The following is a 141066-nucleotide window of genomic DNA, read 5'->3' as shown; positions in this document are numbered from 1 at the left end:
CATCCTTTGCTATTGCAAAATCAGAATTACTGACCATTTTGATAATACATGAACAAGTACAGAAACTGCTCCCAGCAAAAGACCATATTTTAAAGTCCTTTCCTCTGCACTGTCCTCTGAGACCTCCCACCTGGATCACTGCAGACTATTCAAGGGACAGATCAGCACTCAGGTCACAGCTATTGGATGTGTTGCTTTAAAGCACATGCACCTGTTAGGCACTACAGACTGCAATGTTATCTAGCACACCCAAGCACCAGCTCTCCACTCCCACTGAACCCTGGCACAATCTCTAGGAAGCTGTACATCTTCTCTGGCTGGCTGGTTAGAGCTGCATATCTGACAAGAGAACTGCATACCTCACACTGCTCAAGGCATCTCTCTTGCTGGCAAAGCTCTTGTAATCCCATTGACAACCACACTGAGCTACAGCTCACCACTGCCAGAAGAAGAGAGTCTTATTCCTCTCTTCCTACTTCCACTCTGCTCTTCCCATCTGCCAATACACCCAGCCTGACATTCCTACACTGACAAGGTGAGACCTTTTTATAAGAAAAGTTGCTCACTGGAATGGTAGAGAGTTCTAAGAAATTTTTTCTTCCTGGTGTTTCAGTAAGTCAAATCAGGTCAGAGAAGGAAGGCTGAATGAATACCTTGAACTCCCTCTGCAATCAGCAAGAGCCCCTTGCAATCCTCCCAATGGCTCTGGCTATTAATTTTTAATAATCTTCCCAGTCATAGTAGATTAAGGAACAAACAAAAAAATGCTGACTACAATAACATTCAGTTTGGAGCTGGGACTGTGGCCTGAGCTTGTATAGAACCAAATGCTGTGGAGTCTTGATCAAAACTGTAGCTCTATAGATGCAGCATAGGTCCACCGCAGTGTAAAACCTTGGGCTCCTCAGAGGCACTCCAGTCACCCACATGCTTTTGCTAAATATTGTCTGTGCCATGCCAAACACACATGCAATATTCCTCAGACAACGGATGTCAGCACAACAGTTCCTAAAATTGATGTTATGAGCATCGAAGAAATTTGTCCACCCCACTCCAGGGGACATAATTTTCCAAAATTATTCTGGACTGAAAAAAATAGAATCTAGAGTAGAGAAAACTCTCTCAAGGCATTTTGCCAGCAACTATAAGATGGCTATAAGATGAAGTGATACCAGAACCCAGCCACTTTCAGCAATAAACTCCCCTGAATTCAGCCACAACATTGTATTTCTCTTCTTTCTGTCATCCAAAGATCAGGAGGGTATTCATTCCTACCCTGCTTTTCAGGGCAGAACATTGAACCAAGAGCTCAGTGTGTCTATTTCAACACTGTTGTACCTGTTTTTAATGTGCAAACAAATCCTGCTTCCTACTGTGTGCAACAGCTAAGTGACTTGCTGCACTGCCAGGGTTGATCTGGGAGACAAAGGCAGAAGAAATATAGGAATTCTTACTCCTGCATTAATTCATACTCTAAGTACTCAGATTATTAAGCTATAAGTATTTGTGACATCACTGGTTAATACAACTGGAGCTCTGCAAAGGAGTAAGTATTAACCCTGTGCCTAAAGTTCTTCCAAAGAGATCATGAGCAACCCAATCCCTTCCCATGCAACAGAATCAGTTCTCACTTTAGAAACAACATGTGCAGCTTCTTTGTCCTTTATTTCTTATACCACAGGTTGTTTTTTTAACTTCAAAACCAGTTCACAGGATGACAATCTTAGTGAACATAACAATTCTTGACACCTGCTTTTAAGAGGAAGGATACTACAAGTAACTTCATTCAACCACAACAAAAAAAAAACTAGTCTCTCCTCTCTTTAGAGATCTTCATAAAGGCTAATTTACAGCTCTTTGGGCACAAAGGATGCACAGGAAAACTCTGTGGAAGGAATACCTCTTAGAAAGACTGTCAGCAGGACCCTCCCTCCCCCATGTTAGTTTTAAATACTTAAATATGTGCAGGCCTGGGCAGAGTCTGGGCACGGATCCTCTCCTCTCCCAGCTCAGCAGACAACTCACACTGCAGCCTCACAAAGGAGTTTCTCTTTCCCACCAGTGAACCCTTATCCTTGCATCAAACTACCCCTGTCCATACTGAGAGAGCTGAAAGAAACAAATTAGGTTGTTTATGGTGCTGTGCTTGCCTGTCATTTACCATAAATGTAAGGGGAAAGCCAGCAAGGAAAGAAAGTCATTCTGGTAGTAAACTTACAATGAAGAGTAATACATTTATACAGGCGGTAAAAGTGCAGCTGATTGTCCTCTCAGGAAAGAGGTGCTAGCATTTGTAGCCCTTCCACTGTGCTATTTACACACAGACTGCCAGTTTCACCCTGTACTCCCACAGTGATGTTCTACTAGTAATTAGAGAGCCTATGACTTTGTGATTTTTTAATATTTAATTCCCTCCCCACAAGTGCTCTCCCCAGCAGTCCAGCTGCCCTTAGAGTTGAATTACTGCTCTTTCCCAATGCCCCTTTCCCTCCCCAGGAGGTGAGGCTATGGGTCATTATTACAAATTCAGATTGCCTGTGCTTAATAAGCTGGTGCCTGCCTACAGACTTTTCAGGGCTTTTTCTAAGAATGTCTGCCTGCCTGAGCCTTCAGGCAGGGACAGAAAGCTGCTTTTTCCAAGGGCAGCAATTACTTCAGCATACACCATGAATCCAATTAGAGAAGGGTATCTCTACAGAGATGAGAGGGTTACACCTTTGAACAACTCACGTCCTTCTTCATGGGACATGCCACCAAGTATGGGTGAGAATGTGAACCTTCTCTGGAGGAATCCCACAAACATCACTTTCTTGATCCTGTCTCTATATGCACATGGCCACTGAATCAGGACAACAGAGAAAAAAAAAGAACAATTAGAGCCCAGAGCTTATAACACAGGTCATTGCCCCTTTACCAGAGCAGCACAGTGCTAGGAGCCTGACCCAGTACCACAGAACAAACTCCATGCTTCATTCACCTCCCTAGGGCTGCACACAGTGAGAAGGGACTCTCACAGTTTACTTGTCCCCTTTAGTCGGGTCCTATTTCTTCACACTGCCTTCAGGGCAATTAATCCAATACATGCACCAAGTCCAGCCCAATGCCTCCTTCCACAGCCCCTGTACTCCTGCCTTAGGACTTTAAGTTAAACTCAGCAGTTTCATCTCAAGCTCCTCCAAAGCAACATGGCAAAACCCAGGCTCATGCTGCAGGCAGCCCTTCTACCACCCCCTCCAGCTCCCCACCATCTCTGAGATGTCTTCCTCCACCAAATTGAGATGCAAACCTAATTATACTTACTAACACGTCATCCTTGCCTTTTACCCACATACCTTTCCAGAGAAGAGCTCCCAAAGTGCCTCTCCTGCCTTACAGAATCACCCATGGAAGGATGTGGGGTAGTGAACCACCCCCTCACAGGTGGGCTCCTCATTAATGGTGGCTCACTCTGCCAGCTGCACCAGTCACTCTGACTGCTCCCAGCCAGGGCCTCCTGTGCTCCCAGCAATGTTGGTGGGCTCCAAGGGCTGAAGGAAGTGTTTGGAGGAGTTCACAGCTCCAGGGCTGTTTACCTTGGTTCCAGGAGTAGGAAACTGGGTGTTGCCATGTGCCTGGTAGGCTGGAGGTGCCAAGGCGCTGACTCCCATGTGCTCTGGGATAGCTGAGAACAGCTCCAGCCCCTCTAACCAGAGCTGACCATGGCTGAGCAGGCACCAGAGCTGCCCTGTGCAGAGCTGGGGCTGCAGGTGCTCAGCTGGCATTTGGTGAGGGGCACTAGACACATGAGATCTCCCTTTTCCATCTTTCCATCTGGTGAAAGGATGGCTCTTCACACACCAGGAGGGAAATAACTGTTCTGCTGCAGGTATGTGAAGGATATCAGCACATTTGCACCAGCCTAACTAACCACAATGTCTCCCATCACTTTTGCTAGACTCTAAGTTTTAATTAAAACAGAAAAAAAGCATTTTATTATATGACTGTAAGGAAAATTTGTAACATATGTATGAGCATGTCACAAACAGAAATAACAGGTCATAGTGTAAAAAGCCCTAACAAGGGGAGAAGGGTTATTCTTAGTGCCTCTACAACTGAGACACATTGTGCTGAAGACAGGAATACTGTAAATTATATATGATGGCAGCAGGGTACCTCTCTTTCTATAGAGGGCAATCACATCACTCAAAATACAAATGCATAAGCCTGTAGCCAGTCCAACTTCTATTTTCTAGCACATTTAAATGCAATTGGGCTGGCAACATTTTTGGGACTTTTCAAGTCAAGGATCAAATGCCTTGTTTTTTTTTTAATCTCTTAAAAACAATTAAACAAAAATGCACTCATTGAGACTGAAGGATGTAGTCTGAAAACTGCCTTCCCTCTAATCTATACAGAAAGTTCTCTTGCCTCCACTCTGCAATGCTATATTTTTCTGCCCTATCACATAAGAAGAAAGTGAAAATAGAAGTTTTCCATTGCAGCCACTTATTTTGGGATCCTGGACTCCACCAATTGCTGCGCATGAGATGAAAAAATAATGCAAAATCCATTCAGACCCAGCCAGAGTGAATGATTTCCCAGAAGGCCCATTTATTCACATTAAGATTTTCTGTCTGTGAGATTTTACACCTTTCTAGATCTTATGGAAAGAACATGTACCTCTGAATGCATATTTCAGAGTTATAGATGTGAGGCTGCTGGTGGAACAGCAAGGACTGCCTTGTATTTGATAGTTACTTTTAGTAAGGCAAATTATCTTTGTTCTCTACTGTCCCTTTCACAGACATTAAGAACTACACCCTGGGTGTCAGGCTCAAGTCCACACCACACATTTTAAAAAGCTGGAATGTCTTTAAACCCAGGAGCTTTCTTAAGGACAATCTACAAGTCAAACAAAAATGACAGCATCAGACATCACAACTCCACATGTTTAAAGGAAGATTCTCAGCAGAGAATTGGAAATAAAAGAGAAATTGATGAAGCATTCCTGTTTGCACATATGTGGGGAGCCTGAAGCAAAGAGCTAGCTAGCCAAACACACAGAGTGGGGTTTGAACCTCAAGAACTCTAAATACATAAAGATCCCTGGGTTCAGCCACATTGCTGCCTTCTGTCACACCCAAGTAAAACCACAGATACTCAGGATACCCTGAGTATCCCTCCTTGTCCTTTCTCTTCAATATGTCTGCTCAGAGAAGTCACACTGCTTCCCTTCCACAACTAAGTCCCCAGTGGCAGAGCTAACAGTCACTAATCTGAGAAGTCAGCCAGACTCAAGCAGCAGCTTGCAGCAGATCAACTGCCCTTGTTGATGCTCGCTGTATGCAGAACATTCTCGCAGCTTTCTGAATACGTTGCTTGTCCACTGTTTATCACCTGAATCTTCTTTAGCAATCCCAGCTGAGACTCCAGGGAGCATGAACTGCTGTTTCCTATTCAGTTCAGTCTTGCAAGGTGGGACACTTACCTTCAAAAAGCATTCAGCATCTCTAACATGGCTTGTTTACAGTTCCTGTGAACAAGAGCTATAGAAGTACCTTGCAGGATTAGGTCCTACTTGGTAAGCTTTGCAAGAGGTTACCAGTGCTTTGCCACAGCATTGCAAAAGTAAGAAACTTCCTGAAGTTTCCAAACCCAGAATCCCAGCTCCTTTCATGAGTTCTAAATTCATTCAGAAATAAACTTACCTATGCACAGTTAATGAACCAAACAAACACAGAGAGAATGACACATGCTGCTATAAACTGAAATTGAATCACAAAGGTACACTACAGTTTGTCCCCTAAGTATCAGTAGGCCCTAGGTATCTAGAATGTCTGTCCCATAACTAGACTTCAATATATATTAATACACAAATTAGTCTCTTCCAGGCGATTTGAACAGAGTGGAAGAATGGCAGGCATGACACAGCCTTCCTGTACGACCTTAGTAGCATCACCTGGCTTGTCTCATCAGAGCTATAATAGCTACAGGAATGCTGGATAACACATATATTAAAAGACTTCCTTAGAAGGAGGATGGCAAAGAGGCAGCATCTACAAAAGACTTGCTGAACTTCTACAACCTTGTGTGACGGAAAAATAAGTACTTATGACTTTACTGTGGGTGCGGCAGTACATATCTGATCCTGACACCTCCAGATGGCAGAAAGCTTCCTCTTTCCAAGATGCTAACAGCTATTTAATGGGCTGTTGGTATTTTAAGGACTGTTCATCACGTAATATGGCTTTCAATATATGATGCAGTGACATTTGGCTGAAAGTACCAGTGTTGGAATCACAGTAGGTAGAACCAGTGATGCCTTTCCTATTTGACAATACTGGCATGGCTGAATAAAACCCTAGTCTTTACATACTCTTCTGACTGTGTTTGCTTTAGCTCCTAAATTACATTAATCTGATCTATTTCAGGCAGGAAGAGATCCCTCTGACACTGTCATTAGTTTGTGAGTGGCAATGATGATTTCCAAAAGCCATGTCAAATGAGTAACTGGTGCTGCCCCTGAAGATCACAGAATGCATCCCCTGCCAGAGCATCTCTTCCAGGTGATCTGACATCGAGACAACGGTTGTGCCCAGCCCCAGCTCTCTGCTTTACAAACATGGCACACTACACCTCGCAGCTCTGAATGACTGCTCAAAGCATCTGTTGCAAACCCAGGTTTTCCTTCCTCCCTTTTGTCTTGCCCACAGCTCACAGAACGAGTATCTCCACCTCCTGCATCCAGCCCTGCAAGGATAATGTGCTACAGCAAACTGCTTCTCCAAGATGCTGCAGGTAAACTAGACACACCTGTCTCCAGCCGTTAGAATGAATTCAGCGTTAGAAACATAGCAACAGCAACCAATAAGGGCTGAAAAGGCTATGTCGAGTCCCAGGATAGATTACTATTTTTCAAAATTTATCCCAGCTGCTCAGCCCAGACACTGCAGACCACGCCGGTGAACACCAGCACAGGTCTCCTCCTCCTAGGCTTCATTCTCCCCGAACAGTCACTCCTCCCCAGGGCTGGCTTCGGCCGGCGGGGCAGCAGCCGCTGCAGCCGGGCTGGGGGGCACTCCGCGGGCTGCCCGCCACCGCCGCGAAGTTTCCCCGCGCCAGCAGCTGGTCTCCGTCCCCAGCCCGCGAGGCGCAGGGCTCGCACACTCACCTCTCCTGGCCTGCCTGATCTTGGGGCTCAGCATGCTCCCGGCTGGGCGCTGCCCGCAGCCTCAGCGCCCGGCCCCGGCCGCCGCCCCGCGCATCGCCGCCGCCGCTCCAGCCCTGGCTCGGGGGCGACGCTCCACGCGGGGCCGAATAAACCCTAATGCATTATTTATCCGGCCTCGAATTAATTCCCATCCAAAGTAGGCACGAAGTGTGTCGGTAATTACTGCCGATAGATCGGCAGCGCGCAGACACGAGGGCTGGCCCCGGCTGCTGCCGCTAATTGGCCGCGCGGCCGTGAGATCAATGTGCCGCTGCCAGCGAGCCGCGCTCGGCCCCGCTCCCGGGCTGCGGCTGCCGCGGGGCCGTGCGCTCAACAGATGCTTCCACTCGGCAGCGATCCGATCGGGAGCTGAACCTGCTTCAGCGGGATTTCTTCTGCGCTGGAAGAAATACCAAGAGCGCTGGTCCCGAGGGCAGCGGCGTGCTAGGCCACCTGCTGTGCCCTGCATCCCTCCCGGGGAGGCATCCCGGTGAGAGCTGGGGAGCCGAGGGAGAAACGACCCTCTGATCTCTGCCAGAGAGACAAATATCTCTCGCCTGCGCTGGCAGACTCGCAGGATGGGCGCAAGGGAATGTCTTCATTACATTTCACATTACATTACATTTTAGCACCCATCATTCTTAATTGTAATGTTTGCTAAGCTCACCCTCACCCCTCCCCCGGAGGGAGGCAAGTCTGCAGTTCTGCAGTCAATAATGAAGAGGAGGAAAGGACAAACGTTTATTGACATCGATAGAAACTATTAAATAGTATCTATAAAATATAAATAGATAATTGGATGATAATTGCCTCTGAGTAATGGACATATCCTGACCCTAGGCTGCTCATAGCTCCATGCGCCTAGCAGTCCCTTCTGTGAGTGCCAAAAGGGGTAAATACTTCCCTAGCAGGGTACATGCCCTGTAGTATCTCCCTGCAGGTTTGTGTTGCTGAGTTGTACTGACAAAAGGCATCTGAGATTGGCAGTTTTCTCCTCTTCCAAGATCTGTCATATCTTGGATATTGAATGCTGGCTATCAAGCTATATCTGCAGCACTGGAAGAGGTTCTCTGGCTCTTTACAGGGGTTGTACTTCTCAATGTGCAACTGCAGCAATAGCTAAGATGTTTTGGACCTTTAGCTGCTGGCAAAACCAGCAGCTTATAAGTGATTGTAAAGCTTTGAGGTCACGGGCATGAACTCAAGCTTACACACCTGTAAGCAAGGATTGAAGCGGGATCTGAACTACTGTCTCCATTCTGAACACACAGCCTCCTGCAGGTATCTCCCCACTGATCATCTGTTTTAGCAGGGTTTCAGCACAGTGAAGAATAGCTAATGGATAATCCCTTGGCCAGCAAACTTAACAAGCATCCTCATACTGTGGATAAGCAGGAGCAGCATCAGCAGAGGGGTTTTTTACATTCCTGCCTTTCTGACCAACCATTTAATAGAACTCTTTTTCTCTCCATATTTTTAGTAATTCCTGTATATTTCTGTGCTGTTTATACATACAATTTTGCAGTTTGAGCAGGAAGTGAAAAGGTGTGTACAGTAAACATGACAAGGGATAAAGCTGACTGAACTTTTAACCTCATGGGAAGCATAGAACACTTCATCCTGCTAAGTCACTTCCCATGAAAACTTGATTTCCTCTCCAGGAAAAATATTATATAATGTGAGCTATGTAAATAATTATCATGTTTATGAGCAAAATTAAAACATTCAAGACAAGTTCAACATTAAATGCTAACTTCTAAATTTGTCTTGTTAAATAAAAAATACTCAGTGGAAAGAGAAACATTCAATTTCACCTGTTTTGCTTTGACTTAAACATTTTCGGCTCTTCTTAAAGCCATTTTAAAGTATAAACATAACTTAAATGATTTTTTAAAAACTAGGAAAGGGGAGGGGAGGGGGTTGGGTTTTTCTCCCCCATTTAAATACTGATCTGACATTTAGGTCTAAAATTATCCGACATTATTTGGGGGAAGTAAACTGCTTGCCAAGGAAAGAAAAACAAACCAAATTAAAACAAACAAGCCATCTCAGAGGAAAAAACAAAGTAGAACACAACCAAACAACCACCTCCAGCAAGTGGTTCTACATTAGCTGCAATGCTTTGGTCTGAAAATTTAGAGAAATTGTTCCTTATAGAAACACTAAGAGTAGATGCAGTAGAAAGGTAGCACAAGTTTCTAGAAGGAACCAGACACTATGGGAATGTTTAATTCCTAAAATTTCTGTACTGAAAACTTAAACTGAGGAAGATAATTGGGACAAGCTACCTCAATGGTTTGCATTTACCTTAATTCTCCTGTGTGAGTTTAACAGCTCCTTTCCATCCCAGCAGCAGAGATGTTCTCGCATGCAAACACACTCTGCAAACATGGGAGAAACCTGTGTTGTGGTCCTGAAGTGCATTAATAGCCTTAATGGCCCTAACACATCTGGCATTGTCACCATCCACACCCTCTGCTCACAGGTCCAGGACCTCTATTTAAGCCCAGGCTTGGGCTTCATATCCAGCTAAACTATCTAGTAGGAACATTAGCCTTCAGTGTGTCTGTAGTGATGTTTTCATGAATTTGGGTTATGATTAGAGACTGTTTTTTCAGCTAGACCTTACATCTCCTTCAATGCTATAGATCTACCTAGTAATTAGAAGATTGTCTGGTATTGGTAATCTTTATTCTATGTAATTCTCACTCTTAGAGCTGTGGGGTGTTTTCTTATCTTGACCCTAGATCTGCTTCTTCGTTGTCATAAATATTTTAGTTGTGCTCGTGTTCTGATTGAACCTGGCCATTTCAAAATCTTTTCTCCTTCCTTCATTCAAGTACTATGGTTGCTATGGTCTGCCTGCTGTGCTCTTCCTCTCATCCTTAGGGAGAAAAGGGGATTTGCTGTTTATTCTATCCCAGAGCTGGGCTCTAAGGGTTGTCCCATTTAGCAGGCTCCTCAGAGTGACTTAGGAAGCTGCTAAGCTGTAGGCAATAGGACTTTTTATGACTGATTTGTGTTGAAAGGGGCATCCCTGATGGCTTGGGATACCAAAGTTGTTGCAAACCACTGCTCTCATGATTATATCCCTCTGCTTGGTTAAATCCGGAATGAAAGTCTATTGTAGAGCACTAAGCATCTAGTAGGCTAGAAAACAGAAATCACTTGACTAATCACGTACTGGAGAAGTGCTACTATGTGACTCTTATGTGAATCTGAAAATAAATGTGGTCATTAATTATCTGCTGCCTTTTTGGAATGTGGAAAAACTCTTCTGTCTGTCACAAGTGTTCCCCATTGATGGTTAAGCACACAAAATGAAGGCAGATGATGTGACCTAGGGATTAGAAAGCTTTAGGAGAGTGAGGAGATGGCGTCTCTTGTTTTAATGACAGCTGATTTCCCATGGCTCCAAGCAAGATATTAAATCCCAGATCATGTCCATATTAATGCAGCATTCTGAGATCTGGGATTGGCAAGTGCTATCTAACTGCAGAGGATGATAGATAATGAGTTCCTGCAGTGGGGACCCTCACAGAAGATATGATTCATGTGTTGGCGCCAAGGCTGATGACTGGAGGCTATGAAACACGGCGGGTGCTTGAGACGGAAGAGTGCGTGGGCCAGTGGAGTTGCTGGAGCTGTTGTGAGGCAGATTGAATGGATCTCTGTTTCCCCAGGCTGCACACACAGCATGCTGTCACCTACCAATTAGCGCACGGTATATCCTTTTTTCCTCCTCCTCATCTTCTGCTTCCATCTGCAGGCCAAGGACTTGTTGTAACTAGCTGACTGATAACATTTTCTTTGCTCATCAGCATGATGCACCTGGATCAAAGCCCAAGATCAAATCACTCTGGACTTTGGCCCCACTGAATCTCAGATCCAGTTTATTTAGACTGTAACCAAAATTGCAATCTGTTCTAATATGTTATGAAATGGAATTAATGGAAAAGGGTCCAGAGAAACAAGGCAAGACCACGGTGTGTACTTTGAGATCAATAAGTGCAGCAACATTTCTTCTGCAAGGTAAGTTTGAATGGTTATGTATTCAGGAACTGTGGAATTCTGCTGAAGAAGATTGTGCATAAATTAACAACTTTTCAAGTATCTAATGACCAGAAGGAATTTCAATTTGGTATAGCCCTTGCTTATAGGCTAAATGATCACCACTTGAAACCTCTTGATGCTGATGATGTCAGCTGGTTTTCCAGGTGAAAAAGGCTACTGGTCTTTCAGCTTCCAGTAACCAGTGATTTTACTGGCAGTCTTAGGACTTATAGCAAGAAACACTCAAGCCATGAAGTGAGAATTTTACTGTTCTTCTTTGGAGATGGCCTCTCTAGTGTCATGTAAACTGATACTGCAGAATGGAAAAAGCTGTGTAGGTGTTCTAGAGCAGCTCTGGTAACAACTGGAAGCTCAAAGGTAACTTTGAGGAAAAAAAGGTGGTTCAGGAAAAACTTTAGTTTGGGGATTATCTAATGCCAAGGGACAAAGACTGGAACAATTTCTTTGGGTTTGGCTGAAAAGTAAGAAAATGCATAAGCCATCATCTTGGGCTTCCCAGGGGTGATGATTACTGCAGGAGGCAGGGAATGTGCCCAACACATCAGGGCTGGCAGGAAAGGACAGAACTCTGATCTTACAGAACCACATTCAGGAACAAGAGCTAAGGGGGGCACTGAACAAGAATAATTTCTAATGTTTTTCAAAGTGAAACTAGGGAATTTCTGGGTGTCTTTATTATTCTTTTACACTCAATGTTCCTTCCCATATAGTCATGTTCCACAAATAGGTCAGGAGTAATTAATCTTTGATTGCAGGGTGTAAGAGTGACTCTCTAGAAAGCAGCTGTAGCTGTAGAGAAGCCTATAATACAGCTGCCTTGGAGTTCAGTGGGATAAGAAATTACCCTGCAGGATATTCCTGGCACACTTTAATTTTTTTTCTCCTCTGCAGTGGTGAACATATACCAAATGTACCTATACCCCTGTAAGATCTCACCTACTACTATTGGAAATACCTGAATGTAATCAAAATTTATTCAAAAGGGTGCCCTGTAAGTAAGAAAAATAGATATTTTACATAAGTAGCCTGCAAAAACACCTTGAGAATTGTATGTTAATTTTCATAGTAGATTAAAAAAGCATGGCTTGGATTTCTTTCTCTTTTTTTTTGTTGTTTATACTTGACAAACATCAGAGAAATTGATGTGCCCTTTCTGATTCTGTTATAAACAGTGATCTCTGATCATGTCAAGGTGCACAATTCTAAGGAGAAACCTTTGACAGAAATTTTCTGCTTTTGAGAAGCTATTAGGCAGTGCAATTGAAGAGGTGGCAAAAAAAAAAAAAAAGGATAGACAATTCTGAATGATCTGATAAAGACTTCCAAATGTGTTTTGTGATGTACCTTCATATATTACAGGAAAGCAAGACTTAGATTAGGAATGCAAGAACTTTCTTAAGAGCAGTAGGTGTCTTATAAATCCAGATATTCTAGATTTCATAATCAGGGAGACAAAGTATGTTCCTAGTTTTTAATTTTTTTTTCTGTTTTGTCTTTGTGGTATTATCCTTATTATACCAGGATCAAAAATTATATGTCCCCTTTAGTACTAGAAACTCCTGCTGTTGCCATATTCCTGAACATGTCTGCAAGCAGAGTTTCCCTTGGCAATGAAGGTGAACGTAAGGATACTGAGACAGGATGGCTCTAAGTATTGCATTGCATTTGCTTTTAACAGGAAAAAGAAACAAATATAGAATGGATATTAGTTGGATGGACAACCAGTGCCCATCTTAATTTTGTGTCTAGATAATAGCTTTATTAATGAGGCAGAGAGAAATCTCTTATGCATTGCAAGATCTACTGGGGACACATCAGGGCAGATCAGAGACTTTGAATTATTTGGTTCTGCTCCATACAAGATCTAGTTGATATTTTCCAATCTGAAATAGAATGACAATGACATTGCAACTTGTGTCTTATAGCCAGATAAAATAGAGTTAACACAATTAAGGTACACAGAAATAAATTTTTCCCAAATGAAATGAAGTGTTTCATGTCTGAATAAGGACTACTCAGACTATTGAGGAATAGGGCACCTCTCCTACAAGGAAGAGTTAGGGGAGACAGACTTCCTTAGCTGGCAAAAAGGCTAGTGGAGGAATCTAATATCAACCCACAAGTAGTTAAAGGGCATTTTCAGAGCACAAAATCAAACACCTGGTAATACAGATGCTGAAACACAAAAAGCAATGCCCCCAAGTTTGGACCTTAGAAACTCAGACTGGAGTCCAGAATATAATTTTGACCAGGAGGATGATGATGCAGTACTGGGACAGATATCTGCAGAGCAGGGCAGATGTCAGCCTTCAGAGTTTTTTAAGATTATTAGATTAGTCTGGTTTTGGTGCTGCTTCTGTTCCGAGCAGAAGGCTGGACTAAGTAACCTCCAGAGGTCCCTCCTGTCAACATTTTTCTGAGTCTGTCTTAAAGCCTGTTTTCTGCTGCTATATGTTTTGATCTAACAAAATGCTACTTTTCTCTCTAGCCCTTGCCCCACTATCACCTTCAGATCATCACAGATCTAAAAGGGCTGCTACTGCTGTCAAATCAGGGAAATCACAGTTGAAGATCTTCCCTTCATCATTGACTCTTTTAAATGGGTGATTCTTCTCACAGAAATTCTCTGTCAAATGTATTCTGATCTTTCTGAACTTAATTTCCTGATTCTAATAAAGAAAAGTATTTGAAAGTTAAATGTAAATTGTGAAAGAGTGCTCACAAGCTTAGCATTGAATTATATGCTTAACTGACCTGCTGGATCAGAATTTATTGGAGTAGTTCACATTATTTGGATTTTGCATTATGTAAGCAAAACATTACAAACTTCAAAATGAAGTTTCTCAATACAACCAAGTCCCAGTTAACTGTGTTGTGCTCACATCTCTGATTCCAGTTGTGCTACCTACGCAGTTATGCAGTCTGCTCCAACCACCTATGAAAATTTGCCAGGTTGAGTTTCTTTGATATTCCTGAGACAGGTAGGATGTGAAAGCCTGGAAACATCATGGATTTCTCACTTGTTAATCTGTTTTTGTGCACCTCCCCAGACCTTCCCTGCACCTTTGAGAACAGTGACAGTGATATATCCTTTGACAAGGAGCTGCAGGACCTCATGAATCAGCTGCATAAAACTCAGGAACCTGGGCAATTGCTTATCCCATCTGTCACCTATGGGCCTGGAAGAAATGAGGTCCTTGGCTGGGAGAGGAGATAAAGAAATGCATTATTTAAAACCTGAATGCTATCTTCGCAGAATGAATGTTAATTTTTTTATTTTTTTTTTTAGTGGCAGGAATCAAAGAGCATTGCATGCATATTTTAGACACCTTGGACTGAAACTGGCATCCTCAGGAACGTATCTACTCCTGCTGCCTCAGGGAAAAATATAGTCATTTAGGCAGATCTGATTCAAAATGAAACTAGGGTGAAAACTGGAGGCTAGGTGAAAAATGGAGGGAGCTAAAAATTTCAAATGTGTCGTTATTTTAACACTGACCCATTTTTCTTCTGTTTCAAATTATTTTAAGCAGAGAAGAAGAAAATAATGAAATTAAAATAGAGTCGTTAATGACTTCCAGACTTGGGGTTTGGAGGCCCAGGTACTATTTGTGGCTCTGCCACTGGCTGGGTATGTCATTTAAATTCTTAATGTTACTGTTTCCAGCCTGTGAAATGGAGTCTGTAAAACTGAAAATTTCTCTGATAAGCTTTTCAAGGTGTATAGAAGAATAATAAATATTACTTATTATGTATAAGTGTTATCTGAAAATATGCTCCCATGAATATTTTTTTGATCAAAATGTTATGGAAAAAATGTGGCATTGTTTTAAAAAATATTTTCAACTTCTCTATGGATGAATAAAATTTAGGAATCATAGTATTTTAAAGCATCATTCATTTTAGAGCAGATATTGTCCCATTAAAGATTGTCTTAGTTTAGTAAGCAGCATCTTGTTTACAAGGAAACCAATTTCCTGCAAGAAGACAAATGCTTCTTCCCTTTGCGTACCCCAATATTCATATGTGGAGCAGACTCATTTGGACTATCCAGCCTGTTTATTTTTACAAATGTCTTCTCCGATATGTCCTGCTGTGGAGGTTGTCCACTCATAGCTGCAGTATAACGAGTCTGCATAGACATACTTCATTTGATAAGTCAGAAATCTGTAGGACCAAAAAATAAAAAATCCCATGGTTCTAAATCCTTAACAAGATTCCTAAGCCTGTGTTCCTGCAGGGAATTTCAACTTGGAAAAAATAAGATACTGAAAAGTTCTATATCACTGGATTTTCAGAGAGAACTAAATAATTAATGATTTTTGTTTTGTTTAAAAGCAACCAAATAGCCCTTTAAAAAATCACCCACCTGAACTCCCCGCCAATATAATTTGTCTCAGTATATTCTTGTTTGTTATCCTTTATCTAGCCTTACTAATATTTTTGTTCAAGGGAAAAATGCCTTTCCAAAACAAAGCAAATTTTCATTTTGAAAGTATCAAAAACCATCTGTTAAACTAAATATCCTTATGTTTTTTCTTTTGCCAATGCTGACAAAATTTAATTTTCTTCCCCCAGAGTTTCATTCTTCATCCACAATCTTTTATCTGCTCTGCTACATGCTGACACCTTTATAAGCTGTGTCCCTAAAGGGAGAAGGTCAAAGTACACCACTGTTTTCTAAGTGGCTTCTCTGCTGGGTGCCCAGCTAAAACCTGTCCATTCCAGAGGCTGGTGGGAGTGTGAAAATGTAATCCTATAAATGCTGAAATAGCTGAAAAAATGTAAACAGGCAGGTGAGTGGTTATATTTTGTGCTGCTGCACTCTACTGTCTCCTTTTTTAAGACGGTCTCAGGAAAAGAAATGGAAGCTGCAACCCTAAGATGAAAGTGAACTGTGTACTTGCAGGTCTGTGAGGTTTTGGCTGCTGGTGCAAGAGCAGCCCTTGCAAGCCCTTCTGTTGTGCTGCCACCTCGTGACGCTCAGGGAGGATGGTGCCAGCACAAAGGATGCTCAGAATGAAGACTGCCCATGTTACTGCTGAGAAACACAAAGCAAGTAATGCTCTCTGCAGCTCAGACAGAGGCTAAAAGGCTGTAAGGTACGGTTTCCTATTTAAGATCCATATGGACAAAATTGGCCTGTGGAAAGGGGAGAGCTCTGAATATATTTGGCAGGAATGCCTGTATTGGGCAATGGCTGCCTGTCTGAATATTTCATCTTTATTCTCATCTCATTTGAGAAAAAAAGAAATAAAAGTAGAAAATAAAAGTTTATTGGAAATGAAAAAATTTAAGACATGAAATAGAAATAAAAATGCCACCAGAGCCTGGCCTACCTTACTAAGGTTTAGTCATACGCTTGTCATCTGTGCATTTCAGATGTCTTTTAAGACGGATCCCCCTTCTGAGCTATTCTTCCACTTGTGCCAAATAAAGTACAAGCCATGTGTCTGATTTTGACTTTTTGTCTTTTTTTTTTCTTTTTTTTTCTTTCTTTTTTTTTTTTTTTTTTTTTTTAGTAGCTCTGTCATAGTTCTGAGCACAGGTTCTGGTACTAGTTTATTGCTACGTATTTGGATGAAGGGGGCAAACCTCTCAGGTTCCATTCTGAATGCATACAGGTCCCAGACTTTGACAGGGTAGGTTTCTGCTTCCTTCAAGTTAGAGGCATCTATATTGTGACTGAGGTACTGAGATACAAAACAATTATTTAAGCTTCACCTTATGACTGCTGTCTGTTTTTCAGACAGCTTAGCAACTCTTGTTATGAATAAGCCTTTGTGGACCTCCATGTGAAGCCTGCCATTCACATTTCCCTGCTTACAGCCAGGCAGTTCTTGAGGGATCCTCGAGAGCCTGTGTCTGGGCTGGCATCCTAACGTGCAGCCTTGCAGAGGAATTCTCTGGTTTGTCAGATCTGAGCACTGCTCTGCAGCCCTGCAGTGGCACAGATGGCAGCAAAAGGGACTCCTGTGTGACACGGAGCTGCTGAGGAGCCTGTTGCGCTTCCCTCTTGTGGTGAGCCCCGCTGCAAGGTGAGGACTGCATTCTTTTACCAGTTCCTCCTTTGCTGCATGTGGTAGCTACCTCTGCTGTGACAGCTCTGCTTTCAAGTTCTGCTGAATGCTCTGAGCTCCAAATGAACACACTGCCAATGACTAGTTCCTTGTTGCTCTAATTTGCCCCCTTAACAAAGTGTTTTCTACTTGTGCAGTGCTCAGATTTAATTTCAGGACGAAAACCACCTCTCTGATGAGCAGCAGCAATTTTGTGTATACTTATTGGCCCAGTTCCTAGCACAAAAGCAAACACTAATGTAGAATCTGGCTATAAATTAAGTAGAGATTAAGGAGATTTTTTTCTTATTATTTTCCAGCCTAGAACAGGGTTGTTTGAACACCCTAAAAGCAACAATCCCCAGGGAAGTAATTCACCTTCAAGATTTTAAATTTTTTTTTTAAATCAGACCACACCAGATAGCAAAACCACTATTTTCATCCCCATTCCTCTTGTCCAGAATTTTGTGTGACACGGCAAACCAAATGCAATTGGAGCATTGGTTCTATAAATAAAGAATTTAAGAAAAGGGAAGATACGTGTGTCTAGTTCACAGTGCTAGGAGAATGTCTATAGCAAAACCAGGCTTATCCATGAATAGGGTGTGACAGCTTATTAAGCCTGGCTTATGAGACACTTGCAGGTACCTGAGCAGGTATGCTGTGGGAAAGCAGCCTTCCTGGATATGTGCAGAGTCTCTCTGGGAGCACAGCTTATTGAAGAACAAGGTGACAAGTTTACCAGTAGACTTGGGAGCTCCAAAAAAAAAAACCCAAAAAGCCAAACCAACCAACCAAAAAAAAAAGAAAAAATAGTAGTTAGTAGGGAACATATCAGAGCTGGAAAAATGTCTGCTCTCACACTTGTGTTTGAAGGATCTTGTTCAATTTTTTTAGCCTGAACTTCAGTTTCCCTATTTCCTCTAAGATGATAATGAGTATTGCTGTAGGCTGTGCAAGCTACAAAACATCCTTGCAGAAAGCAAAAGGGGTGTAAAACAGGAACTAGGACCCATTTATGAAACTTAAGAAAGTGATGTTGTCTGCAGAGATTTTGATGATCCTTTTGCAAAGAGAGTAAGAGTAAATCTTCAAAGAAAAACATAAGAATAAATCTTCCAAGAAAAGCAGCTCTTGGTCAATGTGGTTTTTCTAATTACATCTTGTGTTTTTATCTGCAGTTGTTTATGAGTGCTATTTTCTGTCTGATAAGCACTCTGTCTTAAAGTCTAACTTTGCTTTGTAAATATTTTTTAAAAATCCTACAGAACTTCTGTATCATGATAGTTTAATTCAACAACTTTTGAGTTGATAAGAAAACAATGAATTCCTGTTTGTCCTGTAGTGGAGAACTAATCTGAGGTACAGGAGGAGCATGCCATTGCTATGCCAATTAAATTTTGTGCACCAGCCTTTCAACTTCCTCCATCTCATTAGACTGACATGGGTTCTAGTGCGGAGATCATGTGTTCAGTCAAACTGCCTTAAAATTTTCCTGCACAAACTTTTCTAGTCAGTAGATGACATTTAATCAAAATAACAGCTTCCCAGAGGAACTTACTTTTTGATACTTTTTTCCTTCTGGGGAAAAAAATATTCTATTTATTCAGTTCTGTTTGGGTCTGACAATTTCAAATAAAAATGCTTTCACTTTTGTTACATACCCATTTTTTAATGAGGCTTCTTTTTTCTTGTTTTTTAGAAGTTGATGTTATTTTACTGACTCTGGAATAAGTTTGAGATTTATTTTTGCACAGAATTTTTAAGAACTGTAGCTTAAAATTATTCAGTGTACTTCTGTAGTTATATCATCTAGTGAGTCCCCCTGACTAATTTTAACTGTGACAAAAAAATGACCAAAGGGTGAAGCTATCAAGCAGCTGATTTACATGTGCTGCATAATGGTTTGCAGGAAACTGCCTCAGGATTGCACAGATTATGAAAGACTAAAAATCACTATTGCAGCCCAACACATAAGATGCAGACCACTGGATACACTTCTGTTGGTTCCTGTTTAAACAAAAACATTGGAAAAATTCATTTTGATTAACAGATTTGTGTTGATGGAGGGAATTTGTTTCCAATGAAACATTCTGAAATAGCAAAATTCAAGTGACAAATTATCCTTACTACATGGCTACTGCTGACGAAAGGTGCCGGCTGGGTGCCAGGGGCACAGAGGACCAGCTGCAGGGCTCCTGACATTGCTCAGGTGGAAACACGGGCAAAGGAAATGGATCACTTTCCTGAGACAATTAGGAGCTGGACTGCAGGCCCAGGGCTGCAAACTGCCCTGTCCTTTTAAAGCCACAGCCATGGTGCCATAGTGTGGGATGTATGGGGCTCCTGACAAAGGGTGAGTGCGCTCAGGAGCAAAGGATGCTGGCAGACAGGAAATACTCTCCTTGTGGATGCACTGTATGTCTTCACCAGCCACCTCTCATGGTTTCCTCAGCTCCATTTAATTTAAGCTCCACTTAATTTAAAGCTCCATGGGCTCCATATAATTTAAAGCTGCAGGTAGTCACCTGTGCAGGTGCACAAACAGGGGAGTTGCCTGGCAGTCTGCACGGTGTGGCTGTGCCTCCGCACAAGGCACCTTCCCTCGGGGTGTGGTGCTGCCCAAGGGCTGGGTGGGGAGGGCCCTGGCTCAGCTGGAGCTGCCTGGCAGCACCAACAGGAGCTGTCGTTTCCTTCCACCTTCCCTGGCTTTGACCTCCAGAGCAGAGCCAGCCAAAGAGGTGGGGTGGCCTCTGTACATGTGCTGCCCCACGCCTCCCCTGTGCCTGAGGAGAGGAGCTGAGCTGCTCAGACCCACAGCCCTGCAGCTTCTCTGTGCCTGCTGCTTTTGCTTCTTTGGGAGGATGTGCTGAAGGAGCCGAATGCCTCCTTCATTGCATATTTCAAGGTTTGATGAGAAAAATAATGAGTGAAATGATGGTTAAGCAGATGGTTTAAATTTCTGCGTTGCCTTTCTCTGTGGTTTCTCTGTCAGCTTCCGTTCTGTCTCTGAAAAGAAGGGAGGAAAATGAAACACAGCCGCTTCCCTAAAGAAAAGAATAATCATTCTAAGAACATTTTTAAATCAACTTTCTTTTTATCAAGAAAAGATGATGGATTTTAGCAAGAAAGGCAAAGAGTGGGGAAAAGCCAGCAACTAATTCAACTTTTGGACACTGAAATTTTGAAAAGAACACGTGTTTAGCTAGCTTTTTTCTCTAGATTTGAAGTTACAAATGTGCAGCACAAAAATTTATTGTCTCAGCAAATTCAGCTGAATTTTATTTTCTATGTATACAAGGGGGAAAACCTGCTGAAGGGAGAAACACAGGCTTTCAGCAAAGCCCCATCCCATTTGGGTTTGCAGTTGGGCTGAACTATGAGCCCTCAAGCAAAGGCAAGGGCACAGCAGTAGGCAGAGGATGTGCCTGCTTTTGCTGTAGCCAGTCAGCCATTTGGTGAATGTAATACAACTGAAACATACTGCAAGGTGTGTTTTTTGGGGAAATCTGCATTAGCTGGCCTACAGCCTCAGGCTGAAGAAGTACTATGATCCTTGGCATTCTGAACCAATAAGATAAATTGGTGTGGCTGGTATAGCAGATGTAAAGGCTTGAATCTTGTTTTTCCACTTGTGTGTGGAGATTGGAGTGGCAAAGAAGAGAGAAGTTTGACAAGAAGCAACATGAGGGAATGTATAGGATGCTGTGAGACAGGTGGGTCTCGTAGCTGCAGTTATCTCTGGATCCTTCTCTCAGAAAGCCAGCTGTAGGTCTGGCTCAGACAGGTCCCCATCTCCACTGGGCCATGGATGACCTACATCACATCTGCCCTACCAGATGGCAGTTTCCAGCTGGTGTTGGTAGAGCTGCTCCTGGGACCAGGAGATTTAGTGCCCTTTCTAGATGTCTCAGGTTCCTTTGAACTGGGTGCCCTGACATAGATGCAAATGCATGTGGGAGACATGTCTTTCTTTGTTGCTGTTCCCTGAGACTATAGAGAAGAGGACAAAGAAGGATTTTTCTTCCCGTTTTTGTAGGTGGAGGAACATTACAAAGGGGTTTTTAGTATAAACAACCCAGGCTGATAAAGGATGTTGTGGCACTGTTTCTTGCTATGTGAACTGTATGTTTGTCTTTACTCCTTGAGTTATTTTTACTACAGATAATTTGGTTACATCTGTTTTGCTTCAGTGAAGCAGAGAGTAAGAGGGTGGGCGTTGAAACTGGACTTTCAGGCCCATCAACAGTTAGTGAGGTATGAAAAAGAGAAATGGTACTTCCTCTGCTGTGACTCTCCTAACAACTGTGTGTCTGCTTGAGTGCTGACATCATCTAGTGAGGAGGTACCACCGGATTGGGAAGATCCCTGGGAAATGAACCTCTCTGATCAAACAGCATGGTGGAGCTGCTGCAAATGACCTGTGCTTGTAAAGTGGCAGTAAAAGGGTGGAAATGGAGCACACTTAGGCTTGGTTCTGAGTTAGGAAGTCTAAGACAGTGATGTTCTCTCTGGATTGGTATTAATATTCTCTTCTGGACCTCTGTGCTTCTGCCATTCATCTCAGCAGCATGGGTTGGGCTAGATTGCAGCTGGAAGTGGATCAGCTGGCATGTGAATGGCCTACAGCAGGACAGCAGCAGATGTGCTGGCACAGAGCTTCACGGGCTGCAGGAGCTTGCTCAGCCTGTGCTGAGAGCTGCCAGAGCCCCACAGTGCAGCACGGGGCTGTGAGTGGCTCTGGGGCTCACTGAAGTGGCCAAATGCAACATTCACTGGAGCTGTCCTGAGTGTGCATAGCTCCGGGTGACCTTGTATCTTCTTGGAAACAGTCTGTAAATTATACTTAGTTTAGCTAATGCTTCCCAAAACCTGGTCAGTTTAGAGGCTACTGTTTGTATAGACTGGTGCAGTCTTTTCCTTGGGATCTGAGGTATATTTGTGTTTGCAGCAAAGCTACAGTTCTGCTTAAATCCTGGTATAATGTGTAAAGGATGGACTGAACCCATGATTTTGCTGATGCCTGTATTCCAATACAAGACATTCTCATAAGAGATGAGAACTGTTCTCTGTGCTAGAACACCACTGCAGTAAGAGAGATCCCTGTGGAGTACAGGCAATTGTTATCCTGGCTTATGATTTACAAGAAGTCTTCAGCCTGGATTAGCAGCGAAGTTGCAGTTTAATTGGAAGAGAAAGTTAGTTAGTTTTCCTTCTGAATGCTTTTTCAAGCATTTGAACAAAGTGGATGTTAACAGAAAACAGGTGGCTTTAACCAACTAAGGTGGAGTCCCCTCAGGTTTCAGTCACTGTAAGTTCATCATCCTGTTGGTTTTCAACGTCACCATAAAATTTCTGGGGAGAAGCAGTTGGAAACACTTGAATTTCCTGTGTAAAAATCTTTAAGCTCCATCTCCCCTTAAAAAAAATTATAAAGCCTTTCAGATGTGTTATTAGAGAGAACAAAAAAGCAACTATACAACCAAGAAGTAGTCTTCCCCCAAGCCCCTATCTAATCAGGGTTCATTTATGTTGTCGGTGAGTTTATAGTGCTTGTTTGCCTCTTCATCTGAGTAGGTGCCTTGACCATTTCAGTGAAGAGGTCAGGGACACAGAGTTCCCCTTGCCATTCAAATGTATTTATTTTAAGGGTGCAGCATTTGAGGAAGGACTACAATAGTTGCCTGACTTTGGCCGTAGATTGTTGCACAGAGAGCATGAGCTTTGTGGTGCTGTATTCCTGTAGTAGTTTTGTAAGCCTTAAATTTAAAACCAAAGTGAAACAAATCCCACTCCCCTTCCCCCTTGTGAATATGATACAGAGGGGGAAACACCTGGTTACTCTTGATGCAGGGAGAAGAATGCTGTGCCTTCCAGGTTTGTGTGTTAGCTGAGCTGTTCTAAATTGCTCTGGGAGCTTGATGGCTCCTGAGCTGTGGCTCATTTGCTTTTCACTTCTGCTTTCCCCAGGAAACAAGTGCAGCAGCTAATCAGGTGATTCACAGTGGAAGTTTAAAGAGCAGAGTGGGAGCTATTGCATACACCAACGTGCCTAGAAGGGCAGAAGCAGCAACACTCATTTCTCTGGATATGATTATTGACTGCAGTAGGAGCTACCAAGTGTAGGAGACCAGGTATGTCACGAGATTTTCTGTGAAAGCAGACAGAACAGACTGCAATATTGGTTGCAAATGGTATATTATGACAGGATTACTTTCAGTTAGTGAAGGTTTCAGTCAAAGTTCACCCTAAACTGCAGTGCAAAGACAGTTTTCCTTAGGAAGTAGTGGAATTCCTGTTTTTAGCATTTACAATTATTAACTGTCATAATTGTGTTCATTCAAGAGTGATCTTGGCTGCCAATGAAAGGAAGGGAGTATAAAAGAGTATCACACTGGATTTTTGGGATGATCTGAGCTGTGTGTTTCTGATAGTCCATAGAATCCTGGGATTTAATAGTCAAGAAAAGTATATTAGAGAAGGAATATTTAAACCTGATAGTCCTAGAACTAGGGGTCTGATATTTTGTCTAGTATATCTCTTGATATCTGAACAGTTGAAGTAAATAAGGAGGCCAATTGTAGTCTTTATTTTTGTGTTCATGTATTTTGGAGATTAAAGATTGCCATGTACACTCAACTAACATTTTTTAAAGATACTTACTGTACAAAGGGGACCAATTTTAGCCTGAATTTTGGTATGAGACTTGATTCTCTTTTGGTCTTTGTGCAAATTGGGATTTTTTTACTTGAATAGGATCCTTCCATGAATTGCTGAAGGGGATAATCACAGATAAATATAATTAAAATGTAATTTAAAAAATCATGTTTGTTCCACTAGTAAGCTGTTAGTAACAGTATTCTGCTGGTCCTTCTGCCAGTTTTGGTCAGGCCTTTCTTCCCTTCTGTCTTTTCAGTCTGGAAAGATTTAGCCACATTGCTGTGTGATTTCACACAATCTTTATTTAGAAAAAAAGGGAAAATACATGATTAAGTTCCATTTTCACTCTGTAACCTGACACTGAATGATACTATCAGGTTTATTTGCTTAGTCTTCACTTTTCTATTTTTTAAAATATTTATTATTTAGAATTTACTTTTTATATCATTGTGATACTTGTCAAAATTATCTTATCAAACAATCAAGAATCAAAGAAAAAACTTATCAAAACTGAAATATGCTATTAACTTACACTGAGGATCAGAACATGTGGTGGAGTGTACAAGAAACAACATATAAGACCTTTTCAAAATATCTAACTTATCCTTAATACCAAAGATATTTGAATGATGAACTATGTGATTTTGCGGTTAGACTTGAAGAGTAATTGTACTCCCAGATGAATGGAAAATTGAAAGGATTTAAAAGTCCTAATCAAATTGTAGATGCAAGAAAAGGCTTCTAGTAGTAATAATATTTAAAGCATATCATGCCAGTAGAGTCAACAGACTAATACTGGAGTACTGATATTTAGTCTGATATGGTTTGTAGTCTAGATGGTTGGAATAAATACCAAGGAATATCATAGTCTTCATTTTGCTTTCATATATTTCAGGAGATTAAAGTGTTTCACATACACTTTAAATGTCTCACATAGCCTGTTACATGTTGATTTTCACTAAGGAAGTTGTTTGTGAGTAACTGGTTGTAAGAGTTTCTGTGGAGCTGGGATGAACTCTTTCATTACATGGATTCACAGAATTAACACTTTGGGAGGCTATCCCTGCTTGCTTTAACCGTGCCACCAACAAGAAAGGCCTTCTCAGTCAAGTATAAATAGAAGGAGAAAATTGGTAACCACATTTCCAGGGCCATGCAGTGCAGCGCAGGGAGCTGACTCATCAGTCACTGACTTTCTTTTGGGGCCGGTGGAAGCACTTCATTTCACCTCTCCATGACTAAATTTCACCCTTTATAGAGTCCCTCTGTGAAGCACTTTTGGGTTCTCTGTGCAGGAGACCATGGTGAATGTAGGCACTGGAGTGAGTTACTTGTAAACATTGATTTAGGCTTAGCAGAGTAACTTCCAGGGTGAGTGATCTTCTTGAGGAAGAGAATGGCTTTGCTATTTGGGATACAGGTTGACCTTCACTGAAAACATAACTGAACTATGCTCTCTGCTAGAACAGCACTCAGGCTTTCTCAACCAGCACACTTAACAGCTTCAGGATGACTCAAGTGGGTCAAAATCCCACACCAGAGTTAAGTATAACATATGACAAATGTAACTCCCACACAGTCATGAGGAACAGAGTCTTCCTGTTTACTCTGTGCAGTCACCACACTTTTTCTTCTCATAGGGCTCGTTGTCTTAATAGAGATAATTAAGGAAAACAACAGCAGCAAAACACAAAATGTTGCGGAGATAGGAAGTTCTGGACTGACTGTTCCTTGGGGACTGAGCAACGTTATATAGGCCTCCATCTCCTAGCAAAGGAGAGAGTATGGGCTGTGATAAAATAAGTTAGCCTGTGGTGTAGTGTGGAGGACCAGCATTTGCATCTAGGCAGAGGTGTCTGCTGGGACCATCATCCTGCTGCAGATGGTGTGGTGCACAGTAATGGTGCACAGTGACAAGATAAATGCCCTGCCCTTCATTTCTGCAGTACAGTGCTACCGCAGGAGTGTGGAAGTGAAACTGGTTCATCTGGCATGGAGTGGGCAAAATGCAAGCAGTAAGCTAAGCTGTGTAACTGATGGATGAAGAAGGAAGAAAATCCCAAGTGCTCTTTTAATGTTGGCTTATAATTCTAAGCCAGGCTCATAATAATGTCTTTTAAAATTTATTTTCATATATGTATGTGTTGGTAGTGCAGATCTGACTCAGAATTTTAGTTGCATTTGCTTCTTTGGCATTTTTATTGAAATGGTGGAATGGCAATCAAAGAAACACTGTAGAGAAAGAACCTGTTTCCCAGAAATGAAGGTAGATTAGTGTTTTTCTTTGAGAGGTAGTGATTTGTTAAAGACTCTTTTTGAGCTCTTAAAAAATGATATATTTGGTAAGCAAAGTGAGCTACATTCATCTTGGTGATAACTCCTATCTGCCCACCCACACTCTCATAATTTGTCCTGTCATAGTCTCAGCAGTAGTCAGACAATGACCTAGACTCCAGTAAGCTTATGGATGACTTTGATGGAAACTGGAGAAGCCTGATCTCTGTTGGTGTAAGTGTTGTCATGATATAGGCTCAGCAGAGCAGGGTGAGCTCACAGAGGCTGTGGCAAAGAAATAGGGCTGAGTGACCCCCCAGAACACTATGGATGAAAACATGGCTGTAAAGTAGATGAGAAGACTTGGAGTTGAGATAAGGGTACCAGAAGGATTCCTCAATGTGTAGTGTAAGATGAAATTGAAATCACATTTTATTTTTGATGGAAATGAGAGTGCCAGAAGCACCATGCTCCTTCATTGTGGCACATCCGCTTTAGTTTACAGAATCACCAAACCAAGCAGTATTGTTGTGAAAATACCTATTGTACAGAGCTGTACATCTGCCACAAAAAGAGCCAAATGTTGCTGCCTCTTGGGGCCAGAACAGCTCTGTGAGGAATCTTTGGCTTTTCCACACAGCTGCTATTCCAAATGGGCTTCAGCCCCACTCTAGGTGGGGAGTGTTTCAGTGGTGTGCAGCTAGATTTAGCATCCATACTGAATAAAATGTGTAACCTGGCTCTTAGCTAGTGCTCTTCTGTTGAAGATCTGCTGGTAGTAACAGTTCTAACTTGTTTCACAGTTGGGGTGGCTGAGGTATAAGGGAGAAGATCTGCCTCAGTGGCAAAGCTGGGGCTGGAATCCAGATTTGCTCTGTGGTTTACTGGTTTGTTCAGCCAAAACCCAGATGAGTTGTGTAGCACATGCATACATCTCATGGAAGAGAACTTGTTCATGCAGTTGCAGGGTAGTAAAGTTCTTGTCCAGGAGCAGGTTGATTTGCCATTAAAATTGGAAAAGAGTCAGTGACTGAGAATGTTTCCATGTTTCTAAACCCTAATACCAACAGTTAAAACTGTCAGTGTCTAATTTCTTTGGAGAGTTGACTGGTAAGAGGTGTAAATAACACAATATATTTATCTGGTCTCATCTCAGCATGGACAAAGCAGCTGAACTGCTGTGGCAGCTGGAGGAGTCACCTGGCAATGCAGAACAGCAGGAGCAGAGCCCTGATGATGGAGACACAGAAGAAGTGCTGGAGCAGCCTGCACACAGCAAGGATGAGCTGCCCCAGAGCCATTCCCTCCTGTGGGAGACTCTGGGCAAACAGTTTGTAGAATATGAACAAGTGGCTCCCTTTCTCATCCTAGAGGAGCAACAGAAAAGGCTGCTAGAATTTCTTCCCCTCTTCTTAAAGGTTTGTTCTCTTTATTGTCTTTGGTGCAGATGACAATTTGAGTTTCTTTTGCCTTATACGTTCTGTGGTCACTAAACAGCCAGTGTTGTTAATTGAAGCAGGATCCCTTTAGGTGATGAATGTTTACTCCATTGGGAGCCTCCTCTCCAGTGAGGCAGCATGAAAAGGCCTTGGCACTGTGTGAGCCCTGCTCAGCAATGACAACATCTCTATTATCAGCCCTGTGTGCAGCACAAATCCAAAACAACCCAAATGAAATCAGACCAGCCTCTACCCCAGACCAAACCAGCACACTTCTTCTTGAAGGTCCATGGAAAACACATCCTTAATGCTTCTAGGGTATTAACTCATCCCAACAAACAGGACTTGCTATAGAAGATTGTCTCTCCAAACTGCTTCCTCCTGTCTTCATAAGCAATGTACTCCAGGCTCTATGAGAAATTCTTCCATTGAGTTTTCCTGCCTCAAATTTACAATTAGACTGAAATTCTTAGATCTCAAAGTTTCTGAGTTCTATTAGAGCTTTAGTTTTTGAATACCATGTAGTGAGCATGAAATAAACAAGTTGTGGTGAGATGAGATTATATACAACATCTTTAGATTTACTGATCCTTAACTAAGTATGAAAAGCTAGAATGCCTTTAATGTGCTGATAATTTTTGAATGAAATTTTCAAAGAACCAAGAAAGCTGAACAAGGGTGATATAAGTTGTAAAATCTTGAAGTCTTAGGAATTAAAAATTGACAGCATAGCAGAAAATTCTCACGTGCCATGAAAAATAAGCAAATACATTTTAGTACCAGTACTTTAGGACCAAAGGACAGTTGTTCCCAGGAGGTAAGATGAATATTGCTGAGGGACTGGCAATGTTGTACATATGCATATCCATCATGAGTTTCCTTTATGTAGGGATGAACTTCACAAGCCTTAGGGTTGTAAAAACTGCTTTCCTAAATTTCAGTAATGCTTGCAAAAAGGGGCTTTTAAATTCTCAAAGGAAACTTTGAACCGAATATATTCATAATGGAGAAGTGAATTTTTCATTAGCTTAACACTTGATTTTGTGCCCTAGGTGTGAGATTCTCCACTTTTCTTAGATATGCTAGTGGAGCTTTATACTCTGCTTTGTAGGCATTTAGGTCCAGAAGTGTGACTAGAGCATTTTGGCTTTGCATCATTCATTTAAGAGCACATTCTGGAGGATCTTGCCCTTTAGCTCTTAGTTATCATGTCCTTTCCCACATGACTTTTTCCTCCCTTCATATACCAGCCTTCTGCTGGCTTGGGGAAATGCATCTCAGTTTAGTGGTACATGCTGTGGAGTTCTTACAGAAACTACCTCACTTCCCCTGGTTTAACAATGGGCTCTGTGTGAGTCCTTTTCCCTCCTTGGAAGATTTTTCTCGTGCTTTTACTTTCCTCCTCCAATCATGCAGATGCCAGTGCATCTCTGCCTTTTTGTTTTAGTGCTTTAGCTCTTACTCACTTGGGCGGAGAGAGGGGTCACCAAGCAGGGGACGCCTGGGGTGCGGGGGCTCGTTACTCACTGCTACTCCTTGACGTAGAAGGAGAAGGTGTGGGAGGGAAATGTCAGCCATCTGCTCGTGATTCAGGACTGCACTGGGAGTCATTTTAATGTGCCTTCTGTATCTTCCCTTTTGGTGCCTCGGAAAGTATCAGAACATTCTATTACATGGCTGGCTTTGAGCTAGCATCTCTCCATGAACCATGGAAGAGGAAGGGCAGATGGTAACAGCAGACACAGGGAACTTGTGGCAGAATCTTAAATATGTAGAAACAGGTTTAAGAGGAAGAAAGAAAATCAGATTACTTTGATACCGTATTATTTGAGTTTCCCCTAAAGGCAGACCTCCTACAATGGAGTCAGATTGATATGCTCCCAGATACAGATCTTGTGTAGGCTCAGACATGAATATGAAATTAATTAAGTCGGTTCCTAACGGACAGTGTATTCCAAAGATTGGTGTTTGACCCTCAGGAAGAGCACTGACAAAATCAAATCAGAACATTAGTGGCCTGTTTTGTAGGGAAATGGACTAGTAGCATTGCTATGAACATTTGATTACTGCTGTCTGAGCTTCTAAAACTTACTCTGCTCTTTCTGTTAGCAGAAGAGTGAGTATAGCAAGGCCTTTCTGAAATGTAAGGAGGATGTTCCTCTTTGAGGGAGAGGGGAAGAAATATTGCACTGCTTTCTTCTGAAAAAGGGCATAGCTTAATGACAAACCTTGTGTATTTTTAAGTGACTTCTTGTCATTGTGTTTGCCCAGCTTGCTTCTGCTCTTTACAGGTATTCCCTCCCTTCTGCATCAGAGGTAGATGAATTGGTGGATCTTGCTTTTGTAACTGAGTGTCTCTGAAAGTAACTTAGGGTCAAAATCTGAAAAAAATAGATTGCTTTTAATAATATTGGCTGATTGATGAAAATTAATAATAGGCACACTGTGCAATTGCATTTCACTCTTGTAACACAGAAAGAAGATTTGGGTGTGTTTTACTTATTGACTGCAGTAAAATGAAGTAAAAAGTTGATGTTTGCCTGATTACTGAGAGGTTACTGACACTTTGTCCACAAGCTGCCAAATGTGATGAAAAAAAAGAAATTGAAAGCCATGGTAGAGAAGGGAATAATATTTGTGGAGGATCTTAATTTACGAAGAGTTCCACTGATTTCTTGGCAGAAAGTACTATGGGATGTCTGATCCAATTTATTTTAGGAAGACATACGTCATTTTTCTTCCTTTAATCACTGGGGCTTACAGTGTGATATTTCAGAGCTTCTAAAAGGAGGTGACTTTTGTAAAGAAATTTTTTTAGGTTGCTGCGGGCAGAGATATCTCAGACTGGTCTTTAGAGGTGAATGCTGAACTGTTGCTAATACATAAATGTGTGTGTCATCAGAGGTTTTATATAAAAGAATGGGCTGGTTCTATAAAAGAACCTGGTTCTTGGAAGCTGGTTGGGTGCAATAGTATTAGTCTGCTGGAATATTTTATTGATGTTGATTTTTTTCCCCCAAAGGTAGGGCTAAGAAACATAAAAGGGGTTTGTTTGTAAGACTCAGGGAATCAACAAGTCTTCCTGTTATTTATCTAGTAAGTTTTGTACTTAATTGCTTGTCCATTCTTGAACAAGGGAGTTATAAACCTATTTATAAATTGTTTATAAGCTTGCGTATAATTTTTTGTTTCTTCAGGGTGTTTGTCATATTTTTAAAGGGGCTAGCATATAATTTTTGATACAAATAATTAGTGACAGATTATGACCAATATTTGCATTGTTTGGATTGAATTCAGTGTAGAAAATTCTGTAAAAGCTCTCTAGCAGGTGCATTACATGATTCAAAAGGTAGTTGCAGTTTGACTTCTGTATCTCTAGTGTCATATTCCTGCCTGTTGGGGAAATACTGCTTAATGGATTATATTGACTACTGAATTTTATAGAGGAATGTTAGCCTTATGCTCCTTTGTTTCTATTTGTTAGTTTTTGTCAATCTACCAAAGACATGATGTGTCAGAGGCTTAACATTTGCACTTGGATTTCAGGCCTGGGAACAGTCTGCTGGAGCAGTTGTATTCCCCAACATTCAGCTGTTAGCCAGTGAGGTTTCCAAGCTTCTGACTAAAGAAATTAAGAAGAACCTCAACGGGAAACCTGCAGGTAAAGATCCCACACCATATCCATTGGATCTAGTTATTCTAGAAATGTGTGTCTTTCAGTCTCTGTGCTGGAAATAAAGGGGGACCAGGAAAATGCTGTGTAGCAAGCCAGATATTTTAGTGGGTGTGATCTAGCACTGATTTGAGGTAATTGCACTGAGGATTTGGCCTTGTATGCCGTGCTGATCTTTAGTTTGGAACTTCTGTAGAAGTGTGTAATGTATAATGCAGGCAAGAGTGAAAGAGTAGGTAGCACACTATTCTAGGGAGCTTTCTTAAATGAGAAAAACATTGCTACCACATATGGCTTTCCTGGTGGCTGTTGTACATTCTTCGTGCTGTCAGCTGCCAGTATTCATGAACTGAGCTGGTATTCTTGGTGAAATTTGCCAGTTTGAAACATGTGTTTTACATGAACTGAACTTGATGCTGAATCAAAATAATTTTATGTTTTCCTGCTTACTTTAGTGGACTCCTGCTACTGTAATTTTGTTAAATTTGTCAGATCTGTGATAGATCTGACAAATTAAACCAAATTAAGAAGAAGAAAGCATAAATGCAGCATTTTTCATCTTTCACTAAGGAATTAAAGTTTGATGTTTTTGTGATAACAGAAGAAGCTCGTCTGGCTTTGGAGCAATTGCTGAAGCAGAAAGGGGAAGCAGGAGATGGCCATTTGCTCCTGAAATCCGTGTATCTGCTCTCACAGACTGACTTGGTAAGAGAAAATACCACATAGCATTTTTTCCTTTTTATTTCAGAGAAACTGTGTAGGTACAGTGGAACACCCCAGTCTCTGTATTTGCATTATCCCTAATATTTTGAGCTTGAGCATGCCCAGGGTATACAGGGTATACACACTACCACAGGTTTGTAGGCCAGGCTTTTCTAAAAGATAGCAGTAAGCATTTTGTGCTTTCAGATACCTTTTTAGTTTTGGTTGTCAGACACCTGGTTTTTGTAGCATTTCTCTGCTTTTTTTCCTCCCATTGTGTATCTTTTAATGTTTTCTTTATCAGTCTAGTTTACATATCAAAAAGAGGAATAGTAAGAATCTGTCTGGTAATACAGTGGTTGACTTTTCAATCCTGATAGTCTCTCACTTTGAAGTGTTTCACAAACTCCACTTGTACAGCCATCCCAAATGCAGACTGCATCAGGAGTACAGCCTGCTGGTGGGCATCTGTGGAGTGTTTATCCATGACATTTAGTTAAACAGTTTGTCTTAGTCTTTCTTGTTCAAAAACGCACAAAAATAAAATCTTATTGTCAGATTATAGTAGATATGTTCTGTATCATAAGGAGGCCTATAAAATTATATATACAGCTAGTCACAACATGATGGTTCTGATGAGACATGTTTTTCTCAGATTTAAGACGTTGCCATTTGTAGCACACATACTCGCAAAACTTCTTACCACAAACCTCATTCTTCTGTTGCTTTGGTGCTGATTTTTGTTATGACTACTCTGTGCCAAGCACACACACTGGGACTTCTCTGGAAGTTCTATGCAGCCATAGTGAAGATGAGAGGAAACTAAGTACTGAGAGACACTGTGAAGAAACTGCCACTTGCATTTATAAAACCTGTAATTAGACATGTGTGCAGTTATTCAATATGTTAAAAAAGTGAAGGTGTTATAGGTAAACTGCTGCTATCCTGAGTCAGGAGGGAGTGGAGAATTCATGCTTTCAGCATTCCAGGCCTCTCCAGCTGCAGAGTGTCCTGGAAAGTAAATGTAAAGGGAACACTGTCTGTCCCTGGCCTTGCTGTTGGTCCAGCTGCTAGTTAGTTTGCAGGCTGTGTGCTCCACCGACTGCAGGTCCCCATGTGAGGACAGAGTACTGCCAAAGCTCTAGTTCAGCTGGAGCAAGAAATCCTGGGAACAGCTACAGCAACACACAGTGTATTTAATTCTGCCAAGTGGATTTTACAGCCATGCTATGTGACTGCCAGTCTTGTGTGCCCTAGAGCACCCATGAGGGTGAGATGCTTAAGTGGGTCCTTCATCTGTAGGAACACAAGGAAACTGTGCTCAGCTTCTGGAGGAACTGATTGTATCTTTCTTCTTAGAGGACTATGTGGAACATTATTAGATCTGGACTCCCAGCTGCTCTGATGCAGTGCCTGTACCTTTTCTTTACTGTCCCTCTGAAGAAAACCAGTGATGAGAGGGAGACAAGTGAGGATGATGCCCAAACTCAGGAAATGCTTGTTAAGGTGAGGTGTGCATTTGGGTGTTCATTTGCCCTGGGTACTCAGATGTTCACTTAGGCTCTTAGCTGTTCATTTGATTCAAACTGCCAAAAAATCAGTAAGCTTGGACTGCAAAATATTGAATAAGCATCAGGAGCCATATAAAAACATACAAACTATCTTTTGTTTTTTTTTACTAAAGAAGACAACATGACTTTGACTGGAAAAATCCATTAAGAATATCCTAGTGGTAGTTTTACTTGTTCATTTCACTGCATCCTTTCTCCTGGCATTAGTATCAAATTTATAATCTCCTTCCCCAATGGATTTTTCTTAATTTCCTGGGTATCTCTAGAGGTGTTTATTGTAGCTGATATTTGTTTTCTTTTCAGATAATGCTTAACATGTACAAAGAGGAACAAGGCATAGAGGAACTACTGGCGGCTGATAAGCTTCAGTCATTAATAATAGCAACTTCTTCTCTGTGGGACCAGTGCAGCCACTCATGGAAAGTACCTACAGGCTGTGTGCTAAGAACAATTTCCAAGGCTCAGACCAAAACCAGCATTGTGTATCTACAAGGTTAGCTTCTTCTTTCCCCATAGCTCCCCTGAGAGTGAATTACCAAAAAGGATAAATTACATCATCAATAATCTCCCTTACATCATCCAATAGTCAGCTGCAAAGCATGGGCTTGTGACTTAGTAGAGAGGAGCTTTATTTAGTACTGATAGTCATCTGGAAACTGAATAATTTTTAACATTAAAAAATCCTCCAAATTACAGGCAAGAGCCAATCCCACTTAATCACACTGACATAGGCAAGAGGAAGTTGTATTATGTTATTTCTTAAGTTGTGTGACTCAGTCTGTGGGTCTGAGCCTCATGAACGCTAAATTGGGCTGGGCTCAGAGTAATGGTATCTTTTGGGACAACAACATGGTTAGTTAAACCCTCACTTCTTTCTAGGCTTTATTAGTTCATGCAATTTTTTCTTCTTATTAAGAAGTGCAAAGGCCACAAGTCTCAATTTCTTAGAAGTGAAAAAATAGTCTTATAATGCACAAAATACCATAAGCATTCCATGTTATGGAGCAAATGCATATTGATATTTTTATTTTTTAAAATAAAAACGTGGCTTCCTGAGTGAGATGGAAAGAACTATTTGGACATTTTGAAGCTGCCCTGAAAGGACTGGCCATGAGATTAGACAAGAAAACTAGGCTTCATTTCTCAAAGCAAAATGTGTGTGCCCCATTACATACGCTTCATTGAGTAAAGAATTAATCTGTGAATTCTGCACAGAATGTGTGATTGACTTAGTATGAGACAAATCTGTTAGTCTCTGCTCACTTTGTGCTCAGACACCTGGATTCAGTATATATGAGTTTTGGGGAGTTGGGGGGTTGAAAGCTTATACTCCTGAGATTAAATCAGTTTCTGTTAGTAAAGCAAAGAAATGCGTGCATATTTTAAAGCCAGCAATGCTTCTGAAATGAGTATAATATTTATATACCCTCTTTTTTTTCTTTTTTTTTTTTTTTTTTAGAAAAAACAGTTATCTGACTCCTATTTTACTGGGAAATAACTTCAAATTTTTTAAATTTTTGTTAGTAACTGTAAATTTGTTTGACTGTCCGTTCTTAAATACCTGCTGTATTTTTTTCCACAGCTGTTGACTGCATTAAAATAGCTGTTCAAAATCTCTTTACACTGGCTGATACTCTGCCTGCTTGTGATGTGTGTGAAGCTGCCAGCATTGTGTTGTGCTTTGTGAAAGATTCTTATCCTGTATCGTCAGCTTTATTAACAGAGTTTGAAAATAATGATGGCTACCAACTCCTGCTAAAAATTTTACTCAGGTAAGAGAGGTTTCTAGTAGGCTTCTAGAGCATGGCAAAGCTTAATTTTAAGTATGCATAATGGTCTCTTAAAATATGAATCATATAGGTAACTCTGTGTGAATGCAAAGCATTGCTATATTAGGAAGGGAAGCAGTACATAACTTTTATTACTTTAGCCATAACAGAAGGAGAACAGTGTAGAGGAAGTTAGTTTGCAGGTGGGATGGGGACTTTTTGAACACAAGACAAAGGTTCTTCATCAATTAGTATTACAGAGGATGTAGGTCAGAGACATTTGTCTCAGTTAAGGCGAGCTTTTAATCCAGGAATGCAGTCAGTTAGGGAGGGAAACACTATCTCCTTAGTGTGCAAAAACCAGCAAACAAAATCCACCCAAACTTAAATCTGAGATGTTTACACCCTTCAGAATGCTTTGAGATGAGCAAAAACACATCAGGAAAAATCCCCACTAGTTATCCTAATCCAAGGTAAAAAGCAGGATCTGTTGCCCTCCTTGTACCTTGTGTTGTTGCACCAGGCTGAGTTTCTTTAATATCATCTGAAGGGAGCATTTCCATATGTTTTTGTTTCCATTCTGGATTTGCCTATTCTTGTACTATTTCTGCAACACTTGTGAAAACTTTGGTCCCTGAACAATGACTGGGGTGGGGAGGGTAGTTTGTAATTTCGATCTAGAGGATTGTCAATTGAATCACTAAGTCAAAGATATCTGTGAGTGACTATGCCTGTTCATGATGCCATGTTTTTGAATGGCACAAAATTATTAATTTATGATTGGAAAAAAACCTTGTGTTTTTCTGGCAGTGTTTTGTTTAGTTAACAGAGACTGTCTAGATGTCCCTTGTAAATAAACTGAGTTAAGATGCATATTTCTGATTAAATTCTAGCCATGTTAGGGCAGGAAACACGGAATCCTTTTCACTAAGGGTTATGACTGTCCCCATGCTTTTCAACTGATATAACTAGACTGAAGAGACAGAAATAACAGGTGTTCAGGGCTTCATATTAGTCTTCATTTCCAGCATATGCTGGCATAAAGGGATAGATGGAGAGTTCTTTCCAGAATGTTTCGTGTGAGCAGGTACTCTCTTCTCTGATGGTTAGAACTTTTTCTTCAGGTAAGAAGGATCTTGCTAATAGCATTCCTTGAAACAGAGCATTTGCTTTTTTTATGTTCTTTTGCATGTTTAGGAGAAACCAGAATATTTTGATATTTTCTCCAGAGATTTTTCTAACCTAAGAGTATCAGTCTATTTCTCTGCCACTAACCCATGCCCAGATGATGCAGTTTTCCTTAAGAATTGACCCATCTTAGAACTACAGAATAAGATGATGTGATAAACAGCTCTCTGTCCTTTGACAGACTGTCACTTCAGTCTATGAACCATGGCAAATCTGGGGTTACATTTCAAACTATTTCCTTACTTAGGAGAGACTTGCCATTGTCATGTCTGATTCACAAAGCTCAGGCAATATGATATTTTTCCCTTCCTCAGGGCTGCGATTTTTCTGTTATTTATCTCAGTTACCAAGTCCCTTATCTTGCCAACCATATGCCCACCTTTTTATATGAAGTGTGTTTTAATTATTGGAATTTTCATAAAGTTTAAATTTTTATCCCCCAAATCACACTTTTACTGAGTTAGCTTTTTCTTTTTCTTTTAAAGAACACATAACAGGACTAAGTTAAAACATTTATCTTCCATTTGTTAACAAGACTCTTTCAGTGTCACTTCAGTGTCTGCAGGTTTTGTTCTGATTCAGTGTGCCACCATGGTGTGGATTGTTCTGTGTAGTTCCTATGTGCTCCATGCCTGATGATGTATCCGAAGTGTTTCATAATTAAGGCATGAACATATGACTGTGCTGACTTTTGTTCCTAGATGCGAGGGTTTGCAGCAAGATGAAGGAGACCCCTATCTGGATGAGATCTTGGACATGCTGACTTGCCTTACAACCTGTGGAAAAACTGAACTGAAGGTTTCTGGCAATATTGTGCACCCGCAATTGCCCCACTTCGATTTTGAACGGACACAGTCTTCTGGTACGGTGTATATGTGTGTGTATATAAATATATATATATATGTGTGTGTGTGCATGTGTGGCCCAGCAGGTGGGTCATAGCAAAATGCAACTCTATTCATTTTGTATCTTAACATGGAGGAAAGGAGTATGATGTGCCATATTCAGATCTATGTGTCAGTATTGCAGGAGCCTGAATGCCACCTACACCAAACTGAAACGACCATGTTAGCTCTAGCATCTCATCCAAGCTCAAGAATATGCCTCCTGATCACATCCCTCATGTCTGTTGCTCTTATTTCCACTTTCAGATGATGTAACATTACAGTTAGGGTGCTTGCAGACTTAAATGACACTCGCATAAAAATGATCTCACCTGGGTTTTTTCCGCACAGGAATGACAGTGAAAAACCTCCAGCCTTTCAAGGTGCTGCAATCCATTTTCCAGAGAAGTAATGATCAGCATCTGTGTGGAAGAATCTTGGCAGCAATTGGTACCATATGGGCTTGGGACAGAGTGAACTTCTTTCTTCTGGAATGGACACTGCAGCCTATCAACCAGTTCACTGACATCATTCATTTCAAACCACACCCAGTCCAAGTCCAGTTCTTCAGACTGGTGGAGTCCATAGTCCTGGACCTGTCCTATGTTCCCCATGAGATTTTGAAGAAGGTTCAGTATTTGATAAAGGAAAACACAGTGCCATTCTGCACCTTAACAGCTCTCCAGTGCCTTCTCAGCATGACCCAGAAGGACCTGTTATTTAGCGATATTTTCCGTGACTCTGGGCTCTTAGGCCTGCTGCTGGCACTTTTGAGGAAGGAAGCCAAGATCTTGAGGAAATCAGGTACAACTTAATGCCACTCAAAATGATCATTGAAGTAGGCAGATCAATAGGAATAAATAATGTTCTTCTACAGTAAATGTGTATATATATATATATTTTATGCTGAGTAGCTAGATTTTGTCTTCAAGCCAATTTGCCTAAATTTGACACACAAGCTGTGTCCTCTCTGAAATCTTTGCTGTTTATTTTTCTGCTCACTAGCCTAAAGAGCTCTGGGATTTTCTTTACTAGTGTATGTTGAATTTTTCTGGGTGGCACCCTTCAGCCCACACTTTTAAACAGGTCTTAATTTGGGGTTCTCCAGAATGCAAGCTTGAGACTGGAGTGAGAAAAATTCTTCCTTCCATATCTTGCATATTGTAACATAACTTTTAATGTGCTGACAGCTGGAACTCATCTGCCTAGCCTGAAAGAAGGCACTGAGAAGGAATTAAATGTTGTGATGCTGAAAATGGTGGCTGCCCTTACAGCAAGGTCTGTGAGGAACACAGGTAAGGAAATACACATGACTGCGTTACCCTCATAATATTTGGTGGTAAGTGGTCATGGTCTTGAGGAGCACCAACAAATTTTCTGACTTTTTTGCTTCAGTCAAAAATGGAGGAAAAAAAATCTATAAGTGTAGGGATAACTATGTTACACTAGGAAGAAATGTGACAAAGGTGTTCTCATCCTGCATGACGAGTTTTGTCCCAGTGGTCAGCTTTTTTCCTTCATCCATGTGCATACTCCTGAAGTGTTTATATAGGATGCACAAACTTAGCTTGTGGAAAAAAAAATGGGTGTACTTGACTCTTGTTCTTCCAGATTTTCTTCCATTATATCTGTTATTTGAAATCTTGACTGGATCAGGTGCATGCTGAGGAACACTCCTATATTTGTGTTATACCTAAGAATCTTATACCTGTTTGTAGGGAATCTTGTGGAACACAGTAGCACAGGAGTGAAGGCTACTGAATACAGGAATTCACTCAATTCACTCTGGAATCCTAGAATCATCATGTTTGCAGCATCTTGCAAGGTGTAAATATATTTTCAGAAACTATCAAGAAATTCTCTTCCTAAATAAAAGAGATGCTTAAGTTGAAACTAAGGTGTCTTTTCTTTTTCATTCATTATTTTATTGGGAACCTGTAATCTCTGATGATTGGAAATCATGGTCATCCAGTCATTTCATTCCTAGTTGTTCTTGTGCCACTCTGTGTCATCTTTAGCTTAATCAGCTGCTCTTCTTACCTGTCCTGCTGTATTTATAGAAATGTGGCACTTCACACCAACACTGAAAATCTGCCTGTAAAAAATACCTGCAAAGGGTAGTTTAACTAAAAAATGATAATGTGTTTGTCCCTAGTTGTTCTGAAGGACTATGGAATGGTGCCTTATATCAAGATATTTTTGGATGATGAGTGCTACAGGAGTGCTACTCTCAGCATCTTGGAGCAGTTATCAGTCATCAATTATGAAGAGTATATGAGCATTATTATTGGGGCCCTCTGTTCTTCCACTCAATGGGAGCTGCATCTGAAACTAGATCTTCTGAAGGTAACTAATGTGGCTCTCTCTTGGGCTTTGTTTCCTTGGGAACTATCTGTTTTCAAGATGTAAGAACAGAAGAAAGAGCCATAGGCCAGCTCTAGATTATGGTAACTTGGTCACTTTGATTTTTAGCAATGCCTGTGCGGTCAATATCTTCACTAGTATCAGATTAAAAAGTATTTTGAAGACTTAAATTGTAATGCAAGAGGGAAAAATGGAAATGCTAAAAGCAGAATTGTATGAGCAGTTCTATGTAACGTGACAGAGAAAGGAGAAACAAATGTGTATGACAGTGAATATGTGGAGAGAGGATGTAAGATGTGGAGCAGCAAGATTGGAAGAGCCAGGGTAGGCATGAGACAAACAGCTTCCTTCTGGTAAGTTTCCAAGTTTGAAACTTTGCTGTCCTTAATTTGGTCATTACTCACAAACACAAGAAGTGTAAACACATGTAAACACAATGTGAAAAGAGATGAGCAATGGAAAGGAAAAGTTTTATGAATGTTTGGAGGAAGAAACTAGAACTAGTCCTGGCCTCTATTGACCCCAGTGTCTGATCCCCGAGCAATAAAACAGAGGAAAGAATTGTCGTGCTTTATTTTGGTTTAGGTCATAGGCATCCACTTGAAAAGCAGCACTGTTGTAAGCACTGGTTTTAAAATTTCTTTCTACCACCTCTGTCAAGTATGAATGGAATTCACTTTTCTGTACAATATAACTACTGCTTCTATAACAAAAGAACCATGTTATTAAAAAAAATTTAAAAATGAAGTTTATAGCTTTGAATTAAAATAATAAACTTTAACAATACCTGTGGAAAAGTTAAGTATGGGGTCCAAACTAATATGAAAATAAATGCAACTTCAGTGTCTAATTTTGACAAATGATAACTGTATTAAAGTATAATGTAAGCAAATGAATTTATTTTCTTTATCCGTTGGGACTGTGATTGCGTTACACACAAATTCAGATTGATTTGCTAATGTATATTTAGCTGTTAAAGCCTGAGCCCAAATGCAATTAGCGCTGCCGTATTCCAGCGTGGCACGTGGACAATTAGGAGGAATAACAAATAATGGAATGCATGAAATAAATTCTGTTAGCAATAACTGAGTTAGGGGGTTTCCAGTAGACATCAGTTTTGTAGATTCAAGACAGAGGAATACTAACTCATAGGTGATTAAATTCTAACTGAGTTAAAGCTGGAGGAAATGTGTTTACTGTTGACCTACTCTGGAATGTGTTAAAGCCATCCTGATAACTTCAACTCTAAGTTATTAAATTTACTCCCTGTTCAGAAGTCTCTGCCTGGTTTGATATATTATCATACAAAATTGAATGACAGTAATAGAGTGCCCCGTCCCCCTTCAGTTCCCACAACTCTTTCTCACAGTCCTAGGTCTTGTTATGGGCAGATATACTTCTGTAAAAAACTGTTCCTCCTCAGGAGATTGTGAAGTAAAGCTTTTTCATTGGATATCTCTTGTGGAGATCAATATCTGAAATTAACCCTTACCTCTGTGCAAAGGTACAGCATTAAATTTGAAAAGTCCCTGTACAAAATGAATTGTGCGACACTCCAAAAACTTGGGGTCAATTATATTCAAATGCAGCAGACTGTTTCTTTGCAAGCTCCCTTTTCTCACCAATTTTACTTCCACAGTTCTTAATAACTTTTCCATATTTGTTTTAAAATGGCAAGCCCATAACATTCAAAATTGGCAGATAGTTTAAGTTGTTTTATATATGTGTTATATTGTCAAGTGGCATTCACTTATAACCTGCTTTAAGCCTATTGAAGTCAGATAAAATCTAATGACTTCATTGTCTTGAGATCTTACTTTTTATGGCTTTTTTCCTCTAAAGTGTTCTGCAAACTTTAAAAATACCTCAGCTGAGAAAAGGTATTCTTGTCTTTCCTAATGAGGAGAGCCTGCTGCTTGCAATATTCTTTGTGCCATCCCATGTCACTGGCTTTTTTTGGAAAGGGCTTTCTCAGTCATGGGCAAAAGTCTACTGTGGGTTCTCACGTCCCTTCAGGGCTGCAGGAAGACTTGTCTATAGAGAGCTGTGCCTTCCTGCCAGTTTTCATGTGAGGCTATTTACTATTTAATCTTTACTTCCATTTATCTAGGGCAAAGGCAGGTTTCTTGAGGGAGTCTGAGAAGACTGGTAAAAGAACAGCCAAAGATATGAAACTACCTCTGGCCTAACTGACTAGGATATGTAAAGCAGGAAATCTGATTTCTTTGCTTCCTCCTGTGAGCACTGCTCTGTACCTGTTTTAGTGTCTCCTAGGGTTTCCTTCAAGGGCTGGTTGTATGATTCATTGGGTATATGGGGGAAGGGAGGAGAAGTTGTGCAGTGATGACCTTTATTTTGGCCACCTTACCCTCCCCCTTCAAAGAGTGACATTTTGGTGAAAGAATTTTTTGTGCAATCTTGCAATTTTAAAATATTCTAAAGCTTCTTTCCCCTTTCATTCAAGTGCTTCTTTTGTTTTCTTTCTTCCCAACACCTGTAGTCACTCTTGAGGATACTGGAGAGTCCTAAGAGCCATTCGGCTTTCAGAACCTGCAGTGGATTCAATGGGCTCCTGTCCCTCCTCTCAGACATGGAAGGTGCACTGCAGGACCCTCCATCTGGGCAGTGGGCAGCAGTTGGACACAATTGCATATTGGAGCTGGTTCTCTATGCTCTCCAGGGGATAACTGCAGCCCTGCACCTAGACCCTGTCAACAGCACCTTCTTCCAGAGGAATGGTCTCTTCGAAAAGATGGCAGAGGATCTCGGATCACTTGGATGCTTCTGGACAGAAGGGAAAAGGCAAATTACTGTGAGCCTTGAGAAGACAAGGACATTTGCAGAATTCTTGGATGCAGCACTCTGTTCTTCAGAACCTCTCCCAGAATGGCTGAAAAACTGCATTCGGATTCTGAGTTTTCTTGATCATATGGTCAAAGGAACCCTCCATCAGGAAAGGTACTTTAAGGAGAGGAAGCCAGAGATGGGAGAAGAAGCAAGAGATGATCAGGAGGCACCCCAAGCTCAAGAAGAGCATCCTTTTGCTTTCAAAAGACCAGGCAACAAATTACCTGCCTCTGCCTGTATGCTGTGGGGGAACCCTGAAGAGAAGTAAGAATTTATTTACCACAGGGATAGAGTATTAAAGCTGATATGTACATTTTATATGGTAGAAAACTGAGGTAAGGCGTGATATAACCTGCCAAGGGTAAACAAATCAGTTCAGTCCCAACTCCCAGGCCTCCAGGCAGCAGAAATCAATGCTTTTGGAAAGGTAAATGATAGAAAAATTGGGAAATGAGGATTTAGTGCAGCAGTGGGACAAACAGCCCGAAGAGTTGCAGATTTTATGTTGAAGATTCTGATACCTGCAAAATGGGAGCAGGAATGGAGTCTTAAAAGAAGGTTGCTGGGACTCAAATCTTGTGCTTAGTGACTGCTTGAACCTGCTCTGATCAATTTTGACTTTTTCAGTTATGTGGCAAGGTCTTCCAGTCACTTGATACATTTAAAATAAAGTTACACTAAGGTATTTTAAATGCTCCTTTATGTGTGTGTGTCCAAGCACATGTGCAGACACACTCTCATTTATTCATGCTGAAATAGAGAAAATTGGAAAAGGAACAGTCATGCTGCCTACCTCATTGGATGAAGGTTTATGTCAAAACATATATCCTTGGTAGGAAGGGAAGACTGACCAAAATCAGCATAACTGTCAGCTGTGAATCAGTTCTGAATCACCCGCATTTTGTAACTCATGAGATTTTTCTGTCCATTCATTTTTCTATAGCTTTATCTTGAATCTCAGTCCTTTTATCAAATTTGTTTCTGGTTGAAGTTATGCTTAAAAAGGCTAAGTTGATAAGTGTGAGATTTCTCCAACCCTTACTGTAGATTATTGCAAAGTCATCTTCCAAGTTAAAACCAAGACATGATGTCTGCCACTTATAGCAGCCATCACTGAAGTCAGCAGAACTCTTTTCCCTGAGTACTGAAGCAGGCTGAATAATAATTTCTGATTATATTTATACTTGTTTGAAGCAAGTAAAAGAATGTGTGGTGGATTTCTTTGTTCCCTGTGCAGCAGATTTTAAAGTACTCATGGAGATGTTTGCTCCCTGTTTACTCTTTAAATTACACTGGAAGTTTCTGGTTAGGTACTCAGTGCTGGGGAGGAATAAATGCTCTTTTCCAAGCAGATCTTCCTATCCTGATTTGGGAGAACATGAGTCCATGTGCACAGAGTACCTAGGTGGTGGTATGTGTGAGAAGCACGCTGTCTGTTGTTGAAGTGTATGTATAAGGGAGGCCCAGGGAAGTTAAGGGAGAAAGAGCAGGTTGGGGCAATGCTGGGAGGGTTGAGGCTCTGTCTTCTGATTGTCTTTCTGAAGTTACAAGGTCTGAAATGAGCAATGCTTCCTATCTGCTTGTGTTGTTTTACCTGCTGAGATGTGATGCTGTACAGTAACTGAATACCACCTGTGGAGGCATGAATCCTGTAAACTGGGACCCTTTCAGTTCACAGTGTCTGATTTGGGATTGTTTGTCTTGGTTCTGGGATGTGAAGGCACAAAAGGAAGCCAGATCAGCTAAGGATGGTGGGCGATTGTCCATGACAAGTGTATGCAAACACAAAAGAGGAACATGTACTGGAAAGCTGACAATCTTCAAGCTATACAGCCTGTGTCCTTCTCCACCAGTAAATTTTATGAAAACAAAAATAAGAAATCCCATAGTTTCTGCCAGCCTGTTGTTCCCCTAGTGCAGCTTCCTTTTAGCTGTACTCCACACTCACACTTCCCCCTGAAAGGTTTCAGGCAGCAGCTTGAAAGGAGGAACTGGAATGCAGTCAGTGTAGGTGGCCTGAGATGCCCCATCTTGCAACACATATTTAATATTCCCCTGTGACTAATACATAGGAAAGTTACCATTTTGATATTGGATAATATCCTAGCCCCTTCCACTGTCCTGTGGTCAATGATGCTGCAAGCTTCTGGGACACAGGGGAATTGACTGCCCTTCCCATCTCAAAACCAGCTCTCTGTGTTCCTGCAGACATGTTTGAAACACCTCTTGTGGCAGATGGGGTCTCTGGTTTTCCTTTTGTTCCTGGTGATTAGACATAGCCTGCTGCAAGCTGTGTTAACTGAGGCTGATCTCTTTGGGAGGGAAGCCCTTCTTTGTGCCCACCCAAGCAGCATGGCTGCTGCAGCCGCTGTTACCACAGACAGCTCACTGCGCTAATGGCTCTTCGGGTTCTTTGTGACATCTCATTTTTGTCCCCAAAACCTCCTATTTGTCTTATTTAACTGGCACCAGTGCAGAGCAGATTTGCAATTCACATCATGGAACTGGTGAGATAGATGGAGTGGAATCACGGGGCTGATGGGATGGCCCTGGGGCAGGAGTGTGAGAGATGGCGTATTTGCAGAGGTGAGGAGTTGGAACAGGAACACAGCTTTTGTACTAAGACAGCCCATAAAATAAGGGCCACAGAGAAGGCTGGAGATAAGGCTTACATAATATTTTTAAAAACCCTTCTTCAGCCTTGTTGCTCATCTCTGCACTGACTCCAGCATCCCGATGTCCTTGTAGTGAGAGGCCCAGAACTGGACACAGCACTCGAGGTGTAGCCTCACCAGAGCCAGGTACAGGGGAAGAATCACTCCCCTCTCCTGCTGCCACACTATTGCTGATGCAGGCCAGGATGCCATTGGCCTTGCTGGCCACTTGGGCACACTCTGGCTCACCTGGTCATGGGCCAGCATGCCAGTTTTTTTTCCAACCAGGCAGCTTTCCAACCATGAGTTCATCCCCACTGATTTTAGTGAGCCAGGATTTTTCTCTTTTAAAATAGTGTGGGTTTTCTCAGGGAGATGGCAGGAGAGTATATTTTCAGTGTACCTTTTCCTGTGCCATTTAAAAACTTGCCCACATTCATGTCAAGTACAGGTGTATGTGTCCACACTGAGACCACTGCTGCAGCAACTCTTTATACCAGACCTGATTTTGATTTGTTGCACAGAAAATATTGCAAATGAGCAATTAATTTGAAATTATCCTTCTTGAGGGTGCAGTAAAAATTATTTGTCACTGTGTGGCAGTGTGCTACGCATTACTCCCTGTTCTGCTGTGTCAGATGAGCCTTTTTGGGAGTGGCTAACAAAAATGTATAATTGCAGTCTTTTTCCCTCCTTTACATCCCTTATAAAACTTTTTTTCTCCAATGTTTACTCTTATCCTTTTACCTTGTGTTTTATACAGTTCATAAAGCATATTGTGTTTTATTTTGTCAGTATAATTACAGCCATTAGATGTTGCCTTTGCTTTTCTTGTGAGATCTGCTTGGGACAGATGTTTCTGACAGTGCACATCACAACTCCAGTTCAGAGGTGCACCCAGAAATGCTGATGATACTCGAAACAGGACTAGCCTGTAGTGCCTAAACTAGAGATTTTTGCTGTGCTGTGAATTCATCTTTGAGATGTATCTGACCTCTAGCCTGCATCATGGCATTAACAGATCTTCTCTGTGATGTCTCTGATTCCTCAGTTCCTTCCTGTGCCTGAACATATAAAGGTCCTAAGTGCAAAAATCAAAACTGGTGGGAAAGCAGATATTCAATTTTACTTTAATACTTTAGGCAAATTCTAGTGTTGGAAGGGGAGGGTGGCATACTAATTTCATCAAGACTGTCTCACCTTTGCTTATTTCCCTTTTATTTTAAGTACTAAGATTGCTGTATAACCCAAGTTATAAACTTCTAGAAAATAAAGGATAACACTGGTTGTAGACTGAGGCATCAGCGATTCCTCTGGTTGTTTGTTTTCTGTTCTGCAAATACCTTCAAAGGCAAAATTTGCTTAAAGATGCTGCCTCACATCTTTGAATGTGCAGGTCCTTGAAATTTCACCTCATGAGTAGGTGATGTCTTGTCTTTGTTACTCTGAGGAGGCATCCAGCTGTTCTGGGTAATTTGTGTTTGCTTAGTTTCCAATGCTGATCCTGGTTGCTATTAGGAGAATTTAATGCTGTGCTCTGCAGGAACATTGTTAGAACCTCTTTGCTGTTCTAATGATAATTATGATGTGTCTTTTATCTGCAGGTTGGAAATGAGAGACTGCACCCTTGTACACCCAGGTGCTGTCTGTGTCATGGTGAGGTTGTTGCCGAAGCTGTACAAAGAAGGATATGCTCAGGTGAGTCTGAACATATCAAAATCCCATCTAAACAGTGTCTTCTATTTCTCTGTAGCTTCATTTCCAGGAATTGCTTAGTCTTTGCAAATGTGGCAGTACTAAAATTTACCTAAAACCCTGTCAGGAGGAACAGCACAAATTTCACTGATCATCAATAGATGCAAGAACAACAAAGACTTTTGGCTGTCAGTTTGCCAAAGCATTTCTGTACCTGCCTGATGCAGTATATGGATTTTGGTCCCAGAATACTTATTGCAAAGGCATAGTGTACAAGTGCCTTGAAAACTGTTTTAAGTATAGCAAACAGGCCCAGCAACGAGAACAGTCTGACTCTTCAAACCTAGTTGTCCATAAACTTTTAATGCAGCTTAGAATGTGTTTGTCAAACATTCCATATACATACACACCAACTCTGAATAAAGATACTGCCTATATTGTATTGGCTGTTTGGTCTAAAATACTTGAATGCAGTCAAAGTACACATGAAAGGACTGAAATAAAAACAGGTTTTTCATCCAGAGCTCTGAAAGGAACAAATAACTGCTGGCACATTCCAACTCTGTTTATTGGAATCAAGCCACCAGCTAGTGAAATTTTGTTAATTACAGTAATTAATTTCTGAAAAACAAGTAGACGGGTTAATTGGATGAGAATGTCATCAAGAAATTGGAATTGGCTCCAGGACCTGAGCTCTGTAAGGAGGAGAGCCTCTCAGATCCTCAGTAGATGGCAGTGTTCTTAAAAGTATGAAGGTCTAGAGCACAAATTCCAGTTATATATTTAAGTACACTCATGTTTTATTTTTTTCTCTCCCTCATTTTTTCTTAGTCAATAAGAAATTATTACTGGTAGTGTTTTAGTATTTCAGTTGTGAATATGATTGCCTCAGGTAAAATTGGACCACTATTATGCAAGGTCCTGAGTCAAACCCTAGCTAGGAGTTAACAAATGTCTTGAGGAGCTCTCATAAAATAACCCACAAAAAAGGTTAAAGGAAAAATAGAATTTTCCTGGCTATTTCTATTGAAAAATCACTGAATGAGAGAGAGAATGAATAGAATATTTCAGAACTTGGGAAGCTCACTGATGCTGCCAGGTAGAGTCACAAAAGGCTGGACTTTATTAGCTTTAATCATAGCATATACCACTGCATGAATCCTTGTGCCAGGAGATTCTACTTGGAACAGCAGTCAGGTCAGATCTGATGCAACAGGTTTAACCTCAGTGGCTAGAGAAGGGAAGCTGTGTGCTAGAAGGAAAATAACTGGAGGAATTACTCTTTGGGTAGATGCATTCTGTCCATCCCAAACAGGTTACTATTTCTTTTTCTAGTGCTACAGTATTTAACAGCTAGATGAGATGAAATAATGGCTTTGTGGATGTACTGCAGACTTTCATAAAAACGTCTTAAGGGGCTTCTTGCTCTGAATTTAAGACTGAATAAAAAAGTACCTTTTTTAAGAGAAAATGTGGGGAAGAAAGAGACAATAACTCATCTCTTTCTGCTTGTTTTAGTACCATGGTAGATATTTTAGGTCCAAGTGAACGAGAGTAATCTGGAAAAAATCTTAGAATCAGTTCAGGTCATGTGTGATTCCTTTGCTTTCACAGAATTGGCAACGAGAAAGCACTGCTTTTACAGAAACATTAATGGAATTCAATAAAATTAATGTACTTGCAATTCTGACCCTCAGAAATAATATCAGTTTCCTGCCAATTTTGCAACTTCTCCGTGACCTTTGTCAGACCCAAGAAATGATGGGCTGAAGCAATGTTGAGCCTGTCATTGTAGAAAACCCAGCAGCAGACAGTAAAACAGGTGATCTTGCCCTTCAGCCATTTCTTATACTTTCTGGAATGACAGTTAAGAGCTGAGGAGAATAGATTTGTGGATGTATATTCCTGCCATTGCTAGGCATGAGAAAAAAATTATTTGAGTGTCATGCGTACAGAAACTTGCTTAAAACTTTTAAACTGACCAAGAGTTTTGAGTCAGTAAGCAGTCTTAGAGTCAGTAAACTGTATTTAGAGGACATTGCTCCTGTTCCTGCCTATGACTGGAACTGAGCCAGTTGCCATCAGACTCCGTGTTGTTTGACCACATACAATACAGATTTTCCTTTTATTAATATGTTGTCTGTTTGGTGATGAAAGATACTATTGCACATTTCAAACTCTCAGTAAATTGAGACAGGTTCCCTTGAGATATGTGGCCCAGGATATTCACAGTGTATTTTCTACTTTGAAAAGAAAGAAGTTTCCTCTCAGACACGTCATCCTCTACTGAAATTTTAAGATTCCAAAGTGTCATGTCAAATCTTTCCCATTTGTAATGTCAAGGTAGTCTAGATCTGACAAGGTTGGATAAAGGAAAGGAAAGAATTTTTGAGAAGAGAATAAAAGCTTGTTTCAGTTATGTCTCATCATCCTGGCAGGTTTCTTCTGAATGCAGACAAAAAATAATCCTCACACAATTAATCATGTAAATTATTTATACTTTTACTAAGTAATACTATTGCTTCCACAGCTGGATTTTTCCTTTTTGTTTTCATCCATGTCTCTTGTATGATGAGCTGCTGTCATAGTCACTGTTGTGAAAGTAAAGCACTGTCCATCAATGAGGATTTTGCACCTTTTAAAAAGACACTCATCCTTGTTTTACATTTAGGCTAAATTACTTGTTCTCCCTTTAGATGTTAAAAAGTAAAATTTTTCAAGTATTTCTGCACACATAATTATTGCTATTTTGTTCTTTAATCTAAGGAAATTGCATCCTTTTGAAGTGAATGCATGGTGACAAAAGTTCACCATTTTTGCTTATCTTGAATATAGCATAATAACCTTGAAGATGAATAACAGTCAATTAAATTCAGCCACCAAGTTTTGAAACCATGGGCTCTTAGGAAAAAGAATCTGGGAACTACTTGAGCAGATTGGGCAAATTGCTAGGTGACATTTGCCCTCAAAACTCCAATCTGAGGCAGAGCTCCGCTGCATTCTAACTGCACCTTCAATATCCTGATTCACGGTACAAGTAATAAGTGTTAAGAAAATCAATCCATGCATACAGAAATACACAGCATGGTTTCTTGGCCACCTTTAATATTTCCACTAAAATCTCATTTTACTGGAACAAAGATCCATGAAAACAGCTCATTTTATTCAAAACAAAGCAATATTGGTATTGACAGAGCTGCTAGCCTAATGAAAACAATCAATTTTTTTGTACACCATTATGCTTTTATTGGATTTATTTTGGAATAAACCAGTTGCTTCACTTAGTGAAGACCTGTGTCATTCTCTGTTTAGTGTTACTTACACATACTTTCCTGCATATAGTCAGAAATTGAGTAAAATGTTAATTAAAATATTTTAAAAGTTGTGAGACTTTGAAACACTCTGTAATAATGTAGTTCAGTGTGGTGGACACTTTGTATGTAATGCAATGCACAGTGAAACGTATGTCCCTGGAAATGAATAATCCTTCAGAGAGAAGAAAATGTTATCCAAAGAACTCTCCCTTATGTTATACAAAGAACACACCCTTCAGATCTGACAAATGGTAGCTGAGTTTGCAAAAACAGTAGGTATGTTGCAATGGATGTATTGTTTTCTAAGTGTTGCAGTTGGGGACACTTTGAAAACAAATTGCTTGTTGGCTTTGAAATTGTCCTGTATTGGCTTTGTCTGGTTGAATGCAAAAGAACTCAATTCCTCTTTACACTTAATAAGCTTATTCTGAATCCAGTTGCTTCTCATTCATGTTATAAAATCAAATCCCTCAAATCCCCTTGCCTTTATTTGTGTGCCTGTCACCATTGTTGTCCTTTTCTTTAAAAGTTTGCATATCTATTTCCTAGAAGATCATGTGAGAAAGCTTGAAAGCTCTTTGAAATAGGGAATAATTCATCTTTACAAGATTTGCGTTTAAATGTATGATCAAGTTACTTTTACATGAAATCTAGTTAGGTCAATGGGGTACAATGCATTCCTAACTGGGAACAAATTGCTCTAAAGATAATTTATGAGAATTGAGGGACTTGAAGATCACTAAGAAGCAATAATGAAGCAAAGCTTCAATTCAGCAAAACATATAGAGAAATGTTGAAAATTGTTTCATGACATCACTTGATACAGTTTTCTTTAAGAACAGTGCTTTTAGAATGAAGAGTAGGCCAGTATGGATCTCCACAGGCTTAATGTTAAATGTATTCTGAGTTCCTGTGCTGGTCTTGGAGTTTATGCCTAATAAGCTGCACTTGGTGGTGGTGCCTTGTTTTTGAATGCCAGCTGATTGTTTTCTTCCTTTACTGCCATAGAGATGAGGCAGGAAAGCTGAGCTGTGGATGGGCAGGCAGCTGCTCAGATGAATATATGCACATTGTTTTAGTGCAGAGCTTGACAGAACAGCCATGCAGTTCTGCTTGAGCCACTTGCCTTAGGGGCTTCTTTTCTGAACCAGATGTTTACACTCAGGGATTTGACAATTGAAAAACAAATTAAAACAGAATAAATCAGTTGTCCTATACAGTTTAGTTCCAGCTCTCTGAATTTACTTTTGTGTCCATTTCAGCTTTCCCAGGAAATCCAATGTGCTCTGGTTGACCATATCCAGTCCTTGGTGAAGTCAGAGAAGAGTCGTCAGGTGATGTGTGAATCTGGCCTGCTGAGCACAGTCATAACCTCCTGCCAAGATGCTTTCTGCAGTGACAGTCACCCCCTGCACCTGCCCCTCACTCGGGTGTTTGAGAAGCTTGCATCACAGGCTGTTGAGCCACATGTGTTAAGGTATAAGATTGTATCTATTGGAAGCAATTTGCTTTAGCTGTGCCATTTTTTTGCAAAGTTTAGAGAGTAATTAGATGCTTCATGTAGTGCTCTAATTCAGCAAGACTCAGCCTTTTCTTTCAAGTCCCAGTTAATCATCCTTTCTCACTGATTGCAGGATATATGCTTAAATCACTCCTGAAGATGGTATGAGTCTGTAGTGTTCTGCATCATCTCTGCAAGGGTTATAAAGTCATTTATGAATGAACTAATTAAGTCATTGCAAAACAAACAAGGTTATTCTCTCCTGGTATTTATATGGAGAAGTTGTTTTCTGCAGAGTAAAAATTACTTTCTCATGTCTAAGATCCATGTCAATGACAGATGCAAAAATAAAAAGTGCAGTCTTCTTCCTCAGTCGCTGTTTCCAGTTTGAGGTTGCACTTTCTTCATTAATGCTAACAAGTGGTAGACATTACAGTCTAACCTAACAGCTACCAGAGTGCAGATGAATTTAAATATTCAGTGGAAGACTGTATTTCTTTCACTGAAATAGGGAATAGGATTTATAAAAAAAGAACTCAATAAAAAACTCCAAACCATAGATTTTTTTTTTCCCTGAAAAATTAGGGCTATACAAAATTATTGATTAAGAAAAGCAATCCTTGATATTTTTTTTCAACAGGAAAATCTTGAAAGGAAATGTAAAACAAGCAAAATATTTGTGTTGCTACAATGGAAAACATTTCTTCTGTTCTATTTGGGATGTCTTTCAAATTTGGCATTCAATAAAAAAAAATTTGTTCTCCAGAAGTCTCAGCTCTATTTGCATGGTTGCTGTGACTCCAAGTGTCTGGCTTGTTTTCCTTTTTTATAATGGCTTCTTTTTTTCTTTTTTTCTTTTTTTTTCCATGTTAGGCAATTTTTGTGGTTGGGAGGTTCTCCACCTTCTCAGCCCAGCACAAACAAGACCAAGGTCCTTTCCTGTCAGGGGAGCGATTCAGCTAATGCAGGTAAGCACACAGTGAACAGGGGCTGAGTTAGAGATGTGTCTGAAATGACAGGAAGCTGCTGTTGAGTAGGTTGGTCCAAGGCAGTCACTGTGAAGGTGGAGTATGCCCAGAAGATTTTCACCGGATATTCTCCAGATTGGGTGGTACTTGACCAACACTGAGAGCTGATTTGATGGCTAGCAGAGACAAAATTAAATCTTTGCTCAAGTTAGATGCTGAGTATAGACTCAGATTTTGCTGGATCAGACATGGACATGGTTTATAAAAATACTAAAATTCTACAAACCAAGGGGAGTGTCTCCTTTGTTTTGCAGCATATTTTTCCCATGATTTATAGACAGAAATAGAATAAGAATGGGAATAAAGAGCACTGCTTTTTGTAGTCCCTAGGATATCCTGGTAATCTACCTTGTTTATGCAGGCTGTTTTCCATCTGAGTCGTTTCTCTGCTCTAATGTATTTTATAGATGAGAGGCTACAGTGTAGTAGTATTTGGTGCTTGAGACACCTGATACAGCATGGTCTGTATTTGGGTCTTATGTTCTTTGCAGTCGTTTTTCAAATCCTCTCCCACATGTTGCTTGTGACCATTCTGTTACAGCACAGTTGAAAGAATCGTCTTTGCATAAGAAAAATGAAACCAATGGGTTTGGGACATTTTTTGTAACGTGAGCTCTGGAGCTGCCTGAAGATGTGTGGGAAGAAAATATGGCTAAAATATGGCTATGGCTGTCCTGACAACCTCCCATTTTGACATGTCTTCAGTGCAATATCGTTTTTTATTACTGTAGTATTTCTGTGGGCTGCAGAGGATGTGTTATCTCAAGAGCATGAAGTGCTGCTCTGAGCAGGGATGCCTAGAATACGGGCAATACCTGTGGCTGGAAAATGACTTGCAGACATTGATCTGGTTAGGCACTGTGTTCATCTTTCAGGTTCAGAAGAGAGTGTGGTGGACAGTAAATCTGATCCTCAGATGGCTGTGCCTGTCAGGACCTCTCCTTGGCTGTCTAAGGGGTCTGCACTGGCGCTCCAGACTGCCATGAGTCTCATCTCCATGACATCACCTCGGAACTTCCAGCTGCACAGCACTGCTTTAGCTCCATCGTTTGTGGAGTTTGACATGTCCATGGAAGGCTATGGGTATTGCTGCTGTTGCTTTTATTTTAGCTGCTCTGGGGTCTCCAAACCCTTAGTCTGAACACAGTAACTACTCACTTCTCTCTTCATCTTAATCTATGTATCCTATGGCTGCCTTCCATGCAGCAATATTGCCAACATATTTTGTTACTGTCTTATTGCTGAGAGCCTACTCTCTACATGCCTTGCTACCACGATTCTGCAATACCAGAAGACAGTGGTGACCCTCAGGGATGATTTTGTTTCTGATGACTGGTTCTTGCTTGCTTTTGCATAGGTGTTTATACCTCCCTACCTTGGCCACGGTCATGGGATCCAGTGCAGACCAGTCTGTCTCGGGTGGGACTGGCATGGGTAAGAACTGTGACTCACCTACAGCTTGCTGGGAGCACTGACTTAGCCCCAGTGAAAACATTCAGCAGCTGTAACAAAGGGCAGCACGTAAGCTGTGCATTCCAAAACACTTCTATTTCTGTGCCCCAGACCAGCTCTGAACTGTAAAACTTGTACTGCTCAGCAAAATGGGGAATTGGGTGCAGCTTTGTAGTGTGATGAATGAATATTAGCAACACAAACTTAAAGCAAGCTTCTAAGTAAACAGTCTTAACAAGTAAGAGCCACCAGATTTTAGGGTAATCTCGTATGGAAGGAATAGGAACTGTCACTTAATGGGATTCACCTATACAACAAAATCCTCTGTTGGGTGGATTGGGAAATGGCTGAACCTTTTGCTTCCTGAGTTTTTGTGAAATTTGAGAACTTGTTTCTAGTATTTCATCTGCTCCCAGCATGGAGATCTAGTGCTCATTTCTCATCAGTCAGCTTTAGGTCATTTATACATGTGCACAGAGTCACATGTGCAATCTCTGTGATATTGAATACAGGCAATGAAGTCCAACAGAATAGAAATTAAACCCTGAAATCTAATGTTGGTTCTTCCACGGTATGGAAGAATGAAACAGAAAGCAGTTTGCTAATGGCTTCACAAGGAAGGCAACTTCCTTAATGCTTTTTCATTCCTCTCTACAGGCAGCAGAACTTTCCCTCCCTCAAGTGGCCTGACACTCTCCTGCTGGTTCCTGGTTAGCAAGTTTGGTTTGGTGCACAGCAGCCACCCACTCCGCTTCCTTACTGTTGTGAGGCACATGTCAAGAACAGAGCAAGAATTTGTTTGCTTTTCTGTAAGCTTCTTCCCACAGGACCTGTCTTTGGTCATTTCGACAGAAGAAGTGGAATTCCAGCCACTTGGTAAGGTTCTTTTCAGTCAAGTGCAGTCCTCTTGTCATCTGGAATTTTTCATCAATAAATCTCTTCTTTGAAGTACTCAGGATATTAATGAGATTTCTCTTCAGTTTTCTTCTTGAATCCAGTCATGATTGTAATTGTTGCCCTTGTTTAGTTTTTAAGTTTGCTGTAGGCATTGTGAATTACTGCAATATTCAATGGAAAATTTTTGTGTCACTTATATTGTGGAGTGCAGTTGTGGAGACTGGGCTTGAACCAGTCAGTTCTGTGTGACACTAAACAGGTTTGGAGACAGGACTGAGGATTTGGGGAGTGATCTAGCTTCCTAATGAAACAATTAATTTCCTCTCCTTGCTTTCAGAATGTTTTCTATTATGCCAGTCTGTTAATATTGTTCCCTGTTGATATTTATCCCCTTTTCCTTACTGAGTAGAGTAGGTACTTCAAATGAAATGTGACTGAATATTCCAAAGGAGGTTGGAAATGAAGTGGAAATAGTATCTGGGACTTTTATGCACAGCTGACATTGTATGACTGCTCTGATTACCTTAAATAATGATAAAAATTCCAGCTTGCCTTTTTTCATAAAAGCTACAAATTAATATGGAGACTTTTATCACTCATGGCCCTGCTAGGAATTTTTTCTCTGTGCCAGCTGACTCTGTAAATACTCAGAGGGGTTCTCCTCTTAGTGAATATCTTGGGTTTGTCCTAGTTCAGGGTAGGTTTGCAGCACCAAGGCAGATAGCAGGTGTTATTTGGGAGAGTGACATGTTGTATGCTGGAGGCATCTTGAGAGTTGTGCAAGTTGTAGGTCCTGAAACAGACCTTGGGCAGTGTTTTAAAGACATTAGAAATAATAGCATCAAATCACACTCTACCCACAGAGTGTCATGCTCTTTCTGTCACATTTGAAAGTTGTGTTCCAGAGGCAGGTGAAGATGGGAAACTTTCTGTTCACTTATCCCTTTTTTTGCTGTTACAGATATTATGGAACCTGAGGCTGAGGTCCTAAATCCCTCCCCATTTCCAGGGCAAGTAAAGTTTGGCTGTGGTAAACTTCTGGTCACTGGCCAGTGGCATCATCTCACAGTGACAGTTGCTAAGGAAGCAAAGAAGAGCTGCATTGTGTCAGCGTATATAAATGGTCAGATGCTTGGCTCTGCAAAAGTAAGGGCTCTCTGCATAGATCTCGTGCCTGACTTTTGCCTTGCATTGCTTTTCATTTCCATCTCCCAATGCACCTACCATGACTTTTCAGTAATTATCTGGGAAACTCAAAGCATGGTGATTTACACATGTAACACGTGCCACTCTGCTGGGGGTGAATGGAGTTAGAAATCTGTACAAAATGGGGTGTACCTGTGCTGCTTTTTAAAAGTGTGTTCTCAGCTTATAGTGATGCTTTGAACTAGCTCTCCTCCTCCTTCAGCATGTAAATAACCAGGGCAATTTGTGTGGTGGTGCTCCTCTAGAGTTGAGGATAGCTAGCTTGCAAGCAGCTCAGGGTTATGTTGCTCAAATTCAGTTATACGCTTAGGTCAAAATTTTCTAAGTTTACTAGTGATTCAGAGGATTTATCAGTTTAAGCCCAAGATCTGCAGAGGTTGCCACCTATAAAAAGTACTTGACATCAAGGTGTGGCCAGAAAACCCTAAATCAAGGATGACTTTGATTTAGGCTAAAATCTGCAAAGGTGATGAGTTACACAGAAGGTCTCCACTCTTTCTTTTCAAGAAAGCTCTTGAAAAGTGGAAAGGTCACAGAAAAATAAGCTTCTGTGAGTGGTCAGCTCTTTGCAAGAATCCAAAGGTGGGAGGAGTTTCCTCAGGCATCTTATCTGGTCATGTTTCAAGCTGTCCTCTTTCTCTTACACCCTTTGAACCAATCAGCCAGTGGTCTTTTTCCTCACTAGCACACTCAGCACTCAGGAACAGATAGGTGTTCCTCTGGGTTACGTGTTCAGTGTGTGAGATTATATAAATTCATGAGTTCATTGCTAATATTGGTGTACTGGCATTTCCCCTAATATGCAATTTCTTGTGATTTGTATCACACAGCAGTCAATCCTCAGGTTGGATGAAATAGCAGGTAAAAGCAATCCAAATGCACCTGAAGGGTTCATAATCTACAAGATAAATGAGAATAGCCCCTGGTTTCTATTATTAATATCATCATGCTCCTGGTTTTGCAGTTAATCTCATACTATTTCAGATATCTGATTTTTTGATTTTGAATACAGTGTAGAAAATGCAGCCTGTTCTTTCTATTATATCTCTGGTTGGTGTGGCGGATTTTTCATTTTTGAGTAGAATCTTTTTATGAGTTGAAACTTGTAACCTTGGTCTCCTTCTTTTTGTTCCCATATTTCAATTCAATCTCAGCACGTGCAAAGCTCATATGTGTGTTTTATTTTTCCCATGTAAACACAACCTGTTTAATTCCAAATATTCTCTTTCCCATACTTGAGAAAAATCATCTGTCTTATAAGTGCCTTTTGGGACCTATATCCATTTCAAGAATGAAAATTTAATTTAATTTGACTTCCTTCAAATGAGACTGAAAGTCATCAATAAAACTAGGCTTAAACATTGCAATTGATGAAAGTATTCACAATAAGTGTTTTTAACATTCAGTGAAACAGCTCATATGAATAAATAATCTTTTAGTAAACAAAAGATGGTCCCAGTGTTGGGTTCACTGATTAATGTAAGCCTTCATCTTGATATATACAGTGAAGAAAAGATTGCCTAAGAAGTTAGAAATGGATGAAGGTTATCAACAGTACCAAAGGCTATTTTTTAGTTGGTGGAGCTGGAGTGGGGTGTGTTACTGTGCTGCATCAAGTCTAACATTTATTCACTGAAGTGTCAACTCCTGCCTCTTAATATCGACCAGCCCTGTTTTCTAAATCTCAGTAGTCAGAGACCAGTAAATGCTTGGAGTCTCCCACCCTAAAAACAAATTTTTAAAGACAGAGCTAAGCCCCAAAGTACAATATAGTTTCTCTCTACCAAAAAATCCCAACTACTTCCTGTTAGAGCTCTCTACAGTTAATTAAAATAATAGAATCACTTTAGGAGGCCAAATCATAATTTTGGTACCAAAAATAAGTGGCCCTGTTTCCTAAACAATGTTAGCTCTACTGAAGCTTCCTGATGCAATTGGACAATTTACACTCTTCAAAAACTGCTTATGCTCCATTTATGCCAGTACAAAGCAACTGTAACTTGTCTTTCTGTGTTGAATGTCACAATTGGGGTTGTGAAGTTAGGAAAGCAAAAATATGTTTGCAGTCAAGACAGGGTTTTTCTTTGCCAATACTTGAAATTCTTTTGACTTTGTTTTTGGAACAAAAATTAGGCTTAAACATTCAAAATGATTATTTTTACAGTGCTTCTTAAAGTCCAGTTTCTGAACAATAGTTGACAATTGTTGTGGTGGGTTGATCTTGGCTGGAATCCAGGTGCCCACCAAGCAGCTGTATCACTCCCCTTCCCAGCTGGACAGAGGAGAGAAAATAAGATGGAAAATGACTCGTATGTTGAGATAAGGCAGTTTATTAAAGCAGAAGTGAGTTTACATGTGCACAAGCAAAGAGAAAAAAATAAGTTTATTCTCTACCTCCCTACTCATTATTCTCTACTCCTACTCATCAGTGAGTGCTTTTGAGCCACTTCCTGGGAAGCAGGAGCAGTTGCTGTAGGAGGCAAGCATTATAAATAATTCCCTCCCTTCCTCCTCCTTTCCTTAGCTTGTATGTCTGCGTTGATGTTATATGGATTGCAATATCTCTGTTGTTAGTTTGGGTCAGCTGGCCTAGTTTTGTGCCCTCCCAGGATCCTGCCCACCCCCAGCCCCTTGATGAGGGAAATGCTGAAGAGCCAGTGCTGATGCTGCCAGCTCTGCTCAGTAATAGCCAGAACGCTGGTGTGTTATCAACCCCTTTTAGCTCCCGGTGCAGAGCACAGCACTGTGAGGGCTGCTGTGGAAAAGGAGCTCCAGGTCAGCCAGGCCCAGTACAATTGTGTTGTGCAGCTGAGACTTCCATCAGCAGAGAGGTGGCAGGCAGTACAAGACCCCAGGGCACCCTGAGTGCATTGGATCCTCTCGGTGAATTCCTTCTCTGTTGCAGATGCAGTATCTCCAGCCTTTCCCAGGTAGCTGTATTTCCATGGAACCCTCTTCCTTTATTGATGTCTACGGATACATAGCCACTCCTCGGATCTGGAAACAGCCGTCCTCCTTGACCTGGCGCCTTGGTCCCACATACTTGTTGGAAGAAGCCATTTCTGTGGAAACCATAGAAGTTATTATTAAGCTTGGCCCTCAGTATTGTAGCAACTTCCAAGCAGTACAGTTTCAAGGTATGGGATAATTCTCATATCTGCCACTCTTTGTTTGTCAGGGCAGTGTTCTTTTTATTGTTGTAATCTTCTGTTAGTGTTCCAACTGTGTCTAGAGATAACTCTAAAAGTCTGGGAAACTGCATTACTGAATGCTGTACAAGACTGAAGTAAGATACATGAGGATCTTGTAACATCCTGTGAATTGGAAAGAAGGGTAGGAATCAAGCAGCAGAGAGAGATGAAGGGTAAAGAGGGACAATGCATCCTGAGTTGCAAGGTTGTGATTTCTGTTGGACAAACATTAAAGCAGAAGCTTTAAGTGAGACATTCTGCATTAACAGTGCTAACAGGGAAAAACAAAAGGCAGAAAGAGAAGTATAGAGTTTAACTGCAAATGCCTGCAGAATAGGAGGGGCAGGGGAGTAAGTTACATTCCATTTAATGAAGAGGCTTTTTAATTGAAGTATGCTGTTAGCTTCAATTATTAAACAGACAGACAAAACATTTCAGTTATTGATTACTGTTTGTTCAACAAGTAGTGCATCCCGTCCATGCTAGAGCTTGGGATGAAATGGGATGGTCATTTCTCATTTGAAAACAGCAAAATAATCTTTCTTGGTGATACTCCAGCCTAAAAGAATGTAAAAAGACTGGCTGAGAGTACTCCTTCAGACAGAATGCTGTCAATCTATACAAAAAGCTGCAAATCAGGTATGGGATGGGATTATTGAGAGAGAAATGGTGTCAAAGTACAGCTCTGAAATAAAAACATTACCTGTAGGAGTCAGAAGGATTTGATTTTTTAAATCATTGAGTCTTTATGTAGTCTCGGGGACTTGTTTTCTGCATAGTTCTTCCCAGATGGACTTCAGTACTAACCGCAGGTTGTGGCCATGCGACTCTAGTGGTGCTCTGTTTAGGGGAGATCACTGAGCAACTTATAAGATGTGATCTCCTAATTGTGAAATGATCTCACTCTCCCTGCACTCTCCCTATTTCCATCAAAACATCCAAAGGAACTTAGGCAAATGGAAATTTTGACTTTAAAAAAGCTTTACACAATCCCTCCAAATACTACAGTTAGTTTTTTTTTCCTTAAAACGGGTTTATGACCTTGTTGCAAACAGCAGTGGGAATGTTTGGCAGTGTTGTGTCCTGTCTCCCCACTATCTCATTGCTTCTTGCTAATCAGCTGCAGTTGTACAGAGGCTTAGTCTGCAGACCAAGTCCTGCTGGAAGGGAAATGGTGACACAGTCTTGAGGCATTTTATTTATAGTTAATCTTCATGTGGTGTGTGAACTAATTTTTTGCCTAAAAGGGCTGTGTTACCAGCACTAGTATACAGTTTTGTAAGTCAGCTGTTTTCCCAGTCTATAAAACTGTCAAAAATACAACATGATTTTTTTTTTAAATAAAGATACATATAGTATTTCTAAGTGTGAGAATGAATAGAAAATTAGAAAATTCTTTAAAGAAATGCATAAGAAAAGCATACCTGCTAAACCTGAGACTTTTAAGAAGCTTCCCAAATGCTGTGAGTTGGCAGCTCTGAAAATTTACCTCAGCTCTCCTTACACACAAATCTTTTATTTGAGTACCCCGATAAAGTTCCCAGAAACACAGGAGGCCTCTGAAATGTTTTCTATGTCCAGAAAGTTTGTTTATACTGTGTGGACAGAGAGAGAGGTTTATTATGGACATTTCTGAGCTTCATGAGATGTTATGAGAGGATATAAAATCAAGGCAAAGCAGTTACCAGAGGACACAGCCATGCACTGGTGATGCAAGCTGCCATGGCCTGTGTTGCAAAGGGTGAATGCTTTTTCCTGGTTATAGTTAAGACAAAGTAAAATTATTTTGTAAACGTCAGCTTCCTCCAGTTATTTTTTCACCTGTCTTGCATATTGAACAGCAAAGTTCCTTCAGACATTCGCAGTCTTTCTTGTTTTAGGTGAGGACCAGAGCAGTGATCGTATCATCGCACCTCTGGTGGCAGAAGATAAGATTTCTTTTGGAATCAATGCTGTGTGCTCATCTCTCACTACAGTCCAAGATATAAAGAGCTCTTACAATGAAGTGGATGGTCGACTGATTGCCAAAGAGGTCACAAATTTCCCTTTCTTAAACAAGAAATTTTCTCTGGCTTCTAATCAGTTTCTTAGAGCCAAATTTCTGACTTTGTCTTACCTGTGTACCTTCAGATATTTTTTTTAACTTCTTTTTCCATTCCTTAACTTTATTCTACTCATAGGTTAATTTCACCTGTGGAGAGGAATAGATTGGACAGTGTGAGCACAATGTTAAAAACATTCTTTGAAACAGGAACAGAAGCCATAATTTTCAGGTTTTATGATCATTGGTTTCAGTCTGTGTTTTCTTAATGCCCTCACAAGGACTTTTCACATGGTATTCTATTGTTCTTGCTAATACCAGGTCTATTGATATATGAAAGTAGTGGCATTGTGGAATGTTGTTGGTGGGTGAATATTTCTCCTTACCTTTTATTAAAAAAGATGGTTTTCATAGTTTAAAATTATTCAAATAATTTAGAGTATTAGAGCATGCATTTTTTAGTGTCCCTGACACCAGCAAAGTTTTTCCTAAAGTGCCTTTTATCTGTTTTAGATTGGGATTAATTCTCGGGACAGTTCAACTCCAATATTCCTAGCTAAGAATATTGCTGGACACCTCTCAGGTTCCTTGCGGACCATTGGGTCAGTTGCTGTGGGCCAATATGGTAAATCCACTTGTCTTTATGTTTAATATTCTTTTAAGAGTGTAGCTTTTTTTTGTGTCCAGTAATAGATGAAGTCTGTGTAACTCCCTGGGAGTGTAACACTGCAATTTCCTAGGGGTAAGAGTGTTCCAGTCCTCGCCAGCAGCCACCAGCCTGAACTTTATTGGAGGCCCTGCCATTCTCCTGGGTCTCATTGCTATGGCCCGTGACGACCACACCATGTATGCAGCTGTCAAAGTCCTGAACTCCATCCTCAACAGTAGCCCCTTGAGTGGAAAACTGATGAGGCACATCCATGGATACCAGGTAGACACTCCTTTGTTCATTCATTCTGGTTATAGTCTTTCCCTTGTAGACATTTATCCCCAAATCGGTCAATGGGAATGAACCGAACACATCCTGACTATAGCCACTTGTGGCTGGAACTTAGCAAGTTAGGAGGGGGATATAGGGTAGTGCTCTGTCTCCTGTGCTTACAGTCCCTGGGAACCTCTGTAAGAGTTTTCTGCTGAAGGAAACATGAGGACAGGTGGCCCTTGGTCAGACATGATTTAATAAACTAAATAAGCCAGAGCAGCAGATTTGTGACTGACCCACTCTTTACCTTTTACCAACACACTTGATCCCACATACAAAAGACCACTTCTCAGGCAGCTTTTCTTCCTCCCCTTGGCTCACACAGCCTAAGATTCCTCTTTACAGACTGCCAGTGTAGGGCTGACAATGGATCGCTACAGCTCAGTCTTCACAATGTATGAGGAATTGTGCTGATATAAACAAGTGCTGCCTGAATTGCATTGATTAGGTCTGTCCCAAATTAATCTTTAAACCTGAAAGCTATGCAGATTGAAGATTTTGGCTGTATGTAAATTCTATATATGTAATATTGGATGGATTGAGGCTCAAGTATGAAGTTTCAGTTTAGTATCATTTACTTTGTGCTGAGTAGGTGAAGCAGAGAACTCTGAAGGAACAGAGAAGACTCTTTAATATAGAAGGTTCCAAACAAGACCCTCAACATTAGGGTTTCGTTAATGATTTATTATAAACTTTCCATTTTTCCAACATGCAAATTGTTCCTAAATTGATCGCAATTTATATGAATATATTTATCTTACTTAGGATTGGGCAAGCAATATCTTTCTTGTAGGTCAATGCCTGTCTTTGTATTGTGTATGAGCTGTTCCTTTTGATTTTTTGCTACATAGTGTTCTCTCCATGTTAATAAATGTGTCTTGATATGTATTTTAAAATTAATTTCTATTTTTCCCAACCTGTTCAAAATGTAATGGCTTTCTGAACATTCTTCTCACAGTATGGAGAAATTGTTGGATAATCAAAGGTAGGCTCAGTCGAGAAACTGACAATATTTCATAAATGTGTTTCATCTGGGGAGGTAAAAATTAGTATTTTTTAAATTAACACCATTTGTAAGCAATTAAGAATACATCCATGAAGAATAGCATAGAACACCTACCGTGGTTATTTACAGTTATATTTGTCTGTTGCTTTTTTAAAATTACATTCAACATAATATGGCACATATTTTCCTCCTGTTCAATGCCACAGAGCTGCCAAGATCCTTCAAAAATTCATCCTTACACTTCCCGCACAAAATTTTATATCTGGACTGAAATATTCATTTTCTTCATGATGCTTATGCAAAATGCATGCATGCATGACTGCTATATCTGATTAAACTATATGTTGGTCTTGAATTAAATACAGATTTTTACTTGGCAGATACTTATTCAGTCTTCTCTTTTCAGTTGCTGAGCTATCTATTGAAGAGGAAAACTCAGCTGCTAAACCACAGGATTTTACAGTTAATGTTCTCCCTAGTGGGCACAGCTGAGCTAGGCTTTGAGTCTTCTGTCATCAAGAACTACAGTGCATTCCAGTATGTTCTCTGCAACTTTGAGGTAAAACTGTTCATGTTACTCTGTGGGTTTGGCAGTATTAAAGATGGCTTTTTAATACAAGATTTGTTTTGTTCATAGCATCTCCCGGATTCAGTATTTGTGTGTTGTGCATTATCACACTGTGGGCCCCCCAGGGCTGCAGGAACACTCCCAGAGGGTCTGCTCCTCAGGGCTGGAACTGCAGCTACAGCTCCCTGAACTGTCAGGGACTTCCCAGTGCCTGCAGGCTGCGTTACAGAAACACTCAAAGTTTATGATGTTCTCCTCCCCAAACCAGTTTTAACTGTTTCTCTGATGCAGCTACTGCTCTCACAGCTCAGCAGAGCAGTAAAACCTCTGCTTTCCTCTGTCTTTCAGCTTTGGATGAAAGCACCAGAAAATCTTGACCTTGCTCTTCTTTCCCATCTTGTGGAGATCTTGCAGTCCTCCAGGTATAAACTTGTGTTTGAATCAGAAACCTGTAGGACAAACTCATCTGTAACCTGAAACTGGAACTCTGAGGTGGATATGAAGGGTCTAATCCCAGCTGGAATCAGAGGATTCTGGGGGTGAATCATTCCTGTTTTGCTTTTTCAAGCCTGGACTTAGTGATTTGGTCAGCCCCTAAGATGACTTTGGGGCCAGTCTGGGAAAAGGTATCTGGTTACCTGGTTCAAGTGGAACCACTGATGTACAATGCAAGTTTAAGTATCTGCTGGGGAGGGGAAATCTTAATGTTTGACTATGAAATAATTTTTTAAAGTATATTATTGGAATGTGTTTAAAATCAAAACACAACCCTTTTATCAATATTCTTCATCATCTGGACTGGAGCGAAATGTATCTAAAGAGACAAAGCATGGCAGAGGGACTGAGTAAAGCTAGGTTCCTGCTTTTTGGTAGCAGAAAGCTCTGTGCAGAGCTGTCTGGTTCCCCTTGCTAAGATTCAGAGGAATAGCATGTTTTGCTACCAACTCACTGCTTGAATATGCAATAATGTTTTCTTTGAGCTTGTTGGAATGCAGCAGTTTCTGGGGGAGACGGCAGAGGAGAAGAGGAGAATACACAAAGTAGTCTTCTGATCTCCATCACTGACACCTGTTCAATTTGTCTGACAGTGTTTGAAATGTTATAAAGACAGTATTAGAAGCCAAAAGCTTCTGCAAATTGCAGAATTCTGAAACTGCAAATTTGGTCACTTCCAATAGAAGCTTTTAATAGTCCCTGTGCTTTTTTTACAGAGATGCATGTCAGAATATTGCAATTGCCTACCAGGTGCAAATGGTGCCCAAGCTTGTTTTCCTTTTCAATGATCCTGAAATCAGCAGCTCCAAGATCACCATGGCCTGCACTATCCTGTCCCATCTCTTGCAAGGATACTTTAATACAAGGGATGTTCTCAGGTAACCCTCAAGGTCTATAGCTTTTCCTCAGATTGAAGATGAGCTGTACTTCTGCTAGTGTTGGAGAGAGCTCGACAGTATAGCTTCCCTCACCTTGTCTTTGGTGGAACACCAGGTCTTTGGCAACTGCAGTATCCCCTGGTGAAAAACTGATGAAAAACTTTTTTCATTCACTCCAACCTTATATTTGTGTGAAGTTGAATTGGGTGATGACTTTTTTAATGGTGGCACAGACAGTTCTGTAGGTGTGACTGGGTTTACTGAGGGGAGACCTCACTTCAGTTACAACTTCCTACTGAGGGGAAGAGGAGGGCCAGACACTGACCTAGTTCTCTGTGGTCACCAGTGACAGGACCTGAAGGAATGGCCTGAAGTTGTCAGGGGAGGTTTAGGCTGGATATTAGAAAAAGGCTCTTCCCCCAGAGGGTGGTCAAGCACTGGAACAGGTTCTCCAGGGAAGTGGTGACAGCACCAAGGCTGACAGAGATCAAGAAGTGTTTGGACAATGCTCTTGGGCACATGGTGTGACTTGGGCTGTCCTGCTGAGGGCCAGGAGTTGGGTTTTGGTGATCCTTGTATCCAACATAGCACAGTCTATGACCTTTTAATTACTTCCTAGTTTGTGAAGTTTTCATCCTACCTCTGAAGTGGCTAGAATTTCTAATGTGGTTGTTAAGTCACTGTTAACCAGTATGCAGCTTTGCATATATTCTCCAAGTTAATGAATATCTTTCTGTTGACCACAACTGCTTCACTCTTTCTCTGCAAGGATTGGATTGTTCCTTGTTTACACCTTGAAACCTTCTTCTGTGGATGAAAATCAGATTTACCTGGATAGTGTGGCTGAGAGGCCCACCGAAGGTGAGGGGCTGCCTTTGGAGTAAGTGTTGTGATAGTTTAACTAGAGTATTTCCCCAGGACCTGATGATCCCTAATTGCAATATTAGTGCTTCTGTCTTTTGTGGCAGGAAGAGGCAAATTTCAAATTTCTTCATATGGTGAGGGACAGGTTGCACCGAAGTGACCCTTTTTTCTCTCTCTGCCAATAAACCAGCAGTACTTTCACTGCATTGTCCAGAGCCAACACAATGCTGGATTTCAGATATACACAGAGAGGAAGGACATTAAATTGAAATTGCCCCAAACCTACCTACTGGGCTGTTACAAGGAATAACATTTCAATGGGCATCCTGGATTTTCTGTGAAGACTTCACTACACTTACAGTTGTAGCAAATAATAATGCAGAGATCTGCACCTCTTAAAGTAGCTGTGTATTTGTCAGGTTCATGTGGAGGAGCATCCAGTCATTTGGCCCTTTCACTGGGATCTTTCAGTTGGAGCTTTACTGTTACTGCACCTCTAAACAACAGACCACATTAAGGTGACAGTGGTAACTGCAGTTTGTATATAGACAGCTCAGCTAGGCAGTATAAGTCAGATTGCCTGTTTACATTTCCCTCTCTAGCTAACCTGAGATTGATTCTTCTGAGATATTGTTCAACATGCAGTCTGGATGAGTTTTAAATAACTCTAAGGAGAGGACTTGGGCAATGTAAGCGCTGGTTGTTTCTTATGTTAGCAGGAATCCTTATGTCTAAAATTTGATGTCTGCATCTTTTTACTTTGTAAAAACCAGATATAAGTACTTCTACAGGGATAATTGAGTGCAAACAAAATTGTTCATCAAACAGTGGAACATCTTTTGTCTCTTCCTTACTCTTTATTGCTTTCTGATATTTGTAGCCTTAAACCAAACATCTGGAAAGACAATCTGTCTTCGAAACCAGCTACTGAAGATGCTGTTAGATGTAATACGCTCAGACAAACTTCAGCTGTCCTCTGAGTAAGTAGAAATGTTTAGGAATTCAAGTGTCTCCATCTCCTAGATTTTTCATCATCCTGGTGCTTAACCAGGACTAAACGCACTGATAATATTTGAATTTCAACAAATACTAAGCAAGAACAGACTGGATTGAGAGAGACCTTTTTGTCAGTGTTTTATCTGGCATTCACACAGCTGTGTGGTCTGATCACACATCTGATATCTGTTTTAGGAAAAGTCTCATGTTTTCCGAAAATATAGTGAAGGGGGAACTTGGATGTTGATGTTTCTGCTGCATAGCAGGAGATGAAGAAATCCCATCTTTCTCTGAAAATCAAGTCAATCTAATGTGGGAATACTTGCACCACTCTATCGTAACGATGAGAATGCCATTATTATAACTCTACCTTTCATAACTGAAATACAGATTTCATACTGCTGGGAGCTGTAATTGTGCATTTTCATTAGATAGCACATCTTGGACTTGAACATTTAAACCAGAATTTTGAATTTCATAGCTTGAAAGATCTGGTCTCTGATGTAGTTTGCCTCATTTATTGATACACACTCTCAGAAGGGGCTTCATATTAATGAACTGTTTTGCCTGACAGTAATAGAAGGTTAGATGTAGCAGGAATTGAATGACTTCAGCTGTGTGGATGAGCCTGTTGTTACATCTTTGTGATTCTCTAAAGGTACACCTTTAATGAGATTTTTTTTTCCAGAGAAAAACGAGGTTCTAAATCACTTCAAGATAATTTCATATAATATCTCCTTTCTGTCTTCCATCATGTTTCCTTCCATGTGTTTTCATTTACCTGTTTGTCCTAGGGAAAAAGAAAAGACATTCTTGGCACTGGGGCCAGACTGGTTTCTGCTGTTCACACAGAGCTACCTGCACTTCAGCACAGTTGTCCTGGGAATCAAACTCCTCCTGTGCTTCCTCCACAATCGTTTGCTGCTGAACAAGTTCAAGGAGGGGATAGTGGCTGGGCGTTGGCTGGAAAACAGCTCTGCAGGGTTGAACATTCTAATGGGTATGTGTTGGTTTAACGTTCCCAAAACACTGCCTTGATCCAGCTCAGTGACAGAAGATCACTGTGTGCATGATAGAAGAATTCCCACTGATCTCAGTACACCAAGAGTTTAAATTACTTTCTAGGGCAAACTTGTCCTGGTCCTTCAGAATTTCTGTGCTGAAAAGTGGAATGTAGTACTTCTCCCTTGCAGGTAATTAGCAACTCTGATCAGCATCTGCAGGGAGATGGGCCTTTTTGTGTTGCACAAAATCAGGCTACTTGATAAGCCTGTAAGGTGTTCAGATGTGAACTTGTGCTCTGAAAACTTTTGTTTCTTAAAGATTTGTTCAGCCTGCTTTTTGGTAATTAGACCTGGGGTTCTGAGAAAGGGAGGAGAAAGAAAGAATAATTCAGGAAGAAAGCCCTTTGACAAAAATGATAGTGGGAAAAATTGTAATCTGTTAGTCTGGAGGTGTTTTCTAAAGTGTTGATACTGCAGCCTAGCAGACTACTGAGTGTTCTGGGACAGAGACAAATGAGGATAAAGGTATCCTTCTGCTATCAATAATCCTTCTGCTGACATGACATTTATTTTTAGACACTTTTGTTTTCTTTTCCTTTAAAGATAATTTAAAAAGTCATCCTCCAGTACCTGACAATGGCTACTTCTTAATTTTTGGATTTTCTGTATTGCAAAGATGTCTGACTGATCATGTTCACATCCCTGAGATCTACTTGGTTGTGGCAGAGCTCTTTCTGGCCACTCCACAGTCTGAACCACCTGAAGCAGTCAAGGTATGAAAAAAAAAAAATTAGCAGACAAGCACCTGAAGCTGCTATTGCATTACTATTTTGACATTTTATGCCCTTTTCCATGAGAGTATTCTCAGGTATGTGAACCCTACTTGGGTTTTGTAATAATAAAAACTATTCATATTTTTTTAATTAAGTTAATTAATTTTTATTTAAGAAAATTTATGTTCAGAACAGCCTTGTTCATGCAGGTGTTAAATGTTACAAATTTAATAGGAGAGGAAGAAGCTGCTGGAGGCAGACACATGTTGGTTGTGTTCTGATGTAGAGAGAGCAGGAATTGTTCTTGATGTATCATATGCAATTCCCATCTCTTAATGAACTCTCCTTCCTCCTGTGTAGAAAGATCTTGAGTCTATGTTGCAGTGGATCTTGCAGCACCACCTTAGAGAGAATGTCCTCAAGCTTGGGTTGTGTGCAGAGGCAGCTGTGTTACTGCTGGAAATGGTTAGATTCACTGTGGACAAGGTAAGTGTTTCATTGCAAGGACAGGGCAGTGTGAATGGCCGAACAAAGAGCCCAGGTGTGACAGGTGCTGGTGGCAGCCTTTACCTGTAGTCCCTAATCCTGCTCTGCCCTCAGAGGGCAATACTGAACATGACAGTGAGCAGGGACTGCCAAGGGGCACAACAACTACTGCCCTGGTTATGTAGCACAGGGTGTGATGGGCTCATGTTTTACAGAGACCAGAGGCAGATCTTGCCCACAACAGTACTCAGGTTTTTCATACTTGATGGTGATATGTCACCTTTTTGGTTGGGTGTATCTTCAGTCTGCTAATTGGAGGTTGGCTACTGGTGCCTTGTCTGAATTTGTGGCTGTGTCACTCTTGCTTAGGAATACCTAAAGAGGAACAAAGATAAGCTTTTATGAATGAGGGGAATGCTGCCTTGACCAGATGCAATTGTCTGTTCAGCCTCTTGCAGATGCAGAAGCCTCCTGGGCGATTGCCTATCCAGGGAATGTTATCGAGTTTCTGTGCTTGATCTATCACAGTTATACACAGGACCCTGTGTGGCACTGTCCTGACTTCTTGAAAACTTTGGCTATGCTTGCTTTTCATTCAGGACCACCCAAGGTATGTGTACAGGAGCCAGCAGAAACCCTTCTGACCAGAGAGGGGTCACTAGGAGAAAAAAAAATCAATGTACAGTAGACTGAGTGGAAATGTATTGCTCTGCTTTCACAGGGTAGGTCTGAAGGCCTCTTGACCCCTGATGGTCCAGCCATTGCCGAAGGGAAAGGCTGTGCTGATCCCTCCTCTCTCCCACTCCTACCACATCCTGCCAAGAAACAAGTGTGGGATTTTGTGCGAGTCCTCCTGATGGACAGTCTTCTCAACATCCCAGCAAGCAAACAAGGACATCCCCTTGAGCTGCTTCTTGAGGTTTATCTCATCAGCAGGCTTTGCTGTTCTACCTTGCACTGGGGGTGGAAGGACAGGACATACCCTTCTAGAGACCTAGTAACAAAAGTGCTAACAGTGACAGAAGGAAAGGACTTCTCTAATTCCTCTGCATTAATGTGAACTAAGAAAATGCTGTCCCTGGAAAACAGAAAAGACATTTTTCAGGCAATGTTTAATATTGAAGAAAAGTGTGAAAAAAATTTCCTTTTCCTTAGTAATACCTGCTTGTCATTAGGGCACTCCTTGAATTTGTTGAGAACGGAAAACATCAGATAGAGAGTCCTGCGTCCTGATTTTTGAGATAACAAAATCTCAGTTCTCAAATAAACAAAAAACCCCTGTCTCAACAGTAAGTACAGTTAAATACAAGCTGTAGCAGCTGAGTCTGGATAATAGATTTCAACCACTCAAAGCACTCTAGAGAATCAGAGTAGTCTGAAGAAAGGGGAAAATGAAAAATTTGGGATTGAACTCCAAATTGTCAATAGTCCAGGTGTCCCAGATGTGAGTTCTGATGCAGATTTAGCTTAGTAATACAAATAGTAATAAACATAAGTTTGACTGCAAATGTAATGAGTTAGATCCTCTTGTGGAGCACCAGGTTTATATGTTTAAAGGTTTATATAAACTATCCTGAGGTTTGGTACAGTTAAAACAGAGTTTGGATTTCTGGTTGTCTGAATCCTGGGTCTGCTAATGGAGCTCAATGTCCCTGAGCACAAGACCGCTTGGGAACCACCTGTGAGCCAAACTCTGGCCCTTTACAAAATCTTTTTTCTGTTCAGTGTGCAGAGGGTGACTGTGCTGGCTGTCGGCTAGATGGTGTAGTCCTGTGTAAGACTTCCTTGTTTTCCAGCTGGGAATGAAGTTCTGCCATCTCATCTGTTGTCCAGTAGCTGTCCACATATGCACTCGCTGAAAGTGAAGTTGAGTCAGATTTCCTGTTTTCCTGCTGTACTAATATGTGTGCCATCACTGTATAGGCTTCTCCAGAAGATGCCACCAGTGAGCAGAGGAGACTTTTTCAGACAAAAGTTCTGCTGTCTGCTATGGACATCTTTCAAGTTACCAGCCAAGGCGAGGGGAAAATGAGACCAAGAGGTGAGTGGTGAGAATCAGATTAACTATTGCTTAAATATCCTTCTAACTGATATTTAGCATGTAGGTGTCATTGTTAGAGAGGTTTGGAAACAATAGCTAGAATGATAGTCCAGCTCAGCAGGTTCCACTGTCCATTCTGTCTTACTGCAAGCCAGTTTGCATAAGTTATTGTAATTTTTTTTTTTGCGAGCAACTTCCTTTTTTCTTTTTGAGAAGAGATTCTGAATATTAGAAAGGGAGTATATAGAAAGAAACCTAGATTTATTCTTCAATGCTTCTGAAAGCAGCCCCATTAACTTTGTTGTTACTTCTCTCCTTTCTGAGTGATTAGTTAAACCAGTTCTTCATTACAGCATTTTAGTGAGATTGGTTCCATCCTTAAGATGGAGCTGTCATTTCCAGTCTGAGTGAGGTGTTTCTGCTATACCTAGAGTCTTACACATGTCCCCAGCTCAGATATTATGAGAGACTGCTACTTCTCAGCTCTGGTAAACTCACATTTCACTTTTTTTTTTTTTCATTTCCTCTTGTTATGGAATCAACCCTCTTATATCCTCTCCAGCGAGCAGTGATCCTCATGGTACTTCAGAATCAGCTGCACCCCTGTCCATGATGAATATTGCTTATTTTGTTCAGAAGCTGGTTGAGAAACTGAACAGCAGAATGTTTGTGGCTGACCCCAAGCAAATCCTGATCTTCATTGCCAAACAGATTATGTGTGTGAGTCACTTTTTTTCTCCCCAGCTTTTATCAACATGCTGTAGCACGCTGATTTTTTACACTGAGGTCATGATACTGCAATTCTGAAAAAGATGGCTGTAATCCATTTGGTGATTGTGGTGATTGTTGTTATTCCTGGTTTTTTTGCATGAGAACATAACAGCTGTAAATTATGATTAGAGAGAGATGGTGCAGCATAAAGAAAGGATAGTTAACTCACTTGTGACACTGTCTGTTGGCTATGTACACATTGCTGAACTGGGACAAATTATTCTCTTCCACAGTTATGGGGACTTCAGCAGAAATACAGAAAAATGGAATTTTTATGTAACAGGTAGTTATAGGGAATTTTGCTGAAATAAGTTTCCAAGAGTTTAAATGAAATGGGAGGAGTGGATCCTTGGGGAGAAAGTTCATTGAGCAAGCCAAGTAAACTGCTGTTTTGTGTTTTCACAGGTCTTAGAAAGCTCTGTTTCTCAAAAGGAAGTTTTCCTCAATGCCCTGTACAGCTGCTTAAACAGAGCCATCCTATACTGCTTATCCAGACCACAGCAATCACTGCCTGAACAGTTTAATGTCCTCAATACTCTCATTGTTCTGCAAGAGCAGTGGGACACTATTTTTGCCACTTACAACTCAAATAGTAATTTTGTCATCTGCCTGATGTACTGTCTTTGCCAACTGAACTCGGGCAGGTACAAGTGTTTATCTTATGATATTTCTTTATGTTTGTGCTGTACCTATGGAAGTGGGTGCAGAGGGGGAGATGTCACATAACTTAGGCAATATCCACGCTGGGGAATCACCAGAAGCTGAAATTGAGCTGGATCCAGCATTTCCAGCAGCCTACTCACTTCAGAGTAGTCACTGCAGTTAACAAGCTTGAACTGATTTCAGTGGAGCTGGCTCACAAGCCCATCAGGAAAATGAGCGTCTGGAAATCTTCCTGGGATGTCAGATAATAATTTTCAGGCCGAACCCATTGAGATGGGGTGAGGATTGCTTTTATGGAGTAAGAGCACAAAATATTTTTTAAAAAACTAAAGCATAGAAGGGTTTATGTTATCCAAAAGCTAAACATGGTAAATTCAGGGAATCAGAAATGTGGTATTTTAAAGAAAATCAGAAATAAAAATGGCAGCTTTGCATACCCAAGGATTTGATTCTCCCAGATAGCAGGGCCTGTTCAGAATTGAAAGAACTTTGTGTTAATAGTGGCTATATATGCTATTATTGACAGCAGTTCTGTAAGAAAGTCCAGCTTGTCTGGATACCTTAAGCAAGCCTCTTTTTTTTCTTTTTTTTTTTTTTTTAAGTATTGCTGCTGTACTGAAGTTCCTAGTGTCTTTTACCTCCTGACTGGTAGATTGTGGCACAACGCCCCAGTCCCAAAGCAGAAGTCCTCTTGGCCATGATGATGTTCTCAATAATCACATCTACATGCCAGTAGTATCCATGGAGCTGAGTTTGTAGCTTTTTTGTGCTGAGCAATTTAGAAACTGAGTGAATCATCAGTGACACAAAAAATTCACTAAGCAGTTCAATGTAGGATACAGCAAGACACTGCTTTCCACATAGTGGCAGATACCTCTAGCCAAGGAATTCAGAGTAAAGAGACAAAGTACAAGATGTCCGGGGAGGTGCAAGAAGGCTGATGCAGACTGGCTACATCAGGACAGCCCAGTGTTCCCTCTAATTGGGGTGAATGGTAGATACAAGTGCAGTAAAGTGCAGGGATAAGGCACACACAAAACAGTGATCTACAGGGTCATGATGTCTGTTCCTTGACTTTGAAAACCAGACTGGCAGTTATTAAGTTCCCACTTGCTGAAAATTCCATGGTATTATGTGGCTGGTATAAGCTCCAAACCTGAAAATACTCATCTACTAAATGAATCAAGTAGGACTGGATGTGCAGAAACACCTGTAGCTCTTTCACTGTTCTCAGTTTGTTTTCAGTCTGATTTCCTTACCTGCCCTCCTTTTTTTTCTTTTTTTTCCCCTTTGTCACAGCTGTTCGGAAGGTTTTGGGGTGGATGCAAAACCAAAGCTGGCTTCTTATCATCAAATTTTCCTTGAACCCAGTGAAGAGGAAAAGGGGAGCCTGCCTACTCCAGATGATGGTAATTTATGGAACATGTTGCCTGTGGCTTAGAGAGAAGGAAAATACCTGTCTTAAGCAGTTTTCAGAGCAGCTTGTGCAAGTGCCACTTATTTCCTCTTTGGTGTACAGGCACAGCATGCACAACACAGAGAAAGAAAGTTGTGCTAAAAATTTGTGTTGGATTCAGTGTGGTGAGCTGAACCCTGCAGCAGAGCAGTGGGTTTTTAAAAAATTTTTATTTTAAAATATATATTGGCTTGGTTAAGCTGCAACCAAATCAGTCTGGTTTGCAGGAAAATAGAGAAAAACTCAGCACTTTCTTGTACAGTATCCCCCTGCTGTGTCAAATTGTTTCACAACTTGGTTACCTTTGCCTCTCCATCTCCAGTAATGTTTGGCAACATAAAGGAATGTCCTTTATGTGCTTTAGCATTCTATGCACAATAATAAGATCATCAAAATTCTGATTAAATGGTTTTCCAAAGCAGAAACCAGTTAAAACCATGTGTCACTCCTACTTGTTTCTTTCAAGGAGTTGAAATATCATAAAATAAATGTCCTGCTGTTTTCAGTATTAGATTCACTAGTCTAGCTTAGAACCTATGGAGGCAGTGGACACAAAGGAACAACTCCACTGACTCTGGCAGTTACTCTGAACCTGTGCTTTTTCAAATGAGGTGTTTTTGCTTTACCTGTTGATTGACTTGAAAACATAAATGAAGAACTTTTTTTTTTGGTGATACTTTTGTTTCCTAGTCCGCCAGGAGATTCTGAGGACAGTGGAATTCATCTGGAAGCAGCTCATTTCTCAGAGGCGGCAGGCTCTGGAGGACATTTACAAGATGGATCTTTCTGTGAAAGGAAATGACAAAGAAAGGGACATGAAGATAACAGAGATCACTCCTTTATGGGAAGAAATTATGACAAAAGCTTGGCAGCACTTGCTAGGTCTCTGTTCTTTTATGGAACACTCATTGTAGTAAGCAAAAGCATTGTGGTAAATGGGGTGCCTGATGGAAAGCCGCAGTTCCTTTGCCATGCCTTTCCTCACCTGCTGAGAAAGCAGATTCTCAGTTTCTCTCTTTTAGGGCTGTGATTGCTTACTGTATCATAACCCAGCCCTTCTGTGATCACCTGGTGGGGTCACAGGGCTCATGTTGTACTGCAAGAAAGAGAAATTCCTTAGATGATTGTAACCCGTTGGAAGACTTAAAAGGGAGGATATATGGTTGAAAGAAGGGCATTGCAATGTGTGTGGTGCTGCAGTGATTCAAAGTTCATGTCTGTGTAATGAAACTGATCTATGGCAGACCTCTCTGAGGCTTTTAAATAAAAGCTTGAGAAGTATGTGTTAATTCACTTCTTATAAAAATAGAACATTATTCATCTGGAGTGACACACTGCCATGTTGTTTTGTCTTGTGTAATGGGGATAGAACCCCTCTATTTTCTGACAGGCTCAACTTCATCTTAAAAGCTTTTTTGTCTGTTTTCACTTGCAGTATCTGAAAAGAAGCTTCTCCAGAATAAAGCAGGGCCAAGCCTGTCCCAGAACAAGCACAATTCCTGGAGTGAAAGCCTCTCTTCAGCTATTAGGTTCATACCTGGCCGAAACACAAAGGAAACATCATGCAAATCAGAGGTAAATTTTGCTCTTTGTCTTTTCTGGATCTGCCTTGTATATTGCTCTGGATCTGGATTCGGGAGGCTTCTGAGTGTGTCTGTTGGTTGACATATTCCATTGCAATCTAGACAGCTATTGCAGCTGAGGTTCCTTTTCTAGGCTGCTAGAAATAATCACAAAGAAATGGTGACCTGAAGAACTTCTGTGAACAGGCAGCCTGTTCATATAGTCTAATAATGCATAATTTCTGCATAGGGCTCAATTATGGCACTTGGAAAACCTAAGCAGCCCAGATGTGTTACAGGCCTCTGCCTGGGGTGGAGCAAGGGGAGGAGATGCCAGCTTTGCTGCTGCTGTTGGCTTGCATCACCTATGTAAACCTTGTCCTTCAGTCTCTGAATTAGTAGGAAGGCTCAGGTGTTATCATAGTGCTATCCTTACATTTTCTACTCAAATAAAGGTTGACATTTTAATTTAACCCCTAGAGACAGGGAAACAAGTATTGGTATATAATCCAGGGATGGGTTTGGAGGGTATGCATAATTCCTCCTGTCAGCAATGAAGATGTGAACTGTATTTTCCACATGTAAGCTTCTCCTTTGCTGAAAGAGAGGGCCATTTCCATGTTTTTGCTTAGCATCGTCAAAAATAGACATAAAAAGCACTAGATAGATGTTACTTTTTGAGTGAACTAGGGGTAGAGTAACTAGCTAGAGGGTAGGGCAGAAGTGCATTGCCAGAGTATTCAGAGCTTTAAACCAAGCTTGTGCTACTGTTGTGCTCAGTGTATTAAGGTCTTTTTTCTTCCTCCTGAGGAGAAAATGAGCCTATTGTAGCCTCACTTTAGGGAACCTTAACCCTCTAGCTCAAGCTGTAGGAGATTGAAGCTGTGTCTGCTGATGCCTGGTTCACTTGCAGGTGTGTTGACCAGGCAGACTGTGACACCCAGCTAAGGTGTCAGACAGTTCCTTACTGTGCTGCAAGGCTTTTTTCAGCGTGCTGCAGAATCCCTCCCAGTCCTTAAAATCACTTTGCTGCTTACAGAGTGAGCAAGCTCTTCTCAGGTACATATGCATACTGTGATGTCATACTAGAAGAGTGTTGACTATTTGCCCTGGGGTCTGTTTAATTATTTTTTAAAATTAATTTTGATTATTACAGCTGATTACACCTCAGTGAGCAATGTAATTGATATTTGTAAATGTATCCCAAGGAACATTTTGTACAACATGCTTTTTGCTGTTGAAGGTTAAAGACTCTGTTATTGGTTTTTCCCTAAATATGCCCACATCATTAGTTCCTCCAGTGAAAAGGTTGCCATCTGGAAAAGGCAGCACGGAGACATTATTCAGGCACAAGTGCATGAAATTGGTGTTTCTACATCTTCTGTCTCTCTTCTGCAAGGAAGCTGCTTGTAATTAAAGGAGCTGGGTTTGGAAGAAACATTACTCACTTGGTGTTATTCCTTATCATGTCAAGTACTGACAGCTCCATAGCCCTGATAAATTGTTCTTCTCAATGGGATATGAAGCTACAGTTCCAAATGTTCTTCTCCTTTCTCCCTCTCCCCCTTTCTCCCTCCAGCCTGTCTTTCAGAGTTTGATGTGCTTTTTAGAGAGGTGGAATCTAAGAGGACGAAAATGTTGAGTTGCCTCTCAACAGCCCTCTTCCTTCATACACTTACATTAGAAAAGTTACTTTAAAAGGAAATGGTATCTGTATTTTTAACTAATATTTTTGACAACTTAGGTAATCACTTTTAAAAGTGGTGTAATGTAATTTTGTATCATTTTTTGTGTCAGGTTACTGTGTTCACTACTGGCCTCTGTCTTCATTTCTGCCAGTTATGGACTTATGTCCTAAAGCAACAGGAAATCTCCATGTTTGGTTGAAACATGGAGATTACAGGAAAAATAACGGTATGAACTAAAGAATTTAAATCCCATTGTAAAATAAAAATATTTGCTCCTAACTGAGCAAAGTTTACTGAGAGAAGTGCAGAAATTCACCCAGTATGTCAGAGGTGTGCCCAGTAGAAAGAAGAAATTTGTTGTTTACTGGATTATTAACTAGATTTTTTTATAAACTGAAAAATAAAAAAAAGACACTGAAGCAGTGGTAGTATTTGCTGCAGATTAAAACAAACAAAAAAACAAGCAGCAAAACACTCTTAAGTTTTTCCTTGTGATTATTTACAAGATAGGAAGAGTGCTTTTGAGACCCCATCCTCAATCTGGAAAAAAGAGCAAAATTCAAACTATTCACTCCAGCAAAAGCTCAGACCCCACGTTTCCGTTGTACTTTTGCTCATGTTCTCCATCATCAGCAAAGCCAATTTCCTGCTCTTTGGTGGCAAGTATGACAATTAGCCATCAAATGCAGCTGTGTTTTCTGCATATTTCTGAATACACTGTGCTATCTCAAGCTTTGCTTGTGGCTTTGTCTGGGAGGTGTGATCATGTAGAAAAGAGAGTGTAATTACGTTTCTGGTAGCAGAATGGCAGTGATCTGCTGTGGTGATTGCATCTTCTTGGAAGTCTCAGTAGTCATGCAGGAGCATGAGGAGCATTGCACAAAGTTGGATTTTTTGATGCTGACAGGTGACTGATTTGGGTAAATTTGCTGGCAGGAAGGTCTGTAAGATTGAATACAGTGCCAAAGGTTTCAAATCACTGACTTTCTTGTTTCAAAGTGAACCTTTTGATCTCTTGCTCTTTTTCCTCATTTCCCCCTCCTACCCAGTTTTGCTGTCAAAATCTACTACAGGTATTTAATTTTTAGGTTAACAATGACTGTGACTGTTTCTGATATCATAAAAAAGCTACAAAAGCAGCAAAGGACCACTGTAGCAATTGTTTCAGTCAACTGTAAATCAGTCAGAGCTGCTCCATGCCCTGACTTGGGGTTCTTTAGGATGAGTGCCTGGCAAGGTTACAAGCACCACGCTTCTAACTCCTGTAAGACACAATGCCTCACAACTCTAGACAGAGCTGTTACTCTTTACAAGAAATGCAGAGCCTCCTCAGTTTTACAGGAGGCCTGATCACGCCTGTCCTCTCCTGTTTTTGTTGATTAATTGCATTCCTCTATGACAAAGACCCATATAACTTGAAATAGATAAGGACTTTTTAATCCCCTTTTTAATCCCATTCTTCAGAATGAAGAGGTTAAAAGCCAGAAATGTTACTTAAATCTTTTTCTTGCCAATCACTCTGTTGGTCTTTTATCAGCTTTTCAAGTTAACTGAGTTAAAACAAGCAAACATTTAATGATATTTCTTTGAAAAGAGCATCATTTGTGTAACATGTTTATCTTCATAATAGAAGGATAATTAACATCACTAATTATCTAATTAAGTTCATTAACTATCCACCAACAGTGCACCGTGAAGTTGACATTATGTTCTTCTGTCAACAAATGCTTTGATTTCTTAGGAAGTAATTAAAATGTAAATTAGCATGTCATTAAATGCACAAGGGAACTTTGGAATCAAATATTCATTTCAAAACTGCTCATAGCACGCATTTTTTTTACTTCAATGAAAGCAGGCACTTTACTATTAATGATGTATATTAAACAATTTCCATTATAATATTATTGTCTTGTTTAATAACTGGCTCAAAGCTAAATTACTGCATGCTGTAGCAAGCTGAAAAAGTTTCTTTAACTTTGAACAAAGAAATTTTCATGTCCTCTTACAGGCATATCTGACACACTGCTCATTTATCATTTTCAGATTGTTTACAAAATCATAAAGAAATCATTCAACAGGTCAATGTTAGAAAAGAATTGCATGAAAACATAAAATATAGAGCTATTTCATATTATGTGATAGAAATTACTGAACTTTCTGGAACATGTGGGGATCATTTCCCTATTCATTGAAGGCAAGTGTCTGCTGAGAATTGGATTGTAAATGCTGTATGATGACTACAAATCTTCAGGCTGACCCAGATTCTCAGGCCCCGCTGTCTGTCCCCTAAAAATTCATTAGAGGCTGCTACAGGAGATTCTGTGTGATTGTCCAGTGCACAGTAGAAACCTATCCTAGCACAATTGTTTCTTTCTTGATTGTTACCAATTTAATCTTAAAACCTGAAACACAAGAGATATCACGTACAAATTTTTTTGTGGGAACTCTTCAGAGGGAGTTTTCCTGTGTTTTTAAACTCAGTGGTCTTCTGTGGGAGTGAAGTCCCTTCATTGAATTACACATTGTATGAAAATGGTGCCTGTTATTTCTCCTGCATATTGTTTTAAAATATCTCTTTGCCTTTCAAGCTCGAGATTGTGTCTGGTCAGGCTAAGTTTGGGTATTGGATTTCAGCAAGTGGAATTTAATGTTTAAAGCTGTTGGCACCAGAGTCTCATCTTTCAAGAGCTGCTGGTTGCAGAGTTTTACTTTCACATAACAGAGCTGATGCCAAATGAGTTGAATGGTGTTAATGTGGATGAAAGAGGAGTTTATTTTCTTGTAGAAAACCCCAGAAACATGTGCTAACCAGAAACAGATTATTCTTTTCTTTGCTGAATACACAGACAAATAATATTACATATTTCTTGCTTCAAATATGTCTGTTTTCTTCTACTTTTTTGATTCAAGATTTTATTTATAATAATTTCAGAAAGAAATGGTTTGAATTCAAAAGACTTATGTGTCAATTTAAAATGAAAAATAAAGAAGAGAAAATCGAGGGAGGTCCTAGAAATCTCTGCAAGATTGACTTAAATTTTTCTTCTAGGTCAAGGTATAGGTTGCTAACTCTGCTGAAGTCTGTGACCATCCATTTCTTGTTGCTGTCATCTTTGCTAGCCAAATTAAAGTTTGCCTGTATCTATCTGTGTTCTATTTATACTTTCTGCTTCAGAGCAGCTTGACCTATATGCGCTAAAAAACCCCAGAAGTAGTCTTGTCACCTTTAAATTTAAGTCATTTTAGAAAAACTGTTGTTTTTATGGGTCAGGAGAGAGATGTTTCTTTTTTCCTGTACTCTGACCCCTAAGCATATACTGATGTTCACAGAATTTTTTCATCAGCTAAAGGACTAGACGGGCAAATTTTCCTAAAAAAAAGCCATGCTTGAAATGTAATCAGAAAATGCCAGCGCAGGAGGCTGTTGGACAAATGCATTTAGATAATAGTGTGTAATAAAGCTCTAAGTTACATACACCTGTAGGACTTCTACATTTTAAATAAAAACAGGAAAACAGTGAGTAAGAACAAGTGAAGGCAAGAGACTCCCCTGCTATTCCCCATAATGCCAAAGTCTGACCTTCGCCTTTCACTTCAGAGGTAAAACCTAATGCTTTTGCTGTAACAGGATGGCAACTGAGTCCTCAAGGGGTTGATTGAACTATCCCAAAGTCACAGAAGCCTTTCTCAGAGACAGGATTAAAGAACAAACGTGCCTTGACTCTCACTGAGCTTTTTTGCTATTAGGAGGCAAGTTATGTGTTCTCCCAGGAAATAATCTGTTCAGGAGTGTCATCTGTTGAAGGGCTGTGTGTATGCATGCACACATACAGACTTACGGTTGCTGTAGAAGTAGACTGGCTTCTGTACTGCCTGTCCTTAGCTGATAAATACAGTGTGGGAGCCTCATCACATGTACACACCACACTTTAGGTTTATCCTTTGAAACCCACCCCTGTGTGTGAGTACATTTATGATGCACTGGAATATGGAGGGTTTTCTCATTAGGTCTGCTATTCCCCAACCAACTGGCAATGCCAGGAATCCATCCATGATCCTTAGGAGCAGTTGGCACACTGCATTAGCCTCCTAGAGGGATGAGGCACGAAGCTTCCATGCAACACTTCACTGCTGGAACTCAGGCTGTTGAAAAGCTAAATGAATTTTGGCAATGCAACAATAAAATCCACACAGCAATAACAATTTTGTGATTTTAAAGAGCCTGCAAACAACCCTCAGTGTGGAGAGTGTATGTGAAGGACTAGGATAAACTGCTCTTTAAACTGCTAAGGAAAACATCATCTGCCTTAGCTTAACGATTGTTACCTGGGGAGTAATGAACAATTTTTCCTCTTCTGAAATGAACCTACTTGCTGCCTAGTGCATAGTCACTTACTTGAAAAGTAATCTGGTCACAGGACAGGTGGCCTGTTGTTTGCACAGGGAAGCAGTGTACCTGGTCACTGTGTCAGATTCAGTAGCAGGAGCAGATGTGGAGGTGTTACACACTTTGTCTCTATCTGAATAGAGCAGGGCTGATGCACTGGAGACTTCACCCAGCTCTAGTGGCTTACTGAAGCACTCAGATGCTTCTCTCTGCCATGGTAGCTGTAATCCTCTCCTCTGCAGCAAACCTGATGAGGAAGGGATTGATTGATTTAGCAAGAAAGGACCAGAAGTATTGCGCTTTAATTGCTGGAACATCACAGAATCATAGAATGGTTTGGGTTGGACAGGACCTTAAAGGATAGATGTGTGGAAAAAGAAGGAGCATGAGAACTGCCATGAATACAAGAAGATAGTTTTCATATCTCCAAAGATTTTAGGCTCAAAACTTTACTGACAATCTGGCTCTGTGCCTGTGTAAGTCATAGTGGCTCAGGAATGTGCTATGAAAAAATTATTGGCTCTAGATGATGCCTGCAAAAATCATTTGCTTTTGTAAGAAACTCTCTCCTTCCTGACAAGATCACATCCTCATCCACACTGTTTAGGGCATGCAGTCCAGCAGGCAGTGGTGGCATATGGGGCTGCCAAGAAGAGCAATACTGCACCACAAGTGGATCCCATTTAATGCTGAGCTGCTGGGAAATATATGCTAAAGAAAAATGGAACGATTTGGTCTTTATAAAATGGCATTTCCTTAGTGCCATTTCATCTTTTCTGTTTGATTCAAGATGTTACATTTACTACATTGGTATAATGTAATTTTTCTCATTCTAATGATGCTAATTTCCTATTTTCTTCCTTCAGCATTATGACCCATAGAGATTTTAAGTATTTTTAATTGTCACTTTTGAAGTTCAAGTGCTGCATATATATTATCTGTGAGTTGATATCTTTAATGTTTGGTTTAAAGGAAAGACTGCTCCCCTTCACTAGCAGACAACCTGTAGTTAAAGTTGTGAAATGCATGCATAAGGACATCCCTAAACACAGTGATTTCTTGAATCAGAGTCCTCAGATGTCTTTCTGCCATGCACAAACTCTTTGCTATTATCACATTTGCTATTCACATGCAGTTTCTGGCATCCCTAAGAGTTCACTACCTGATGTTCTGTTTTTCTATGCCCATGAAATACTGTCTAAAAACATAGTGATTACTTGAATATTCATAATTAGATTTAAAAATCTTCCTTGTAGAATTGTGAAAGCCCAAGTTAGAGAAATTATGTACATGAACTCCTCCTGGGATATGATCTAATATCTGATACATCAGCTGTGTTAGAGTACTCTCTGCCACTGGGAACATAAGAGTGGAAGGGACTTCCAAACTGGTTCATCAAAAGGGTTCCCCCTCCTGCTACTGCATGCTCTCACCATATGCATCTTCTTTGTGGGCTTATCAGGCTGTTTGAAGTTAATTCAGGTGGGGTTTGCCCCATTATACCCCCTTTCCCTGCAACCACATCCTAATGACAGGAGGTTGTGGACTCTCCATCCCAGCAGCTGCTCAAGACCAGTCTGGATGGGGCTCTGAGTACCCTGCTCTAGGGGAAGATGTTCCTCCCCATGGCAGGGGGGTTGGAACTGGGTGGTCTTTAAGGTCCTGTCCAACCCAAACCATTCTATGATTCTGTGATGTTCCAGAAACTCAGCTCTTGGATTCTGTTATGTTCCAGAAACTCACTTCTTTGTTTCCCCATCTGTAAACTAAAGACTTTGCCTTGTCTCATAAATATCTCTAGGATGTACTGGTCAAAAGTATTGCACAAGGGTTAACGCTGTGATGCTACATTAATGCTCTTACTATGAGTGTTTATATACTTACAATATTTTGCTCAGAAGAGCTAAAGTAGTAGACTAATATCACTAGTTCTAGCCCTTACCAACAGATGACTTAAAACACGCTTCAAAACAAGTATGTGGGTATTGTCACTATCATCCACAGGATAATTCGCTTGGCACAGCGAGAGATTTGAACATTTGGGTTTTCCTTGTGTCTCTTACAAGTCCAAAATTAGTTTGTCTTGATGTTTATTTTCATTTATTAAGAGTTTTGGCACATATTTTTGTGTGCATGTATATTCTGTAACACAACATGTACAAAGAAAGCCTCCAAGTGCAGAGCCCAGTGACATGTTTCTTTAGGAAAGAACTGTGGTATGTGTGCTGTCTGTATCATCCAATTCAAGTATGTTATGGCAAGCCTGAATATTTATGTGGTGCACGAGTGTTAAGTGATCTATATATAGTTTTTTAAAAAAGAGACATAAAGCATTCCAAAGCTCTGTAGAGCTTTGTTAACTTATAAATCACATCTCAATCTTTTTTTCTTTTCAACTGTTTCTCATTACAGTGTCTCAATTGCTTTACTTGAAAGAAATTATAGAAAATTCACACCCTGGGTTTCCTCAGTGCTAATCATTTTCTCTCCTATTTGAGGACTCCATGCAGCAAGACAAGAAAGAGTTTTTGAGTCTGTGATTTGTTTTGGTTTTTTAATAGGAAAATAACTTGTGAATTCTATCACCTTTTCAAGCTCTAAATATTGGCTGGGGAATATGTGGCAGAAAAATTATCTGATTCTACTTACAGTATGATTGCCTAAGGCTGCAAAGTAGAGAAATCTCTATTAAAAAAGATTTAAAGCATGGTTGCCTACTATTTCCTCCTACGGTTTTCTAGATTTTTAGGAAAGGATTGATCAATAAGGTCCTTTAGTATGCCCTTCCCAAAAATGCGCATTACAGTTCTTACATTTGCACCTGCTTTTCTGCATATAAAACTCAAACCTTTTGTTACACTACATTAGCAATTATCTAAGCTGGCCTGTTCTTGTTTAAGATAGATTTTACTGTGGCTCTGCTGTATTTAATCTACTCCATAAAGAGTTTCTCTTTTAAAAGATAAGCACCTACAGTTTTTAATGGAAACTGTTTACTTCTTAGAAACTTGTTTGCACTAGTTATTCATTAGGCATTACAGTATAATTGTTTTGACTGAACACTTAGTAATAGCCTGGTATATATTCTCCATGTTTATTGGTTATCTCTTTCAGGTTTTGTTTTTGTGTGTTGGTCTGGCTTGTGTGTGTGTGGTTCTTTATTTTTCTTCAATCAGAGTCATCTCAAATTTTGTTGACTGTTCATTTCACTTTACAAGCAGACGGTTTTCCTGTGAGATCAATAGGGACAGGTTCATCTGGTTGAAGCTGGCTAGCTATAGCTCATTTGGAAGCCAAAGTGGTTAGCCTTCAGTTGACCAGATGTGGGCAGCAGAAGTTTTCTTTCTTAGGACCCTTCATATGTTTCAAGGGCTAGGAGCTGGGGCAGTGAGAATCTTTGCAATGTGGACTTTGACCTTAGGGATCTCACTGATGACCATGAGTGAAATACAGACTATGAGCAACTTGGAAACAGCTGCCAGTAGAGCACTAACTTGGCTTGAATCACCTCTGAATATCTAAAATGGAGAAATTGATTTTTTTTACTCTGAATGGTTTTGCCCCAAGTCCACATAGGGCCAGGATCTCAGCTCTTCTCCTATACTAGGACTGGTTTAAGAGCACAGAGATGCTGTTGCTTTCTAGGTCAGCCTTTATGGGAGTTTTGTATGAATTATGGAATAGTTTTGTGAGGCCACAACTGTGATTACAGGTTTAATGATGCTTTAAACAAACAAAAATATAATGACTTTCATCAGTGTAAAACAGGAGCTTCCTGCAGGGAAACACCAATAAATGTGACTTCGCAGCAGGGTTACAGACCTGGCTGGCAGCCAGCAGTCGTCGGCACAACACCCAGACCCCGTATGTTAACTTAATTAGAGCCCAGTGCCAGCAGCAGCCAGACAGTTTGCTGTGAGGGACCACTGCCAGCATGGCACAGAGTCCCTGCATTTAAAAGTTACCTACCTGACCCATGGCTTTAGGTAGTACGAGGCTGGGACTTTACAGCAAGTTTAGCCTCATGCTGTGACTCACAACAATCTCACATTTGTCAGGGAAAACAATCTCACATTTGTCAGGGAAGTTCAACTGCATATGACAGCCTTCAGATGGCACTGGGGTCACTCACCTCTCCTTTATAATCTCACCATAGATCCTTACCTCAGTTGGAGCTCTACAACAAATTATTATAATGTATGCTATTTGCAGTGCTAATTCAGCTGCAAAAAGAGGAACCTTATATTGTATTTGGTGTTTTCTTTCCCCTTCTGAGAAGGTTCTGAGTAGTTCCACTAATGACCCTTGTTAAGATGATCTCTATGTTTACATTCCAGATTTAAGTTTAAAAGTTGCTCTCAGGTGGTTGACTCATCTCTACACTGCCTGCAGAGCCATCAAACTTGGAGACACAGGCCATATTCCTTAATTGTTCTAGTAAAAGACAGAGTAACTAATGCCTGCTTCTGGCCCTCACAGGATTTACACCTGCAGCATCTTGGTTTAATGTGTTCTGATGTTTCTTATAGGGATTTGTGTCATGTATGGAACGGTACCGAAGAGTTGGGCAGGAGCTCTATGCTTCTCTGTACAAGGACCACGTACAGGTAAAGGACAGGAATATTGGGCAACAACTTTCTGTTGTTGAAAGGTTACTCTTGGACTACCCTCAGAAACTGAGCATTTTAAAAGTGAGATTAACATTGTGCATAAAGAATTCTGGAGAGTTGATGAGTCAACACTCCTCTCCTGACATTACTGCTGAAGTGTGGGATGGCATCACTCAGCAATCAGACTCCCCACTTTATTTTCAGGGCCTTTTTTTTTTCCTTTGTTTAAATGAATTATTCAACTCTTCCAATGGCAGAACTGTGAACTTTCTTTCTTTTTTTTTTTTTTCCTTTAGTAGCCACTAAAACTTTTTAAATAGATCTCAAGTTCATAGAGACTAAAACATCACAGGTATGTTTCTGTTTCCCTGATTTGGCCATCAGGGACCAAAAAACTTTTTGCTTCTTTGAAATTCTCACCTCTTCTCTCCTTTATATTGATATGTTAGTGCTCCCTAACTGCTTGCACACAACACCCTAAGTAGAAAGGATTAAATTTATGCCTTGCTCAGACGGAGCATAGTACACTTACTACTGAATCATTCAGACTGTTTTCATTGTACCGTTGTTGCCATTTGTCACACATGTTTGCCAGGAAAAAAATGGAGTGAATAAAAACCTCCGTGATGTGGTTCTCCTGGCTCACTGCTTTTGAGTTGGAAATTTTATGAAAGCAGCCATTTTCAGGTTTGTGACATGCTTTTATCTGTCACAGTATTGTCTAGTCAGACTGTCACTATTTTATCACTAGTAACATCTCCTGCAGCACACTCCCAGCGGTCAGTTGGACTGGTGTTTGTTAGGCCTGCAGCACTCCCTCTGCAGAGGTCCATCTGATGGGCTGGGTAGATCCCTCTGAATCACTGGGGCAGTGTCACTGGTGGCTGAGAGGAGGGAGGTGTCCAAAAGCCACCACAAGGTGTTTCTGCCCCACAGATGCAGCAGTGTGCTTACGGCAAAGCAGCCAAGGACTGGATGATACTTGAGGAACAACTTTTCTACAGAGGGGGCCCATGGAGACATGCTTCAGGATCATTAGAGCCACGATGGATTCTTGATTGTTACGAGGGGCCCTCGCGAATGAGGAGGAGGATTCAGCACGTGAACACCCAAGTGGCAACAATGCAAAGGAAGAGTGAGGTAGAAAGCTTTCGCAGAAGGTGCAAAATATCTGTAAGAGTTGCTGGTAACTTTATAAAATTAGAGAAACATTAAGGTTGGAAAAGACCTTCAAAAGCAGAGTTCAACCTTTGATGTGTATCACTTTCCTCTGGTTCTCATCACCTGATTTCTGAATATGCTGCTCCATGTGTAGAGAACCCACTGAAGGGGTTAACAAAGGCTGCAATGTATTTAAGAGCAACAGAATGATTTTTTTTCTCTTTTCTTGTATAAAATCTCCTCAGACAGGTGGCAGTATAAGCTGTCCATACTTTTCTGTGAGTAGTATCTCAATGATATAGTGCTTCCCAATGTATGCAGCAGAGTCCAGCTGGAAGGCTGCACTGTCCTGTTACTGGTGCTGCTAAATATGGTGAATGGCCAAAAGGGGAAATAAGAGTGGTTTAAGCTAAGACTGAACTGTGAATGTGGGGTATTTACTACTGTCTGTTTCTCGAACATCAAAATGCAAATCCCATCAATGAAAGGCTGAAGCACTTTAATATAAGGTTTCCATAACACAAGGCATTTTTTGTTCTGCTTGGATTCTGGCAGTGTTCTGTATACTGAGTAGTATGATTTTTATCCTATAACTGGCCTCATGTACGATCATCTTTGGAAAGATAATAGTTCTTTTCCTTAATTGTTTACATTTGTTCTTTTAGGTTCCTTTCCAGTGATGATTATTTGTTCCTTTCCAATGAGTTTATTTGAATTTCCAAGGCATTTATTTGCAACATAGTTCTAAATCTGTGTTTTTCTCTGCCAACAAGGTTCTGAGTTATGTTTACCTATCTGCATGTTCCACTCTAGTCACACCTAGCCTCTTCACAGGTTTTCCTAGGAAACAGAAGGGAAACAACCTCCCCTACTGAAGTGATTTCAGGTAACCTTTTAGGGCTACATTGCATCATCAAGACATTAGACATTAACAGTCAAAGATTATGGCAATTAGGGTATGAATTTCTAGGTCACAATTTAATCCAGAGAAAAACACCTTCCTGTTTGTGCTCAGGGTGAAAATGTCACTGTAACGTCTGTGACAAAACTGATGCAAATTTCGTAGGTGATGTATCAACTATCTTCAGAATTTTCTGCTCTCTTGTTGCTACCTGTAAGGTCTAAAGCAAAGAAGCTATTCTCAAGTGTAAGCTTTGGGCACTTTTGGGCACCTGGAAAGCTCCTAATTGCTTAAACTTGGAAAAAGTGCTGTTGGAAATATGCAGTATTGTATACTTTTTAATGCCTAGCAAATAAATGAGTGGAGCTCATTGTTTTAGACTTCAAACAAGATGGAAGCACTATGTAGTTTCTGCATGAAACCTTAATAAGAAGGCTGATTGTGCCTTTTCTATCTGCATGCATTGCATGAGTTTGCAAAATTTGGGACACAGCTGGGGCAAGATATAAATGGGTTGTCTCTCTTTGGGTTTTCTTAAGATCCTGCTTAGTCTATGTCCCTAAAAGCCTACCATTTAAAATTTTTCCTAATTTCCTATTCTTCTGGGAATATAGGGATTTTGTTTGAATTATGACGGACTGCATGTATCTGTCTTTGGTTCCCTGAAATAAGCATCCTTCTTCAGTAGTCACAGATTTTAATTCTCTTGCCTGTTTTTTGCAGATAAATAATGCTATTTCCCAAGGTAGAATAGACTGGGTGAAAGACTAAATTGCAAATGCTTTTGGAGTCATCTGGCTGCCAGTGAAACCACAATCTCTTTTATATTCATATAGGAGAACTGATGTTAAATGGAGCAGAGAGGGAGATGGATCAGAAGGGATTGGATTGTAACCAGCTAACATTCTTCCCAGCTCTACATGAGAGTTTCCATTCAGAAGACTTCTTAGAACTGTGCGTGGAGAGACAAATTATATTGCAGGAGTTTTCAGAGAGTGAAAAGGTAGGAAAGATGAACTGGAAAATTTTCTCTGGGAACATGACATTTTTGAGGGTGAATTGAATATGGAGGCTGATCTGTTCCTTTCAGTTTGGGGTTCAGGAGGATTCAGGCTACAGTAGACATCATTACTCTCTGTATCCTTACAGCAAATACAGTTTTTCACACTCTATATGAACTCCTGTACAGACTCTTCTTGAAGGGCAATTAATATTAATTCCTTGAAGTAAGAGAAAAAAATTTGGGCATGACAAGCAAGATATTCTTTTATGAGACACTGTCTGAATTTACCTAAGACATGGCAAATTCTGAGACTGAGAATTCCTGTGCTGCTCTACAACCTTTACTCATGCTCAGAGCAGTGCCTACATCAAGTTTATTTATAACCTCTGGAAGAGTATGCCAGTTTTGTACAGGTTGCTAGTTCAGTGGTGTTTACGTGTCGTCCTGAAGAATACCAGAAAATGTTTCCTTCCTCCTTTTACGTGTCTTTCTTTCTGTCTCCCCATGAGTACTGGACAGATTTTTCCCTCTGAGGCCGTATAAACTTTCTACGCTTCCTCTTTGATGCTTCCATCATGTGTTATCTAATGAAAACATTTCTGTTCCTTCTTTGCTCTTGTACTGGACTGAATGCCCTTCACCAAGGTTTCTTCCCAATACAAGGAAGAGGCTTAAGGTTCAGGAACACTGAGGGAGAAGATGAGTTGTGGAGTAAATAAGGGTAACTCTTAGGAAGATGGTACCTTTGATGTCAATTTAATTGAGACAAGACCAATGAAATTGACAACCTGGCCTCATTCCCTGATCTTTTGCAGTGTACCTGTTTATTTCAGTGTCATCATTCCCTAAGCGGCCCAGGAGTTAGCATCCCATAGTGGAAGCCAAATACTTGTAGTATGTAGACTCAGACTGCACAGTGCTGTGATAGCTGTACACAGATATAGAAATAGCTGTTTTAATAAAATATCTCAATACCATCACCAGATTTTCTTGATGCTTTGCCAGTGGCTAAGGGGTCACACTTGTGCTCTCTTATATGACTTTCTCAGAGTTCTTGATGCAGTCTGTTTCTGTAACAGAATTCACTTCTCTGCCCCTCCTCCTTTTGCGCCTTCCTCCCCATACCTCTCCCCAGCAGAAGGAGACAGGCATGAAAATGTGAGGCATGATTTCCATGCACTGATCTCATTTTGAGCCTTCAGGCTTTCTGTCTCTTCTCCATGTAACTCTGCAGGAAGCCATCAGAAATGCCAGGCATGTTTTTTTCCAGCAGCAGTCACTGCCTCGCCGAGCTGACAGAAGTATTAACAAAAGCAGCGGGGGGTGACATTAGCTGTCCTGTGCTCACTTAGTGCACAGAGGTCCTGCCTTGTCAGTGGCTGCCTCCTGAGCTGTTTGCACTTTAAGCAGGCAACTGGAGCCATTTTATTTCCTGCACTGCTCAGGAAAGTCATTGAGTGTGTGTGTGTTTGAGTGAATGTGTTTCCTTGTACATCTGAATGAACAGAGCAATCAAGAGATGCAGGGCTTTGGGCAATACCTTAGAAGGTAATTATTCAATTATTTTGTGTCATGTTTGCTTCATTGATTAATGATTCTAGTAGCTTGTGAATTGGGTTTCATCTGTTTTGACAGAAAATGAAAGTTTTTGTTTAATTTATGATAATGTCAAGCTGCTTGGTGTTTCAATGCAAGACTGAAGGTACAAGACTTGCAGGTACAGCACTGTCCTGGTGGATATTCAGCAGTACAGCTCAGATCTTTGTTACTCGTCAGCAATAATATAAGTCACATTCTCCGAATGAAAAAAATTTACTCAGCTCAAGGGCTCTTGTATTTCAAATAAGGCAGATTTATTTAATAATATAAATTTGAAGAAATAATATAAAATTGAAGAAAGGGATTGTTACTATTGTCTGTTTTTGGTTGGATAGTACACAATACTTGGGCTTAGAGTTTAAGGTTTGTGAAAGAGAGGTTATGTGCTCTTCCCCCTCAACAAGGTCTGCTAACATGCCCTGGTTCTGCCTTAGGCAGAATAGCACAGTGGTTTTTTGTGCCAGGCCATATTAGAGGCCTCCTTCATGATCCGCGTGCCTTCTATACCCACACACATGATCTCTGGGTTTGGTGAGGTGGATTTCTTACAAGTCTGGATTTCAACTTTGTGTCTGTGGAGCTGCTTTATGCAACTACCTGATGTTTCAATATCCAGTTACCTTCCTTTTGGGAAGAAGCAATCTTTTTCCTATTTAATTACTTTAGGAAACCATGTGGTTTGCTAATGTGAGCAGAATTCCCCAGTATTCTCAGTGCAAGCATACATGTCTCTAACCACGTAATGACAGGCACTCTGGTCCAGAGTTCTGTGGTTGGCACATCCCCTCAGAGACAGGCATTCCTGTGGGAGAGGTAATGGAAAAGTGCTACCTTCCTCTTAGAAATCATTTAGAGGGGAAAAATATTGAAGAGATTTTCATGAAAAATTACCCACAGAAATCTCCCAGGGCTGTTTTTTTCCCTTAAACCCAGAATGAGGAAAACAACCTCCTGTGCCCACTAAGTGATTTCAAAATGAAGCGCCCCACTTGTTGGTAAAATAATGGCTTTTCAGTAAAGTATTTAAGTGTGGAAACAAGACTGTATTTAATTTACTTATGAATTTAATATTTATGTCATCCTAACATCAAAGACGATAAGCTTGTGAAACAGTGTGGGTCTGCTTCAGCTGACCTTAGCTAGACCATGTGTAGTTTGGGATGGCAAGGAAGATTGTAAATTTGACTCCAGAAATAATCAGTTTAGGAACAAAGGCAAAGAGTGAAGTAGAACCATACTTACTCTACATATTATCATATAGACTTTACATGATCTAGTAAAACTAATTCCATTTCTGGGTCAATTTTGCATGCCCCATAAAATAGTACAGCTCCCTAGTTCTTATGAAGATTGGTAGAGAAGTTTGGTAGATGACTGAGATCTTAAGAGAAAATCAGATTTGGTGATACTTCTCATACTTATCAGTCTGTTCTCTTAGGAACACTGCATTGCATTTCTGAGCCAGGAAAGTTGTGCTGTTATGTAAATACCTCTCTAATCCCTTTGTATGTAGCTTTCTGGTCCTTGAAGCTTCAGATGGACTCAGCTTGCAAAATTCTACACTCATTTCTGGATTCTGTGCAATTCAATATTGTGCTAATTTAGAAGAGGAGCTCAGCAGTGAGCAGGGGGTTTTTTCGTATGTAAGGTAGTATTAGTGCTTTAAGATTTTGGGAGCAAAATTTTTGAGGCTGGGCTAATGGATGATTAGCTACTGCCCCCTTCCTAGGAACAGAGGAGGTATTGGTTGAAAGTTCTGGTTGAAACTGGGCACAACACTGAGCTGACCTTGATCATCCCAGTTGACTGTACTAACCAGTGGACTTAGCTTTTGGAGCTGAGTATATATAGAATATTTTATAAGCAGACAAAAATAAGGAATTCCATGCTTCTAAATGTAAGGGAAGTTCTTTGCAATTAACTACTGCTTGTTTTAAAATCAGAACTTTTAAATTTTCTGCAGGCCACACAATTTTATGATCTCTAAATTGGTTTGTTTACTTTCTGCACCATCTCTCAGCCATAGAAAATGTTCCAGAATAAAGGCTTTCTTTTCTTTATCAAAACCGGTCAATTCCCAAGAACACTTTCTATCAACTGGCATATATAATAAACAAAATACTTTGTTGAAAAATTCCCCATGTTTTTAAATTGTTTAAGAAATTCCTCTATTGTAAGGGCCAAATTAGTTTACTTTGGAGTAAAAACAAGAAATTGAGTCTTAGGATGTCAAGGGAAATTTAAAAAAAATATTCTAGAATGTTTATCTAAATCCTTAAGACAATTAGATTGATAGATTCATATATTCTGATTGGGCTTCTGTCAGTCATACAGTGATTTTGTGACTTTGGCCCTGTGAACCCATGAAAGAATATGTCCGTTTTTTGGTACAAACTTGTGCTCTTCTGCATCACTGGCTCTGGCTCCCTGCTGCCTCTGTCTCCTGTGTTACCAGCTCCTGGCCTTACTATGCTTGCCTCCATTCTAGGTGACATTCAAGTGCTCCGTGGCGGTTGTGCAGGGTCATACAGCACTGGAAGGGGTGCTGCTCTTTGGCCAAGAGCACTTTTACATCTGTGAGTGCTTTGTGTTATCTCCTCTGGAGGAAGTCTACTGTACTCATCACTGCTTGTCCAGGTGAGTCATTCTTTCCTTCCTTCCAGAGATCTGCCTGGTCAAATTCAGTATTGGCACATGGATACCTTGAATTTGCACAATTTTGTGGGGATTTTAAGCAGAATAATAGCACAGCAAGAAGTTTGCTGTCCTTTCCATTTGTTAAAAAAACTGTTTAATGTAACTAACATAGGTGCTTGTTCACAGGCTTTGGGGGTGCTGTGAGAGCACCCATCCTCAACAGATGGAGATGGTGGACAGTCTCACACCTACACTGCTGTTTTCAGTTATGTCATGATGTTAAAGTTTCTTTCTGAGTAACTCACATCTTTTATTCATATGGAACAGTTAGGACAGGAGCCTTTAACTTCATTGTCTCATAAGTTTTTTGTTTGTTTCTCCAAGACAGAATCGTAAATAATATTTGGCACACTGCTGTCATCTCTTGACTCATGATTTATTGAAAGTGATCAATATTGCAAATGAGTCTGTTAGACCAAGCTCTTTGTGCATACTGTGTGCTCATGTGCAAAGCCCAGTGGGACAGTGAGTAGCTCAGCATTTTTACTCTCTGTCTGCTCTGCATCCAAATCTTATGAAGTCTAACATCAGTCAATCTGATCGGGTGACTCAAGGATCAATTGATAAAAGCTTAGGTTGTTTTTCTAAGGGATTTTCTGTGGGCTAGGCTGTTGATTGCAACTCTAATACATATACACTACTAAAATAATAATAAATCAATTGCTTAATTATTAATTCCAAGTAATTGCTGTTTACAATAGCTGTGTGTCCATATGATGCTTACCCTCAACTTGGGCTTTCAGGTTCTCCCAGCAAGTTTCTTCCCTTGCTGATTCTCAGACTCCAATGTGTGCAAACATTGCTGTCTGCCTACTTGCATATACTAAAATAACTCCAAACCTCCCCTTAGCCTCCACAGGCTCTTTATTTGGGTAAGTAGTAGAAAATCTGCCTTTAGTGTTTAGCTTTATTTATTTAGCTTTGTTTTCAGTTTATGTATGTCCCAGTTGATCTTGATATCTCTTTGTATTGTTATTTTTCTTTAGGGGAGGACTTAAACATTCAAGAGGGCTCCCCAGGTTTTTTTTTGTTTCAAATTAATTTTTTAAATTTATTTTTCTACTCCAGAATCAGTGATCCATTTATTTTCAACTTATGTCATAAAGATCATGCTGTGGGAGATCAGATGTGTTCCCGTTATTCGTATCACGACATCAAAGAGATTCATCTGATGCGCTTTCTCCTGCAGGTAGGAATTAACAGGCTCAGTCATTTGAGGGAAAGCTGCAACAGCAGTAATGACATGTGACTGAAAACCACTTGCTCAGCTTTCACTAAGAATGATGATATTTTTTCACTTGGGTATCAAAATGCTTTTTGTCCCATCATTGCTTCATTAGCCTTTGCTAAACTCCTTTAAACTAAACAAACTCCTTTCTATACACACCACAATGCCTGAACACCCTGACTGGTGTGGTGGGCTTATTAATTGTCATGCTAATGTGTTGTTCACACAAAGCTTTTGAAAATTATACTTGAAGTTAATGTTTTTAATTTTATGGAAGCTACCAGTAAGCAGCTGACTTCAGTAATATTCAGCTCCCAAAGACTTCAGTAGTCCTGGCATCAGTGTACTATGGGTTACCTACACACTTATCCTGGGCCTCTTGGAGTAAATTTCAAGTTGTGCATGTGGTTCAATAAAAGAACATAAGCCAAAGAAGAGGATTCTGTGCATGTAGCTATAATACCCGGGAGCTACTCATCACCAGGGGCCTTGGCACCCTTTTGGTTTTATTTTGTTTAGGTGAACCTGTGAGGAGAATCACAGAAGAGTTGTAACTAGAGCTTCTTGCAACACCGGAGCCTGTACTTGCTTTAGAGGGTTTTAGTACAGTCCAAGGAGTAATTCACATATTTGACCAAAATATGAAGTTCTGAAGCAGCTGTAACTAGTTACTTGTTATTTTGAATCCATTTTTGGAAAGTTGAGATTCAGCAGTGAATTACAAAATCATTTTGAAAATTCAGAAGCTGGAGAAAATGGGGCTGACAACTGTCTTATATCATGTGGTATGATACTCATCCATGAGTCAGCCCTGTTTTATTTTATATATAATTACGTATGCAAACTGGGCAATTTTGGTAGGTGACACTTGCTTCAGGATTCAGAATATTGCAGTGGTTAGGCCACTCACCAAGCACGTACAGGAATGGTAACTCATGTTCTGAGTGACTGTATGAAGCTTACTAAGATCACTGGTGATCAGCCTGAGCAGAGCTGTCACCTCTTCTGTTTGGGGATAGTATCAAAGTTGCCAGCAGAAGACTTCCAAATACTCATATATTCACATTTGTGTATGCATGGATTTTTTTAACCATGCAAAACAGAAATTTTTTGGTGTGTCCCAAAGTGAAGAGATGAGTAAGCAGTCTTTGAATGGGACTAGGGCAAAGGCTGAGCTTGTTGGTTTGAGTGATTTTGTGTTTTGGGATTTTTTTTTTTATTGTTGTTTCATGGTCTTTTTGTTACTGTTCCAGGGTTGTTTTGCTCGGTTAATGAGAACTGAAAACTCAGGTATCTGTATCAGGCTTTTGCTGGGACTCTATGCCAAAAACTTCTTTGAAAAATTGTTGTGGAAAAAGAGGAAAGCTGATTCCTTGTGCTTTCCCTGCAGGACAGGTAGATCTGCTGTTTAGGCAGGGACTGTTCCTCTGCTGGTCTCCTCTTGTCCATGCACATAGTCCAGCCCAGAGCAAAGCACTGGCCCAATTCTGTAATGGCAACGCTTGAGCAGACCTGGCTTGGAAAGCTGAGCTCCAGAGCAAATGCTGAAAGCTGTTTATTGTCATAGCTGCTCTCATATTACCTTTCTGCTTTATATTTTATTTGTGAATCATGTATGGGCCACCTGCCATCAGAGTGTTTCTCTAGGTTTGTATTGCACCTGCCACATTTGGATTGAAACTCATGTCTGGGTTCCCAGACACTACATGTTGTTTATAGTTTTACTTGAATGACTTGGGGGAAAAAAGGACCTCTCACTAAGTAAATAAGAGGATTATATTCAAATGCCCCGCAAAACAAAGTATAGAGACATTTTGGGGATGGGGAAAAGGAAGTGAAGTTTTCTTTCAACTTCAATTAATCAAAGTTTTGGTGCAAAATGTCATAAATTCCCCTTTCTCCTTTGGTGCTTCTAGTCAGGAGAAACTATTTGGCAGTTCTGTTGAGCTCTGTCTTAATTTAGCAAGCAGTATGGATGCTTTCTAAAAGAAACTCTTTAGAATCCTCTCTTTGTGTTATCTTTATCACCTAGGTAGAACTTAATGCTACTATTGACTTATTAATCACACTGAGATTTCGTGATAAAAATGTTTCAGAAACAAAAGGAAAAGGTGAGTGATGGAACCAATATCTGCAGTTTGGTTTTGCTTCAAAAAAGTGTTTGAACTGCTAGTCACCTTGTAGGACCATCCCTACAGTTGAAGAAATTTAGAATGTTAAACATATTTTGCTTTAGTTCTGCACATTTGTCAAAAAAGTCAAGGTCTTTTTTTTTTTTAAAGCTCTGAAGAATTGGACAGGCCATGATGGAGCCTTTGCAGCACTAGGCTTTGCTCTGCAGCTCCTCACATGAAATTATTTCCCTTTCTAGGAGATCGCCTTGGAAATATTCTTCAAAAATGGTTACTCCAGATTTCTTGTCTTCCATGACAGTGACCGAAATAAGATATTTAAAAGGTAATGACTAGCTCACAGTAACATGGGAATGTTCCTGGTGATGCTTGGTATACCACTCTTTCATCCTGATGTCAGGTGTCTGTGTTGTGTTGCTGCAGGAGCTTTGTTTTCCATTTTTCCCTTGAGTTTTAATGGGTTACACTTTAGCTGTGAAATTTTCCTTTTGCTGACCTGTGGAGTCTTTGGAGCATTACACAGCCATTGACTTGTCAAGGAATCTAATGTGTAGGACTTTTCTAGCACCCAGTGGTGTTGTGTGTCCCTTCATCCCAGGAAATTTTAACTGTAGCTGTTTTCCTTCCTCCCACTGAGATGAGAACCACCTTCACCTCACCTCACCTCACAGTACTGGGTGAAAGAAGGTTTCTTCCAAACCTCATAGTATCACTAGATTCTTTAGGAATAACATACTTTTGTCTCTCCGACTTTATCTTTCTAGACTTAACTTTTAACAATGGCATTTTTAAAAAAAATTCTCCTTATCTGCTTGTCTTGTTTAATGGAACTTGAATGTAAGACTATGAAGTGATTAATTTGCACTTTGTTTTCTTGCATGTTATTATCTACTACAGTTCTGGTCATTAGATCAGGATTGCATTCACTGACCTCTACACAGGAAAATTCATTTCACTACTAGTGCTTCCTCTACTAAATTCTGCAGCCTGAACTGAGCATTGGTGCTGTCAATTTCTAAAGAATCACAGGAATTCCCTCTGCTCCTGAAATCTCTGAACAACTCCTATTGCAGTATTGCATTAAAAAGTCAGTGCAGATTTATCTGTTCTTCTTTTCCAAGGAAGTGAGCATAGTGAGGCTACTTAGTATCACCAGGATCTGCCCCAGAGCCAGCCCTTATCTTTGCTGTCTTTGAATTCTGACAAGTATCTCTTGGGGGAATCTTTCAAAGGCAGTTCAAGACAAGGTTTTGATCCTCAGCTGAAGATCACCAAAACTGTATATTTCAAGGGTATAGTTTGTCTGATATCATAAACCCATAGCAAATGTAAATATGAATGGCTGAGATGAAGGTTGGTGGCTCTTTCTGCCATTTTTGCTAAATAAATGTCTGAGTGGGCTCTTTTATCCAGCCCATAGCAACTCCTTAATATTAGATGCATGCTTTTGCCTGTTCTCTTATAGCTTTATCCTAGGTTAGAGTCTCAGGGCAATGCTGTGGCATCCTGAAGAAAGCTGTGAGGACAAAGCAGTTCTATAGATATGTAATGTGTCCTAATAACCATTTGCATAACTGTAATGTGACCTTTCATATCTCCCATAGATTCTGTTCTTTCCAACCTGCTTTGAAGTCGAAGGGGATAACAGAAGAATCCTTAAATATAAGGTAAAACATAGGAAACATTGGATAATTGTAATACCTGCAATTATGTGAATAAATTGCACCTTTAAAAAGCATATAGAAACATACCTATTTGTATCCTTCCTTTTAAAGATTCAAAGGTGTTCCTAGGACTTCAAAAAGCATTCTAGCATACTTTATCACAGTATGAAGATGAGTGTCAAAAAGCTGACTGTAAATAGGTGATTAGTAATTATCTCCTTTGTATCACTTTATTGATAAACTCTGCACAAAGGGTTACTGTGGGAAGAGACAGTGAGGTGAGGACAGAGCTAAACCATAATGCTTTTGCATAATAACCTCTTCATTGTGTGCTCAGGGCAGACAGTGATGTACATATGGATGTTTTGACACGTTGTATTAGCTGTACAGTGGAGATTCTAACTTGTCCCTCAGATTTACTGTTGCAGGGAAAAAGTTTTCTCCTAGTGGGAGGTGCTTGAGAAAATGTTTCATGCATTCCATGAGTTAGAGTAACTTTTCTCAATTTAGGTATCTGGGAGCACAGCCCCAGGTGCCTAACTGGTGTCCTCTGAAATGATTGCTGAGGCTGGAATTGTGTTGAGACCTGAGGTGCGCATTGCCCCTAAGTTGTTGCAGCTTGTGTCAGCTATACCCATTTTAAATTTCAGTCTACCTGTTGCAGATCATTGCCTATCTTGTAAATGAGCACTTTCAGCTCTGAGCTCCAGTCACCAGCTGGCTAAAGTATCAGTGCAATGTGGAACCAGCTCCAGCTAGAGCCTGACCTAAGCCAGAGGCGGTGGCTGGCTGTGGAGAGTGACGCCTGTCCTGTGTAAACAGCAACTCGCTCTAGGATTTCCTTTTGCCCTGCTTGCTGGGAGATCAAGAGGTGTGAATGTCATGACAGAAGATGCATTAGAGCTTCAAGAAATTCGGGCATTAACTGGGCTGGTGGTTATTGGAAGAAACACTTGACTCATGGTTAATCTCAGAATCTGAGACAGGCTGCATGCCTGTGTAAAGTAGCCTGTCCTGAATTCCAGTAAGGCTCTGCCTGCAGGTTTTTTCCCACTGGCTGAGAGAAGCCCCTACAAAACTTATTCTCTCTGAGAATGTAAAGGGCCTTTGGCATAGCTTTGGTTGGACCATGTCAGGGCATGAACTGAAATAAAATAAATGTAACATTTATTATAATCACTGCCTAAGTAGCAAAGCCACAAAAGTTGTGTTAAAGTGGAAAGTTAGAGAAAATTACCTCAGTAGGTGTGCTTCCCTTTACCAATGAGAACTAATGGACTGAGGACTTGATGAGTTTACTCTTCCCTTGTTTGAATTGTGGAGCTGTTTCAGAGTTAGAAAATTTCAAAAGCAGCACTTGGGACTTCTTCCCCACCTAAGGGGACAATGACAAACTTCCACATCTTTCCACCTTTTCATGCCATACCTGAGACAAAGAGGCAGCCCAGATTAAATTCTTTGCTCAGACACATTACTAATAATTGCACAGTTGTAGCATGGAAAGAAGAAATTACTAGTTTGATGCATCATATGACATTGAGGTAATAGAATTTCTGGGAAATCCCTTATCAGTTTTTCCACCTAGTCCATAGGAAATAACAGGAGTTCCCAGGCTCTACTGTAGTCATTTAAAAAATAAAGTGCTCCTGGCACTTTATTCTTCATTCAAATATACTTAAATGTTTGCTGTCACCATAGGTTATTATGGCCACTGCCAGCCCTTCTTATGCCATGCCTGAGTGCTTTTATAATCTGCTCATTGCTTGTCCCTGTATATTGCTGTTTGCAGGATGTCAGTGCTCTCTGCCCTATGGATGTGATTTCAGCAAGTGGAATGTGTGTGCTCAGGTGCACATGTTCATATGTACCTGTCAACAGGAAGCTAAAAGTTCTGTGGGGATACCAGACCTGACTTTGTCAATGCAGAAGCTGACTCTTGGATCATGGAAGACAGTGACTCTTCTCTTAATCACTTTAGTCACTGCTTAAGTGATAAGCCTGGAACCCTTAAAAAGATAAATATTTTTCCTACCCCTTCTACACCCTCCTTGGAGAGACTCAGAGGCCAGCCAAACACTATGAGTATGGATAGTCATGATGATTTTGTTGGACAATTTGGCACAACTTGCTGCACCTAGGTATAGCACTCAAAATCCCAAAGAACTTGCAGAAATCTGGTCCCTTGATGGCAACAAGGATCACTAGTTGTCTATCTCTAAGCATTGTTTTTGTACTGCTTAGTAACCTGAGCATAACACTTGTGTTTGCTGCCTCTGCTGAACTAGAACAGGCTCGCAGTTCCTACACTGACAGTGCCTGTTTGAGACTCTGAGAGCTTGGTGGCAGCCACCAGCAGCAGAAGGTTCCCAGGTCTTTTCCTCCAAATGTTCAACTGTGTCTCACCCTATGAAAATGAGCAGAAATAATATCTGGGGCTTAGTGGTGGGAATGGATTTACTAGAAAAACATATTGTTTAAAAGATCCTTTCACTGGACACTGCACACACAAAAGACCCCAAAAAGCCCAAACATGGAGAACAGTTGCAGGGACTGGCCCAGATATAAACAGCCTTTTCCAAATACACATCTGGTTTAGTTGCTCTGGTTTTCATTCTAGAGACCATAGACATCTGCTTATAAAATGAAGCTGCTCTTTAAAGAAGCAGAACTGCAGGAAAATGGAGGAGGAGGGAAGTCAGTTTTTTATTGGCTTGGGCTGGACTTCATGCAACATGGTCTATAGCGTGCCTTGGTATATTTCAAGGATTGTCATCTTTCATTCTCCATTCTTCTTGGTTATCTATTGCAGTGGAATTGGGTGTAGTGAGTGAAGGGAAACTTGGCTTATCTGAGGGGCCGGGTGTCATGTCCTCTAACTTGTGCAGCTCGTCCCTCTCACCCTGACACGTCTGCAGACAGGAATTGCACAGGTCTTTCTTTTCTACTAAGTAAAGCGATTCTATGCGTTTAATGGTGTCAATTGGCTCATCTTCCTTTGCAAATTCTGGTAAAGGGTTTCTTTTTACATTCAGTCTCTCAAGCTTGGGGAGCTTTTTCACACTCTTTGGAATGATGGTCAAGGAGTTGTCAAAGAGACCTAGCTCAATAAGTTCCTTCAGGGATCCAAGAGTGGTGGGAATAGTCTCAAGACAGTTTAAGCCAAGGTTGAGAGTACGCAGGTTCCTGAGAAGGGTCAACTCTTCTGGCAGACCTTTTGTGGTCAACTTGTTGTTGCATAAATTCAGGTAAGTAAGGTTGCGAAGTGTGCCTATTGCTGCGGGCAGCTCATCAATCTGATTACTATGCAGGTCCAGCCACATCAGATTCTGGAACTTCTCAATGATGTTTGGAATCTTTCTTAACATGTTTCTGCTCAGATCAATTTCCTCCACATCAGCCAGCTCCAGAAGGCACTTGGGGAAGACGGCAATGCCCATTTTGCTTAACTCAAGACGGCGCCTTCCATTAAAAAGTACCCGGAGTGAATTTTTGGCCACTTTCAAGGTGATCCTTTTCCCTTGTGGACCTTTTGCCTTGGGCATCTCTCTGATGACAGACAGACACACCAGACCCTGTGGATAAAATGTGAGAACTCCAGTAAAGTCTTTGAAAGCCATGGCTGTTAATCACACAGTTATATGTTAATATTACTGCTAGACTTTTCTGAAGTTTGTTTCCTTTGAGATCAGAACTTTTCAACTGAAAATCTACAACTCTGAAAATTTTTCCTCAAAGTATTTTCAGTAGGTGAAATTCTAATAATTTACAATATTATTTCATTGCAATGTAACATCTATATTACATTAGAGGGTGAAATTACAAGTGGGACACATTTGCTGTCTTTCATTCCTAAATACTGATTTGAGCTCAGGGTATCACGAAACTGAATGAAATATGTTATTATCCATCAGCCAGTTGAGGACTGGAGAAAAATATATTGTGGGTCTCAACACAGTCCCTAGAAACTGCATTAAAAGAAGCTATTCAAATTTGTCTCATTCTACCAGATCAACAGTTGCCATCTTTACAGGCCTGGCATTTGCTAATAGGTTGATTAAATTTCTTGTGTAATGGACTTGAGATTTGGGCTCTGGATGTTATTGAAAGATTAAAAGCTTAAAGGAAATTATTAAGAATTTTGTTTTGACCAGGACTCAGGAACATGGTGAGCTCCCAGACTTGCCAGAATGACTGGCAATTCATACCTCACCTACAGGGCAAACTGCAGCAGGGACTGATGTCAGTGCTGCTGAATGCCATGTTAAACCAGGCCTTCCTAAGTGTCCTCCTCTGGATACTCTAATCTTGTTATTTTGTTCATGCTGTGGGATAGAGGGTCTCCCACTGCAAAGGTGCCCTGCCCTCAGAAAAATTGCATATAGGTGTAGTAGACTTTTGACTCATACTGATTCTCAGCATGTGGTACATGCTTCCTGGAATGAGGCCTCTAAGAGTATGGCCCACTTACTCTCAGGTTGGTGAACTCTTTGTAATCAAAGGTTATCAAATACAGCTGCTAATTACGGCTAGTGGCAAAGGAAATAGGCTGATTCCCTGGAAATGGATGACAATGTCCCTCCCAGTAAGAGTTTAGAGAGGAGCACAGGTTACAGCTGAGTAATCTCAGGTCTGGGTGTTCTGGCATTTAATTTTGAAGAGTCAAATTGCAGCTTTGATGAATGATTGTTTAGGACAAAATATAGATTTGTCGACAATACATGTCCCTATTAGAAAGACTTCACTACAAACCCTTCAGGCTTTTTGGCTACTCATTAATCATGTGTGAATACATGAAGGGGAAGCTCAAGCTGCAACTAAGGCATTTCAGCTTCTTTTCAATTACATGCCATAGCCCAAAATAATGCAAAAGCATTAACCCAGCTACCACCCACCCTCCCAAGAGCTCTGTAATGAGGCAGATGCTTCAGAAAATACTGGAAGCAGTGCAGTGGATTCAGTCTTGCCCTGAGGGTGAGTTCCAAAATAGCTTTTTTGTTTGTTTTATATGAAAACATTTAAACACAGTTAAATGTTTCTGTGTGTCATTCCCATGTTTCTGTCTCTCATGACTACTTACAGAACCATATTACCAAGAACGGCATTACCAATGCTTTTCTATCTATATGTTGACTGGTAACTGAAGCAAAGTACTCTACAGTGTGAACAAGTATTCTTTCCGCCTTTGTTGATGTTAGCATAAATAATTTCCCCAGGAGCTAGTAGAAATTTCTGGACATCAAAAGAGCAGGATTTTCTAATCACAGGTCTCTCATTTTAAGGATTTTATGCAATATTCTTGTTGGCAATTCTGTGAAGGTAAAGTTGAGCAGTATGGGGAATGCCAGAGCCCTGCTGGTGATACAGGACACCCTGAATCCTTTCTGGTGCACAGAAGTGGGTTGACTACCATGCTTCAGAAAAAGGTCTATAGGGGAGCTTTCTTACGTGCTGGCAGAATGGAAAGACACTTTCTGTTTCCTGTAATTGACATGAACCAGGTGACCTTTGGGTCCGATTTTTTCTTTGCTTGAATTTTGTGTTGGATGAGCTGACCAAGACATTCAGTGCTTTTTGATAAGTGAAGCTTTGCAAACAAGTGTGCCTTTAAAAAATGAACAGGGCCCTCAAGGAAAAACACGTAATTTTTTTTTCCTAATTTCAAATTTATCGTTTCTTTTAAAATGCTTTTAAAAAACATGTTTAAATCTCAGAAAACAATGCCTTCCGTTATAATTTTTTTCTATTACTTTTCATTTAAAATCCAAGAGGGAAACATTGAGCCAAAATTTTTTCTTTTCCTATTTTACAAAATACCATCTAGGCAAAGAGTCATTCAGTTGTGGCACTGTTCTGGTAACTGGTTCCCGGTGCCGGATCCCTCTGCGCTGTGTGTGCCTGGCAGCACTAGAGGGAGCCTGGCGTACAAGGTTGGGTGCTCCAGTTCAGCCTGCCTGCCTGGCTTTGAGTATTTCTCTGTCAATAACCCTTTCCAAGCTGTTACAAAATTTGAACCTGGACCTTTCAAGTTTTTGCGAAGTCCAGACAAACAGATGAGTGTGATTTTCCTCAAGACAGATCTCTTTTTATGATGCACTGCAGACTCCAAAGAGTTTCTTCCCACAGCCTACTTTAGCCAGATTTTTTTACATCCAACTGTGAACCTCTCAGATGCACTGATCAAGTCCCTAAGGAGTGCTCACTCTAAGTGCTATTTAGTTTGGGTTAAAAGTTGGAGCCATATTTCAAACTTAGAAAAAATATGATTTGCAATTCCAAAAATAGGGATTAGTACTAGAGGACTGTAGAAACATTTTAGTGTGCTTGAGAACTTAAAGAGGATGAATAGCTCTCCTACCTCTGCATGCTTGTAAACTAATTATCAGTGTTTTACAGGGCTGTAGCTGGAGATAATGGAGCCTACTAAGCCATGTCTCATTGTCTTTGGTTCTGTGTAAGAGGGCCCTAGTCCTGTAGCCACTGATATTAAAAATTCAGGAATCACAGGAGTTCTCCTTGCTTAAATGTTAATTATGCCTGTTCAATCTTACAGTGCATCTCCTGGAATGGCAGAAGGAAAGGTACATGTGCTGCCCTACACCTAAGAAATGATGATGAGACTTTCCACCTGTTTTCTCTAACAAGAGAAAACACCACCGCCGGGTTCACCCTCTGAGTTGTTGGCAAACCTTTTCCTCGGGTGGAGGGTGCTGTATTTCTGCAACAAGGTCTCACTAAAATGGATCTTGACTAGAAAACCCTTTCCCTTTCTATCCACACTTGTTAGAATCTTTGGCCTGGATGGGCTTTCGAATGCCCAGAGCTTTAGGAGTGTTTAACAGACCCAGAGTTTAGAGGTTGATCTGATAGAGAAATTAATAGAAAATGTGTGTCAAGGATGTCATGCTGTCTGTGGTGCTGTGTTGCTGGGAGCTGCAGGGATAGAACAGACCTGAGCACCAGTACTAAGAGTGTCAGTGTCTCTCTGAGGCAAGGAAAGATTGGGGATTATTTCTTATCTGCACTTAAGCACTTGCACAGGGGTCAGTCATGACCCATTGTATCTTAAGCCTGCCCTAAGAAGATCTGATCCTAAAAGACTGCATATTTGGACCCTGAACATCTCTTTTTCCTTTCCCAGCCCAAGTGGGAGCAGAACTGGCCTTCTGCCTGTAGCACTGCTTGGTGCTTCAGGACATCCTTCTCTGTGGTTCTGCCTGTTATTTTCTTCCAGTGTTGGTGCTCCCTAGTTCACCCAAAGCTGCACAGGACCATCTTGAGCCCATCTTGAACTACTCTGTGAAAAGTTTCCTCTGTCTTTCCTCTTGGAATTCTGCATGCTGCAGAGCAGGCCTGGCAAGCGCAGCGGAGCTCCGCATTCCCTGCACTTCTCTGTGGCAGGAAGGCTGTGAGGTGACGTGTGCTAATTCAGCCAGGGAAGAGGTGATACTACCATCTGTAGTGAAACACTTGCATGCAGAGCTTAAAACCAGCATTCATACAGCAAATGACTTTGCATGAAGCCAAACAGTTCTACTTCCCTGCTTACAAGCCTGTTACCATTTCTCATTGTTGGATATGATCTGTTGTGGAAGAGATTAATTCATTGACTGTCTTCATTGCAGTCTTAAACAGGCAGGTTTAGACTCAATTCCACCATGAGTAAATAGTTTGAGAAAAGTTTCCTTTCTTAATATTCTTATTTTCCAGATCACTTCAGGGCCCCCATACTATCACACAGTGCAAAGTCACTTGCAAAACCAAGGCCCACCAAGAATAAGCAAAAGCATTGTTTCATCTTAACAATTCTGCCAGGCTGCCCCCTCCATATGATCTTACCGGTGAAGTAGCCTGAAAGGCCCGGAAGGTGAGGTGCAGATGTCACAAGCTGCTAGTTTTTTCTTAGTAGTGTGGGCTGTTAATGTGCAGTTGTCCCCTGTCTGCTCTTCTTTGAACGCTGAATTAGTCTTTCAGTCTGTAAATAAAGCCATGAGCATGAAACACAGGACAGTTTCCTTTCCACAGTCCTGTGAATTCAGAATGGTACTTCCTTGATGGAAAATGGCAGCTCTTCAAGCTTGTGTGAGCATGCCTGTGAGGAGTGGCTAAAGGGTTTCCCCAAGCCCAGGGTCCTGCTATTCAGCATTACTTCTACAGCTTATGAAACTTGTGTTACCAAGCAACGGGAGTGCTACGCCCTTGGAGATCATTAGCATAATGGTTGGTTCCAGAACGCAAGATTGAGCTGGATGGAAAAGAACTGAATGGCATGCAGTGCCTGGAAATGTTGTCTTTCAAATTATGCCAAAAGAAAAAGCATCTGGAGCTCATCAGATGCTGTTAGTCAGCTTCTAACATTGCCTTAACTGTCCATTTTAGTCACTTGACTATTTCATTTTACTTGGCTGTAGCAGAGTGAGAGATACTTGTCTGTGTGTGTTAAAACGGATGGTGTTTGTGATATCATCCTTACCATGTGACAAATGGGATAGATGTAGACACAGGAGGGAAGGCTCATTCAATGGTGCAGCAGAGAACACACGAGCTGCAATTTATCTGTTCATATGTATCTCTCTGTCACATCTATCTGCAATATCTATCAGTGACCCTTCAAAACTGCACTTGGTGTAATGATTTCCATCTGGAGCATGTGAATTTTTTGAGATTTGTCCCTATGACTGATGTTACCAAGCTCAAGCTTCTGGTAACTGATCACAATAATTTCAAAATAATATCTGAAAGAAATCCTACTATGGATGAGAAGGAGCTGAGTGGTTTGTTTAGGTATTATTTACAGGAGAGGCAACATTGAGGCCTCTCTTGCTGATAATAGGACCAAGATATTATTGGCATTAAGAAGCTGATGACATTAATGTACTTGTCCGATTCCAGGGTTGGAGATTGTATTCTGCTCACCTAAACAAATTAACTGGATTTACTTGATGTGTTTCTTCATGACCTGAAGTATGCCTGAGTGCAGCATCTCCACAGTGCAAATGTTATCCCTTTGGTTTAAGCACTGTGAATGCCCATGGTGCAAGCAGTGTTCCATAAATGAGGGAGATTTCTTTCTCCCCACTCCAGCCCTTTCAAGACACCCTGCTTCAAGGAGCTCTACTTGAATATGGTTTTTATTTTGAATTATATGTCAATGCTTTAGCACAGATTAGGCATAACTGGAAGGTGGACTGGTATAGTTAAACAAGGAAGATGCTGTACCTTTAGACTAAAGTAATGTAACCTAGCACTTTTCTAAGTTTGAGAGAGACAGATTATTTCACATGGGAAAGTTGGCATTTCTTTTGAAGTCTTCTTTCCTCTGTTAACAGTATGACTTAAACCTAAGTTCTGGCTTACCAAAAAGGAGATTTTCCTCATCTTTGGTAATTGCAAAGATTTTTAAAGAAAAGTTGGTTTAGGAGAGCCTTGACACAGTTTTTTAGACTGTAGTCTGGGGGATGGAAGGGAAAAAAAAAAAAGAAAATTCAAGCAGAAATATAAGAACCTATTAAATTTATTGGAATTTTTGCATTAATTTTAGTAAGGGCAAAATCTTATCCTTTGGGATTATCTCATCTGCAATGAATTTCCAAATGGGTTGAGGTCCACCTGTCTCTAGCAAATGGCACACTCACAAGGGTGAGATCATAGTCTGATGTTAATGGAAGAGGGATTAATAAATCACGTATAGAGTAGCCAAAGGTGCACCATCATTAGTACACATTGTGTTTACATTCTGCCATGGCTGGTGTCCTACAAATACCTTATAAATTAAGATATAGATAGATCTGTTGGTGCTTTTCTTGATTTCATATAATTTCACTCCCTCTAGAACTGTAGTTATTTGTATTTATAAAGCACTTCAGTTTCTTTTACAAACCAGCCTTTGATCATTTATTTATTTTTAAATTCACTTACTGCAGTTGGGTAGCTGACCTTCATCTACACTGAACTTTTGCTGTGCTGTCTAGAGAGGTGTTGGCTGAAAAAATGCTAATTGATTATCAAGGAGAAGGTTGGAATAGGCTTTAGCTGCCTGTAATGCAATTCTTGTTTTGACACCCTGAGTCAACAGAGGAGAATGGAGAATTTCAGATCTCTGGGGAATTAGAGGGAGCATCCTCTAAGACTCAGAAGGATGGATTTTACAGGGGAGAGACTACATTTAGCCTGGCTTATTTTCATGACATGGTGAACTTGTCAACCTCTTTGAGTTATGTAGTGGCTCCCAAAGTCAGCAGAGAGAATTATTTTGACCCTTGTATGGTCTTATTAGCTGTTTAAGGCTTGTGATGAGTAGGGCAAGTGTTTCCCTAGGGGTCATGGCACCCACAAATCACCATATGTATATTTACATAACATGCACACAAGACTGGCCCAGTTTAGCCCCGACTGAAGCATTTTATAAAGCTCTCCCCTACTTTCTAACTCAACCAGAAATCCAAAATAAACCTGGATGGTTTTAGTGAGCGAGTATGCCCCTGTGGAAAGGGAAGAACCTAACTTGACCACTCTGTAACAAACAGCCTAATCCAACCACACTTCAAATAATGCCAGGAATCCTGATCCTGTTACATTGCTTTAAGATACCCTCTCTGAGTTCCAAATATGTTTTGGAGGCCTTAAAAAGGCCACTGGGGCAAAGTTCTATGAAATGTATGTAGAATGTGAGAGGACTTTATTTTAAAGAGTAAGTGTTCATGATACTGCTTTTTTACTTTGGAGTTCCCACATTCATGAGCCATGTGTTGCTCAAACTGGGGGTGCAACACAGCTACTCAATAGAATTTCTTCTGATTTACACTATGTAAATTGTATATGTTACTCTTTTTTTGGACAGAGAGTGACGATCATATTTTTCTGTACTGACATGAACTCTACACCTTTGTGTGTACTGGTTTCTAGAAACACAGCCTATCGTTATTAGGTTTCATATGCTTAGCAGGAGACAAGCAAAGCTTAGGAATTGTAGACCATGTGCTAGAATTCATCTTGGCTTTCATGTTTATACATTCAAAACCCTTCTCTCAGACACACACTTTTCTCTAAGCAAAGAATAAAATAATGTGTAAACCATAGTGTTTTTCCTTTATGTACACTATTAAATGGTCCACGATTTAATAAGCAGTAAAATTATTCATAAGCATGAGAGGTGGTTGACAAGAAATTACTACTGCCAATTCAATAAAATGGTAATGATCATAGACCATTCTGGTGCTTTATTTAGATCTTTGAAGCTACTTTAAGCCTTGCTTTGTGGATTTCTAGTGTGATCCAGTACAGAGCACAAGAGTAAAATATAGCAGTTAGTTATTCCTGCAGTAGTTTTATAATCTATGCTGAACTGATTTCCTTATACTTCATGGAGTGAAATGTCCTGACTCTGAGCTGGCACCTTAGATTTGTTTTAAAGGGAAGAGTCTCTCTTACCACCAGTATTGTATCATGTCAGTAAGCCTGTTTACTTTGGCAGATGAAAAGTTTCTTCAGTCTGTGTACTGGTTTTGTCTGGTATAGAGTAAATTTTCCGCGTTGTAGAAGAAAATTGAGTTTGGATTTTTGCTGGAAGCAGTGTTGATAATTCAGGGATGTTTTGGTTACTGCTGAGCAGTGCTTACACAGGGTCAAGCCTCAATCCTTTCTATCTCTCAAACTGTTCCACCAGGACCATGGGAGGCTTGGGGTGCATAAAACGTTGGGAGGGAACGCAGCCAGGACAGCTGATCCCCACTGGCGAAAGGCATGTTCCACAGCAAACTGTATCATACTCGGCATATAAACCTGGGGGAGTAAGAGGCAGGGACATTCCGAGTGATGATGTTTGTTTTCATAAGTCATGGTTACATGTGATGGGGCCATGGAGATGGCTCAATACTGGCCTCCAAAGGGAAGTAGAGAGCGAATTCCTTTTTTTGTTTTGCTTGTGTGCATTTCCTATGCTTTATGTGTTAGACTATCTTAACCCACAAGTTTTCTCACTTTTCCTCCAGCAATTCCTTTATCCCTATGCAGGGACAGTGCGTAAGTGACTGTGTTGGGCTCATTTTTCATTTACCAGCTGGGGCTAAACCATGATAATCCAGTTGTCACTTGCCTTACTTGGGTGTCTAGATGTTGACAAGAGTAAGTCCATGGTCTTCAAATACTGACATATGTTCTGGTTAAGTGCAGTTGAAATGAAACGTTGACTCTTTCTTATTTTCAAGTGAATTCCCCTGCTTTTATTTGATCTTTTTGTTTTGGTTTGTTTTTTTTTTTATTTAAAATTTTAATATCAAGCTGCATTTTGAGAACCAAAAATGTGGAAAAGACATGTTCATTACTTTCAAAAGTATTAAAATGACAATCCACTCTCTAAGGACTATGTTGGTTGCAAAGTGGATTGTGCAACAAAAGTCTTTGATATGGAGACTGAGAGAGTTCTGTTTTTAAGTCAGTGTTTTCTGAATGCTTCACAAAAGCATGAGCTTTTGAGAATAAGGCTTGAGAACAGAAGCAGACAGGCTTAATGGTACCTGTCATTAACACTCTGTCGCTCTACAATGGCATGAGACTGGGAATGCAGACTAAGCAGTGGCTTAACTCAGAACAACAATAACCTAATCAACAACGCTCTGATTTTGGAATTATTTGGTCAGTGATAAAACTTCAGCCTTATAGTGTTGGTGTTCTCTCATTTTTGTGTGATGGGAGCAGGGGGCGCAGGGGGCGCAGGGAGCACAGATGTTAACGTGCTGACTTTCTCTTATTGTCCTGAAGTAGGCTGTTTCAATTAAATGTTTGTTCCATACAGGAAGCACTCAGGAGGGGAAAAGACAATGCTTCAAAAGTGGCAGGTAAGCTAAATCTTGGCTGCACATAATTAAGCAAAGAATTTCACCACATAGATATGTCTGCGCGCAGATATATATGTGTGTGTGTGTGTGCGCACATGTACCTCAAGGCCTAATCTGTTCTCTCACTGCTGGAGGTGAGGTTGTTGGCAAGAGGAGCACAGTATTTACATCTGGTTATTGCAGAGTTTTTGCTCCTCCTGCTATGAAGCATATGGTGCTACTGTCTGCCAGATTAAGTGTGATTTTATGCACATTTTTAAATTGAGACCAAAGAGAGCCACCGAGTTGAATGCCTGTTCACAGATCATCTATACAGTTAAATCAATGCACAGATGTTTTGCTGAGCTGGGAGACGTGTTTACTTCTCTGTATCCACGATCTTGGTGACTCAAGGCAAATGAAGAAATCCATACCTTCTTGCTTATATGTAGCACTTTGTGCAGCATTTTCTGTATGGGCAGTTGTCCAGGGTTTTCCACTATCCAATCTGCATGCATTTGGCTCACTTTTAAATCAAGAAAAAGTGCTCTGTTATGCAAATACAGCATAAAAGCACTGTGTGATTATAGACAAAGGCAAATGGCCTGTCTGAAGAAGAGACAGAATGAAGACAGGTTCTGTGGAATGGATTGTTGTATAAGAGGTATTGTGTTGATCTGAATGGCAAAGGATGATTGATTTCACTATTTATATAGTTCTTGTTTTGGTGGACCTGGGAACCACAGCCCTGTGAGGGTGCCTTTGCATGCCTTTTTAGGGGCAGAGTCTGGAGATTTTAATGCTTTTTTCCTTTCCCTGCAGAAGAGGGAGATCAGCAACTTTGATTACCTCATGTACCTGAACACTCTGGCTGGCCGCAGCTACAATGATTACATGCAGTATCCTGTGTTTCCATGGGTCCTTGCTGACTACCACTCTGAGGTCAGTGCTGGCTGCAGAATTCCCTACTTTCTATGGCAGAAACTGAAAAAAGGATTGGTGAATTATGCCATCGAAGCAGAAGGGTCTAGACCAAGGGTTTAAAATTTGAAGTAGTTTTTGAACTGTGCTGATTCCATAAGATTAACTTTATCTTCAAGTCAGCATACTGAGGATCATGTTCTGTGGGTGAACATCTGTTTAATTCAGACCTAGTTAAGGACATGCTGCATCAGCTCAGCAGATAGGCATGGACAGGTTTCTGTGAACACAGAGGAGGAGCTTTAGACAGAAAAGCCTTGAGAGCAATTTGCGACCTGCCAGGTCCTTAATTTGTGAAGTTCCAGAGGAGGGTAAACCTGTAACCTTCTTGTAAGAGTGAAACTTCCAACACAGCCTTGCCACTCCCATTGTCACTGGGATAGTTATGATGTCTAAGATCTTAAAATCTGCATCTCTGCTGGGTTTCCTTTCAGACTCTAAACCTCACTGATCCTCATACATTTCGAGACCTGTCAAAGCCCATGGGAGCACAGACTGTGGAGAGGAAACACAAGTTCATCCAGCGCTTCAATGAAGTGGAAAAAAGTGAGGGTGAGTGTTTTAGGAGGCTAATAGACAACAGAGGCTTGAGTCCCCTCAGAACACCCAAAAACTTTGCAGAGCTGTGGCTAAGGGAAACACCATGCCAAGAAGAGCCTCTCTCACTGCAGTATACAATCTGACTGAATTCAAAGAGAAATGTCTCTTTGAAAGAAATGCAAGTACTGCCTTATGTGCCTTGTACTGCTGCATTCTGTTCTCTTCCCTTGGACAGGAAAAAAAGCTACAGCAGAAAGCAATATTCCCTTGAAAAACTATTCTGTTTGCAAAGCTGCACACATTGGTTTTATTTGTTAGCCTAGCTACATGTAGAAGACTGCTGCATGCAGGTTAACTAACAGCTACCTTAAGAAAAGGAAACAGAATGTTGAGGCTGTTGACCTCTGGTAATCAAGACCTTTTTTGACACTACTAGAGAATGGGATGGTCTGGAAAGTTAAAGGCCTTATTCTTCAGAAAATGAAATGTGGAAGGCAAAAAATGAACATAGATCAGTAGTAACTGTGCACATTCAATGCACATATTCAGTGCAAGGTGTGCTGTAACTCACAGGTCTTTGAACACATCTTCTTAAAATACCTGTTCCCTGTTTAGTTGTATTGTGGTAACTGGATGCTATGGGCTTGAAATGGTGGGGTTTTTACTGATTTGTGTGCAATTTCCAGGAGACCTGTCAGCCCAGTGCCATTACTGCACTCACTACTCATCAGCAATTATAGTGGCATCTTACCTGGTCCGAATGGAGCCATTTACCCAGACCTTCTGTTCTCTGCAGGTAAGGGGGCAAGATAACTTCCCTCCTACTCCTTGTTATGAACCGTGCAGTGCATTACTGTGGCTGTGTAATGAAGGGGGATTAGTTCTTTGGACATTTGATATACTCTGTATGTGGACTTGGGGCTTACTTGGGGCAACATTTATGCCATGAAAGTTGAGTTCAGTGAAAACAGCTTAAGGGGACGATGGTTGATGCAAAGGAGGATTATTTAGCTTCGTGAGAGCTGAGTTAAGTAAACAGATAATATTTTATTGTCTGTCTGACCATAAGCTTCTGGCTTTGGGGCAGATGAGACTTGGTATGATATTCTATAGGATGAGGTCTTCTCAACATCTTCAGAACATTCCTGGGCCAGGTGAGGACATATAGGCTCTGGTAGGTGTGAAATGATAGGGATCATGAGATCAACTTCCTGAAGTGGGATGAGATTGCATCCAATGCTCCAGAAGGAATATTTTGTGTAATCTTGTTCTGAACTTGTTACTGTTTGTACAGTGCCAGTTGTGTACACCTTTCCCATCTGCCCAGCATACAGGGGCACCACATTTCCCAATTGCCTTTCTCAGCAGGCAGTTGGTAATGCTCAACCAAATAGACTTGGGCTGTAGCAGAGACTTTTTACCCTCTTTTCTGCAATGTGTTGTGTTATAATGGGGTCTACCAGGAGGACCAATTCTCTAAGGTATATTTTTAAAGAGTATCTTGCTGAAATCTACCTACCCTTGTGAAGAAATACAAGATAGCTTGGCCAGAATATTTCACACTTGGAGACTGCTGTATGCATAGTGCAGGATGACCATGTTTCCTGCAGCTTTCCAAGTGCTTTGTGTTGTGGTTTGGGTCTTTTTTCCAGTGAAGTAATACAAATAAAGTGCTGTGTTAATTAAGTAATAAGCCCTGTGATATCGGCTGTTACCAGCAGTAGCTGATGGGTTAGTGAACCACCTGAGGCAATGGTTGCCATCACACTCTGTGAGCCATATGTTAGCTGCAGTCATGAATGACTGTGGAGCAGTTATTTCTTGTTGTAAACAACAAAGGCTGTTGGATCTCCCTGGCACACTTTTCATGCATAATGAGTTTGCAGTCTGAGTGAATGCTTTGTGGCTGTGTTTGTGTGAGCAGCAGGTAACCAGCAGTTTTGTGAGCATAATTATCTTCAAAGGCTACTGAGATCTGAAACATGCAAAAAATGTTCTGGGTGTGGACCCACTAAAAGAAACTGTTGAACTCCTTCTGTTCTTATTCTTTTGCTTTTATGTTGGTGCATGTTCAGCTGAGCTCAGTGTTGTCATGTTCCCCAGGTGACTGGTTCTGTGGTAGCTCAGGAATTGCTAACTGTGAGATGCTTTCAGGAAAACAGCAGATCTGAGAACTGTATGATCAAGTCAATGTCAGGTTGCAAAAAGAGAACTCCCACATTTAAGCTCTTGGAAGGGTGCTGCTGCCTTTGGGAGCTGTGAAAGCTTCTCAGCATCTTAAAAAGTGAAAAAGCTACATTTATATCTGCCAAAGGACAGTCTGAATACATGACAAGGACATTCAACAAATTGGGCGCGCTCTCTGTGAAAAATTGATGTTGGCATAACATTTTGTCTCTCAAGTCAGTTGATTTGCACCTGACCACAGAAATATTGAAGTGAGGAAGTATTGCCTTCAGTAGTGGGACTGTACAGGAGAAACCTTATTTCACGTTTTTTTAAGTGTATTGAAATCTGACTCTGGAGAAAAAGTTTGTATGTGCTGTGCATATTGTACTGGAATGGAGGAAAAATTGGCTTATCAAACAGGTATTGGTTGGTACCTCCTGGGATTCTTTTCACAAATTGATGTCAGCACCACAAGAGAGCAGTAAGGTTTCCATGTTTCCTGTCTTTATTGGAAAGGCATTCTAGGACCTGCCCTCAATATTGAGATTTGCTTTTGATCAATTCACCTCTTTTATCCCCTTTTTTCCTTATCCCACTCTTGCATTTCAGCTATCAGGTTGACTTTTCCTGACATTTCCCTCTCAAAAGTACTTATAGAGAGCAGGGTCTTTACTCTTCATGGTGTTACTGACGCCCAAGCAGTCACTAGCAGCAGGGAACAACTTCTTAGCATCTCTGGGCATCTTGTAAGTCTTTACACCTTCATAAGCAACTCTTAGAAACACTGAGGTCTTTGGGTCTAGAGCACCACCAAGGTGATGGCTGCTTAGTGTTACAAATTTGTGAAGTTCTGATTTCTCTCTAGAGACCATTTTGCCTACTTGCTTTGTCCAGACTGCTGCTGGACTGTAGTTTTAAAAAGCATGTTTTTCCAGTATTTTTCATGGCAGTAAGGCCTTTACTGAAAGGAAAGAAAACAGACTTACTGTGTCTAGCTGTAGAAAAGTCATAAGAGTTCGTTGTCTTGCAATCTAAAAGCATAAAGCAATTCTTGATTCTCTTTTTCCCTTTCAGTGCAGTTTTTGCATTCATAGAGAGAGAAAACTCATTAATTCTGATATAAATATATGCAAATAAATTTATTAATATAGGAAATGGGAAAATCAGTTATTGCTTCCTTTATAAATAATACAGGCTTAAGTTTTAAAGATATTACTTTTCCCTAAAATGAATTAGACAGCCAGAGAAAAAATCACATTTTTTCGTGGTGGTAATATCTTTAACCAGATTTGTCGCGCTAACAGCATTTCCTATGTATATATTATTTTTATTTAATACAGGTAATCTTTTTATTACAAATCATATTGTTTCTCAGGAGATTACCACCAGCTCTCATAAAAGCTGCAAAAAAAGATGAAAAAGCATCAATCACCACCAGACACAGCACACTGTGTGCAGATTAAATATACAAAACCCTTTAATATGCTTCAATGAGATACTTGTTAGCTGTTGATTTATTTATAGTCCTCCTTCTACTCTGTTTTAATTTCAATTTGAATTTGACTCCAAGGGTCCCTGCCTAATAATGATCAAGAGCAGGATGACCTTGTGCATCAGATTAGCTCCAGATAGGCTTGCTCATGTGATTAGCCACTTTTTCACTCTGTCCCTTGAATGGGTGTGGGAAGGCTTCACAATTGTCACTGGTATAAGCAAGAAAGATGAGTAGCTAAAGCAGAACTATGCTGTCATTTAGAGATGAGGCTGGACCAGAAGCCTGACCAGAATTCACCTCAGGGGAAAGAGTGGTGGGATCTTTCCATCTGGAATCTCTGTTAAGTTTTGGTGTGAGTCTGTCACAAAAGACAAGCAAGGAATGAGGCTTCAGCACTTGGGGTTTATTGACTACTGTCTTCTGATAACTTACCCATGAAAGTATTTTCTCCCTAAAAAAAGATGTGGCAAAAATTACTTCTTGACTTGCAGTTGCCAGGCTGAGTAGGGCAGATCTAAAGGAGTTGCAAGCTAAGTGTGCAAGTACTCAGGGGAAGCCAAAAGGGCAGTGGTTCTTAGCATCAGAAACCCATGTGGGAACTGCTGCTGGGGTTCATCTGATCTGTGAGAGTGGGTCCCATCCTCACTGCTTAGATGTTGTTTGCCTATGTAAGAGATTGCAAGTCAAAACTTCAGCTGGTTGTTACTGTGCAGAAGTACAACATCCTCCTCATCTGGCACATGCAACAGTCTACAGGCAGAGAATAAACTAACTGAAGGCTTTGTTTTCCCAAGAGGTCAGCCTTAGACAGAACCTGACTGCATCTCATCTCTTAAACAGATTGACTCTTGCACCTCATGTGTGTTTTAGTGTCTTCATTATACAATCCCAGTGGTTTATTCTTTTTGCCTAGGGAAGCAGCTTTGAGGATTGAATGGCTGAGGGTGAGCAATCATTCACACAGGTTCACTGTACAGCAGAACTACATAAAGTACTCATTCTATCTCTGACAATCTCTCCTGAGCCCTGGCAGAGGGCTATAGAGTTATGCCCCATGACATATAATCCAAATTAATTAACCCCAATGAGAAATATCTATATTGGCCTGGGAGCACTGCTGCCAGCACCTGAACTAGGTACTGAGAAACAATTCAGTTCTGTCACTTTAATACAGGTAAAAAGTCAGCTTTCCTCTAAAATATTTTGGTGTTTCTGACAAACTTATTCAGATGATCTCCAAAAACTGATTTTTATTTGGTTATTTCCATTATTATAGAAATTGTATGTTACATTAAATTCTTCCATACTCCATGTAGGGTTCCATATGGAAATGTAAACCTGGATTTTCACAAATACATACAGTAAATGAAATCCCATTAGGAAATTCTGTAGGGAAAATGGTTTTATTAGAAGGCATATATCCTTCATTCAGTAAGTGACTTTTATTTTAATTTCTCCTTGAGGTCTTAGTTCAGAATGATGTCCTGGTATAATAAGGCCACTTTTGTCTAATGTTTGACTCTCATTAATCTAAACTTATTTGAATATTCTCAAGATGTGAGGTAGTTTTTTATCCCCTTCATTGCTTACCAGTTCAGCTCAGACCCCAGAAATGCTTTTTCTCTCCCCTCTTTATGCTGTCCTTCCTTCCCATACAGAATGACCAGTCTCTGCACACTGGGCCTTTCCTGTTTTCCTGGATCTAAATAATGTTACTTCAGTGGTAATCTCCCCTTCTCCAAGAATTTTTTTCACAGGATAATTGCACATGAGATTGTTCACAACTGTTTGGGTCACAATTGAAGTGGTCCATTGCAAACCACTCTGGGATGAAATAAATTAATTGCTTTCAGAAGCATTAAAAACAGGCATGGGGGTATTCTCAAGCTGCTCATGATGGCTCCTGCTTGCCTGTTATTGCAGGCTGTGCTAAGACTCCAAGCTTTATGGCCTCTCAACACACATATCTACAAATCAGGACTAAGAGAGCTCCTAGTGTATGGAGCCGGGACAGATCCTGAGACATCCCCTTATCAATCATCTGATAAGGGGCATTGCAAAATTGGCTAAGATGCTTTTAATGTAACAGAACACTCACACTGAAGTCCTTTTGTCTGTCTCCATTTCACAGGGTGGGAGTTTTGATGTTGCAGACCGGATGTTTCACAGTGTCAAGAGCACATGGGAATCAGCATCAAGGGACAACATGAGTGACGTCAGGGAGCTCACCCCTGAGTTCTTTTACTTGCCAGAGTTCCTAACCAATGCAAATCACTTTGAACTTGGTAAGTTCTAGAAGGGACATAAGTGTTCCTCCAGCATCCTACCAAAAGGAAAGATCCAGATCTTATGTTGAGAGTTGGTCTCTGGACTATGTGGATGACTCTTTCTAACCATGACATCAATTTTTGTTCAAATAATACTGCAAGAATACAAGCTGCTGAAACTGAATTATGTCAGAAGAACCAAGTTTCCAGCCCAGGAAAAGAAGCAAGTAGTTCCTATTAATTTCTGGGCAAAAGAATTACATGTTTTGTCACACAAAAGTTGAGTTTTATATAACCAATCTAGTTGACTGCTTTTGAAAGTTTGGCCTGTATTATCAAATTTGTGTAACTATTGAAAATGTATTCTTCTTCTGGAGATGTGTCAGTTGTTAAATGGTGTTGGTGAAAGGTGGTTTTGTTTTTTTTTTTTTAATCTGCATGAAATAACAAGGTGATTAGTTTCCAAATGTCCCCACTGTTCAAAGGTTCTGCACAACTCACATGAACTTGATACATTTTCCCTGTCCTCAAGCAGCATCACAGTCCCCTCTGAATGTACACTCTCTGTAGACCTTTCTGCGTCCATGATGAAGGCTCAGAGAGAATCCAGAAAAAACACTATTCAGAAATAGGCATGGCAGTTCTGGCTCACTTCACTTTACAGGACTTTCACACCATTTGCAATGCAAAGCTGGTTTCTTTAATAGACACTGGTTGGTTAACAATTAAGGCAGAGAAAAAATACCTGAAGAATCATCCTGAATTTGTGACAGCAAAGGCAACTTAACCCATTGAAATCTAGCTATAATTGTATTTAAGGTATCAGTGAAATAAGCCATGGTAAAGATAATAAGGTTTATATTTCTATATAAGAATAAGAAAAAAAAAAACTGTTAGAAGTTTGTTGAAGGATAAGAAAGAATTAGGGTAGTTTCCTCCTGAGAGGAGGCCAAGAAACAAAGCCTGGCTGAAATCAAGATACAAGAATGGAGTGTGGGGACCCAAAGGGCACCAGAATCTTGCCAGTAGAGAGAAAATATACAGGAAGATTTTAAAATAGACAAAGCCAAGAACCTGAATCTGTTAGCTGCTAAATTGTATGGAAACTTGTGGTCCCAGAGCTGAACCCCAATTTAGATTTGCTTTCATCCAGTTGCACAACACTGTGCTCTGAATTAAGAACATATGCTCACCTTCTGAAAGGAATCAGGTTGCAAAGGACTTGAGAACAAAATCCCTCTCAGTGGCTGCTTTGGTCAGAATATTTGGCAGTAAGACCTGCAGGATTATGTATAAAAAGAAAGTTGTGCAAACACATTTGTCTTGTCTGCGTTTGCATTCTGTACTAAAATGGCTTGTGCTGAGGACATGAATATTTTTACTGTGTTAGTGACAATTACTAGAACATCTTCTCACTGCTTTATCACTGGATCAGAAATCCCAGAACACCAGTTCTTCAGTCTTCTATGGCACTAAATTTGATGCTTTTTAAGTTTAAATTAACGAAATTTAAATTTCACTAATCTGAAACTGCATGTGGGAGAATCACCTCAATTTCCTTTCACTTCAGTATTTTAGTAAAGTTGTTCCTATTTTCAATGTGTCTGATTCTTATTTTGGGTTCTTCCTTTGTAATTCCTGCAGGCTGCATGCAGGATGGAACAGTGCTGGGAGATGTGCAGCTTCCTCCTTGGGCAGATGGGGACCCCCATAAATTCATTTTTCTGCACAGACAGGTCAGTGAATATAAAGATTTGTCACAAAATGCTGTCTGGGTTCCACTGAAAATGAAGCTCTGAAGGCCAAAGTCACAAAAGAAAATGTTGGATCCAAATGCATCCTGCCTTTGTGAAGTTTGTGTTGGTTCTGAACTTTGCACGTCTGTTTCTCTGCCTAAAAATTTACCTTCAGACCAGACGTGGATTACATGTAGGTTTGAGGCATGAACATAGCCACAAGTGTAAGAGAATATATAATGCACAGGAATTTATATGCATGCAGTTCCATGTTGCTAACAAACTGTGTGTTTATTATTATTTATTTCCTTCTCTGAGTCATGCCAGAACTAAAGGTTCTTTTTTATTTTGGGGGGTTGGGATGGGGGAAACCTAATGTAATTCACTGTCCTTAATGGAGTCAGCCTTGGCAATTTGAAAGCAAATAGCTCTAAGGTCCTGAGACTTACTGCAATTAGTGCTATCTATTAATAGTTAGAAAGTCTTCCATGTGATGTCACCTGCTACATAAAAGTGAATGCAAGTGCAATTCTGTATGAAGATTGTTGCATTGAACTCAGACTTTGCAGCATAATATCTTGGTGCAAGTCTCTCTAGTTCTCCTGCATTGCCCCATCAGATTTCTAAGGGTGAGCTGCGTGTGTGAGTGCACACAGACTGTTGCTGTGTACAGCTGTGATGAATTTGTTAACATTGGTGGGGCTAAACAAACAGCCCGTGATTTTCAAGGCATTACATTATCCTGGTTTGTCACGTTACTTCAGTTTTTGCCCCATGGGCTCTTCTCACCTCTGCTCCATAGGTCCTGCCCTTGGGATTTCAACTTTCTCTCTTGATAACCACTTTGTAGGTTATTATATCCAAACCTGGGCATACAACCATCTTTTCTATTTTGGTATCTCCAAATAAGCATCTCTTCAGCTGACCTCTCCAAGTGCTAGTTCAAATCCTCTGACCTCCTTACTACCCTAACTACTACTTCTTTTCAACAAAACCAAGGTCATACTCACATTTTGTAAATACTTTTCTTCACTTATCTTCATTAGTAGCAACAACAATGTTCCAACTAAGTTACCATTACTTTCATAGAATCATAAAACGGTTTGGGTTGGAAAGGACCTTAAAGATCTCCTAGTTCCAGCCCATCTGCAGTGGACAAGGACACCTTTCACTAGATGAGGTTGCTCAAAGCCCCATCCAACCTGACCTTGAATATTTTCAGGAATGGGGCATCCTCAACTTTCTCTGGGCAACATGTTCTAAATTCTAAGCACTCTCACAGCAGGCAATCCCTTCCTAATATCTAATGTAAATCTACCCTCTCTGTTTAAAGGAATTCCCCTTTTTCCTGTCACTACATTCCCTTGTGAAAAGCTCCTCTCTGGCTTTCTTGTAGGCCTCCCCTTAGGTACTGCAAGGTTCCTGGTGCCACAAACTCTTTAGCTTTTGAATGACTGAGTATGAGAGAGAGCCAGTTCAACTCTGGTTTCATTCACACATGCTCAGGTTTCTCCAGTGGGTGAACATGGATATGATCTGAGCCTGCACTTGCTTACATTTTTTTGTGCAATAATCCTGCCTCTGTTTTTTTGGTGGGTTTTTTTTGTTTGTTTGGTTTGGTTTGGTTTTTTTTGTTTTTTTTTAATGACTGTTGCTTATATAGTGTGACTGTTGATTATGCAGTGAGATATTTCATCATTTCATTTAGGAGATTAAGAGGCTCTCTTTAGTTTCTATTTTGAATTTATGACCTGAACTCTTCACTTAGAATCTGTGTCAGAAGTATAATGCTAAAAAATATTTAAAGGAAGTTAAATTTCTAAATTTCTTGCTGCTTTACCTATTTTGAAATGGATAACTCTTGTTATGGATAACCTACTAAAAATTTTGTCTTCAATCATTTTGAAAATGCAGTTACCTACAGGGGTTTTTTTGCTAAAGAACTGAAATGGAGATTAAAAGCTGTGTTCAGAATGTGTCACTTCCTGTACATACACAGTAATAGGTCTGAGACAGACCTCAGTAATAGGTAACTGAGACAGACATCTCTGAAGCTGTGTAGAGAGTGACTTAGAGGCTCAGAGCTCTGTTCACACCGAAAGCTGATGGAAGGGAAGAGAGATCTGAGCTTTTGTCAGTGCCCATAACCACAGTTACTAGGAGGAAGGAGATCCTCATCTAAGTTTTGTTTGCACTGTAGATATGCTGCTGGAAGTGCAGCCCTTGCTAAAGTGAAGAATTGAGTCCAGTGAATGCCCTTGCCAATTGGTTTTGGCCATTGAGGTCAAATATGCAACAGCTCCCACATATTCCTCAGTGGCTCCATGGAAGGCATGGAGGTTTTGGGGCTGTCTGGTTCCTTTTGCTGCTCTGTCTTGTGGTCTTTCCAAGGTGCTCAATCTCTGTTTTCCAGTTCCCCAAATAAGGGAAAGGCAACACTGTCCTTCCCTACCAGCAATGCTTCATAACTGTATGACTGAAAGATGCTGCAATTTTACACTGATGCTTTTAAAATAAAAGCACAGGGAGACATCCTGTCTATTCTATTTTGGTTGTTTGGAGTGTAAGCTGCTGAGCTCCTTACTGCTTGTGTAATGGTGAACAATTCAAAGGCACTTGGATGAAATGGAGAAATCTGCTTTTGCCTTGTGCTTTAGAGTAATGGTGCACTTTGGAAATCAAACTGCAGTCATCACTGCGTAGCATGGGTTTGGTGTCACTGTAGAATGATCTCAGATTGTGTGAACTAGATTTGTTTTGGATGAAATGAAAGAAAAGCACTCCAGTTGTGTGCTCCAGATGTTAGTAGCATTTTGCCAGCAGGAGCAATCTGGATTTAGTTGGAAGAAAAGCCCCCAGAGTGCATTTAATGTGGATACTGGGTGTTCTCTTCCATTTGTCTACAGAACTGCTTCCACTGGGCTGTACTATTTAATAACATTGGCACAGCTGATAAATTAATTTAAGTCTCAAATAGGAACAGCTTAGCAAATGAAAGATCATGTTTATAGACTTGTGTTAATAATTTGCCAGTCCTCCTGAACAGATTTCCTGTACAGTCACTGCAATATTGTCTCTTCAACCATAGTTGATACTAGATACTACACAGGGGAATGCAAGAAATATTAATTAACCTGTCTGGGAGACTTTGCCTAACCCTGAATTGAAGAGTCAGAGATCTTGAATTCTGAAACATGAGGGTTTCTGTCTCCTCTGATGATATCCACAAGGCTGGAGGTACTAATTACTGGTATTGTGGCCATTTTTCAGAGGCTTCACAATGAGTTTGGTGCATAAAACAGATTGAGGTTGACACTGTTCTGAGGTTTGACAACTGCTTTCAACAATATGAAAGCAAATAATTGTTCTTGACATAAAACTCTGAACAGCTTCCTTTTCATGCTTAATAAGTTAGGAATCTAGTCCACTAAATAAATGTATTTACTTCCTCCCTAAACCACAAGTTCTCCCTCCTTGGCTGGGCTTGCCATAGTGCTCAGTGAAATTCTGAGAGGCTGCACAGTTACAGCCTTGTTAGTTGCTTTGTTTTGCTTTGGCAGGAATGCCAGTCAAAATTTACAGTTTGTAATTCATGGACTAACTGCTTTTATTAATGAGTTCTGAGTCTGTTCAGGGACAGATTGTACACTGTGGTTGTGCTGTGAGCTGCCCTGTGATCGTTATAGCTGTGGGCACGGTCATTTACACCAGCTGCACTGGGCAACTGCCTGCTCTGTGAAATGAGCCATTGTTCTCGATCCCATTAGTTTGTTTATTTCTGCTGTGCTTTGGGTGGGCTGGTCTGCTTGGAAGACCTTTCACTGAACATCAGGGATTACTCAGTCAAATGATTCGGAGATAGGAAAGTGCTTTTAATAACACTTGACACTGCTGCTTGAGTCATTGGGCAAGGCTGTCTGGGAACACACAAAAGTTTGGTGAGGCAGGTGATGGCAGGAGCAGTAGTATTTAGTGAAGCCTCACGGGTAAGACTGGCTAACCTGGTGCTGGGCACAGGTTCAGCTTGAACTTGTGTCCCCTGCTTATGAACTTGGTGTCTGGGTCTTCCAAGATCAAGTTTTCCTCTATGGTTGCATTGAGCTCTCTATGGAGCTCACATTTACATGGATATATTACCTTGTAGCATCTCTTCCAGTCTTCTTCAGTAGTAATTGTTTATTCTGGTCCTGTTAATCCATCTGCCAATCACTGTGGGTGCCAAGATCTGTGGAATGCTTTCATTTTGCTTTGTGGAACCTACCTGTGTTGCCTCTGAGGATATTGGTCCTGGTGTCTGTTAAGTCAAACATGTGGCACCCTGTCCTTCTGTTTCCTGTGGGGGTCCAATTTAGTCTCAGTGTTTTATGATATTGTGCTGAGAATGGTGATACTGGAGAAACTGAAAGTGTGATGACTTGCAGAGAATTTGTCTCCAGCAAGGATTGGAAAGCAGCAATGCATGTGTAATGGATACAGTCTGGCAAATTAAGTCATTTTGTTTTGGTTCCAGGCACTGGAAAGTGACTATGTCAGTGCCCACCTTCATCGCTGGATAGACCTTATTTTTGGCCACAAGCAGCATGGCTCAGCTGCAGTGGAGGCAGTTAACACCTACCACCCTTACTTCTATGGAGACAAGATGGACCTCAACAACATTAAAGATCCTCTGATTAAGGGCACTATCCTGGGATTTATCAGCAACTTTGGACAGATACCAAAGCAGGTACCACTTTATCATGAGAGTAGAGAACATAATCTATCTTGATTTTACAGTATTTTTACCAGAAACCAGTAATAGTAACTTAAATCAGAAACACCATCTGAGGTAAATTTGATGAAGGACGAGCTGTAGGCTTTTCCAGACTGTGTACTACATCAGTATGCACCCCCACTTTGTAGCCATCTAACACACTTCCTGTTGTGTCCCATACAGCTGCAGCATCAGCTCTGGGTTCTGCTCCTTCAGTATTGTCACACAAGTATTCACTAGTCTGGGAATGGGTATAGTCAACTAAAATCCAGCTCAAAGTCTCACCTGTGTTTTCTTTTTTGTACAGAATTGTTTGGATCAGCTTTCTGTCTCTCTGAGGGAGGGATGTAGTCTGATGAAAATGTAGTATGAGTAAGATTTTATTTTAATTAAGAGGTTCGGTGGTCCTGGAGTCTGTGATTAAGGATTTAAGCAGGTGTTTCTCCTGCATGGTATTGCAAATAGAGATTTATTTTTCAATGACATTCCTTTGTTCTAGCTCTTCACAAAACCACATCCACCCAGGAATGCTCAAGGGAAAAGTTCAGCAGGAAGAGAGACTGTGCTGTTCCTTCACTCAAGTGGAATTCTTCCTCCTTTTGTGAGCAGTCTGCAAAATCTGAAGCTCTCACCAGTTACCATAAAAGGTGCTGCAGGGGCTGTATTCCATTTTCTGAGCAAACAAGTACACAATTTTTGGATAGGATTAATCTGGATTTTCAAGATCACAAAAGTAGTCTCACAGCTTTGTATGGGTTGGTTCAATCAAGATCCCTCCTACCAATTGTGATTTTTGTATCCTTATATTAGGAGTGGGCACTGAAAACTTCTTCAAACTTCTATTGTAGAGTTTGGAACAATTTTTTTTTAAGTCATCCTCTCCATGTGCATTTTTGCTGTCCACTGGAGAGGAGTGTTTCCACTATTGTGTGTGGAATCTCAGTTTCAGAGTGGATTTCTGTCTGTGGGCCTGGCCACAGCGCTGAGCCCAGATGTGAGACTTGCCAGCCTCACCACACAAGCTGTGCAAGGAGAAAAGTTAACATAGGTGCTCTAAACCCAACAGAATTAAATATTTTCTCTGTCTTGCCAGACTATCCCAAGGGAGCTATTGGGCACATTGTTCATACAGAGAAAGGCATTCTGGCTGTCGAAAAAAATAAGATTTTGATTCCTCCTCTTTGGAGTAAAACATTCTGCTGGGGATTTGAGGACTTCACCTGCTGCTTTGGCACCTATGGATCTGAGAAGGTAAATAAGAAAAACTCTAAGAATTCAATAAATTAGTTATATGTTGTGGTCTTTGACTGGTTTGGACACACATTTCAGAGGCTGTTGGGGAGTTGATTTCAGAGGATGCTGTACAGGACTTTCTCACAGTCAACCTTCCTGAGGAATCTCAAGCTGGATATCCAAGATAGTGTAAAATGATTTTAAACTGCTCAAAAACATGGCATTTGCCTCTGAATTATCTCAAGTATTCCATCCAGTGATTGTGTTGTCCATAGGTCATAAGGACAACACAAGGTCTCCTGGTCACTGATTAGAAATTTCATTGTGCAGAAATTTCTGCTGGAATTAAGACAGAACCATCTGTCAATTCCCCTCTGGCTCCAGCATAGCCCAGTGCATTCATTCAAAATAATGAAGTTAATAGTCTTAATTCTTTGCTGTTGAAAATAAATGGTCTATATCATCACATGGCTTGTTAGGACACTTGACAGATCTAGTTTCTTCCTCTGCCATAAATACACTTATTTTTGAATGTATTTGGGACAATGCTACGCAAAGAATTCTGAGTTTGCTTAGTTACCAGAATAGCATAACATGTAATTCAGCAAGATACTGACTTGGATATTTGTGCAAGTGTCATTCATTATGTTTTCACAGACATACCCAAAGTCAATGGAAATGAAAAAGCCATGAGATATATTTTAATTTCTGCACCCTGTCTAATAAAATCAGTGCTGAGCAGTTCATAGTATTGCTGCAGGCATCAATTATTCAGTTTTTCACTTAAAACTCAGGGTGATGCTGAGCATAGTGAGTATGATTACACAGTCATTGGGAGTCCAACTTGAGTTTTCTCTGGGTCAGCAGTGCCAGTGGACATGAGCTTATAAGAAACTTTGGTCCTTGTTGTAATCAGGTAAAGGTTTGTTCTGTCTGTGGCAGGGGTTTTGTAGCTGTGCCATCCAACTCCGCCAGAATCATTGGCACCAGAGCGCTGTCCCAGTTGTGTGGGGGAGAGCGAATGCAGAATGTGCAGGAGGACGCTTGTGCAGTGATTGTAGCAGTGTGTAATAGATCTGACACTGCTTTAGACTGATTTGGGTGCTGCTAACAGAGCACAGAATGGAATTTAGTGCTTTGTCTTTTGGCTTTTCAATCCAAATAAGGGAGGGTTTGAGGACCTGGCAGTAACTCTGTTGGCAGTGGTCATCACAGCCTGAGACTTCTTTTTAATCTACCTGGAATGTTTGTCTTCTTTTACAATATGGTTGGCAGAATGAGCTTTCCTGAAGTTGTGTAGGAAGTGTGGCACAAAAGGAGTTGGGACCCAGATCTCCTAGGACATGAGATACTGAGCTTTGTTCAGCATTCCTGTTTGGTCCCTGGAAGGTGGCACAGCTGCATGCAGCCATAGCCTGTGCAGGTCCATATGTTCACAGCTGTGCTCACACAGAGACTGGTTATGATGAGCTTTTCTTTCTTAGATTTAAAATATGGAGGGTCAGTTTTGAAAATTGAATCTGTCATTTGGTAATAATAAATACATAGTATCACCCGATGAGAATTTGACTTAAAGGTGCTTTTTTGTACAGAATGTGACTACATTTGAGTGCATGGCAGACTGGGGAAAGTGCCTCTGTGCAGTGTGTCCTTCAGCAACTACCATCATCACATCTGGAACAAGCTCAGTTGTGTGTGTCTGGGAATTCTCCCTGGTCAAGGACAAAGTGAAATGGCTAAAACTGAGACAGGTAAGTACTGTGGCTTTTCTGCTATAGAAACTTGATGAAACCCAGTAGATAAGGTTTTTTTCTCTCAGATGATTGTCAGAAGAAGCACCTTTGTTGAATAAAAAGGCAGGAAAAAAAAACAATAATTAACAGTGTCAGTGACAGGAGGAAGGAGCTGATAATATGCCTTATACAAACAGCTCATAGCTATGAGTGCCACTTGGTGGATTTTTTCCCTTTAGTAGCATTTTCAAAGTTCATAATCATAAAAGAAATAATGAAGATAAGGCATATTTTCGTCTCTTGAAGTGCAGCCCTTGGGTTATTTTCAAAAACAAGTATCATCTGGAGATGCTTATAATTTGTTCTGAGCTGCTACAGCAATGGACAGGATCTCTAAAACATCCCACAAACTTAGCTGGTGGAGATGAAGGCTCAGCCAGGCAAAGATCTTGATTCTTTTTTCTCAGCTTGAATTCAGAACATAAAATGTTTATCTGTCACCCTGTGAGGGAGAGATGCATCCAATAAGAATGCTATAGTTTTTGTCCTCATTATCTAAAACCTTGAAGTGGTCTGATCAACCTTGTTGATTTAGAGTTCATCTATAGTCACCAGGCTGTATACATGTTATTTCATTTACAAAACTGAATTCTCATATAAGATTTGTGTGGTTCAGCTATGGTGAGTTCTCAGCTTTACAAGTAAAACTAGAATACACTACTATCTTATCTGGAAGGTAGCATGGGGCCCTTCTTCCCTAAAGAAATTAAGATACTCTTGATTTAAAAACTCTGCTATTTTTAGGCAGACAAAAGGTTCATTGATCACCAAGGTTCCAAAGTGTTAGAAGCTTCTTCTGTTTGTTTGTTCTGGAGGGGTATTCAGATGATTTTTCAGTGCTCTTCCTACATTAAGCCAAAACATATTTTATTTGTCGTTAAATGAAGTGAAAACTTCATTGTCTGCTGTAATGCCAGAGAAGTATTTAGATCTTCATTTATCAGAAATTCCTGTTGGAATTTGTGTTGAAATTAGTGGGGGAAACTGTTTTAGAGCAGCCTCTCTTTTGAGGTTTATGGTGTTTAATGCTGTACAAAGAAATATGAGACAAGATCTAATGACCTTTTAATCCAGCTAGTTATTATTCTAAAGGAGGACATGAACATAGAAATGGAAGAAATAGCAGTAGAGAAAAGAATAAGCAATAATTTTCATCAGCATCTAAACAATACCAGTTAGGGGATCAGTCTGAGTTTCAGGCAACCAAAGAAGGCTGTCTTTTATCTGGATTATAATGTCTTTCTCTTTAACAATCTAAAATCAGCTTTGCTGATGTGTTCCACTGTGATTAATTTGGTATTATCCAAAATCCACAAAGTGGTATGAGATCATGCAATGACAGATTTTGTATTTTTTCTTTACTTTGCCAGCAGAGGTTTTTTTTTCCTTTTTATGACTGTCTGGACTGGATGTAAACTTGAACTATGGTTCTAAATGTCTTCCAGTGAATTACTTTCTGCTTTCCTGTAATTCACTGTTTCATGGTGGCTGCTTTTTCTGCTGAACAAAAAAAAAAAATTCCTGAGAGAGTGAGCTTTGCTTAAGAACAGCTTATGTGCTATAAAGTGGAAGCTATTCACTTACCAGCTGTCTCATGGGACTGACACATTCTGGTTTGGAATGTAGTAAAGTACAGAAACTATATTTCTGCAGAAAAAGTAGCTTTTGCCTCTCTAGTGGGATCTGCTTCCACAGTTTTGTGGAACACTAAAGATTGAGCATAATTGCCTCAGTATTGATCCATGCAATTTACTGGCACAGGGATCTGTGTGATCCAGTGGCCAGAATTTCTGGGCCAAACAAAACACTTGAGCAAGGTGTGCTCTTTGCCTCACAGACCTCTCAGGAAGGTGTGGAGCATATCTGTAGTGTGTCTGTGTCCTTGTCAGCCAGTTAAGTTGAATGGTCAAACTTGGTTTAAGCTTTCATGGACTAAACATCCTTGCAATGAAGCTGGCTTTCTTTTTTGTCTTTTGATATTTGTTAAAATACCTTGGAGATAGGCCTTGAGATTTTTATGCAAATATGCTCAGGTTGTTTCCCATTGAGGAAAAATCTGCCAGTCTTTGCAGAATGATAATGAAAAGATGTAGGGAGTCAAAAGCATGAGACTTTTTTTCATGAATGTGCATTGAGATTGCTGGGTTGAAGATGATACTGTAATTGTGTGCAGGTCTATCCATCTCTTCCACACTCAGCTTGTATTTAAATTGTTTCACTGCCAAGTAAGATCTTCATGGGTTAAAATAAAAGAGAAAAAATGTTTTACTGAAACTTGTGCAGGAGCTTAGCTTGGCTTGATTTGGCAGTTTGGATGCTTTCACACAGGATATGTTTGCTTTTATGCTTTGGAGAAAGGAGAGGAAATTTTGAGCCCGTGAACCAGCCTTGTCCCAGCCTTTTTGCAGCAGTCTTGTACGGTTCTCAAGTGTAGGCACTTGATTATGCCCAGTCCTTTGTAAAAACATGTTCCACAGCCAGTCCAAAGCTATCACTGAGCCCTTTTTCCCATGTTTAGGTGAGAGTGTTTCTGACTTCTGAAAACCACAGTTAGAGACCTAATTTTGTGCCAGTATTTATAGCTGACAGTTCTTGTGAATGGAATACATCTCAAGCTGAAAGTCATCCCTCACAGTTGTGGGTCACCTTCAGTCATACAGAGCCTGCTGCAGCCCAGCTTCTTCACCAGTGGATTAAAGTTTGATTGCTGTTGTCCTGGTGACCTTGGCAAGTGGCAGCACATGTTAGCCAGCAAGAGTTCAGTCTCATACTCACGTGCTGGGAAAGAGTGCGAGGTGTGTCCAGAGCTGAACCGAGACAGAATCTAGGAATGTGCTAATAATGTCATAAAAAGAAAGCCAGCAAGCAATAGGCATTTCCTTTGAAAACCAAAAAATAAAACTGGTGGGTCTGATTTTTCACAGTAAGGCAGCTAAAATCAAGCCCTGAAAGGCTTTTTAGGAAAGCTGTTAAGGACTTTTTCTCTGTTGCCCTACAGGTTTTACTGTCATTTACTGTGGTTATGTAGCAAAAGTCTACACTGCTGTCACTTGAGAATGCTGAATAAAACAACTTTTAGCAGCATACTTCAATCCATGCCTTCTATCTGTGCTGTTAAATTGCCTAAAGCATGTTTCTTTTTTAAATAAACTGTTTAAATAAAGCTAAGTTTAACTGAGCACGCCTTATGTCTCTGAACCTATAAAAACAACAACAACAAAAAGAATGTTGTGTAAAGATGAAAGTGAAAGGAATTCCTACATGGTTTTAAAGCAAGAATTCTCCATAAATGCTGTTTCTCCTCTTAACCAATATTAGAAATGTACTAGTACTTGTTCAGATACACAGAAAGATAAGACTCAGAAGGTTACTGAATTGCATCTTGATGAATTGTATTTCAAAATGTTTTTTAAATATTGACAAATTTCCAAGCATAAATTTTAGTTAAAACTGCATGGACTGAAGTGAAAAATTACTTTTTTTTTTCTTGCTGAGCACAAAGCACTGTCTTAGAGTCTGAAGACTAGGCCAAGGGGCCTGAATCACTGTGTAATTTGGGCAAGTCATATAATCTCTTGGGCCCTCAGCTTTCTTCAACCATGAGTTGAGGACAAGGATGCTGTGCGGGAAATACCAAATCCTTTGGTATTTTCCCCCCATTCCCTCTTCAGTTCTCCAAAGAATGACTAGGTTGCTTGTTCTTACTAAGCAAATGCAGTAGGACCGTGGTTCCCTAGTAAATCACCCTCCATCTGCTGCAGTCTGTTGGTTGGTTTTTCCCCACCAGGCTCTGTACGGACACACTCAGGCAGTGACCTGCCTTGCTGCATGTGTAACCTACAGCATCTTTGTGAGTGGCTCTGATGACAGAACCTGCATCATCTGGGACCTGAACCAGCTGACGTTCATAAAGCAGCTTCCTGCCCACGAGGAAAGCCTCCGTTCTGTTGCCATCAACAATTCAACAGTAAGATCTTCATTTATCATCTTTCTTCTGATGCATCCATGAACATTTCATGATAATGTAATGGGTGCTTTTCCCAACATAAAAACATCCTGAGAGTCTGATACATTGATTTTTTTTCTTTCTACTGAGATTGCTAATAGTGTCCTTAATGATGAGAGGAGAGCACTAAAAGCAACATCTTAGACTGAGTAGCTAAGTAGCTAAGAAGCATCTGTGGATAGATACATAGCAGGATTAAACAACTTTTAGTTTATGGAGCATGAAGTATTACCCTAGTACCTCCTGGATTTGGCTCACCCATAACCTTGTTGCCCTTGTTATTTCATTAATTTCTCCTGACATTCATGCAGCAGAGTCACATCTGAGCTGCACATTCATGCAGCTGAGACACGTTAGACTGCAGTCTACCAACTCAGGTGACAACTGCCATACACCTTTGCAGTGATAGTGTTGGCCTTTTCCTTTCCTTTCTACTCCCAGGTGCAGGGAGAACTCCTGGTAGCAGTGGGTATAAATCTGTTGAGGTCTCTGCCTGGCTAGAATTGCATGCATGTTGATAGAAAAATATTCTGTGTTGGATTTTACTGTAAACACTCTGGGTGAGATTTTTTTCTCCCAACCTTTTACCTCCCAAAAATGTTGCTTTCATATTTGTTTGGGTTTTTTTGTTTGTTGGTTTTCTGCTGAATTTTTGGTTTTTGGGTTTTTTTTTTTTTTTGGTTTGGTTTTTTTTTGTTTTTTTTTTTTTTTTTGTTGTTGTTGTTGTTTTTGGGGTTTTTTGTTTGTTTGTTATTTTTTTCTCTCTGCTAATATAGTAGAACAGGGTTTCAGCTGCTAGACAATTCAAGGTTGAATCCAGTCCGGGGTAGTGTACAAAAGCAAAATTGAGGTCATAGGAGTAAGAAACCAGGCACATATTCTCTACTTGGTCTGTGCCAAACAGTCATCTCCTATCAGAGCTTTATTAACCATGCAGTCTGATGGCAGCAATTTGAGGGTGGGAATTAAGTTGTCTGTTCAGTGCCAGCTCAGCTCCCAGTCCTAGCAGTCCTGGATAGTGTGAAGTGGCCAGTGGCTCAGCAGGCCAGTTCAGAGTATCTTGGTGGTCCCTTATGAAGTGAGCTGAAGCAGTGCCAAGCATTCAGAAATGAAGGGGAGGGCTGGCACAGAGCTGCTCGAGATCCCAAGGGGACAGAGTTCTCTCCGTTCTGCACCGGCCAGTACAGCAGCCTCTGCAGGTATCTGCTCTCCTGGAACTGCCCAAAAATGAGGCAGTCTGTGCCAGGAACAGTCTGCTGACTGATCCAAATGACTGAGCTCCACTTTAGTGCAGTGCAAATGGTTAAGCTGTTTGGATAATAGTATATCAAAATGTTCACTTAATAGAGGAAAAACCTTAGAAAAGTATGACTGATGCTTCAAGAAAAAAAAAAAAATTGTCCATATCTTGTGGATGAAAAAATTCTTTTTGACATTAGCAAAACAGAATACTTAATTCTGAAATGTAATTTTTGTTTAAGTCTTCTCTATATATTTATGTAAAGCTACATGAAAATAGAAACAAAGTGTTTCCATTGTGCTACAGTGTTTTGATTGACACAAAATTGCATGATTGGTAGCAAGGGTTTTTTCTTGAAGAACTCAGAATAGTTCAAAGCAAAGTTTTGAAGAAAAAAAAACCCCACCAAAATAGTGAAATAAGAACCCTATACAGCTCTTCATTACATGTTTGTTGGAGTTGCTTGAGCATCTGGAAGTTCCATCTATAGATCCAAACCTCATGGTATTTGTGTAGCGTAGACACGAAATAAGAATTGTCCCAAAAAGTTCATAAACTAAGGAGAATTGTAAAAGCTTGCTGTAATTATTTCAGTTAGTTTTAAATCCCTGATCCAGACTTGAAAAGCACTGTAGATTATTGCCAAATGCCTGGACATCATGTACTCTCGTGCAGATAAGGTAGCTGAAATTTAATCTCTTGGATTATTGGCAGCTCTGTTTTGAACATGCTATCATTTTTTATCTCCAGAATTCTGCCCAGCACTGTGAAGAGCCCTGGTCCCAAATGAGGCAGGGGTGAAGTAAGCTGTTAGTTGACTTAAGCCAGATGCATGCTGCTAATTTAAGGGCACACTGTCCTTTCTCAGAATCAGGTGACTTTGCTGTTGAGATTCTATTTAGCTGATTCTTACCATGGACCAAGAGTAGAAAAGTCATGTCGAATTTCAATTAATAACTTGATCAAAATGCACTTTTGATTAGATCATTTACAATTGCAGCATTGGCTCTTGGTTCTTTGTGTTTCTCTAAGGACTTACCTGTGTATTTGCTCCTTATAAGCAGCCTCTGGTAAGGCTGGAGTGGAGGAGAGAGGTGCAGAGGATGTTTTCTGCCTCACAAGTGCAGGTCACTGGATGCAGAGCTGGTCACTGGTCAAATGCAGAACACGGTGTAGAAATGTGATGACACTGAGCTCCCTGTGAGGGGCAGAGGAGGATTGTGAAATCACCAAAGGCTTTGTAGCTAAGCAGGTGAACTCCACATCCTCGTTTCAGGGACTGTTTATTTGTAAATCTTATAAGAGCACTAGTTCTGGCCCAGAACGTGTGCTAGGCACTGCCTGTGCACAGCCCCCATAGCTGGGTCAGACTGTCAGTCTGCTTTTTTTACAAAAAGCCTGGATTTTATAGAAAACAGAAAGGGAACATTTCATTAAATATTTTCATTTAAAATGTGGGGGAAAAAAACCTTTTTTTACATTATCTTGCTAAATCTGAGACAGTTGCTTCAGGTTTATGTGATGTAAAAATGTCAGAATTTTTAATGAAAAAAGAAGTAATTTTTACTTTGTCTGGTTTATATATTCTGCCCAGTAGAAAAAACAATGGCCAGAATTTACATCAGGGCAGTTCAGCAATTTCTAATCAGAATTTAAAAGTTATGAGGAGCATGAGTGTAGGATGTTGAGACATTGCCTCTTGCTGTGTTACAGGGTGACATTGTCTCTTGTGCGGGATCTTACCTGTACCTGTGGACAGTCAATGGCCAGCTCCTCGCAAGCACCAGCACTGCCTGCAGCCCCACCTGCCACATCGTTTGCTGCTGCTTTGCTGAAGTGATGGACTGGGACACACGCAGCATCATCATCACAGGAAGCACAGATGGAGTGGTGAGGGTAGGTGGATGGGAGAGAGGAAAAGGAATCCTCATTCGTTGTAGACCAGAGGTAGAGATTTTTTATTTTAAATGGAAGGACAGAGCTGTTAAAAGCCCATGCCACTTTCTTAACAGTGCAGGAAAGAGCAGAAATGAAAATCAGAATAAAATATTGGCTTCCTATCAACTTTTATCCTCCTGACAAGAGGACTGCTTGCCATACAGGAAGAATTTTGAAAATGTGCTTTCCATTCTGGGATGATTCTGAAAGCAAAAATTCTATCACTCCTCAGAAACATTTGAATATGGTTTCTGAGGGTTCACAGCTCAGTATATTAAGACCTACTTTCTCATGAGTAGGAATTCACTGCTGATTCTGTCACCAGTGTGGTAGGTGAACTTCCTGAGTTACTGGGATTTCCAACAGTGTGTCAGCCTTGCAACCCCACCAGCTCCCTGCATATATTCTTCCAGTGTGACACCCTGCAGCACAGTGACAGAGAGGGAGACAACTGTGAAATCCTGCTGTTAGAAGCCCAATTCCCAACCCCTTGCTGGGAAGCAGGAGCTGAATCTTTTCCTCATTGTTACAATCCATGCTTTTTCCATTTTTACCCCCTCACTGGCACAGCTGTGGAAGACCAAATACAGCAACACCCCAGAGCAAGGTGCTGGACTGAGAGCGCAGAGCAGTGTGATGGAAGAGCCAGGCAGCACAGGTATGACCACAGCATGGGCTGGAACTGCAGGGGGGCCCAGTGCTGCAAGCCTTGCTTGGTGGTGAGGAGGAGGAGGGGGTGTGACACCATGGTGTGAAGGGGAGATGGTGTGGGCAACTGGTGCAGTCTTACTGTGACCAGCAACAGCGGTGGGTGGCAACTGCCCCACCCTGGTGACAGAGGGCACACCTGAGCCTGCCATCTCATGGGCACACCTGGATGAAGCTGAGGGCTTTTTCACAGGCTCCCCCGTGGGTTCTGTCAACTTCAGAAGACCTTTCTGCATGAACCTGTAAACCAATGGCTGGAAATAGTCCTGGCTCCAGAAAGGCCACTGCCTTGGCACTTCTGCTAATGGCCTGTACTAAAGTATCCTGGCATCACGTCAGAGGGGGCAGTGCCAGATCCTGCTCTGGCATGGGACAGAGAAGTTTGCTGTCTTTGCCACCTTAAAAGAAGCCAGAGGTCCTTCAGACTGGTGGGAGGCCAGCAGCAGGCCCTAGTGCTTGGAGCTGCTTATTCAAGGCTGTGTGCAGCTGAAGCTGATGCCCTGGAGTTCTCGCAGAGCTGAGGTTAATGAGATGGCAGGACTGTGGTGCTGACTGCAACTAAAAACAACTCAAGCTCACTTCTCTGTTCTAACAAATACTGGAGCTGAAACCTGTCAGAAAGCTTTAAAGGCGCATCCTAAATAGCACAGATTTCTTCTTTTCCCAGTGCTTTTTCTAAGAGAAAGGGACTGTGATGTTATTATGCATAATTTACTCCACTTATTTGCTGTGGTCCTCATTACAGACATTCTCTATTACTTCAATTTTAGGCACACAATTTGAGTAAATATAGAACTATAGATGTAACATCTGCAAAAAAAAAAAAAAAAGATATTATATAGTAATTGGGCATTACCACAGAGATCTTCAGAAATGCTGTTCATGGAACTTGGCATCAGCATTGCTTAAATTGTTATGTGAAAATATTTCCAATATGCCTCTGTATGTTTAATGGCCTAACCAGATGCTTCTCAAACATGTTGTCATGCCTCTGAGTAGCCAAAGCCAGATGCTTCTCGAAAAGGTGTAAGAACACCTGAGATGCCAGATGTGGGATAGTCTGGCTGTGGTAACTTCATATTTGTTTCTGTTCTCATCTCTAGTCAAAGACTGTTTTGTCAATAAGTCAAAGCAAAAGACTTAACATTCTTTCCAAAATCCCTGTGGTATTCTGTAGTCATTTTGTGGATTCTCTTTACCTATAGAAAAGTCTCATTTGATTTAAGAATTTCTGAAGTTCTTGTCTATAACTTCCCATGGCAGCTGTTTCCAGGCATAATTGTATATGGATGTTTTTGAACAGATTGATACTTTAGCTGTTTGTAAAATGAATATCTTAAGCAGTTTTCTAAATGAGGACTTAAAAGCCATCCATGGGAGCACAGCAGAACACTCTTGTTTGTGTTTTTTGTCCAAGAGGACTACAAAAGATTTGTGTCCACCCCACGTATCCAGTGATGTGTAGAGACAACACCTGTTTGCACATGAGCATAAGGCTGTGTGCTTTCAGATGGATACAGGAACAGCATTTTTTAATAAAGAATTGAAAGGTGTAATCAAAGCAGGGCCATACTCCCTTAACCTGTTCAGATGACTACAGAATTATTTTAAATGACCAAATATTCCCACATCTCATTCTGTGCATTAAAGAAAATAAAATTAATACAAAACACAGTCATTAGAAAGATCAGAGTAACTGTGATTGAGTTATGTTGTTAGGTGTGTGTATGTATGTGTGTGTATGTGAAATGTCCACAGCATTTAATTATTGGTTTCTGTTATGAGCAGATTTAGATAAGTTGATAATACCAGGGCTTTATGTAATTTCTTTTTACTAGGCAATTATAGGCTGTATTATATCCTGGCAGCAAAGTATTGTGGGGCATCTTATTAAGCACAGAGCCAGTGAAAACTGATGAACAATTTTGCTGAACTAGGCATGCAATTTAGAAAGCAATAATACACAAATCCAATTTAGCACACAATTGATACCGCCGCACGTCAGCACATGTAACTATCATAGCCACAAATTAAATTGGGATGGGCCTATTTTGCAACAGCACAGGCCAAGATTAAATATATTTGTTCTCAACTTAACAACTTGCTGACCATAAATAATAACAATCTCATCCGTGCTGCCCCCTAGACGCTTTCTAAATATTTATTTTTAAACCACACAACAGGTAACAAGTGTGGAAAACATCTTGTTCTCTGTCGGGAACTGAATCCCAGCGCTGCCCTGACTGGCAAGGCGAGCAGGACGAGCCCGGCGGTGACGGCACTGGCCGTGTCCAGGTAGGGTCATTGCCCAGCAGAGGGGCCCTGGGGCTGGGCTCCTGCTGTTCAGTCGGGTTGGAGCTTTTGAGAGCTCAGTCAGACCTCTTGCAGCCAAAAGCAGCCCCTCAAGGAGCTAGCCTGGCTAGGTGCATTAATGAATGATGTCAGGGGAGTCATTGGGTAGGCAGGAGACAAGCCAGGAGCAATAGCAAGTTTTGGCCTGAATAGTTCTAGAGCTTAGTAGCTGCTACGCCATCTCTGCAACACAGAAATAACTCCTATCTGAGGAGTTGTTGGAGATGCTACCTCCTTAAAATGTACACAGAGAGTTTTTGGCCAAAAGACAACATTGTTGTTCAACTCCTCTCAGTTTGCACAGGCAGCAGTATTTTAGTTTACTCAAGCTCCTCCCCCAGTCAACTGGCTGCAATATTTGTTATTGTCTCCTACTCCAGGATGTTTTAATGTACTGTAAAAAACTTACTGTCTCTTTTCCTGAAAGTGTTGAGATTTTGACAGTTGAGAAAATGTTCCTGCATTCTGCATGCTCAGCTTTACAGAAGTTAGTGTGATGTTGATGTGCATTGAAAGGGGGAACATTCAGGGTGAGGGTTACTTTCATTAGTGTTGGTGGCTCTGCATGCAGCAGAGATTTCATTGGCTGAAGCCAGGACATCGTGCTAACAAGTCTGAATTCTGAATCTGGACAGCAGATTATTTAACATCCATAGAATCTCAGAGAAGGGTGAGAGCTTCTGAACTGGTTAAGTTGTCCCCAATTCACCCACTGAACTCTAGAAAACTTTGGATCCAATTCTAAGCTCAATCTTTGAAGTCCCAAACTCTGAATACTCTCTAACATGGGTCTTCAATTTCAGCTTTAAAGACAATGTACACCCCTGGATATTGCATCCTCCTAATTGCTGCACATACAGGAAAAGCCTTGATCCTGTTTGTGTCTTCTTCTTAAACATGGTTTTCTTTGTCTTTTTCTCTCTTTCTCAAGAAATTCCTCCAAGCTCCTAGTTGGTGATGACTGGGGAAGACTCTACTGCTGGTCTGTGGATGGCTAGGAAGAAGCAGTCAAGATTTCTTGGTTTTTCAACCCTTTCGATGGAGAGAAAATTTATTCTTCAGAGCATAAGAGAAGCAGAGAAACTGGAAGCCTCTGGTTGGGGACTGAATCTTAAGGGAGTTGATGGGCCGACCCTGCAGTCAAACATAATTTAAATTAGACACTGGACCCCAAAGTTGTAAGAGAAACTGACAGATATGCACATAGACAATGAGATTTTTGTAGTGTTTGTCTTCAGAAAACTTTTGTATTTAAAATGTTATTTTAGATATTGAATTTGACATAAGACATTTTATTTCACAAATGTTGTTTAGCAAATAAAACTGCCTTGATTATGGCAAAGAGCAGTGTAGCTTAATAATAACCTATTGTATTTTTAATATCATGAGATAAAAAATACTCAGGCTTCAAACAAGCAAATGAGTATGTCTCAGTATTTTTGTTCTTCACTGACAGGAAGAATATTAATATCTCCATTCTTATTCTTCCCTTCTCCCTGACTTTGCATAAAAATGTATGCATGCCTTTTGAAAAGCTATTTTGTTTGCAAAGTACAGTTTGGAATTCCCAGCCTGACACTGGTGCCTTTATCCAGCCCCACTGTGAACATGTGTTATGGTGCAATGTTTCCCACCTCTGACTTTTTCTTTATAATAAGGCAGGCAAAATGTATGGAATCAGTGAGGAGAAAGATCTGACATGGCTGGTCAACATATTCATTAATTTTCCTTCTTTTCTGTCTTCTTTCTAACCTTATCC

General features: G+C 40.6%; 2 protein-coding genes across 2 annotated transcripts; one reads left to right on the top strand and one right to left on the bottom strand.

The window, feature by feature from the left end:
* The first annotated feature begins 27413 nt into the window (after positions 1–27413).
* On the top strand, positions 27414–140690 carry WDFY4 (WDFY family member 4). The gene is made up of 61 exons (XM_041461622.1): positions 27414–27674; positions 31242–31356; positions 31970–32073; positions 33430–33576; positions 33945–34134; positions 35224–35413; positions 37300–37460; positions 37834–38286; positions 38673–38777; positions 39638–39828; positions 42347–42957; positions 46952–47045; positions 51619–51833; positions 52731–52825; positions 53761–53968; positions 54243–54319; positions 54995–55213; positions 56196–56380; positions 59346–59577; positions 61512–61663; positions 62186–62297; positions 62413–62603; positions 64067–64219; positions 64577–64650; positions 65440–65601; positions 66371–66462; positions 67346–67445; positions 68256–68461; positions 69069–69238; positions 69599–69724; positions 70173–70334; positions 70446–70643; positions 71648–71769; positions 72332–72485; positions 72942–73180; positions 74499–74608; positions 75346–75537; positions 76091–76230; positions 86822–86899; positions 87839–88042; positions 88898–88949; positions 89801–89967; positions 94055–94203; positions 95332–95452; positions 97863–97948; positions 99228–99290; positions 112078–112120; positions 112922–113041; positions 113515–113632; positions 114307–114416; positions 119416–119569; positions 121196–121287; positions 125798–126010; positions 126537–126684; positions 127131–127288; positions 128863–129021; positions 132851–133030; positions 136023–136205; positions 136818–136905; positions 139139–139250; positions 140239–140690. The coding sequence occupies exons 1-61, from the start codon at positions 27414–27416 to the stop codon at positions 140303–140305; spliced, it is 9573 nt and encodes a 3190-aa protein (XP_041317556.1). The 3' UTR covers positions 140306–140690.
* On the bottom strand, positions 102047–102904 carry LRRC18 (leucine rich repeat containing 18). Its single transcript, XM_041461623.1, has one exon. The coding sequence runs from the start codon at positions 102902–102904 to the stop codon at positions 102047–102049; it is 858 nt and encodes a 285-aa protein (XP_041317557.1).
* Positions 140691–141066: the final 376 nt, after the last annotated feature.

Source organism: Pyrgilauda ruficollis, unplaced genomic scaffold (assembly GCF_017590135.1).
Source record: "Pyrgilauda ruficollis isolate IOZ18807 unplaced genomic scaffold, ASM1759013v1 scaffold15, whole genome shotgun sequence".
Classification (NCBI taxonomy): Eukaryota; Metazoa; Chordata; class Aves; order Passeriformes; family Passeridae; genus Pyrgilauda; species Pyrgilauda ruficollis.
The sequence above is the reverse complement of the archived record's forward strand: the minus strand, read 5'-3'. Positions and strand labels throughout refer to the sequence as shown.

Excerpts from the sequence above, each read along its gene's own strand:
- WDFY4 (XM_041461622.1), top strand. The coding sequence starts at position 27,414 with ATGGACAAAGCAGCTGAACTGCTGTGGCAGCTGGAGGAGTCACCTGGC. Across the intron at positions 67,446-68,255 it reads AAACTTCAGCTGTCCTCTGA|GGAAAAAGAAAAGACATTCT; the intron begins GTAAGTAGAAAT and ends TGTTTGTCCTAG. Across the intron at positions 73,181-74,498 it reads TGCCAACTGAACTCGGGCAG|CTGTTCGGAAGGTTTTGGGG; the intron begins GTACAAGTGTTT and ends CCTTTGTCACAG.
- LRRC18 (XM_041461623.1), bottom strand. The coding sequence starts at position 102,904 with ATGGCTTTCAAAGACTTTACTGGAGTTCTCACATTTTATCCACAGGGT.